The sequence below is a fragment of the Vigna angularis genome, chromosome 10 (assembly GCF_016808095.1).
Source record: "Vigna angularis cultivar LongXiaoDou No.4 chromosome 10, ASM1680809v1, whole genome shotgun sequence".
In the NCBI taxonomy this organism is placed as follows: Eukaryota; Viridiplantae; Streptophyta; class Magnoliopsida; order Fabales; family Fabaceae; genus Vigna; species Vigna angularis.
This window is the reverse complement of record NC_068979.1, coordinates 17,346,755-17,490,933: the sequence shown is the minus strand read 5'-3', so window position 1 is coordinate 17,490,933 and position 144,179 is coordinate 17,346,755. Positions and strand designations below refer to the sequence as shown.

Sequence of the window (144,179 nt, the reverse complement as noted above, 5' to 3'; positions counted from 1 at the left end):
TCACAGAGGGCAGGTGGCCACTGCTGAGATGATAGTGGGGATGTATGATACACCTCCAGCCCACAGGTGGACTATGGATGAATTCCACAATGTAGTAGCTTGGCCAGAAGAACCAGTACATGGAGGAGGAGCTGGAGCAGCTGAAGCTTCAGCTAGAGATATGGAAGAAGATGAAGCTGAGGAGGAGGATGCATTTGATGATGATGAAGATGAGGAGGAAGAGGAAGATACAGAGGACAGCTCAGACTGATGAGGAGCTGAGATAGCATTTACTGATGAATGTTATCATATGATTATGCTTTTGTGGTTTAAGTTTTCTGAACTTATTTGTTTTGTTTTTAGATTAGGGTCTGATGTACTCTATTGAAAACCTGGTTTGTTATGATGGTTTGCGATTAACTGTGATTGTGTGATACGTACTGCTTGATGATGCTTATTGATTGATTGATGTTGAGATAGATGTGCACATTAAAATGCTTATACAGGTGATTCACAAGCTTTGTGAACAAATGCATGATATTATGATTGTGATTGTGAGATTAAGCAGGATATGTATGTCAAATGTGAATGAGCTTATATGTGAGGTTTTGAGCTCCAGAGTTTTTGGTATGATTGAATGCTATTACTTTGAAAGCATGAATGATTTTGCCCAGGTTTTCTATGATTGAATCAATTGCTTGTTTTGCATCATGTGATCAAGGCCATTTGTTGGAACCCTTTTTATTGGCCAAATTCATAAAGTTAGCCTACTAAAAGAGAACACGTTGTGTTCTATCCTTTGAACCCTTAGCCTTGAACATACACTGAAAACCTTTGATTGAAAATCTTTACCTTGAGTTAAGTAGAAGATCTTGTGTGGTATTGTTGAATGTTCAAGTTTGGGGTTGTTGGGAAAACATGAAAAGAAAAGCATTGAGCTAAGAAGCTAAAAAGTAAGAATATACAAAGAGAAAAGAAAAAGAAGTAAAGCTCAATGCAAATGCAAAGGTAAAAGAAAGTTGGGAATGAATAAGATGATTGTGTTGTTATGATTCTCTTAACTCAAGGATTTTGTGATCCAGAAAAACCAATTTTCTTGTTATCCCAACCACATTATAAGCCATTGAAAAGTCCTTGTGATGGTGCATGCTTGTGAATGTTTTTGATTGAGGTAAAATGAAAGGCAAAGTTGATTCATGTGACATTGTGATAGTAGAGTGAATGAGTGATTACCTCTTATACCCTTGTGTGTTGAGTGAAACACTTTACCTAGTGAGGAAATATTCCATAGGCACATGAACATCCATGCTTAATTGATTGATCATTCATGAAAAATAGCAGTTGTTGGAATTTAAATGACTTTGTGAACACTAAAGCATGTGCACATCTTGAATGAACTCTTGGTCATAAGTTTGAGTGAAGTTGTTACTTATCTTGAAAAAGAGGATTTTTGAAGGAGTGAATCATCATATGAATTGGTTGAAGATGGAGTTACATCTTGTTTTGCTTGAGGACAAGCAAAGTTCTAAGTTTGGGGTTGTGATAACAGTTGAAAAACTGTTATTTTCATGCTTAAAATTGATACTAAAAGCAACCTTTAGACTTAGAAACTAGCTTGAAATCATACTTTTATCCATATTTTCAGAAATAAGAGAGCTGGACAGGTTTATGCTTGATTTCAGTGTTTTTGTGCAGGTTTTAAGGTGAATTTAGTGAAAGAAGTGAAGAAGGAGAGAGATAGAATCAGAAAAGGAATCGAAGAGTGCAAAAAGAAGAAGTCGAAGTCACCGCTCAGCGGCATTTTACCGCTGAGCGGCACTCAAGAGGTTGCGGGAGGTCCGCTGAGGGGCAAAATGGCCGCTGAGGGGAGAAAACGAGACGCGCAATCACCGCTGAGCGGTATTTTACCGCTGAGCGGCACTTTAATGGGCTTGGGCTTGACTTTTTGTAATTTACGAATGGTATTTAAGCTTTAGGGTTTCCTAGGGTTAGGTATCTTTGGCAGAAACGAGGCAAACACTCTCTCTTCCACCCCTTTGAAGGAGGATCTTGGATGCTCAGGCTACCTCTTCACCTTTTTAGGGTTTATTCTTTCATACTTTCATTGTAATTCATCTAGGTTCACCATGAATATGGTGAACTAAACCTTGTATGTTTGTTGGGGAATCAATGTAATCTCTTGAAGCTCTCATATATGGAATTTATGCTTGCATCTTAATCTAAGATTTATGCTTTCTTTCATCATTAGTTAGGGTTTTTCCTCTTTGCTTAAAGCTTGCATCGTTTAACTCATTCAATGCATGATCATTGGTTTTGTCGATACGGGAACGTACGGGGAAGTCTAGATCTGGGGAATTTCTCCCAATATTATATTGGTTGTCGTTAAGCTCCTGCACTTATGAACTAATCATTAGGAATGCTAGGAATTGTATGAACTCGTGATTAGGGAGAAGCCATCTAGAATGGTACTTTAGAGAGTGGCATTAACAATAATGATTTGAATGTTGAATTCCTAAAATGTATGAGAGTGGATGAGATGAAATTGACCCCCAACAACATATTCATTCATATATTCCATTGAAAGTGTTTATCTTTTGTCTTTGCCATTGATCAAACTTCATGCATACATATTTAATTTTCGTCTTTTGCATATAAGATCTCAAATATTTCGTCTTTAAGTCTTAGCTAATCAACAAATCACATAACTAAACTAGGCCGTGAGTCCTTTGGGAAGAACGATACTTGGTCTTACCAAGTTTATTACTTGAACGATTCGGTCATACTTGCCGATTGAAAAACAAGTTTGTGACATCATATTTTGGTGCTCATAAATTTGTCCATCAGTCCTTGCACTTTTCAGGAATGTGCAGGACTGATAACAATTGAAAAACTGTTATTTTCATGCTTAAATTTAATACTAAAAGCAACCTTTAACACTTAGAAACTAGCTTGAAATCATGCTTTTGGTTATATTTTTGGAAATAAGAGAGCTGGACAGGTTTATGCTTGATTTCAGTGTTTTATGCAGGTTTTAAGGTGTATTTGGTGAAAGAAGTGAAGAAGGATAGAAAGGGAATCAGAAAAGACATCAAAAAGTGCAAAAGGAGAAGCCGCAACTACTGCTCAGCGGCAATTTACCGCTGAGCGGCACTCAGAAACCCACGTTGGCTCCGTTGAGGGGTGAAAAGGCCGCTAAGGGGAGGAAACCAACTCACGCACTTACCGCTGAGCGGCATTATTTTGGGCTTGGGCCTAATTTTCTGTATTATTACGAACAATATATAAGCTTTAGGTGTTCCTAGGGTTTGTATCTTTGGCTGGGACGAAGCAAACACTCTCTTTTCCACCCCTTTGAAGGAAGATCTTGGATGCTCAGGCTACCTTTTCACCTTTCTAGGGTTTTAGCTTCCATTCTTTCATTATTGTTCATGTAGATTCACCATGAATATGGTGAACTAAACCTTGTATTGTTGTTGGGGAATCAATGTAGTCTTGTGAAATTCTCATATATGGAATTTGTTTTAACATCTTAATTTAAGACTTATGCTTTCTTTCATCATTAGTTAGGGTTTTTCCTCTTTGCTCAATGCTAGGAATGCTAGGAATGCTAGGAATTGTATGAACTCGTAATTAAGGATAGGCCTTCTCGACAAGGTGATTTAGAGAGTGGCATTAACATTGATGAAAAGATTGATGAATTCCTAAAGTATATGAGAGTGGATAAGATGAAATTGATAACCCCAACAACATACTCATCCATATAATTCATTCCGTGTTTGTTTTACTCTTTTTGCCATTGATCACATTCATGCATACATGTTTAATTACTGTCTTTTGCATTTAAACCTACAATCAATCGTTCACAAGTCTTAAATAATCAACGAATCAGATAACTAACTAGGCCGTGAGTCCTTTGGGAAAACGATACTTGGTCTTACCTAGTTTTATTACTTCATACGATTCGGTCACACTTGCCGATTGTTAAACAAGTTTGTGGCGCCATTTTCGGTGTTCATAAATTTGTCATCAAGTTTTTGGCGCCGTTACCGGGGACTCGTGGTTTAGCTAGTTTATTTGTTTGATTATTGATTATCTTTGACTTGAATTTTGCAATTTGAATTTCTGTTTTTACTTTTTCTGTTTTTATTTTCTGTTTATATGTTATTGTTTTTATTTTATTTTATTTTATTTTTCGGTTTTTATTTTATTTTATTTTATTTTATTTTCTGTTTTTATTTTATTTTCTGTTTTTATTTTTATTTTATTTTATTTTCTGTTTTTATTTTTCTATTTTTATTTCCTATCTTCCTATCTTTTCAATTATATCCTTTGATTTATCTATCTTCTCCATCTTTGTTTAACTCATTCATTGCTATGATTATTGATTTTGTCGATATGGGAACGTACGGGGAAATCTAGATCCGGGGAATTTCTCCCAATAGCATATTGGTTGCCTTTAAGCTCCTGCACTTCAGAACTAATTACTAGGAATGCTAGGAATTGTATGAACTCGTAATTAAGGATAGGCCTTCTCGACAAGGTGATTTAGAGAGTGACATTAACATTGATGAAAAGATTGATGAATTCCTAAAGTATATGAGAGTGGATAAGATGAAATTGATAACCCCAACAACATACTCATCCATATAATTCATTCCGTGTTTGTTTTACTCTTTTTGCCATTGATCACATTCATGCATACATGTTTAATTACTGTCTTTTGCATTTAAACCTACAATCAATCGTTCACAAGTCTTAAATAATCAACGAATCAGATAACTAACTAGGCCGTGAGTCCTTTGGGAAAACGATACTTGGTCTTACCTAGTTTTATTACTTGATACGATTCGGTCACACTTGCCGATTGTTAAACAAGTTTGTGGCGCCGTTTTCGGTGTTCATAAATTTGTCATCAAGTTTTTGGCGCCGTTGCCGGGGACTCGTGGTTTAGCTAGTTTATTTGTTTGATTATGGATTATCTTTGACTTGAATTTTGCAATTTGAATTTCTGTTTTTATTTTTTCTGTTTTTATTTTCTGTTTATATTTTATTGTTTTTATTTTATTTTATTTTATTTTTCGGTTTTTATTTTATTTTATTTTATTTTATTTTTTGTTTTTATTTTATTTTCTGTTTTTATTTTTATTTTATTTTATTTTATTTTCTGTTTTTATTTTTCTATTTTTATTTCCTATCTTCCTATCTTTTCAATTATATCCTTTGATTTATCTATCTTCTCCATCTTTTTGTGCTAACAAATATTTTTTAGAGTTTTGTGCCTAATGTTTACAGGATGCAATTCAGACAAGAATTTAACTATATGGGCACTCAATTCTACCAAATTAATCTCAGTGGAAACCTCACTCAACCATGGATCACAGCCAATGATGCCTTGTTAGCTCAGAACAAGATACTAACTCAACAATTGGAGAATCTCACAAAAACACTTGCACAACTGCCAAAAGAGTTAAAGGCTGTTGCACAAGTTCAATTACAGTTGTGTGAATTATGTGGAGGTGACCATGTCAATGGTCAATGCGCCTTTCCAGCAGAAGCTTTAGAGGATGTTAACTTCAGGGCCAATCAATTTCCATACTGTCAGGGAAACTTCAATGAAGGGTGGAAACCACACCCATGTATTGGTCAAGGACAAAGTGGGCAAGCTGGACAAACTGGGCAATTTAACAAGAAACAACAACAACCAACCTTATGGCAACAGATTTCTATACTTAATGAAAGATCAATAGGGATGGAAGAAACTCTTCAGCAATTCATACAAGCAATAGATTTCTATTACGAACATGGAGATTCAAATGGGTCAAATTAATAAGCTATTGGAAGAAAGGCCTGACAAGAATTTTGGGGCTAATACTGAGGTTAACCCTAGGGAAGTGTGTAAAGTGCTAGTGAGTGTAAATGTTGAAAAAGTTGAGTTGGAAAAAGAAGAGAGAAAAGAGAGAGAAGAGAAAGACGGAGAGAAAATTTGTGTGAAGAAAAAGAGGACGAGAGAAAAAAAGAAAGAATCATATGAAAAACCTCTTCCTCATCCAAAGAAGTATCATAGGAAGAAGGAATTTGAGCGCTTTATGGAAATCTTCAAGAAATTGGAGATTAAAGTTCCTATGATTGAGACATTGCAACAAGTTCCTGGTTTGATCAAATTTCTGAAGAAGTTCAGTAGAAAGAAGAAAAAGAAGATGGAACATGAGCTTTATTGGGTCAAGCTAGTGACGTTAAAAGAGCGCTTGCTGGGAGGCAACCCAATGATTTAAAAACTTTTAATTTTTGATTTGGTGATGTAATTTTGAACTTTTGGGTATTTTTGTTTTTGTTATAAGTTTGTTACAGGGTTTACATCTATTCATGGATGTTAGGCGGAAGAGTATCTACTGAAGGATACTATGTTTGTATACACCTACCGATGGGTGTTGGTAAGAAAGATTTGCATCTACTGAAGGGTGCAGGAGGATTTTTGGTCAGGCTCGTGACGTTAAACAAGCGCTACCTGGGAGGCAACCCAGTTGATTGATTCTATCTGTATTGTTTGTTTTTATTCTACTTTAGTTGCATGATAGGGATTGAATGTTTGAGTGATCTGACACCTTAATTGCAGGAAGCCAGTTAGGGGTATGTTTAGGACGCATTTAGGTTAAGCTAAGGAGAAGGAGAGCACTTCCCGTAAGTGCCGCTGAGCAGCAAACTACTGCTGAGCGGTAGTGTCGCAGAAGGGGCTTAGGTTGCCCTCAGCGGAAGCCGAGCCCATTAGGGTATTTTTATACCCTAAGCTGCGCCTTAGTTTTTCTTTTCATACTCTTCTCTGCACACATACTCCTACATACTTTTTCAAAGGATCTCTACAACTTTTTCCTCACCCCTCTTGAGAAAATCTTCCTTTCACTCACTTGCTCACTAGTTTTCCATCTAAGTTTGGGGTTGGGAGAGAGCATCATTTATGGGGCTGGGTTTTTCAAAGCACTAGAGCAGGATTTGTTTTATTATTCACTTATTTGTTTTTGTTTAGGGTTTGATGTACTCAATTGGAAACTTTATCTGTTATGATGGTTTGCTGATGATTGTGATTGTTTGATAAGTAATGCTTGAATGATGCTTTGATATAGATTGATGGTGAGATGTGCACATTACATGCTTATACAGGTGGTTCACAAGCTTCGTGAACAAATGCAAGTTATTGTGATTGTGATTGTGATATTGAGCAGGATGTGTATGTCAAATGTGAGGTTTTGAGCTCCAGAGTTTTTGTGATTGAGTGTTATTACTTTGAAAGCATGAATGACTTTGCCCAGGTTTGCTATGATTGAATTACTTTCTTGTTTGCATTATATGATCAAGGTCGTTTGTTGGTAACCCTTATATTAGCCAAATTGCATGAAATAAGCCACAAAAGAGAACACTATGTGTTCTATCATTTGAACCCTTAGCCTTGAACACAAATTTAAAACCCTTGTTGAAAGCTTTACCTTGAGTTAAGTAGAAAATATTTTGTGGTATTGATAAATGTTCAAGTTTGGGGTTGTTGGAAAATAGAAAGGGAAATTGAAAGCATTGAGCTAAGAGCTAAGAAATAAGAATGTGAAAAGAAAAAGAAAAAGAGAAAGAAAAGAAAAGAAAAGAAAAAGCAAAGCTTAATGCAAAAGAAAGTTGGGAATAAATAAGAATGATTGTGTCGATATGATTCTCTTAACTCAAGGGTTTTGTGATCTAGAAAAAACCAATTTTCTTGTTAGCCCAGCCACATTATAAGCCATTGAAAAGTCCTTTTGATGATGCATACTTGTGAATGTATTTGATTATGGTTAAATGAAAGGCAAAGTCAATTCATGTGACATTGTGATGGTAGAGTGAATGAGTGATTACCTCTTATACACTTGTGTTTGAGTGAAACACTTTACCTAGTGAGGAAAGATTCCATGAGCACATAAATATCCATGCTTAGTTGATTGATCATTCATGAAAAATAGCATTCGTTGGATATTAGGTGATTGTGTGAACATTAAAGCATGTGCATGTCTTGACTGAAGTTTTTGTCATAAGCTTAATTGAGTACTTACTTATCTTGAAAAGAGGATTTTGAATGCAGTGAACCGTTGTATTGATTGGAAGAAGATTGAGTTACATCTTGTTTGCTTGAGGACAAGCAAAGTTCTAAGTTTGGGGTTGTGATAACAGTTGAAAAACTGTTATTTTCATGATTAAATTTGATACTAAAAGCAACCTTTAACACTTAGAAACTAGCTTGAAATCATGCTTTTGGTCATATTTTTGTGAATAAGAGAGTTGAAAGTGAATTTAATGGTTTTGTGCAAGATTCCCTTGATTTTGTAGGCTAATTGAATGATTTGAAAGAAGAATGGAAGTACCAAATTATTGGAGTGCTGAAAAGTCAACCAGAAACCAGAAAAGTCAACCAGTCAACCAGAAAAGTCAACCAGTCAACAAGAAAAGTCAACTAGTCAACCAGAAAAGTCAACTAGTCAACCAGAATGCTGAAAAATCAACCAGAACGCAGAAAAAGTGTGACAGAGTGGCGCTGAGCGGTAAAATACCGCTGCGCGGCACTTTTCAGGTGCCAAAATCACCGTTGAGGGGCAAAAACAGCAGCTGGGGGCAAAATGGATCATGCGCTATTACCGCTCAGCGGTAAAAATACCGCTGAGCGCCATTCTAAGTGGGCTTGGACTGGTTTTTGGTTACTTTTATGGGCTTGGGCCTAATTTTCTGTATGTTTAGAATAGTATATAAGTTTTAGGACGTCCTAGGGTTTGTATCTTTGGCTGGGAGGAAGCAGAAACACACTTTTCACCCCTTGGGGGTAAATTGAGAGATGGTGACGGCTCTCCTCTTCTCTTTCTAGGGTTTTCTATCTCTTTCATTCTTTTCATTATTGTTCATCTAGCTTCACCATGAATATGGTGAACTAAACTTTGTATTGTTGTTGGGGAATCAATGTAGTCCTATGAAACTCTCATATATGGAATTAATGTTTTAACATCTTATTTTAAGATACATGCTTTCTTTCATCATTAGTTAGGGTTTTTCCTCTTTGCTTAATGCTTGCTTTGTTTAACTCATTCATTGCCATGATCATTGATTTTGTCGATATGGGAACGTACGGGGAAGTCTAGATCCGGGGAATTTCTCCCAATAATATATTGGTTGCCTTTAAGCTCCTACACTTCAGATCTAATTACTAGGAATGCTAGGAATTGTATGAACTCGTAATTAAGGATAGGCCTTCTCGACAAGGTGATTTAGAGAGTGGCATTAACATTGATGAAAAGATTGATGAATTCCTAAAGTATATGAGAGTAGATAAGATGAAATTGATAACCCCAACAACATACTCATCCATATAATTCATTCCGTGTTTGTTTTACTCTTTTTGCCTTTGATCACATTCATGCATACATGTTTAATTACTGTCTTTTGCATTTAAACCTACAATCAATCGTTCACAAGTCTTAAATAATCAACGAATCAGATAACTAACTAGGTCGTGAGTCCTTTGGGAAAACGATACTTGGTCTTACCTAGTTTTATTACTTGATACGATTCGGTCACACTTGCCGATTGTTAAACAAGTTTGTGGCGCCGTTTTCGATGTTCATAAATTTGTCATCACCCGGCATCGGCGCCAAAATTTGATGCGGGCTGTCGCGGCCCATCAAATTTGATTGCATAGAAATAATGCAGTATAAACTAGGAAGTGACTCCTAGGTCGTTTCTCAAGGACCAAATGTGGTTCAGTCAATAGGTCGAACACGTAGGGCGGGTTTGTGAAAGGTTTGTGAATGCAATTGAACTAAATTAAAAAAAAAAAAAAACAATTGTAAACACAGGATTAAAACAGTTGATCACTTAAACTAACATCATAACTAAAATATCACAACCAAGAAAAATAGAGAACATTAAAATGAAAAATGCTTAGACCAAATTAAACGTGCAACATTGAGCTAAACAATTTAATGCAAACTGAGAATGGCGGACAATTGAAATGAATGCTTAAAGAACATTTAACATTAAATGCTTGAATAAGTAAAGAACCCTAAAACCCCTTCCGTGACATCACTTCTCTTCTTCTTAGAATTTAATGTACCGTGTGCTTTTCACTTGACCATTTGCTACCATGAGCAGCAATCCACCTCTTTTACCGTGAATGTGCCTCCCAAAATCAATCAATCAAAAGCCCCTTAAAAGCTGTGACCATGTGCGTGATTCAATGCTTGCAACCGTGACATGGTCCCTCCTAATAATCAATCACCATCACCTCTAATGCACATGTTCCTCGCTGCATCCATTTCTCCAAAGCAAATATTTCTTCTCTCAAAATTATCACCAAACAAGTACACCTACCCCCATCTAATCACCTCTTCATTCTCAAAGTAGTAAAGGAAATGCATTGTTGCTGCTGCCAACGTCCCATCACCTAGACTTTATTCTCCAAGTATTAATCACGGTGCTTTTTCCGTTCCAGCAATGAAGCAATAAAAGGCTTTAATCAAAGGTTAGAATGTAAGCTTGTGCATCCTCCCAAACCGTGACAGCACCTCACACACTCAGTGAATGTGCTACACTTAAATCAACTCCACGTCTCCCAATGCTCCAAGTACAAAGCTTCTATAGCAAAACTGAAAAGGTCTGTGTGCTTCCTTGGTTCTTCACGTGACCGTGCTGCTCTTCTCCAAAGAAAGAAAATAAAACTCAATCACCGAGTGTGCTACTAAAAAGAAAAGTGAATCAGCGCCCCCTTCCTTGCTTCCAGCTCAACGTGTGAGAACTTCTTTCAAAGCCAATTTGAATGCATCATGCGATAGCCTCCCATCCATTCTCCGTGCAACGTTCAAAAGCTGAGACCCCCAAAACAAGTGGCTGCCCAACACACGTACATGCCGAGACACCACTTCACTTCTTCCAGCTCAACGCGCACACGCTGTTGCTCTCCGTGTAGCACCTTCCCGTGAGCTGCTGCTGGACCGCTTCCCTAAAAGCCAAAAGCTGAATTGCTTGTTGCTACCATTCTCCCATGCCGTGAACGTTCTTCAAATTAAAATTGTTTGAACCAAAGAAATAAAAAGGGCCATGTGTAATCAACAAAATAGAAAGTGAAGCTTTTTTTTTTCATTCATCATAAAAAATGAGCGTAAAAACCATTCTCAGACTCCAAGAACACAAGCCAAGAAAGTGTCAACCCCTCGTAAATGGCAAGTGGCGGCTGGACAAGGGCTGTGTGTCCTCTCCTTAATAAGGGTGGGTCCACACAATAAAACCCTAGGTCCAAATCACTAACCTCAAAGGCACATGTCCTACAAATGGTTTTTTTACAAAATTGCTCCTAAAAGGGTCCAAAACACTTAATTCTAATTAAGGGCTTCTAGAAAACGAAATTACAACTTTAATTAGAATCTAAATGACTAAATGTTGAGCCTTTGAGTGTGTCACGCCATGTCCCAATGTTCCAGATGATGTTTCCTTAACTTCCCTACAACCAGAAATGCACTTAATCAGCTCAAAAAACCCAAATTAGCACAATTACGAATTTCCGACCAAATTAAGCAGAATTCGGAAAACGGGGAAATAACAGACAATTAAACACAATCCCCTGGTTTATTTAAGTGAAATAAACTAAATATAGTTCAAGAAATAACGACTCATCACTCGTGATGTTAAACAAGCGCTTACTGGGAGACACCCTAGTGTTCTAAACTCATCTTTTTATTCTTATTTGCTTCTGTTATTAGAATAGGTTGTGATGTACTCAGTGTGAAACTTTATCTACTCTGATGGTTTGCTTGTGATTTATGCATGATGAGTATTTCTTGATGATGTATCTAGCATGGCATTGTCAAACTTTGAATTTCCAATAACACATGGAACAGAAAACATACCTGGATCCTTGCATTTTTGCGGTATTTCAATATGCTTCTTAATCAAACTTGACACATTTCTTTCCAAATTCACAACCTCATTATCCCTAAAACGCCTTTTATTTGTGCAAATTTCTTTCAAAAACTTGGCATATTTAGGGATTTGCTTAACAGCATCTAGCAAGGGAATGTTGATCTCCACCTTTTTGAAAGTATTTAAGATCTCTTGGTCTAATTCCTCCATTATTTTTGTTTCTCGGTTTCAACCAATTTGGATATGGAGGAGGTGGAGAATAAGATGAAGAAGATTTTTTTGAAGAGTTAGAGGATACTAACCTAGATTTATCAATGGTAGTCTTAGGTGATGGTTTACTTGGTCCTCCATTGTCATCAATTTGTGCTCCTTCTTTCTCCTTATCTTCATCTTCTTGGGCTCCTTCAAGACCTTCTACTTGCTTACCCGTTCTCAAAGTAATAGCACTTACATTTTGCGGGTTGATCACTGTTTGTGCAGGTAAGTTATTTGACTCCTTAGCCTCTAATTTTTCCACCCTCTGGGTCAACTCTAAATTTGATTTCTTGATTTCTAAATTTTGCTCAAGTATTGTTTTCATGAAATCTTGTAGTGACATTTCAGGTTGAGGTTGCTGCCTTTGTTGAGGTGGAACATAAGGTTGTTTATTCTATTGATACCTATTGGAGGATGAGTCATGATAATTCTGGTATGGTCTATTTCCTCCAATCATGTTTGCAGCAAAAGCTTGAGATGGGTTTTCCACAGTGGTTTCCACCCAGCTAGGACATTCATCAGTATAATGGTTAGTTGAAATGCAAATTCCACACTTCTTAGCAATTTGTGGAGTTGAGGTTTTAAACAAACTTGCAATCTCGTCGAGTTTGCTTTCTAGCTTATTCAATCTTTCATCTATCCTCTTTCCATCAACTGCACCATTATCAATTTCATGCACTCCCTTCAACAAAGTCACTGAATTTTCTCTTATGCCATATTGTTGATTGTCTACTGCCTTCCGTTCTAGTGACCTGTCTAAGAAAGATCCTCCGCTTGCAGCATCTGCCCATGACCTATCAATAGGACTTAAGACTTCATAAAAGCTTAGAATATAATCTTCCATTTGGAGTTGAGGGCATGAAGAACATAGTTTCTTGGAATCTTTCCCAATACTCACTAAGATTTTCTCTATCTCTTTGTCTTATGTCTTGGATTTCTCTACAGATGGCAGATAATCTGGATGCAGGAAAATACTTTTCAACAAAAAGTCTTTCAATAGTTTCCCAATTTGTAATCCTTGTAGAGAGATAATACCACCAATCTTGAGCTGCTCCTTGAAGAGTAAAAGGAAAAGCCCTCATTTTAAGGCTCTCTATTGTGATCTTGGGAGATCTAAAGTTTTCACACAACATGTGGAATTGTCTCAAGTGTTTGTATGGATTCTCCTTTGATAACCCATTGAACTTTGGTAAGGCATTTAACAGGTCAGGTCTCAACTCCCGCTCCTCATGAGGGTATTCAATGTTACTTCGGATAACTGTATTTTGGGAGGTGGCTAACTGTCTGATGGTTCTTTGTGCCATATTGTTTGGGTTAGGATCAGGTAAAGGATTAGATGGTATGTTTATAACTAGAGATAATGAAGGTGGTATGGCCTCAGATGTAAGAAGTGTTCCCTCAGTAGAACACCCAAATTTCAATCTTCTCCGTAGCTTACGCAAATTCCTTTCGACTTCCGGGTTAATTTGATAAATTTCTCCCGGGTTAGCTCTGGTCATGCACTACACAATCTGCTTGAAGTTGTTTCTTTGTTACTTCTCTTTTTCTTTTGTTCTTGCTTTAGAGAAAGATTTCAAATAAGAGATAAGAGAAACTTGTTGGGTCCACTCCTAGGAAAGAGAGGTGCGTCACAATGGACAACTTAAGTACCAAGTCTTTCCTAGCCAGAGTGTATTCAAACTAGCCTTAAGTATTTCTCAAGAGAAATTCTTAATTAAAACAAGAACAAAGATTTTTGCTGAAACAAGAATGACTAAAGACTACAAAATAACTCAAATTAAATTAAATGTATGTGCGTTAAAAAAAAAAGATAAAAATAAAAATAAAAAAAATAAAAATAAAAATAAGAATCAAAATATTCAAAATACTAACCGTATTCCCCGGCAACGACGCCAAATTTGATACGCTGTCGTTGAAGCTATCAAATTAATACTACTTTTCAAGGCAACTTCAGTATTGACAAGTAGTATTCAAGAAAGTAGATTGCATTAAAGTAACCCAGAGTCGTCTCCCAACGAACACAGAATTGCTTTCGAATATCTGACTCTTATGAATGTTATGTAATGCTTATGAATAAAAGTAATGGTTGAAGAATGTTTAAAGAATAAATAAGAAACTTACAAACAATTATGATTAAATAGGCTAATTCCACTACTTTTCCAAGATAGATTCATCATCGGTTATTCCCGAATAATTGTTCAATTAATTATTGTTTAAGTTTCAAGTTAATTAAAGTACATTGTTAATTAATTTGAGGACGATCGTGCATTTAACCAAAGTAAATTCTCAATTAAATGCAAAACCTTTCTAGATTATTCACAATAAATTCAACCAAAGTACATTCTCAATCAAATTCTATTGTGTTTAATCATGTTGATAACAGTTGAAAAACTGTTATTTTCATGCTTAAAATTGATACTAAAAGTAACCTTTAACACTTAGAAACTAGCTTGAAATCATGCTTTTGTTCATATTTTTGGAAATAAGAGAGCTAGACAGGTTTATGCTTGATTTCAGTGTTTTATGCAGGTTTTAAGGTGAATTTGGTGAAAGAAGTGAAGAAGGATAGAGCTGGAATCAGAAAAGACATCAAAAAGTGCAAAAGGAGAAGTCGCAACTACCGCTCAGCGGTAGTTTACCGCTGAGCGGCACTCAGGAACCCACGTTGGCTCCGCTGAGGGGTGAAAAGGCCGCTGAGGGGAGGAAAACAACTCACGCACTTACCGCTGAGCGGGACTATTTTGGGCTTGGGCCTAATTTTCTGTATTATTACGAACAATATATAAGCTTTAGGTGTTCCTAGGGTTTGTATCTTTGGCTGAGACGAAGCAAACACTCTCATTTCCACCCCTTGGAGGAAGATCTTGGATGCTTAGGCTACCTTCTCATCCTTCTAGGGTTTTATCTTTCATTCTTTCATTATTGTTCATCTAGATTCACCATGAATATGGTGAACTAAACCTTGTATTGTTGTTGGGGAATCAATGTAGTCTTGTGAAACTCTCATATATGGAATTAATGTTTTAACATCTTACTTTAAGATACATGCTTTCTTTCATCATTAGTTAGGGTTTTTCCTCTTTGCTTAATGCTTGCTTTGTTTAACTCATTCATTGCTATGATTATTGATTTTGTCGATATGGGAACGTACGGGGAAATCTAGATCCGGGGAATTTCTCCCAATAGCATATTGGTTGCCTTTAAGGTCCTGCACTTCAGAATTAATTACTAGGAATGCTAGGATTTGTATGAACTCGTAATTAAGGATAGCCCTTCTTGACAAGGTAATTTAGAGAGTGGCATTAACATTGATGTAAAGATTGATGAATTCCTAAAGTATATGAGAGTGGATAAGATGAAATTGATAACCCCAACAACATACTCATCCATATCATTCATTATGTGTTTGTTTTACTCTTTTTGCCATTGATCACATTCATGCATACATGTTTAATTATTGTTTTTTGCATTTAAAACCTAAAATCAATTGTTCACAAGTCTTAAATAATCAATAAATCAGATAACTAACTAGGCCGTGAGTCCTTTGAGAAAACGATACTTGGTCTTACCTAGTTTTATTACTTGATACAATTCGGTCACACTTGCCGATTGTTAAACAAGTTTGTGACGCCGTTTTCGGTGTTCATAAATTTGTCATCAAGCTTTTGGCACCGTTGCCGGGGACTCGTGGTTTAACTAGTTTATTTGTTTGATTATTGATTATCTTTGACTTGTTTTTGAATTTTGAAATTTGAATTTCTGCTTTTATTTTCTGTTTTTATTTTATTTTATTTTATTTTATTTTCTGTTTTTATTTTTCAGTTTTTATTTCTTATCTTCTTATCTTTTCAATTATATCCTTTGATTTTTTTTTATTTATCTTCTCTATCTTTTTGTGCTAACAAATATTTTCTAGAGTTTTGTGCCTAATGTTTGCAAGACGCAATTCGGACAAGAATTTAACTATATGGGCACTCAATTCTACTAAGGGAATTTCAACCATTGGTGGGAACCTCACTCAAGCATGAATCAAAGTCAATTTTGGCAAGCTGTCGAACAACTTAAGAATCGATCACCACAACAATGGCAGCAACGACCCTCTCTATCGGGAAGAAGGATAACGTTGGAGGAGGCAGTTCAACACTACATACAGATACCTAATTGTCATCACAAAAGCACTCAAGCTGTCGAAGAGTTTGATAGGCCATCACCACAACAATGGCCGCCACCACAACAATGGCAGCAACAACCCTCTCTATCAGAAAGTTTGGATGACACCCTTCAACGATTTTTGAAAAATTCTGACGCTACTCAGAAAAGCATTGAAGAATCATGTAAAAGGATGGAGATGCACCTTCGTTACATTAGTCAGAGATTGAACGTTAAGGTTAATACTGAAGTTAACCTTAAGGAGGAAGGTCAAGCCAATGTCACTGAAAGTGAAAAGATTTTTGCTAAAAAACAAAATAGGGGGAGATGAGGAAAAGATAGAGAGAAAAGAAAAAGAAGAGTTGAGTGAGAAAGATAAAGATGAAGAAAAAGAAAAAGAAGTGGTTGAGAGAGAAAAGAGAAAGAAAATTTTGTGAAAATAAAGAAGTTGAAAAGAAAAAGAAAAGGGAAGAAAAAAATAAGAGAAAAGAAAAAGAGAAAATTTAGGGAGAGGAAAAGGAAGAAAAAGAAGATGAGAGGAAAGAAGAAGAAATCATATGAAAAACCCCATCCTCATCTAAAAAAGAATCATAGGAAGGAAAAGAAATTTAAGTGCTTTATGGAAATCTTCAAGAAATTGAAGATTAAAGTTCCTCTGATTGAGACACCGCAACAGGTTCCTGGTTTTATCAAATTCCTGAAGAAGTTCAGTAGAAAGAAGAAAAAGAAGAAAGAACATGAGTTTTATTGGGTCAAGCTAATGACGTTAAAAGAGCGCTTGCTGGAAGGCATTCCAGTGATTTGAGGACAATATTTCTTTTGATTTTATTTTGGTTTTGTAATTTTTAATCAGTTGGACATTATTTCTGTAAATATTTTTTTTTTGGATATAGCATCTACGGAAGGATGCTAGGTGGTTAAGTATCTACTGAAGGATACTAGGTTTGTTACACCTACTGATGGGTGTTGGTAAGAAAGTTTTGCATCTACTGATGGGTGTTGGTGGATTTTGGGTCAGGCTCGTGACGTTAAACAAGCGCTACCTGGGAGGCAATCCAGTTGATTGATTATCTTTTTGTTTGTTTTGCTTTAGTTACATGATAGGGATTGAATGTTTGAGTGATCTGAGAATTTTATTGCAGGGAGCCAATGAGGGGTATGTTTAGGACACACTTAGGTTAAGCTAGGGAGAAGAAGAACACTTCCCGAAAGTGCCGCTGAGCGGTAGTGTAGCAGACTAGGCTTAGGTTGCCCCTTAGCGGAACCCGAGCCCATTAGGGTATTTTTATACCCTAAGCTGCGCCTTAGTTTCTCTTTTCATACTCTTCTCTGCACACACACTCCTACATACTTTTTCAAAGGATTTCTACAACTTTTTCCTTATCCCTCTTGAGAAAATCTCCCTTTCACTCACTTTCTCACTAGTCGTCCATCTAAGTTTGGGGTTGGGAGAGAGCATCATTGTTGGGGCTGAGTTTTTCAAAACACTAGAGCAGGATTTGTTTTATTATTTACTTATTTGTTTTTGTTTAGGGTTTGATGTACTCAATTGGAAACTTTATCTGTTATGATGGTTTGCTTATGATTGTGATTGTTTGATAAGTAATGCTTGATGATGCTTTGATATAGATTGATGTTGAGATGTGCACATTACATGCTTATACAGGTGGTTCACAAGCTTTGTGAAAAAATGCAAGTTATTGTGATTGTGATTGTGATATTAAGCAGGATGTGTATGTCAAATGTGAATGAGCTTATATGTGAGGTTTTGAGCTCCAGAATTTTTGTGATTGAGTGCTATTACTTTGAAAGGATGAATGACTTTGCCCAGGTTTTCTATGATTAAATTACTTGCTTGTTTGCATTATATGATCAAGGTCGTTTGTTGGTAACCCTTATATTAGCCAAATTGCATGAAATAAGCCACTAAAAGAGAATACTATGTGTTCTATCATTTGAACCCTTAGCCTTCAACATGATTTGAAAACCCTTGTTGAAAAGCTTTACCTTGAGTTAAGTAGAAAATATTTTGTGGTATTGACAAATGTTCAAGTTTGGGGTTGTTGGAAAATAGAAAGGGAAATTGAAAGCATTGAGCTAAAAGCTAAGAATTAATTATGTGAAAAGAGAAAGAAAAAGAGAAAGAGAAAGAAAAGAAAAAGCAAAGCTCAATGCAAAGGAAAGTTGGGAAAAGTAAGAATGATTGTGTTTATTTGATTCTCTTAACTCAAGGGTTTTGTGATCTAGAAAAACCAATTTTCTTGTTAGCCCAGCCACATTATAAGCCATTCAAAAAGTCCTTGTGATGATGCATGCTTGTGAATTTATTTGATTGTGGTTAAATGAAAGGCAAAGTCAATTCATGTGACACTGTGATAGTAGAGTGAATGAGTGATTACCTCTTATACACTTGTGTTTGAGTGAAACACTTTACCTAGTGAGGAAATATTCCATGAGCACATGAACATCCATGCTTAGTTGATTGATCATTCATGAAATATAGCATTTGTTGGATATTAAGTGACTTTGTGAACACCAAAGCATGTGCACGTCTTGATTGAAATCTTTGTCATGAGTTTGATTGAAGTTTTTACTTATCTTGAAAAGAGGATTTTGAATGGAGTAAACCATTGTATTGATTGGTAGAAGATTGAGTTACATCTTGTTTGCTTGAGGACAAGCAAAGTTCTAAGTTTGGGGTTGTGATAACAGTTGAAAAACTGTTATTTTCATGCTTTCATTATTGTTCATCTAGATTCACCATGAATATGGTGAACTAAACCTTGTATTGTTGTTGGGGAATCAATGTAGTCTTGTGAAACTCTCATATATGGAATTAATATTTTAACATCTTACTTTAAGATACATGCTTTCTTTCATCATTAGTTAGGGTTTTTCCTCTTTACTTAATGCTTGCTTTGTTTAACTCATTCATTGCTATGATTATTGATTTTGTCGATATGGGAACGTACGGGGAAATCTAGATCCGGGGAATTTCTCCCAATAGCATATTGGTTGCCTTTAAGGTCCTGCACTTCAGAATTAATTACTAGGAATGCTAGGATTTGTATGAACTCGTAATTAAGGATAGGCCTTCTTGACAAGGTAATTTAGAGAGTGGCATTAACATTGATGTAAAGATTGATGAATTCCTAAAGTATATGAGAGTGGATAAGATGAAATTGATAACCCCAACAACATACTCATCCATATCATTCATTACGTGTTTGTTTTACTCTTTTTGCCATTGGTAACATTCATGCATACATGTTTAATTATTGTTTTTTGCATTTAAAACCTAAAATCAATTGTTCACAAGTCTTAAATAATCAATAAATCAGATAACTAACTAGGTCGTGAGTCCTTTGGGAAAACGATACTTGGTCTTACCTAGTTTTATTACTTGATACGATTCGGTTACACTTGCCGATTGTTAAACAAGTTTGTGGCGCCATTTTCGGTGTTCATAAATTTGTCATCACATGTCTATTCTTAAATCCCCTATCCAAGTTAAAAGTTAATCAATCAAATTAAATTCTCAATTAATTATAGTTGAAATTATTACTACCAACCAAAGTACATTCTCAATTGATAGTAAAAACCATTTAATCATATGAAAGTTCTTAAATTAAATCAAAGTAGATTCTTAATTAAACCTAGAAACCCTGGAACTCATATAATCAATATGCATGTAGATTCAAACACATTATGATGCAAAAATCTTTACTTTTAAAAAGATAGAGAGATGAAAGACATAGAGAGAACAAATTAAATCAATAATCAAAGTAAACAATTGCATTAACTGAACGTAACCTCAGAATCCATCATGGAATTACAACAGAATAACCCTAGATGCTTAGCTCTCCATGAATGAAGTTGAATACAAGATGAAATAAGAGAGAGAAGTAGTGAATGAATGAATGAAGTGAAGTTCCCTTTTCTGCCTCCCCTAGGTCTCTTTATATAGGGCTTGATTGGGCTTGGACTCTGAATATTCAGTTGAGAGAATCTTTTATCTTATATCTTCCAAATAACTAAAAGATTTAGATAATTAAAACATTATTTGGAAGATATTTTCGGTTGATATTCCCAAATTAAATTATTTCAACAACTGACTTTTATCTTTTAGCTTTTTCTAAATTTTCCAAAATTACACATAAGCCCTAAAATTTCTTCTATCTGCACTTTAGTCCCTTCTAAACTTCCCAAAATTGCACCAAAAGTCCCTGTTTGACCAAACTTTGACCAGAGAAGGCTTGTTGACCAACTTTGACTCATATAGTCATGGCCAATGGAAACTCGCCACGTGTCAGCCCCTTTCCGACCCAAAATTAAGGTTTTGCAGATTGGGGGAAAGGGCTTTCTCTGTCCCGCATTGCTCCGCGGCTTCTGTGATTGATTTGCTGGTTATGGAAGTGCGGTTGGTTGCGCGACGGTGGAGGGACTCACCTAGTGGTGGCGGGCGTGACTGATGCGCTGTGATGGTGGATGACGGTCCTTGCGGCGACGACTCAACGAGGAGATGGTGTGGTGAGGATGGTGTGCGAGCTTTGTTCGGATTGGGTTTTCTAGGATTTTGGATTTGTAGGTATGAGATGATGATTGGCCGTGGAAGAAGGTCGTGCGACGGCTGCAAGATGGTTGCGGCCATGGCAGTGGCAGTGCTGTAGTGGCAAGGCGCGAGTGGCGTGGAGGCGGCAGGGTGTCCTACGAGGTGATGTCGCGATTAGAGATGGAGATTGATGATGGAGGCCGCGGCGTGGTGGTGGTGCGGTAGTGACGGACGCGGTTTGGCGAACTCGCGAGGAGAGACGCGATGAAGATCGTGATTCTGGGTGGTTGGTTCTCTTGATTTTGATGGAGGCTGGTGGCGCTGTTTGAAGGTTGACAGTGGTCCGGGGTTGTGCGGCTGTGATGATGCCGGCGACGCTAGGGAGAAGATGAAGATGGTGAGCAAGAAGCGTGGTGGTTGCTTGCGGTGGCTTAATGGTTGACGGTGCTGTCGCGGCAGAATGGTTGAGGCGTTGTGGTGGCGGGAATGGTGGTCCGTTGATGCGTCGGCGGGAAAGGAGGAGATGAACGGTAGTCGTGGAGGTTGCGGCAGCGACGGACGACACTATAGGTGGCTAGGGTTTGGATTAGGGTTTCTCTTTGGAGAAGATGATGCACATGTGTTAGGGCTGAGGTGGCGTGTTCTGATTGGTTCACTAGTAAGTGAAAGGATTAATGATATGGCATCATTTGTATGGTTCAATTTGTTAATGGTGGATTGCCACGTGGCATGATCTGGTGAAGTCTGACTAGTTAGTGGTAGGAGGGGTACGAGTAAGGAAATTTAGGGGGTGTATTCAGAATAGGAATACTATTTGGCTTAGTGTTTGATGGACGAACGCCCGAGGAGAGACCGATTGAAGTTGCGCGAGCACGAACCAGACCTCCTCGAAGCTTCTCCGTCGAATAAAGACGCAGCGGAATGGAAGCGAAGCTCTAGATTGAGAGCTGACTCGAAGGAAAACTACTAAACTATGAAGAAAATCAAGAAAACCCTAAGATCTAAGGTTTAAACGGTGGAGATGAAGGAAAATAGAAAAGGTCGAGGAAACCCTAGCGAAGGCCATAGGTCGAAGAACTGTTCGGTGAAGATGAGGTTCTATGGCCGAAAAGGATGAAGTAAGGGGGAAGACGAGGTAGAATATGGCTTACAATTGGTGAAAATGGGGAAAACGGCAGATCTGAGGTTGTAGACAATGGAACTCTCGAGAGCGAGAGTGAGACGCGAAGAAGTGGTGCGGTTCTGTGCGAGAGTGAAGGAACGAGAAAGAGAATGTGGATGTGCGTGTCTGATGCGCGAGGGAAAAGAGGACGCGTGTGCTTACGCCACTGACGCGGATTGATGCAATGGTGATGTTGCGTGATGAGAGAAGCACGGTGGTAATTGGAAAATGGAAGTGAAAGAGGTGCTTGGAAGGTGGCTAGAGGGAGTCTTTGGACTCTCTAGCCTATGACTTTCAAGAGAGAATAATTTCTGATTTCAGAAAATTCAATTCTCATTAATCTCAAAAGTGCTAATACAAGAGAGGAGTTGGGTATTTATAGTAACCCATGCTCCTTAAGAGCTAAGCTAGGAAAAGTAAAAATACAAAAGGAGGACTACGTCAAGTAGGATTCCATCAGTGTTGGGCCTGGTTAAGAGAAGATGGGTGTATGTAGGAAAATTGGGAGGTGCAAGGGTAAAGTCTGTCTGTTTGGCTCATTTGTATCTTATTTTCCGAATAAAATCTGATTTTGGGCCTTGAATTGCTATTTGGACCAATAAAACTTATATTCTCAACTGCACAAATAAACGTAAGAATTTCCAAGAATAATTTATGCATCTAAAAATCACCTTTTAAGTCCCTTTTTATTCCCAAACCCAACAATTCCAATCATCACAAATTCACTTAAAATCAACCATTTAAACACAATTATCCCATCAAAATTTTAATTTTAAAGCATAAATGGGGGCACAAATATGCACTCATCAGCAATTTAAGAGCATTGATGCGTTTTGTCATTTATTTCTTGCATGTTAATTAGTTCACACATCTTGCTTTAGGACCATTCAATTTACTGTTTTCATGCTGTCTAATCTGTTCGGCTTCTTTAGCTTCCCGCATTTCCAATTTCCTCACTTTTAGAGACTGTTTGGTCTCAATGTAGAACCGTTTGGTCATCTGTAGGACCGTTCGGTCTTCATGCTTTGTTCATTTATTTCAATGTTTTCAATTATGTTTGGTTGTATTTAATTTCCAATTTTAATTTAGTTCATTTCTAAGCACAAAAACACTTTCAAAACCCCCTACTATGTGTTTGACCTAAGTCTCGAACCACATTTGGTCCTTGAGAGACAACCTAAGAGTCACTTCCTAGCACTACACTACATTCTTATTTGCACATCAAATTTGTATGGCCCGCGACAGCCGCATCAAATTTTGGCGCCGTTGTCAGGGACCAACGGTTCGGTCTTAGGTTTTTTGTTATGTTAGTATATGTTGTGTTTTGTCTTGTGATGTGAGTGTGTTGTTCTGTTTTGTGTGTGTTGTATTGTGTGTTTCATTTAGATAGCTTTAGTTGTATATTTTCATTGCATTCTTCCTTTCGCCCCTACTTTCACCATGTCTACCTATTTTGATTATGTGAATACTGCTTCTTCTACTTGTGCCTATAATTATGATTCTCCTTCTGCATCTAACTCTAAGTTTAGTTCTCATGTATATTCTGTTGATTTCTATGTTGAGAACAATATGACTCATACTCTAACTCCTGAGAGTGCTCCTTGGGAGCCGGTTCCACTTGATGAGGAGGATGTTTGTTGTGTTTTCAACACTGGACTGATACATTTGTTGCCCGAGTTTCATGGTTTTGCAGGTGAATGCCAACATAAATATTTGGAGAAGTTCTATCTCATTTGCTTTGTAATGAAACCTCCAGATGTCCCGGATGATCACATTTTCTTAAGGGCATTTCCGCACTCATTACAAGGAGTAGCAAAGGATTGGGGATACTGTCTTCCTCTAGGATCCGTCACCAGTTGGGAAGATCTTGAGCATCAGTTTCTGGACAAATTCTTCCCTGTGCAGTATGGTTACAACAATGATCCTGGGTGGAATGATCCTAACATGGAATGGTATGGGACCGTAAAACATCAATATCAAGAACCACCATTCCAAAATACTTGTATGCCTTCGCCAGTCCAGCAACAACAGCAGTTGCAACTTTATGAGCCTGCCCAAATAGCTCCTCAACCTTCTACTTCTGAGCCTACATTGCAAGAGTTGTTGGAGAAGATGACCATGCAAAACCTTCAGTTTAAGCAAGAGAACAAAGCATACTTTCAAAGCTTGAGCAATCAGATAGGGTAGATGACCACTCAGCTCAATCAGGAACAGTCTCAAGACTTAGGGCAATCACCATTTCAGACTGTTCAGATTCCTGATGATGTCAGTGTCATCCACATAGGAGATGAGGAGCAGAGTCATGAGTTTACTACTACGCCACCTACTTTCCTACCGCCCTATGTCCCTACTCTTGCATGTGAGGAGACTGATGAAGATTTTAAGGAACAGGCAGATATAAGCAACACTTTTGAGATAGGTAGACCATCATCATCTTCCACCACTTCAGCCATATTTAGGGAAGTGGAGGTAAACATACCTCAGTTTGATTATGCTGTTGATGATTATGTTGTTCATGATTATGCAGTTGATAGGTATGTTGATGATTGTATTGTTCATGAGCATGCTTTTAATTCTCCGTCTCTACATGATGAGAACCACTTTTTGCTATCACATATGAATGTTTATTCTCCATGCACTTCATGAATCTGAGCTTGTGTTTGATATTGTTTCTAAATTTGAATTTGATTCATGTTCTGAGGATATATCTGAGGTTCAGCCTGTTACACTGGGATTGGGTGTTATACCCCTGCATGTCATTTCTTTGGAACCACATTGCACTAACCCTATTGTAGGAGGTACACATGAATTTGACCAACAAGCACCCATAGTGGTGAACAAAGGTGCGAGCCTACAAAACAGCTTCAAGATCAATAGGCACCGGCTGAACCCACTCATCAACAATCTTTGCTTCTTAGATCCAACTGTGGAAGACATTTCCCTACTAGATCAAATCTGGAGGATGAAGCAATTCTTCGTTAAAACTTCCTTGCTTTATCCTATGGTAGAAAACATCTCCCTGATAGTCCAAAATTGGCAACTGCCACCATGACCAGGGGAGTTTTCTTTTCCCTTCTCCCCCTTTCCCTACTTTTATTGCACTTGTCCATGATCTGTTCACTGTTCTGATTTCTGATCTTATGCTTATGACACATTGAGGACATTGTGTAGTCTAAGTGTGGTCTATTGGGGGAGATTTTTATTTTTCTTCATTAGTTTTTGTTTTCTTGGATAAATTTTTTCTTTTCTAGGTTATTTTTGTCGTTTGTGTACAGTTTGCATGTTTCTCTTGATTTATGGACTTTTTTTAGGTTGTAGGTTTTTCCTTTACTTCATTGATACTCTTTGCTTGGAAAGATGATTATGATGTTTGAGAGGTTGATTTGATTGTGATAGAAATACCCTATGTGAGATTTGAGTCACTTTATGTTCTTTCTTGTGTGATATGTCTCTTGATTGCTTGCGCATATTCCTTGGCTTGATTCTTTTTGATGATTCTTGATTGATATGCATGTTTGGAAGTGATAAAGGCAATGTTGTTCTTTAGCCTTTCTAGCCAAATAAGCTTACCTTGGTATAATCCTTTGATAACCCCTTTTGAGCCTATACTTTCCCAATTTCTTTGTTTTGAAGCTCATACACTAGCCCTAAGTGAAAAACCATGATTACCTTAACCTTAGGGAATTTTGGAGCTTTGTAAGTGTTTTGGGAACAAGTGTGGTCTTCTTGGGGATTTTGATGAATTGGGTAGTTGGTTCCTCTTCTTGTTTTGTTTTTTTTTTTGTAAATATGATATGTATCTTGTCTCTTACAGTTGTGTCCTAAAGAGAGAGAAAAGAAAAAGAGACAAGATGAAAAAAAAAGAAAAACAAAATAGAAAAAATGAGAGAAAAATAAAAAAAAAAAGATTGTGAATAATGGAGTCAAGAAGATGATTGAATTAGAGGTTTTGGATATCATTTGACTATGTTTACAATTGTTCCCCATTGCTCCTCTATTTCTTTTGGTTTATAGCTTCTCATCCATATTATATCCTCCCTTGTCCTTGGCCCCATTACATCCATAAAAGACCTTTTGATTTGAACATGCATATGTTTTGAGTGTTGATGTTAGAGACTTGTCAAGTCTGTCGTTGCCTACTTTCTTGAGTACATTGCTTTCAAACTGTTTACCCTAAACACTTGAGAGAAACACTGATCGTGCATCTATAAGGTTTTGTTACTTTTGATTCACCTCTTGAGCTGATTGATCCATTTGCCATGCTTGGAATTGTTTGGATGATTTCATGAGTATTTGCTTTCTGTGATTCATTTTGTGTTGGATGTTGTCTACTCCTTTTCTTTGTCTAGATTCCTTGAGAACTGTGTAATTCTATTCATTTCCTTGTGAGTCTTTGTTTTCTGCGTGCTGAGTTTGTGTCATACCCCTGATGTCCTTTTAACTATTCCTTGATCTGCGTCTTGATTTTTCCCAAGAGTGCAAAAGACTAAGTGTGGTCTATTTTGTTGAGTCAATATTTTCTTGACTTCACTTAGCTTATTGTACCGAATTTAATCAGGGAATTGTGCTTGAATGTCCAGTATTTTTCCGTTTTTGCTAATTGTGCTTAATTTAATCAGAAATTCTTATTTTAATCAATTTGAATTATCTGAGCTAATTATTTGCATTATTAATTGCAGGGAAAATTTTGCAAATACAATTTGGGACATTTGGAAGTTAAATGAGAAATGGCAATTGAGCGCAAAGGTGGAGGTTTATTATTGATGTGCAACACAATATTTTATTTTGGAGAATGCACTTGATTTTCCTTTAGAAGCAGCAACCACATGGTGTCATGGCTGGATTCATTTTGGGCTTATTAGAAAGGGTGCATTCAATTGAAGAGGTGCACACGGGGGTTGGGCTGGAATTCACGTCCAGTAGAAGCATCTTTCTTTTTTTTGCAATTGAAGAAGAGTTGGTTGGAGCAACGCACATGGTCCAGCATGCCACGACCTGCACCCATTTATTTCTTCATCCAACAATCCAACACGTGAAGAATGGAGGTGCAACAAGAAAAGAGAGCAGCCCACATTGGCAGGTCCAACTAGGCAACAGTAGCATGTCCAGGTGGTGCACACAATAACTTATTCGTTCAACATTGGGCTTGAAGTTGCAGCAGGCCAGCATCACTGTCCAGTTTTTGAGCAGCAGCAGCACATCACGGGCCAAAGGAAATACAACAAGCTTGGGAGCTACAAAATGAAGAGCTCATCACGACCCATGAGAAGAGAGGCGCGGGTTGTCCAGCAAGGCAGGTGGCGACATCCAGCAATTTGCTGCCTCGACCTGCACACACGCTGTCTAGCGTTAGAAGGGCAGCAACACACGAAAGAGAGCAAGGGCTGCACGTCCAACAGCTGGTCCAACAAAGAAGACGAGTCCAACAAGCACATGAAGGAGCATATACTTTGGCTGGATGGGAAAGAGGAGGGACATGATCTTTCATTTTAAAAAAAACGCCACGCACATGGAGGTTACGGCTAAGGGATTCATCTTTTCATTCAGGGGAGCCGCCAGTCTTCAAGGGGGCATGATGATTTTTCTTTGAACATTTTGAGAGCTTGAAAATGTTATTCACGTTAATTTGCATTGGCTAATGAAAGAAACACATTTACTCTTCCTTTAGATTTTTGGAAAAAGCACTTGTGATTGAATGTTTTTATTTTCATTTCTTCCAACGTGTTGACGGCCTGATGATGATGGAATGGGAGAGCACATTTTCAATTTATTTCGTTTAGTAAAAGGGATTTGTCCAGCCGCTACTTACATTAGCTTTTGTTGTTGAACGTTGTTTGGAGCTTCTATGTTTTTGAACATTTTCGTCACGCTGTTACGATGGAATGAAAAGAAGCAACTTTTCTTTTGCCAACGAGTGCATACGCCGTCTCAGGGGATGAATGGGATAAACCTTTTCTTCCTTTTCTTCTAGGAGGGTGCTTCATTGTGTAGGAATGTTTTCATATTTTAGCTTGAAAAAAAAGATGGTGCACGCTGACTGAGAGAAGAGCACACGGACAACAGCTAACTTTTCTTAAAATCATTTATTTTCTTTTAGATAGGAAGATGCGTTGATGTAGGTGCTGGAAGGAGGCGGGCATTTTACTTTTCTGGAAGGGAAAAACGTGACTTTAATTGGAGGAAGCAGCACGGTGCTGGGATTTATTTTTGGAGCCAATTATTTCCTTTCTTCCAAGAAGATTCATTTTATTTTTTAGCAGTGTCATTGCCACATTAAGCGTTGCAGATTTGTCTTTTATTTTGCTTTAGCCCTAAAAAGGTCTCTTTATATTGTGTTGATGCTTGAATCGGTGGTGATTTTGTTTTACAATTTCCAAGCATTATTCCAATATGCATTTAATTTGTTAGTTCAACATTGCAATTTAAGAGCATTGATGTGTTTTGTCATTTATTTCTTGCATGTTAATTAGTTCACACATCTTGCTTTAGGACCATTCAATTTACTGATTTCAAGCTGTCTAATCTGTTCGGCTTCTTTAGCTTCCTCAATTTCTAATTTCCTCACTTTTAGAGATTGTATGGTCTCAATGTAGAACCGTTCGGTCATTTGTAGGACCGTTCGGTCTTCATGCTTTGTTCATTTATTTCAATGTTTCCAATTATGTTTGGTTGTATTTAATTCCAGTTTTAATTTAGTTCATTTCTAAGCACAAAAACACTTTCAAAAGCCCCCACTACGTGTTTGACATAAGTCTCGAACCACATTTGGTCTTTGAGAGACGACCTAGGAGTCACTTCTTAGCACTCTATTGCATTCTTATTTGCACATCAAATTTGTATGGCCCGCGACAGCCCCATCACCGCTGAGCGCCATTCTAATGGGCCTTGGCCACTTTTCTGTAATCTTTAAGAGTCTATATAAGGTTTTAGTCGACCTAGGGTTAGTATCTTTTGGCAGAACGAAGCAAAATCACACTTTCTTCACCCCTTGGAGGAGGATTTTGGATGCTCAAGCTCCACTCTTCAAATTCTAGGGTTATATCTTTCATTCTTTCATTATTTTTCATCTAGTTTCACCATGATTATGGTGAACTAAACCTTCATTGTTGTTGGGGAATCAATGTAATCCTTTGAAACTCTCATGTATTGAATTGGTTCTTTAATTCATATGCTTTCTTTCATTAATTTTTAGGGTGTTTCTTCTATACTCTATGCATGCTTTGTGAAACTCATTCAATTGTATGATAATTGATTTTATTTATATGGACACATATAGATAAATCTAGACATGAAGAAATTCTCCCAGTAGTAATATTGCCTAGACAAAGGGATAGGAGGATTGGTTGCCTTTAAGCTTCTGTGTGAATGTAATGCATGAATAATTGCTAGGGAGACAAGACATTGTAAACTAGTGATTAGGAGTAGGCTTTCATCACCAAGACATTGGGTTTAAGGTAAATTAGAAAGTGGCATTAACATTAATGAAGAAGATGAATTCTTGAATACATGAGAGTGGATAGGATGAATTGAAAACCCCCAACAACATCACCATTCTATAATTGCAATCACCTTTTGCTTCTTTTGATCCAATTGATAAATACATGCATTCATATTTAATTTTCAGTATTTGCATTTAAACCTACAAGAATTTATTCACAAGTCTAATTTAATCAACAAATCACATAACTGTTTAGGGCGTGAGTCCTTTGGGAAACAATACTTGGTCTTACCGTTTTATTATTACTTGATACGATTCGGTTACACTTGCCGAGAGTTAACAAGTTTTTGGCACCGTTGTCGGGGACTCGTGGTTTAACTATTCTATTTATGTGATTATTGATTAACTTTGACTTGGTCTTACCGTTTTTATTTTTTTTATCTTTCTATCTTTTTAGTTTATCTTCTCTATCTTTTTGTGCTAACAATTGTTTCTAGGGTTTTGCGTTCTTGTGTATGTAGGATACAATTAGGACTAGGAGACGGAAAACTTTGGAACCTCTTCTTGAAGGTTTGGACGAAAGTAGAAGGAGAAGGAGGATCCGAACTTCTAGAGAATTATTTCCTTCTCCGAAAACACTTCTACAACCCTCACCACAAAGATCTACCCAGAGTACTGAAGAGATGGCTGAAGAGAACAATGGGGCTAATACTTAGGTTAACCCTAGGGAAGATATGCCTAATAAGAGTTTTGGGGCTAATACTTAGGTTAACCCTAGGGAAGAGTGCAAAGCTATTGTAAGTACATATGACAAGAGGGTGGATGAGAAAGAGAGTGTTGAGTTGGAAAAAGAGTTGAGAGAAAAGAAGAGATACTAGGTGAGGATGAATGAAAAGAAGAGGAGAGAGAAAAAAATTGAGAAAAGTGATAAATTCTTCCTTATCCTAAGGGGAGTGAAAAGATTGAAAAAGAGAGACAATTTGGGCGCTTTAAAGACATCTTCAGGCAATCGGAGATTACAATACCTTTGAATGAAGCATTGCAACAAATTCCAGCTTATGCAAAGCACATGAAGCAAGTCTCCACAAAGAAGAGATATCTAGATGAAAAGGGAGATTGCAGTGCTATTGAGAAGAAGTCACTTCCTCCAAAGGTGAAAGATCTAAGATGTTTTACTATTCCTTGCGTCATAGGGAAGGAGAGAATAAGGAAAACCCTAATTGATTTAGGGTCAAGCATTAATCTGATGCCTTTATCTCTACTTGAAAGGATTGGTGATCTTGAAGTCAAGCCAACAAAGGTGACTTTCCTAATGGCAGATGGATCTTCCAAGAAACCTTATAGTGTGGCGGAAGATATGATGGTTTGCATAGACAAACTAAAACTCCTGGTAGATTTTGTGGTGATGGAGATGAAGGAGGATGAGAAGGTCCCAATCATTCTTGGAAGACCGTTTATGTAAACGGCAAAGGTAATAATCAATGTGGATGATGGGATGATAGTGCTTCAAGACCGAGAAGAAAAGGTGATCTTAAATGTCTTCAAAGGGGAGCAGCAGATTCAAGAAAAGGAGGCTAATCATAAAGCTGCATGTAAGGATGCACCATTGACTAGTTCAAAAGCTGCAAAGTCGGTCTTCAAAGGTAAACATTGTTTCTTATCACAGGTTAGGGAAGAAGAAAAAGATGGCAAAGGAAGGAAGGTTCATGATGACTCTATCCAGGCACAACTCAAACTTGGTACACTAGTAAGATTCAAGAACAAGTTGTGGGTTGTGAAAGACTATAAAGAGAATGGAGTGATAGAAATTGAAGCTCCATATTCAATGAGAGTCAAAAAGGTGGATCGGAAGCAGTTGATGAGTTGGTGTGATGAAAGAAAAAGGAACACCAATAGTGAAGATAGAACTTGAGTTTATTGGGTCAAGTTAATGACGTTAAAAGAGCGCTTACTGGGAGGCACCCTAGTGATTTGAGATCATTAATTTCTTTGATTTTGGTTATGTAATTTTATAAACTTTGGGACATTGATTTATGTTGTTTGAGATTTTATGGTATAACATCTACTGATGGATGCTAGGTGGTTGAGAATCTACTGAAGGATACTAGGTTTGTTTACACCTATTGATGGGTGTTGGTAAGAAAGATTTGAACTTACTGAAGGGTGCTGGAGGATTTTGGGTCAGAAAGGAAGGTTGTATTGATACCTGACTTGGCTCCACAGTTTGGGGAGCAATTGGAGAACAGGAACTGGGGGAGACTAGCCACTTACCCTGCACCAGCTAGCATAGCAGTGGTGAAAGAATTTTACACCAATGCAAGAAGGTTGGGTGATCATCTTGCTGAAGATTATCTGAGCTATGTTAAAGGACACGTCATTCGGTATGACCCTAATTCCATTAATAAATTCTTAAATACTGAATGGGCTGGTGAGTAGTGTCAGTTTGCTCTCAATATGGAAGAAGGAGCAGACTTTGGTGATGTGGAAAGTGTGCTATGTGTGCCTAGTGGAAACTTTCAGAGAAACAAGAATGGTGTTGTAGTGAACATCAGGAGAGTTGATCTGACTCCTCTAGCAAAGTATTGGATGGCATTTTCTCATGCCAACATCCAGCCATGCTCACATGTCTCAGACATAACTGTTAGTAGGGCGCTTCTCTTGTATTGTGTGCTCAAAGGGATGAGCATTAATATTGGCCAGGTTATGGCTAATGAGATACAGGTGTGTGCCAACACTATGAATAGCAAAGAACCTTTGGGGCATCCCTCTTTGATTATACATTTATGTGAGCTAGCTGGGGTGAATATCTCTGCTCCACCATTTGAGAGGCTTAGGAAAGCTATTGATGAGGCCTATTACAAACAATATTGTGGAGGTGATGAGGCAGCTCAGCCAGTACCACCACGTTGTCCTCGTAGAGAAAGAGGACTACCACAGGGCCAGGCATCTAAAGAGACTCAGGAGACAGAACCATTTCAGATGAGGGACATGTATATGTCTCTTATAGATGCTTGATAACAGTTGAAAAACTATTATTTTTACACTTAAATTTGACTTGAAAGACAACCTTTATGACTTAGAAACTAGCTTGGAATCATGTTTTTGTTGAAGTTTTGGAAATAAGAGAGTTGGACAGGTTTTATGCTTGATTTCCTTGTTTTTGTAGGTTTTTAAGATGAATTGAGTGAAGGAAGTGAAGGAGATAAGAGTTGGATTCAGAAAAGGAAGAAAAAGTGCATAAAAGGAAGAAGCTGCAAGTACCGCTTAGTGCCATTTACCACTGAGCGGCACTTTGAAGACCCGCAGTCACCGCTGAGGGGCAAAACTGCAGTTGAGGGGCAGAATAGCAGTCGCACTTATCGCTAAGCGGTATTTACCACTGAGTGGCATTCTTATGGGCTTGGGCTCAATTTTTTATAATTTTTAGAATACTATATAAGGTTTTAGTTAACCTAGGTCAGTCATCTTTGGTTGGGACGAAGCAGAAACACACTTTTTCACCCCTTGGAGGAGGATTTTGGATGCTACAGCTCCTTTCTCACCTTTCTAGGGTTTTATCTTCCACTCTTTCATTGTATTTCATCTAGTTTCACCATGAATATGGTGAACTAAACCTTTATTTTTGGTTGAGAATCAATGTAATCCTTTGAAGCTCTCATGTATTGAATTTGTTCTTCAAGATCTTTTTTAAGATACATGCTTTCTTTTATTAATTTTTAGGGTTTTTCCTCTTTGCTCAAAGCATGCAATTTTTAACTCATTCGATGTCATGATTATTGATTTTGTCGATATAGACACATACGGGAAAATCTAGATCTGGGGAATCTCTCTTGATAGTAGTATAAACCTAGACATAGGAGTATGATGGTTGGTTGCCTTTAAGCTTTTGTGTTGTGTAATGCATGAGTAATTGCTAGGGAGACAAGACATTGTAAACTAGTGATTATGATTAGGCTTTCTTCACCGAGACAGCGAGTTTAAGGTAATTTAGAAAGTGGCATTAACAATTAATAATGAAAGATGAATTCTTGATTACATGAGAGTGGATAGGATGAAATTGATAAACCCCAACAACATATTCATTCATATATTTCAAACTTCTACAACCCTCACCACAAAGATCTACCCAGAGTACTGAAGAGATGGCTGAAGAGAACAATGGGGCTAATACTTAGGTTAACCCTAGGGAAGATATGCCTAATAAGAGTTTTGGGGCTAATACTTAGGTTAACCCTAGGGAAGAGTGCAAAGCTATTGTAAGTACATATGACAAGAGGGTGGATGAGAAAGAGAGTGTTGAGTTGGAAAAAGAGTTGAGAGAAAAGAAGAGATACTAGGTGAGGATGAATGAAAAGAAGAGGAGAGAGAAAAAAATTGAGAAAAGTGATAAATTCTTCCTTATCCTAAGGGGAGTGAAAAGATTGAAAAAGAGAGACAATTTGGGCGCTTTAAAGACATCTTCAGGCAATCGGAGATTACAATACCTTTGAATGAAGCATTGCAACAAATTCCAGCTTATGCAAAGCACATGAAGCAAGTCTCCACAAAGAAGAGATATCTAGATGAAAAGGGAGATTGCAGTGCTATTGAGAAGAAGTCACTTCCTCCAAAGGTGAAAGATCTAAGATGTTTTACTATTCCTTGCGTCATAGGGAAGGAGAGAATAAGGAAAACCCTAATTGATTTAGGGTCAAGCATTAATCTGATGCCTTTATCTCTACTTGAAAGGATTGGTGATCTTGAAGTCAAGCCAACAAAGGTGACTTTCCTAATGGCAGATGGATCTTCCAAGAAACCTTATAGTGTGGCGGAAGATATGATGGTTTGCATAGACAAACTAAAACTCCTGGTAGATTTTGTGGTGATGGAGATGAAGGAGGATGAGAAGGTCCCAATCATTCTTGGAAGACCGTTTATGTAAACGGCAAAGGTAATAATCAATGTGGATGATGGGATGATAGTGCTTCAAGACCGAGAAGAAAAGGTGATCTTAAATGTCTTCAAAGGGGAGCAGCAGATTCAAGAAAAGGAGGCTAATCATAAAGCTGCATGTAAGGATGCACCATTGACTAGTTCAAAAGCTGCAAAGTCGGTCTTCAAAGGTAAACATTGTTTCTTATCACAGGTTAGGGAAGAAGAAAAAGATGGCAAAGGAAGGAAGGTTCATGATGACTCTATCCAGGCACAACTCAAACTTGGTACACTAGTAAGATTCAAGAACAAGTTGTGGGTTGTGAAAGACTATAAAGAGAATGGAGTGATAGAAATTGAAGCTCCATATTCAATGAGAGTCAAAAAGGTGGATCGGAAGCAGTTGATGAGTTGGTGTGATGAAAGAAAAAGGAACACCAATAGTGAAGATAGAACTTGAGTTTATTGGGTCAAGTTAATGACGTTAAAAGAGCGCTTACTGGGAGGCACCCTAGTGATTTGAGATCATTAATTTCTTTGATTTTGGTTATGTAATTTTATAAACTTTGGGACATTGATTTATGTTGTTTGAGATTTTATGGTATAACATCTACTGATGGATGCTAGGTGGTTGAGAATCTACTGAAGGATACTAGGTTTGTTTACACCTATTGATGGGTGTTGGTAAGAAAGATTTGAACTTACTGAAGGGTGCTGGAGGATTTTGGGTCAGAAAGGAAGGTTGTATTGATACCTGACTTGGCTCCACAGTTTGGGGAGCAATTGGAGAACAGGAACTGGGGGAGACTAGCCACTTACCCTGCACCAGCTAGCATAGCAGTGGTGAAAGAATTTTACACCAATGCAAGAAGGTTGGGTGATCATCTTGCTGAAGATTATCTGAGCTATGTTAAAGGACACGTCATTCGGTATGACCCTAATTCCATTAATAAATTCTTAAATACTGAATGGGCTGGTGAGTAGTGTCAGTTTGCTCTCAATATGGAAGAAGGAGCAGACTTTGGTGATGTGGAAAGTGTGCTATGTGTGCCTAGTGGAAACTTTCAGAGAAACAAGAATGGTGTTGTAGTGAACATCAGGAGAGTTGATCTGACTCCTCTAGCAAAGTATTGGATGGCATTTTCTCATGCCAACATCCAGCCATGCTCACATGTCTCAGACATAACTGTTAGTAGGGCGCTTCTCTTGTATTGTGTGCTCAAAGGGATGAGCATTAATATTGGCCAGGTTATGGCTAATGAGATACAGGTGTGTGCCAACACTATGAATAGCAAAGAACCTTTGGGGCATCCCTCTTTGATTATACATTTATGTGAGCTAGCTGGGGTGAATATCTCTGCTCCACCATTTGAGAGGCTTAGGAAAGCTATTGATGAGGCCTATTACAAACAATATTGTGGAGGTGATGAGGCAGCTCAGCCAGTACCACCACGTTGTCCTCGTAGAGAAAGAGGACCACCACAGGGCCAGGCATCTAAAGAGACTCAGGAGACAGAACCATTTCAGATGAGGGACATGTATATGTCTCTTATAGATGCTTGATAACAGTTGAAAAACTATTATTTTTACACTTAAATTTGACTTGAAAGACAACCTTTATGACTTAGAAACTAGCTTGGAATCATGTTTTTGTTGAAGTTTTGGAAATAAGAGAGTTGGACAGGTTTTATGCTTGATTTCCTTGTTTTTGTAGGTTTTTAAGATGAATTGAGTGAAGGAAGTGAAGGAGATAAGAGTTGGATTCAGAAAAGGAAGAAAAAGTGCATAAAAGGAAGAAGCTGCAAGTACCGCTTAGTGCCATTTACCACTGAGCGGCACTTTGAAGACCCGCAGTCACCGCTGAGGGGCAAAACTGCAGTTGAGGGGCAGAATAGCAGTCGCACTTATCGCTAAGCGGTATTTACCACTGAGTGGCATTCTTATGGGCTTGGGCTCAATTTTTTATAATTTTTAGAATACTATATAAGGTTTTAGTTAACCTAGGTCAGTCATCTTTGGTTGGGACGAAGCAGAAACACACTTTTTCACCCCTTGGAGGAGGATTTTGGATGCTACAGCTCCTTTCTCACCTTTCTAGGGTTTTATCTTCCACTCTTTCATTGTATTTCATCTAGTTTCACCATGAATATGGTGAACTAAACCTTTATTTTTGGTTGAGAATCAATGTAATCCTTTGAAGCTCTCATGTATTGAATTTGTTCTTCAAGATCTTTTTTAAGATACATGCTTTCTTTTATTAATTTTTAGGGTTTTTCCTCTTTGCTCAAAGCATGCAATTTTTAACTCATTCGATGTCATGATTATTGATTTTGTCGATATAGACACATACGGGAAAATCTAGATCTGGGGAATCTCTCTTGATAGTAGTATAAACCTAGACATAGGAGTATGATGGTTGGTTGCCTTTAAGCTTTTGTGTTGTGTAATGCATGAGTAATTGCTAGGGAGACAAGACATTGTAAACTAGTGATTATGATTAGGCTTTCTTCACCGAGACAGCGAGTTTAAGGTAATTTAGAAAGTGGCATTAACAATTAATAATGAAAGATGAATTCTTGATTACATGAGAGTGGATAGGATGAAATTGATAAACCCCAACAACATATTCATTCATATATTTCAAACCACGTGTTCTGTTTCTTCTTGCCCATTGATCAAAACATGCATTCATATTTACTTTCAAGTATTTTGCATTTAAAATCTACAAGAATTGGTTTTACAAGTCTTAGATAATCTACAAATCACATAACTGTTTAGGCTGTGAGTCCTTTGGGAGAACGATGCTTGGTCTTACCAATTTTATTACGTGATACGATTCGGTTATACTTGTCGACAGTTTAATAATGCTAGGTTGCAGTCCATTCACAGAGGGTAGGTGGCCATAGGAGAGATGATTATTGGGATGTATGATACACCCCCAGCACATAGGTGGACCATGGATGAGTTTGATAATGTGGTGGCATGGCTAGAGGAGCAAGCTCAGGGCAGTGGAGCTGGAGCTTCAGCTATGGATGATGATGGATATGAGGATGCCTTTGAAGATGCTGAAGATGATGGAGAGGAGGAAGATTCAGATGACAGCATGAGATGATGAGGAGTTGCGATAGCATTTACTAATGGGTGCTATCACCTCTAGAGCAGGATTTTTATCTGTTGTTTTGTTGAACTTATTTGCTTCTGTTTTTAGAATAGGGTTGTGATGTACTCAATTTGAAACTTTATCTGTTATGATGGTTTGCTTGTGACTTATGCATGATGAGTAATGTTTGATGATGCTTGGATATTGATTGATGTTGAGATATTGCACTATATGCTGATATACAAGTGGTTGTTCACAAGCTATGTGAACATATGCATGATGTTGGGATTGTGATTATGATGCTAAGCAGGATGTGTATGTGGAATGTTGAATGAGCCTATATGTGACGTTTTGAACTGCAAAATTTTTGTGATTGAATACTATTACATTGAAAGCATGAATGACTTTGCCCAGGTTTCTATGACTGAATCACTTGCTTGTATGTGTCATATGATCAAGGCCATTTGTTGGTAACCCTTTTTAGCCAAATTCATGATTTTAGCCCAATAAAAGAGAGCACAATGTGTTCTATCCTTTGAACCCTTAGCCTTGAACATGATAGAAAACCCTTTTTGAAAATATTTACCTTGAGTTGAGTTAAAAAATATCTTATGGTATTGATAAATGTTAAAGTTTGGGGTTGTTGGGAGGTCTAAAAAGGGAATATGAAAAGCATTTAGCTAAGCACGTGAAAAGGAAAATAAAAAGGGAAGAAAAGAAAGAAAAAGAAAAGCTCAATGCAAAGGAAAGTTGGGAAGAAGTAAGAATGGTTGTGTTTAAATGATGATTCTCTTAACTCAAGGATTTTGTGATCCAGAAGAACCAATTTTCTTCTTAGCCCAGCCACATTATAAGCCATAGAAAGTCCTTGTGATGATGCTTGCTTGTGAGTGTATTTGATTGTGGTTAAATGAAAGGTAAAGTTGATTCATGTGACATTGTGATAGTAGAGTGAATGAGTGACCTATATACACTTGTGTGATTGAGTGAAACACTTTATCTAGTGAGGAATAATTCCATGAGCACATGATTACATCTATGCTTAGTTAATTGATCATTCATGAGAATAGCATTTGTTGGATACTTTGTGATTATGTGAACACCACAATGAGTTTGATTGAATTAAAGCATGTGTGCATCTTAACTGAATTCTTTTTGATGAGCTAATTTGAGTAATTACTTGTCTTGAAAGAAAGAGTTTTTGAATGTGGTGAACCATTGTATGGATTGGTGGAAGATTGAGTTACATTTTGTTTGCTTGAGGACAAACAAAGTTCTAATTTTGGGCAGTGGAGCTGGAGCAGCTGGAGCTTCTACTATGGAGGATGATGATGATGATGAGTTTGAAGATGTTGAGGATGATGAAGAGGAGGAAGATTCAGATGACACCATGGGTTGATGAGGAGCTGAGATAACATCTACTGATGGATGTTATCACCTCTAGAGTAGGATTTTTATCTTTTGTTTTAAATTCTGTTGAACTTATTTGCTTATGTTTTTAGAATAGGGTTTGATGTACTTAGTTTGAAACTTTATATGTTAGGATGGTTTTCTTGTGACTTATGCATGATGAGTAATGCTTGATGATGCTTGGATATTGATTGATGTTGAGAGTGTGCACTATATGCTGATATACAGGTGGCGGTTCACGAGCTATGAGAACAAATGCATGATGTTGTGATTGTGATTATGATGCTAAGCAAGATGTGTATGTGGAATGTGAATGAGCCTATATGTGAGGATTTGAACTCTAGAGTTTTTGGTAAATGAATGTTATTACTTTGAAAGCATGAATGACTTTGCCCAGGTTTCTATTACTGAATCACTTGCTTGTATGTATGACATGATCAAGGCCATCTGTTGTTACCCTTTATTAGCCAAATGCATGATTTTAGCCTAATAAAAGATAGCACAATGTGTTCTAACCTTTGAACCCTTAGGTTTGGACATGATAGAAAACCCTTTTTGAAAAGTTTTACCTTGAGTTGAGTTGAAGATATCTTGTGGTATTGATAAATGTTCAAGTTTGGGGTTGTTGGGTGGTTTAAGAAAAACGGAATATGAAAAGCATTGAGTTAAGCATGTGAAAATTAAAAGAAAAAGGAAAAGAAAAGAAAGAAAAAGGAAGGCTCAATGCAAAAGAAAGTTGCGAAGAAGGAAGAATGGTCGTGTTTAGATGATTCACTTAACTCAAGGATTTTGTGATCTAGAAAAACCAATTTTCTTGTTAGCCCAGCCACATTATAAGCCATAGAAAAGCCCTTGTGATGATACTTACTTGTGATTAAGTTTAATTATGGTTAAATGAAAGGCAAAGTTGATTCATGTGACATTGTGATAGTAGAGTGAAGGAGTGACCTCTTATACACTTGTGTGTTTTTGAGTTAAACACTTTTTTCTGGTGAGGAAAAATTCCATGAGCACATAATTACATCTATGCTTAGTTGATTGATCATTAATGAGAATAACATTTGTTGGACATTATGTGATTATGTGAACATTGAATCATGTGTGCATCTTGATTGAAGTCTTTGTGTTGAGCTGATTTGAGTAATTACTTGTCTTGAGAGAAGGAGTTGTAAATGTGGTGAACCATTGTATGGATTGGTGGAAGATTGAGTTACATCTTATTTGCTTGAGGACAAACAAAGTTCTAAGTTTAGGGTTGTGATAACAGTTGAAAAACTGTTATTTTTATACTTAAATTTGACATAAAAAACAACCTTTATGACTTAGAAACTAGCTTGGAATCATGTTTTTGCTTATGTTTTTGAAATAAGAGAGTTGGATGGGTTTTATGCTTGGTTTCCCTTGTTTTTGTAGGTTTTAAGATGAATTGAATGGAAGAAGTGAAGTAGCCATAAGTTGGAGTCAGAAAAGGAAGAAAAAGTGCATAAAAGAAGAGCCACAAGTACCGCTCAGCGGAAATTACCGTTGAGCGGCACTCTGAAGACCCGCAGTCACCGCTGAGGGGCAAAACTACAGTTGAGCGTCAAACTGAAGAATCGCGCTTATCGCTGAGCGGAAATTACCGCTGAGTGGCATTTTAATGGGCCTTGGGCCACTTTTCTGTAATCTTTAAGAGTCTATATAAGGTTTTAGTCGACCTAGGGTTAGTATCTTTTGGCATAACGAAGCAAAATCACACTTTCTTCACCCCTTAGAGGTGGATTTTGGATGCTCAAGATTCACTCTTCAAATTCTAGGGTTCTATCTTTCATTGTTTTTCATCTAGTTTAACCATGATTATGGTGAACTAAACCTTCATTATTGTTGGGGAATCAATGTAATCCTTTGAAACTCTCATGTATTGAATTGGTTCTTTAAAATTCGTATGCTTTCTTTGATTAATTGTTAGGATTTTTTTCTATACTCTATGCATGCTTTGTTTAACTCATTCAATTGCATAATCATTGATTTTATTTATATGGACACATATAGGTTAATCTAGACATGAAGAAATTCTCCCAATAGTAATATTGTCTAGACATAGGAATAGGAGGATTGATTGACTTTAAGCTTCTATGCGAATGTAATGCATGAATAATTGCTAGGGAGACAAGACATTGTAAACTAGTGATTAGGAGTAGGCTTTCTTCACCAAGACATTGGGTTTAAGGTAAAGTAGAAAGTGACATTAACATTAATGAAGAAGATGAATTCTTGAGTACATGAGAGTGGATAGGATGAATTGAAACCCTCCAACAACATCATCATCATATATTTCAATCACGTTTTTCTTCTTTTGATCCAATTGATTAATACATGCATTCATATTTACTTTTCGGCATTTGCATTCAAGCTACAAGAATTTGTTTTACAAGTCTTATTTAATCAACAAATCACATAACTGTTTAGTCCGTGAGTCCTTTGGGAAACACTACTTGGTCTTACTATTTATTATTACTTGATACTTGTCGGGGGTTAACCGTGAGGCAATCGTGGAGAAGCTTCAACAATTTCTCAATGTGAAGGGGAAGAATGGAGTTGAAAAGGATCGGAAACAAGATCAATAGGCAAGTCATCTTCTTAAAGAGAAGGTCTGGTTTGATCATGAAAGCCCGCGAGATCTTTGTACTTTGTGATGCTGATCTGGCTCTCGTAGTCTTCTTTACTAAAGGCAAACTTTTGGAATACTGTAACTAGCCTTCGTATGTTACTGTACTCTCTCTCAAGTTTGGAATACTTGAAAAATTTGGCTACTTTCGGGCGTCACATCTATTAGTGAGAAGGGCAAAAATGAGAAAACATAAAGTGAAAGGGGTAAAAGTGAGAAAGCATACTTTCAGATCAGGATTAAGTGACTAATCCTACGTAGCAAGAGAGAGAAAGCAAGATTCAGAGTTTTCTAGAGAGAGAGGGAGCCGAGAGAATGAAGCTCTGCTAGGGTTTGCTCTTTGCAAACGCAACTCAGAAATGAAGAAGATGATGATCAGAGTAGAGAGAAAAAACAGAGAATGCACACACAAGGTACTGAGTAAGTAAACTGTATATTCTGATTTTTCTGCTTTTATAGTAGTTGAAATACACTGAATCTGTTTTTGTTTATTCTAACAACATCAACTTGAAATTCATTTAGTTTGAGAAAATCTTAAAAGGTTTAATAATAGCTTTAACCTCATGCGAGACAAAATTAACTTGGCTTTTCGTTTATGACAGTTAGCCCATATTTGGTATTTTCATCATAGAATATATGGATGATTTATTTCGAAGTAATCATGAGTCAATGCAGTATTTGTGTAGCCAACCATGAATAATAATATTTAGAATAAATTATTTATGAAATCTCTTTGCATTTTAGTTACAGTTATAATATCACTACAATATATAATAGATGTTTACTTGTTAAAGTAACAACTAAATCACGTTTTGATGCAGTAAAAGGCATTAGTTATTAGTCTTTGTGTTCTGCCAACGCTTGTGATTTTGGACTGACTTAATATTAGGAATTAAAAGCATGATTATATATAGAGTGACTGCATACAACTAATATGATAATAAATGTTTGCAATAAATGTTAGCTTAACTTAAGAAAACAAAACTGTAGTTCTGATCAAAGAACAGCACTACTAAAAGCGATACAAAAAAGTGTGTTTAAACTAAAAAGTTATGACATGGTGTCCAATTTCCAATTTTGGAGAACAATGGTTGCAAGAGAGCATGTATTATGGAGGCTTGTTGTTAGTGCAGCAGGCACACCTGAGTATACCTTGACCAAAGAGGACGTTGGTAGTTGTGTGGCGTTTGTGTACATACCCATTATTTTTGAGAGCCAGGAAGGAAAATTTATGTGTGTAATGTCTTCTGTTGTGAAACAAGCACCTCCAAAGGAATGGGTGAATTACAAGAGAATAGCAAGGAGGACCTGAAGGATCTAGCAGAGTTCAGTGGTATAAAACACATTCGTCAACTTTGGATGAAAACACTCTTGAAGCATTAAGTACTTCTAAAATTGCCAAAGCATTTTGCATACCTCTTGGAGCTGTGGGCTATTACATTGTGGCAAAATTTATTACCATGACTCCTGATGGTGATTCTGAAGAACCAGTGTTAGTAATATCTAATAAAGCAGTGGAGACTCTTCCTCTAAGGTTGAATTTCTTATCTATCATTGGGGATTACAGTGAAGATGGAATTTTGACAACTTCATATGGATATATTGGAGGTCATGAAGGAAAGAGTATATATAGTTGGTATATTCGAGAGGTTGAAGGTCATTCAAGTTCTCGGATACCAGGGGTTTCGAGATTGCAGTACCGTATCACCAAAGAAGGCGTTGGAAAATTCATCTCATTCTAGTGTACTCCAGTACGAGATGATGGTGTTATTGGTGACTGATAAGCTGTCGTTGAAGCTATCAAATTAATACTACTTTTCAAGGCAACTTCAGTATTGCCAAGTAGTATTCGAGAAGGTAGATAGGGCTAAAGTAACCCTTAGTCGTCTCCCAACGAACACAGAATTGCTTCTGAATATCTGACTCTTACGAATGCTATGCAATGCTTATGGATAAAAGTAATGGTTGAGGAGTGTTTAAAGAATAAATAAGAAACTTAAAAACAGTTACGATGAATTAGGCTTATTCCATTGCTTTTCCAAGATAGATTCATCATCGGTTATTCACGAATAATTGTTCAATTGATTATTGTTTAAGTTTCAAATTAATTAAAGTACATTCTTAATTAATTTGAGGGCGATCATGCATTTAACCAAAGTAAATTCTCAATCAAATGCAAAACCTTTCTAGATTATTCACAATAAATTCAACCAAAGTACATTCTCAATCTAATTCTATTGTGTTTAATCATGTCTATTCTTAAATCTCCTAACCAAGTTAAAAGTTAATCAATCAAAGTAAATTCTCAATTGATTATAGTTGAAATTATTACTACCAGCCAAAGTACATTCTCAATTGATAGTAAAAACCATTTAATCATATGAAAGTTCCTAAATTAAATCAAAGTAAATTCTCAATTAAACCTAGAAACCCTAGAACTCAAATAATCAATATGCATGTAGATTCAAACACATTATGATGCAATAATCTTTACTTTTAACAAGATAGAGAGATGAAAGACATAGAGAAAGAACAACTTAAATTAATAATCAAAATAGCCCTAGATGCTTAAACGTAACCTCAGAATCCATCATGGAATTACAGCAGAATAGCCCTAGATGCTTAGCTCTCCATGAATGGAGTTGAATACAAGATGAAAGAAAAGTGAGAGGAGTATGAGAGAATGAATGAAGTGAAGTCCCCTGGGTCTCTTTAAATAGGCTTGATCGGGCTTGGACTCTGAGTATTCAGTTGATAGAATCTTTTATCTTATATCTTCCAAATAACTAAAAGATTTAAATAATTATAACATTATTTGGAAGATATTTTCGGTTGATATTCCCAAATTAAATTAATTCAACAACTGAATTTTATCTTTTAGCTTTTCTGAATTTTCAAAATTGCATAAATGCCCTGAAATTTCTTCTATCTGCACTTTAGCCCCTTCTGAGTTTCTGAAATTGCAAGAAAGCCCCTCAACTGACCAGACTTTGACCAGAGAAGGCTTATTGACCAGCTTTTACCAGAGGAGGACGCACCAATGGGAGCTCGCCACGTGGCTTTCCCCCTTTCTCCCAAATTAGGGTTCAGATGGGCAAAGGCTTGCCCTTGTGCCGCGTTTCTCTTCACTGTTTCGGTGCTATGCATGGTGAAGACACGAGTGAAGGAAGAACTTCGTTACTCTGTGGGCGATTTGCGATTGCTGGGTTCTTTGCAGGTCTGGTTTTTGTGTAGGTTCGAGAATGAGGCACGGCGTCTACGGAGTTTGGATGAGATGATGAAGATGGTTGCGCAGAGCTTGCATCAATGGAGAAGATGAAGATGCCGCTTGAAGATTCTCGCAGCGGAGGCGCGGTTTCCCGGTGGCTGGCGCGTGTTCGATGGTGGGGAGCACTCGTGGAGCAGAAAGGTTGCGCGATGGTGGTGGTGTGCGTTGAATCGCAGTTTGGTGGTGGCGGCTTTGGGTGGAGAGGCGCTGTGGTGGCGTCGAGAAGCGTGGTCTGATGATGGTAATGTGCGTTGAAGGTTGCGATCTGCGGCGCGGCTTGGAGATGGAGAAGAGGACGGTGACTCTGTGCGACTGGCGTGGAGGAGGTCGTGGAGGTTGCGTCAGCGGCGGACGGTTTCACGGTGGCGGCACATGGTGGCGGCTAGGGTTCTGCTGGATTAGGGTTTCTCTATTAGAGAAGACATGGCAAGAGGCATGAGGTGGCATGTTCTGGTTGGCTAGATCTGTGTGGGGAGGATTTGGACACGTGGCATGATCTGGTGGAGTCTAGCTTAGGAGGGGTGTGTATAGGAAACTTAGGGAGGTGTAGTAGAAATGGCTTAGTGTTTGGGCTTGGTCTTTGGCCTGTTTCAGAAATAGGAGTGTATTTAGGGATTTTAGGGGGTGTAAGGATAAAGTCTGCCATTTTGGCCCATTTCTATATTATTCCGCAAATAAAATCTGATTTTGGGCCTTGAATTGCCATTTGAACCAATAAAACTTATATTCTCAGCTGCACAAATAAACATTAGAACATCCAAGAATAATTTATGCGCTAAAACTTACTTTTTACGTCTCTTTATTTCCTAAACCCAATAATTCCAATCATCACAAATTCACTTAAAATCAACCATTAAAACACAATTATCCCATCAAAATTTTAATTTTAAAACATAAATGTGGGCATAAATATGCACTCATCACACCCCCACATTTATCCTTTTGCACTCCTGGGCAAAATTGATTATTTCCAAGACTTTGTTCTGAGTCATTTTATTTCATATTTGCATTTGGATTAAAAGAATGAGCATCACCAGACATAGATCAATCATTTAGGCATTACTCTGTCATGGACATGCAAATGGAATCACTTTATTCTTCACACATGAGTTAACCTTTTTGAATTCCCAAGAAAATCTAATCTGAAAGACAACACTCAAATCAGCATGTATCTATTTCTCCTCAACTCTCTCAAGTGTTTTTGGCTTGTGTTTACACTCAAAATACCCATGTAAGTAGACACCATTGATATTTAGCAAGACTCTAACATTCACACACTTCAGAAAACATGCAATTATTGATCATGCGGACTTTTCAAAGGTTGTATTAAGGCCAAGGCAAAGGTAGGAAATTTTCTTGGGATTTCTCAGCTTTTGAAATTGTCATAGAAAGAGTAATGATATTTGATTTCAAAAACAAATCTATTTCTTGCTCTTTTAAGGAAGATTTACTTTTCTTTCTTCTTCTTTTCCTCTTTTTTTTTTTTTTTTTTTAAAACTTCAATTTTTCATCTTCCTTTTTACCCTTGTTATTGTTTTGTGGGTGAGGTACTCACCCACACACTTATTAATCACTTTACTTCTAACATAATCCATTATTCCTTCTTTCCTAAGGTAAGGAACATATGATTTTTCTTTTTTTCTCATTTGACAATGACTGAGAACAAGAAAAATAGGCTTAAGGCTCAAAGAGGGTTTCAAGGGATTAATGTTAGGACAAGTTTATTTGGCCAAGTAGCTAAAACAAGAAATGCCTCAATCATATCAAATCATGCGTATTCACCTCAGTTGCACAACATAGAATCAAGCTAACTATTAGAGTATCAACAAAACATGGGCAATTCACACAAGAAAAATAGGTATGGCACATGGTGGTCCATCCTTAACATTAAGTTCAAAACTCACATGGTTTAAATTTCTTTCACAAAAGATTTAATCAGGAAATTCTCAAGTTAACTAAATCAGCAAATCCTAGAAGCACTTTACTCATATCAACATGACTCATTTTTTTTTTCAATTCATGATCATTCCAGTTACTGATTCAAACTCTCAAATCCAATGCAAATATTCAAAACAAACAAAATAGGAAACAAAATTAATTGTTTCCCCACACCCCCACACTTTAACTATGCATTGTCCTCAATGTATACCTTATATATAAAATGCAAAGAAAAAGTATGTCCTCAATGTTGGAGTGGTCAAATTCACTCCATCCATCGTCTTGTTTAGCATGTCTTGATTTTCATTAAATATCCGCAAACGATGGCCATTAACCTTGAAGATTCTATCAGAAGATTCTTCCTTGATTTCCACTACTCCATAGGGAAACACTTGTGTTACAATGAATGGACCTTCCCATTTGGAGCGTAATTTACCACTCATAGGCCCTACCCTGGACTTGTACAATAACACCTTTTGACTTATGTTGAAATCCTTTTTGGTCACAAGCTTTTGATCATGGAATTTCTTGGTTTTCTCTTTGTAAAACTTGGAGTTTTCATAGGCTGTGAGCCTAATCTCCTCTAGTTCTTGCAGTTGGAGCTTTCTCTCTTTCCCTGCTCCTTCCATGTCTTAGTTACAAGCCTTCACAGCCCAATAGGCTCGGTGTTGAATCTCCATAGGTAGATGGCAAGATTTTCCAAATACAACCCTGAAAGGTGACATACCTATTGGTGCTTTGTAGGCCGTCCGATGTGCCCAAAGTGCATCATCCAATCTTGCGGCCCAATCCTTCCTATTTGGCTTCACTAGCTTTTGCAATATCTTTTTGATCTCTCTGTTAGAGACCTCAGCTTGTCCATTAGTTTGGGGGTGATATGGTGTAGCAATGCGATGCGTCACCCCATACTTCTTCAACATATTCTCTAACAGCTTATTGCAAAAGTGGGTCCCCTGATCACTAACGATGGCTCGTGGTATTCCAAACCTACAGAAAATGTTAGATCTAACAAAACTCATAACAACTCGAGCATCATTAGTCCTTGTAGCTATGGCTTCCACCCATTTGGAAACATAGTCTACAGCAAGCAAAATATAAGAAAACCCAGAAGAAGAAGGAAAATGACCCATGAAGTCAATACCCCAAATATCAAATACCTCACAATATAGCATGGGTTGTTGAGGCATCTCTTCCCTCCTAGTGATGGATCTAGCTGCCCTCTGACATTGCTCACAATTTTCATATATCCTCCGTGCATCTTTAAAGATGGTAGGCCAATATAATCCACAATCCAACACCTTCCTACCTGTCCTTTGCGTGCCATAGTGTCCTCCAAAAGGTGATGAATGAAAAAATTCAAGCACATAAGGTATCTCTATATCAAGAACACACCTCCTTACAACTTGGTCACTACCAATGCGCCATAAGAATGGTTCATCCCAAACATAATACTTCGCCTCACTTTTCAGTTTGGCTTTCTCAGATTTGGAGAAAGATGGAGGAATAGCTGAAACAGCCAAATAGTTAACAATGTCGGCAAACCAAGGTTCAGGATACATACCTTTTACAGAAGTCAATGCTAGCAGGATTTCATAAGGAAAGTCATCTTGAATAGGTATTTCATCTTCTTCTTTTTCAATCCTACTAAGATGGTCTGCTACTAGATTATGGGCTCCACTTCTGTCTCGAATTTCAATGTCAAACTCTTGGAGCAGTAGCATCCATCTGATTAACCTTGGTTTGGAATCTGCTTTCTTTAGAAGGAATTTCAATGCAGCATGATCTGTATAAACAATTACCTTGGATCCAAGTATGTATGATATGAATTTATCTAAGGCAAATACAACAGCTAGTAATTCCTTCTCAGTTGTGGTATAATTTGCCTATGCAGTGTCCAATGTCCTAGAAACATAATATATCACATGTGGTAGCTTCCCATTTCTTTGTGCAAGTACCGCTCCTACTGCAAAGTTTGATGCATCACACATCAACTCGAATGGCAATGTCCAATCAGGTGGTTTGATGATGGGAGTGGTAGTGAGTGCCTTTTTCAAGGAATCAAAAGCGGTTTTGGACTTCCCTCCAAAGTCAAATGGTACATCCTTCTGAAGTAAGTTGGAGAGAGGATTAGCTATCTTGCTAAAGTCCTGTATAAACCTCCTGTAAAACCCTACATGACCAAGAAAAGATCGAACCTCTCGTACAGAAGAGGGGTAAGGCAATTGTGAAATAACATCAATTTTAGCAGGATCTACAGATATACCATTCCTGGAGACAACATGACCCAAAACTATACCTTGTTCCACCATAAAATGACATTTTTCAAAATTTAAAACAAGGTTAGTTTCTTCACATCTCTGCAAAACTCTTGCAAGATTAGCCAAACAATTATCAAAAGATGAACCATACACACTAAAATCATCCATGAAAACCTCAATAAAATGCTCCAATAAGTCTATAAAAATACTCAGCATACATCGTTGAAATGTACTGGGAGCATTGCATAAACCAAATGGCATTTTTCGATAAGCATATGTACCAAAAGGACAAGTGAAGGTAGTCTTATGTTGGTCTTCCGGGGCTTTACAAATTTGAAAATACCCGGAGAATCCATCTAGAAAACAGTAATGTGACTTACCTGCCAAACGGTCTAGCATCTGATCCATGAATGGCAAAGGAAAGTGGTCCTTTCTAGTGACTTGGTTCAGTCTCCTATAGTCAATACAAACCCTCCAGCTATTCTGAATACGAGTAGGAATCAATTCCTCCTTCTCGTTTTTAACCACTGTGATTCCAGATTTCTTGGGAACCACATGTACAGGGCTCACCCAAGTGCTGTCAGAAATGGGATATATAATACCTGCTTGTAGCAACTTGGTTACCTCTTTCTTGACAACCTCCATCAGTTGAGGATTCAGTCTTCTTTGAGGTTGTCTCACTGGTTTAGCATCCTCCTCCAAAAGTATTCTGTGCATACAAAATGAAGGACTAATACCAGGAATATCTACTAAAGTCCAGCCTATTGCTTTCTTGTGGTCTTTGATAACCTGTAATAGTTGTTTTTCCTGCTCATCAGTAAGCAATGCAGATATAATAACAGGGAGTTTCCCATCCCTCTCAAGATAAGCATATTTCAAATGGGATGGTAAGGGTGTCAACTCCAAAACGGGTGGTTGTACCACAGATGGCAGGATTTTACTGCCTAAGGTAATCTCAGCCACCTCAACATCACACTCTGACGCCACAGAGGTATCATCTATTGACACTGCGTCCTCAATATCACCTGTTTTACAATTTTCTTCGTCGTCCAAAATCAGGCACGACTTGTTTGAAAAAGAAAAGTCCAAAGATGGAGAAAAAGTTGAAAAAATGTCCAAGAAACTAACAGAAAAATTATTTACAATTTCACTTAATAAATCAATACAAAACAAAGAATGCTCTTCAATTGGGTGCTTCATGGCTTCCAATACATTAAAATGCACCTCCTCATCACCTATCTCCATGGTTAGTGTTCCTGCATGCACATCTATCTTGGTTCGTGCTGTCATCATGAAAGGTCTTCCCAAGATAATAGTTGATGACTTAATTCCATCTTCATCCTTCATATCCAAGATGTAGAAATCGGCAGGAAAAATTAGCTTGTCTACTCGGACAAGGACATCTTCAAGCACACCTGTAGGGTTAACTGTGCTACGGTTGTCCAGTTGAATGACCACACCAGTAAGAGGTCCCAAAGATAGAGAAGTAAACACTGATAAAGGCATTACATTAATGGAAGCCCCTAAATCTAGCATGGCATTGTTAAACTTTAAATTTCCAATAGTACAAGGAACAAAAAAATACCTGGATCTTTGCATTTTTGTGGTAGTTCAATGTGTTTCTTAACCAAGCTTGACACATTTCTTCCCAAATTCACAATCTCATTATCCCTAATATGCCTTTTATTTGTGCAAAGTTCTTTCAAAAATTTGGCGTACTTGGGGATTTGTTTAACAGCATCAAGCAAAGGAATGTTGATCTCTACCTTCTTGAAAGTATTTAAAATCTCTTGGTCTAATTCCTCCATTTTTTTGTTTCTCGGTTTTAACCGATTTGGATATGGAGGAGGTGGAGAATAAGATGAAGAAGAATTTGTAGAAGAGTTAGAAGATACTAACCTCGATTTTTCAGTGGTAGATTCAGGTGATGGCTCACTTAATCCTCCATTGTCATTAATTTGTGCTTCTTCTTTCTCTTTATCTTCATCCTCTAGGGCTCCTTCAGGGCCTTCTACCTGCTTACCCGTTCTTAAAGTAATAGCATTTACATTTCTCGAGTTGATCACTGTTTGTGCAGGCAGTTTATTTGATTCCTTAGTGTTGAGAGGGTCGCACCTCACACAAAAGTTGATTGCAAAATTAATGCAGTATAGACTAGGAAGTGACTCCTAGGTCGTCTCTCAAGGACCAAATGTGGTTCGAGTCTCAGGTCAAACACGTAGTGGGGGGTTGGTGAAGAGTTTTGTGAATGCAAATGACCTAAATTAAAACCCGAATATAAACACGGATGTAAACATAGAATAAAAACGGTTGGTCATTAACTCAATTACAATACTTTCAATCACAGATTAACAAAATGAAGTGCTACTCTAACGTCTTTTCCAACACAAATTTCCCAACTAACTTAAACTAACATCACAACTAAAATATCACAACCGACCAAAATAGACAACATTAAAGTGAAGATTAAAATTAAATACAAACAAAAAGATAAGTCACTAAAGAAAAGAAACTAACAGCATTTAGGCATAGAAACATAGAAACAACACGGAAAATATAAGCATAACTGCTAGCATGACATAGGAAGCACCGGATTTGCATACAAGTGAAATTGAACATTAAAATAATAAAAAGAAACGCAATTAACAAATCAGTTAAAATGACTTAAAACATTAGATGCATTTAAAGTTGAATGTATTACAAATGTAAAATATGAGAAAATGCCATTTGGTTCCAACGTGAATAAAGTGAAACGAAAAAGGAAACCCTGTAGCACACTGTGTCACGCTGCTGGATGTAACCCGCTGCACCTCCAAAACAAATCAACCTTTTCTCCTTTCTGCTTATAACCGTCGCATGGGCCTGTTGCTAAAATGAAGGGCGAAATAACAAATGCAACTAAATAAAAAAATTAACGTTTAGCTCTCATTTTCTTTCTCCGTAACAGCTGCTTGAAATAACTTCAATTAAAAGTGCATAAAATCAAATGAAAAGGCAGTGAGAATTCAACCAAAAGGAATAAACATCAGCTCTTTCTTCATCCCATTGAAAATAACGTTCAAAGCCAAAAACCAAGAAAAAGAAAAATGAGTGTGGCGGCTGGCTCCTCCCACGTCCAGCCCCCATTTCATTCCCAAGCAAAGTGTTTTTAATCCTCCCGTAACCTTCCATCTCTGTGGCTGTGTGTAGGCTGGATGTTGGACCAGGCCCTCTGCCCATTTTTTCTCCCAGCACCTCGTAATTAATTCACGTGCTGCTGCTTTCTTGTAATTGTTCATGGCCATGCTGGACTCTCCTCTCCGTGGTGCCAAGCTGGACCGCTTCTTCATGATGCTGCCAAGCTGGATGGGAGCTGCCCCTTGGATGTTGCTGCCCGCGTGCTTTTTAATTTGCTGGGTGCACCCCTTCATTAAATGAAAGTGAAGTTTCTTTTCTCGGTGGCAGCTTCTCTTTTTCTAAGCACACATGTGTTTTCTTCTACTTTTTTTTTTGTTTTTTTAGCCAAACCAAACAGCATATTCCAGCTCAAGTCTCCACGGATCAGCACATCTTTTTGTATTTAACACAAAATAAATCAATGCAACCATATTAGAACACTCAAACAGTAATCACTGGACTGACATAGGGGAGTAAAACAATTACTGGGAATTGTACAGAACTAATTTGAACAAAGTGAAAACTATACGTGAAAATAGACATCTAGACGAAACTATGAAAAAAAATTGTATGGAAAACGGATAAGAATTGAACTCAAACGAGGACACACAAGTTGACACAACTTTCACGCAGCATTGTGCGAAAATTGAAATGACTAAGATGCATTGGGTTCAATTGCCATTTCTCATTTAACCTTCAAATGTCCCAAATATTATCCAACAATTTTCCTACAATTAATAATGCAAATAATTAGCTCAAATAATTCAAATTAATTAAAATAAGAATTTTTGGTCAAATTAAGCACAATTAGCAAAAACGGAAAAATACCAGACATTTAAGCACAATTCCCTGATTAAATTCGGTACAATAAGCTAAGTGAAATTGAGAAAATATTGACTCATCAAAATAGACCACACTTAGTCTTTTGCACTCCTGGGCAAAATCAAGACGCTAATCAAGGAATAGTTCAAAGGACATCAGGGAAGTGACACAAACCTTAGCGCACAGAAAACAAACACTAACTAGGACAAGAACAGAATTACACAGTTCTCAAGGAATTTGGACAAAGAAAAAGAAGTAGACAATATCCAACACAAAATCAATCAGAGAAAGCAGATACTCATGAAATCATCCAAGCAATTCAAGACATGGCAAAATGATCAATCAGCTCAAGAGGTGAATCAAAAATAACAAAACCTCACAGATGCACTATCAGTGTTTCTCTCAAGTGTCTATGGTAAAGAATTTCAACTCAATGCACTCAAGAAAGCAAACACAAACAGACTTGGCAAGCCTCTAAAATCAACACTCAGAAACATATGCATGTTCAAATCAAAAGGTCTTTTATGGTTGTAATGGGGCCAAGGACAAGGGAGGATATATCTGGATAAGAAGCTACAAACCATAAGAAACAGAGGAGCAATGGGGAACAAGTGTAAACACATTCAAACACACCCACAACCTCTAATTCCATCCTCTTCTTGACTCCATTATTCACAATTATTTTTATTTTTCTCATTTTTCTCTATTTTTGTTTTATTTCTTATCTTGTCTCTTTTCTTTTCTTTCTGTTTAGGACACAACTGTAAGAGACAAGATACACAACATATTTACAAAAACAAAACAAGAAGAGGAACCAATTAGCCAATTCATTAGAATCCCCAGGGAGACCACACTTGTTCCTAAAATACTTTCAAAGCTCCAAAATTCCCTAAGGTTAAGGTAATCATGGTTTTTCACTTAGGGCTAGTGTATGAGCTTCAAAACAAAGAACAGGGGAAAAGTATAGGCTCAAGGGGGTTATCAAAGGATTAGAACAAGGTAAGCTTATTTGGCTAGAGAGGCTAAAGAACAAAACTACCTTTATCACTTCCAAACATGCATATCAATCAAGAATCATCAACAAGAGTCAAGCCAAGGCATATATGCAAGCAATCAAGAGACATATCACACACAAGAAAGAACATAAAGTGGCTCAAATCTCACACATGGAATTTATGTCACAATCAATTCAACCTCTCAAACATCATAATCATCTTCCAAGCAGAGAAAAGCAATGATTTCCAGCCAAGTATCAATGAAGTGAAGGTCAAGTCTACAACCTAAACAAAGTCCAGAAATCAAGAGAAACATGTAAAACTGTATACAAGACAAAACAAAAACTACCTAGAAAAGAAAAAATTTAACCAAGAAAACAAAAACTAACGAAGAAAAATAAAAATCTCCCCCAATAGACCACACTTAAACTATACAGTGTCCTCAATGTGTCATAAGCATAAGATCAGAAATCATAATAGTCATCAGATCATGGACAAGTGCAATAAAAGTAGAGAAAGAGGGAGAAGGGAAAAAAAGAAAACTCCCCTGGTTTATGGTGGCAGTTGCCAATTTTGGACTTGTAGGGAGATATCTTCCACCATAGGATTCACCAAAGAAGTTCTGAGGAAGAACTGCTTCATCCTCCAGATTTGATCTAGCAGGGAAATATCTTCCACAGCTGGATATAAGAAAAATTGATTGTTGATGAGCGGGTTCAGCTGGTGCCGATTGATCTTGAAGCTTTTGTCAATGTTAGCACCTTTGTTTTCCACTGTGGGTGTTTGTTGATCAAATTCATGCGTACTTCCTGCAACATGGTTAGTGCAATGTGGTTCCAAAGAAATAACATGCAGGAGTATAACACCCAATCTCAGTGTAACAGGCTTAACCTCAGATACATCCTCAGAACATGAATCAATTTCAAAATTACAAGCAATATCAACCACAGACTCAGATTCAGGTTCAGTGCATGGAGAATAAACATTGGGATGTGATATCAAAAAGTGGTTCTCATCATGCACAGAGGGAAAATTAAAAGCATGCTCATCAATAATATAACCATCAACATACCTCTCAACAGCATAATCATTAAAAGCATAATCATTATCAGCATAATCAAATTGAGGTATGTTTACCTCCACTTTTCTGAAGATTGGTAAAGTGGAGGGAGATAAAAGTGGTCTACCTGGCTCAAGACTGTTGCTTATATCTGCCTGGTCCTCAAAATTTTCAACAGTCTCCTTAGGTGCAAGAGTAGGGACATAGAATGGTGGGAGAGTAGGTGGCACAATGAGCGCAAGACTTTGGTTCCCATCTCCTAAGTCAATGACACTAACATCATCTGGAATCTGAACAGTCTGAAATGGTGATTCCTCTAAATCTTGAGACTGTTCCTGATTGAGTTGAGTGGTCATCTGCCCTATCTGATTGCTCAAACATTGAAGGTGTGCTCTGTTCTCTTGCTGAAACTGAAGGTTCTGCATGGTCATCTGCTCCAACAACTCCTGCAATGTAAGCTCAGAAGTAGAAGGTTGAGGAGCTATCTGGGCAGACTCATAAAGTTGCAGTTGTTGTTGTTGCTGGACTGGCGGAGGCATACAAACATTCTGAGATGGTGCTTCCTGATATTGCTGTGGAGCATCATACCATCCCAAACTAGGGTCATTCCATCCAGGATCATTGCTGTAACCATACTGAGCAGGGAAGAATTCATTCAAGAACATATGCTCAAGATTTTCCCAAGAAGTGATGGATCCTGGAGGAAGACAATACAGCCAATCCCTAGCTGCTTCTTGTAATGAATGTGGGAATGCCCTTAAGAACATGTGATCAACCGGTACATGTGGAGGCTTCATTGAAGAGCAAATGCTGTGGAATTCCTCCAAATGTCTGTGTGGGCATTCACCTGCAAAACCATGAAACTTAGGCAGCAAATGTATCAGTCCAGTCTTAAGAATGCAATGAACATCATCCTCAGTAGGTGGAACCGGTTCCCAAAGAGAACTCTCAGAAGTCGGAGGATGAGCCATATTGTTCTCAACATACAAATCAGCAGAATATGAATTACAATCAAGGTAACATGCAGAAGGCGAATCATAATCAGAGGCACTAGCAGAATAAGCAGTATTCACAAAATCAAAATAGGTAGACATGGAACAAAGGAAATACTAAAAATTATGAAACAAACAAAACACAACACAATTAAACATGCAACACGCACACACAAAACAGAACATCACAAGACAAGATAAGACAAGACAAAACACAACACACACTAACACAACAAAAGACCTAAGACCGAACCGTTGGTCCCCGGCAACGACGCCATTTTGTTGGGAGGGTCGCACCTCACACAAAAGTTGATTGCAAAATTAATGCAATATAGACTAGGAAGTGACTCCTAGGTCGTCTCTCAAGGACCAAATGTGGTTCGAGTCTCAGGTCAAACACGTAGTGGGGGGTTGGTGAAGAGTTTTGTGAATGCAAATGAACTAAATTAAAACCCGAATATAAACACGGATGTAAACATAGAATAAAAACGGTTGGTCATTAACTCAATTACAATACTTTAAATCTCAGATTAACAAAATGAAGTGCTACTCTAACGTCTTTTCCAACACAAATTTCCCAACTAACTTAAACTAACATCACAACTAAAATATCACAACCGACCAAAATAGACAACATTAAAGTGAAGATTAAAATTAAATACAAACAAAAAGATAAGTCACTAAAGAAAAGAAACTAACAGCATTTAGGCATAGAAACATAGAAACAACACGGTAAATATAAGCATAACTGCTAGCATGACATAGGAAGCACCGGATTTGCATACAAGTGAAATTGAACATTAAAATAATAAAAAGAAACGCAATTAACAAATCAGTTAAAATGACTTAAAACATTAGATGCATTTAAAGTTGAATGTATTACAAATGTAAAATATGAGAAAATGCCATTTGGTTCCAACGTGAATAAAGTGAAACGAAAAAGGAAACCCTGTAGCACACTGTGTCACGCTGCTGGATGTAACCCGCTGCACCTCCAAAACAAATCAACCTTTTCTCCTTTCTGCTTATAACCGTCGCATGGGCCTGTTGCTAAAATGAAGGGCGAAATAACAAATGCAACTAAATAAAAGAAATTAACGTTTAGCTCTCATTTTCTTTCTCCGTAACAGCTGCTTGAAATAACTTCAATTAAAAGTGCATAAAATCAAATGAAAAGGCAGTGAGAATTCAACCAAAAGGAATAAACATCAGCTCTTTCTTCATCCCATTGAAAATAACATTCAAAGCCAAAAACCAAGAAAAAGAAAAATGAGTGTGGCGGCTGGCTCCTCCCACGTCCAGCCCCCATTTCATTCCCAAGCAAAGTGTTTTTAATCCTCCCGTAACCCTCCATCTCTGTGGCTGTGTGTAGGCTGGATGTTGGACCAGGCCCTCTGCCCATTTTTTCTCCCAGCACCTCGTAATTAATTCACGTGCTGCTGCTTTCTTGTAATTGTTCATGGCCATGCTGGACTCTCCTCTCCGTGGTGCCAAGCTGGACCGCTTCTTCATGATGCTGCCAAGCTGGATGGGAGCTGCCCCTTGGATGTTGCTGCCCGCGTGCTTTTTAATTTGCTGGGTGCACCCCTTCATTAAATGAAAGTGAAGTTTCTTTTCTCGGTGGCAGCTTCTCTTTTTCTAAGCACACATGTGTTTTCTTCTACTTTTTTTTTTTTATTTTTTAGCCAAACCAAACAGCATATTCCAGCTCAAGTCTCCACGGATCAGCACATCTTTTTCTATTTAACACAAAATAAATCAATGCAACCATATTAGAACACTCAAACAGTAATCACTGGACTGACATAGGGGAGTAAAACAATTACTGGGAACAGTACAGAACTAATTTGAACAAAGTAAAAACTATACGTGAAAATAGACATTTAGACGAAACTATGAAAAAAAATTGCATGGAAAACGGATAAGAATTGAACTCAAACGAGGACACACAAGTTGACACAACTTTCACGCAGCATTGTGCGAAAATTGAAATGACTAAGATGCATTGGGTTCAATTGCCATTTCTCATTTAACCTTCAAATGTCCCAAATATTATCCAACAATTTTCCTACAATTAATAATGCAAATAATTAGCTCAAATAATTCAAATTAATTAAAATAAGAATTTTTGGTCAAATTAAGCACAATTAGCAAAAACGGAAAAATACCAGACATTTAAGCACAATTCCCTGATTAAATTCGGTACAATAAGCTAAGTGAAATTGAGAAAATATTGACTCATCAAAATAGACCACACTTAGTCTTTTGCACTCCTGGGCAAAATCAAGACGCTAATCAAGGAATAGTTCAAAGGACATCAGGGAAGTGACACAAACCTTAGCGCACAGAAAACAAACACTAACTAGGACAAGAACAGAATTACACAGTTCTCAAGGAATTTGGACAAAGAAAAAGAAGTAGACAATATCCAACACAAAATCAATCAGAGAAAGCAGATACTCATGAAATCATCCAAGCAATTCAAGACATGGCAAAATGATCAATCAGCTCAAGAGGTGAATCAAAAATAACAAAACCTCACAGATGCACTATCAGTGTTTCTCTCAAGTGTCTATGGTAAAGAATTTCAACTCAATGCACTCAAGAAAGCAAACACAAACAGACTTGGCAAGCCTCTAAAATCAACACTCAGAAACATATGCATGTTCAAATCAAAAGGTCTTTTATGGTTGTAATGGGGCCAAGGACAAGGGAGGATATATCTGGATAAGAAGCTACAAACCATAAGGAACAGAGGAGCAATGGGGAACAAGTGTAAACACATTCAAACACACCCACAACCTCTAATTCCATCCTCTTCTTGACTCCATTATTCACAATTATTTTTATTTTTCTCATTTTTCTCTATTTTTGTTTTATTTCTTATCTTGTCTCTTTTCTTTTCTTTCTGTTTAGGACACAACTGTAAGAGACAAGATACACAACATATTTACAAAAACAAAACAAGAAGAGGAACCAATTAGCCAATTCATTAGAATCCCCAGGGAGACCACACTTGTTCCTAAACAAAACTACCTTTATCACTTCCAAACATGCATATCAATCAAGAATCATCAACAAGAGTCAAGCCAAGGCATATATGCAAGCAATCAAGAGACATATCACACACAAGAAAGAACATAAAGTGGCTCAAATCTCACACATGGAATTTATGTCACAATCAATTCAACCTCTCAAACATCATAATCATCTTCCAAGCAGAGAAAAGCAATGATTTCCAGCCAAGTATCAATGAAGTGAAGGTCAAGTCTACAACCTAAACAAAGTCCAGAAATCAAGAGAAACATGTAAAACTGTATACAAGACAAAACAAAAACTACCTAGAAAAGAAAAAATTTAACCAAGAAAACAAAAACTAACGAAGAAAAATAAAAATCTCCCCCAATAGACCACACTTAAACTATACAGTGTCCTCAATGTGTCATAAGCATAAGATCAGAAATCATAATAGTCATCAGATCATGGACAAGTGCAATAAAAGTAGAGAAAGGGGGAGAAGGGAAAAAAAGAAAACTCCCCTGGTCATGGTGGCAGTTGCCAATTTTGGACTTGTAGGGAGATATCTTCCACCATAGGATTCACCAAAGAAGTTCTGAGGAAGAACTGCTTCATCCTCCAGATTTGATCTAGCAGGGAAATATCTTCCACAGCTGGATATAAGAAGAATTGATTGTTGATGAGCGGGTTCAGCTGGTGCCGATTGATCTTGAAGCTTTTGTCAATGTTAGCACCTCTGTTTTCCACTGTGGGTGTTTGTTGATCAAATTCATGCGTACTTCCTGCAACATGGTTAGTGCAATGTGGTTCCAAAGAAATAACATGCAGGAGTATAACACCCAATCTCAGTGTAACAGGCTTAACCTCAGATACATCCTCAGAACATGAATCAATTTCAAAATTACAAGCAATATCAACCACAGACTCAGATTCAGGTTCAGTGCATGGAGAATAAACATTGGGATGTGATATCAAAAAGTGGTTCTCATCATGCACAGAGGGAAAATTAAAAGCATGCTCATCAATAATATAACCATCAACATACCTCTCAACAGCATAATCATTAAAAGCATAATCATTATCAGCATAATCAAATTGAGGTATGTTTACCTCCACTTTTCTGAAGATTGGTAAAGTGGAGGGAGATAAAAGTGGTCTACCTGGCTCAAGACTGTTGCTTATATCTGCCTGGTCCTCAAAATTTTCAACAGTCTCCTTAGGTGCAAGAGTAGGGACATAGAATGGTGGGAGAGTAGGTGGCACAATGAGCGCAAGACTTTGGTTCCCATCTCCTAAGTCAATGACACTAACATCATCTGGAATCTGAACAGTCTGAAATGGTGATTCCTCTAAATCTTGAGACTGTTCCTGATTGAGTTGAGTGGTCATCTGCCCTATCTGATTGCTCAAACATTGAAGGTGTGCTCTGTTCTCTTGCTGAAACTGAAGGTTCTGCATGGTCATCTGCTCCAACAACTCCTGCAATGTAAGCTCAGAAGTAGAAGGTTGAGGAGCTATCTGGGCAGACTCATAAAGTTGCAGTTGTTGTTGTTGCTGGACTGGCGGAGGCATACAAACATTCTGAGATGGTGCTTCCTGATATTGCTGTGGAGCATCATACCATCCCAAACTAGGGTCATTCCATCCAGGATCATTGCTGTAACCATACTGAGCAGGGAAGAATTCATTCAAGAACATATGCTCAAGATTTTCCCAAGAAGTGATGGATCCTGGAGGAAGACAATACAGCCAATCCCTAGCTGCTTCTTGTAATGAATGTGGGAATGCCCTTAAGAACATGTGATCAACCGGTACATGTGGAGGCTTCATTGAAGAGCAAATGCTGTGGAATTCCTCCAAATGTCTGTGTGGGCATTCACCTGCAAAACCATGAAACTTAGGCAGCAAATGTATCAGTCCAGTCTTAAGAATGCAATGAACATCATCCTCAGTAGGTGGAACCGGTTCCCAAAGAGAACTCTCAGAAGTCGGAGGATGAGCCATATTGTTCTCAACATACAAATCAGCAGAATATGAATTATAATCAAGGTAACATGCAGAAGGCGAATCATAATCAGAGGCACTAGCAGAATAAGCAGTATTCACAAAATCAAAATAGGTAGACATGGAACAAAGGAAATACTAAAAATTATGAAACAAACAAAACACAACACAATTAAACATGCAACACGCACACACAAAACAGAACATCACAAGACAAGATAAGACAAGACAAAACACAACACACACTAACACAACAAAAGACCTAAGACCGAACCGTTGGTCCCCGGCAACGACGCCATTTTGTTGGGAGGGTCGCACCTCACACAAAAGTTGATTGCAAAATTAATGCAATATAGACTAGGAAGTGACTCCTAGGTCGTCTCTCAAGGACCAAATGTGGTTCGAGTCTCAGGTCAAACACGTAGTGGGGGGTTGGTGAAGAGTTTTGTGAATGCAAATGAACTAAATTAAAACCCGAATATAAACACGGATGTAAACATAGAATAAAAACGGTTGGTCATTAACTCAATTACAATACTTTCAATCTCAGATTAACAAAATGAAGTGCTACTCTAACGTCTTTTCCAACACAAATTTCCCAACTAACTTAAACTAACATCACAACTAAAATATCACAACCGACCAAAATAGACAACATTAAAGTGAAGATTAAAATTAAATACAAACAAAAAGATAAGTCACTAAAGAAAAGAAACTAACAGCATTTAGGCATAGAAACATAGAAACAACACGGTAAATATAAGCATAACTGCTAGCATGACATAGGAAGCACCGGATTTGCATACAAGTGAAATTGAACATTAAAATAATAAAAAGAAACGCAATTAACAAATCAGTTAAAATGACTTAAAACATTAGATGCATTTAAAGTTGAATGTATTACAAATGTAAAATATGAGAAAATGCCATTTGGTTCCAACGTGAATAAAGTGAAACGAAAAAGGAAACCCTGTAGCACACTGTGTCACGCTGCTGGATGTAACCCGCTGCACCTCCAAAACAAATCAACCTTTTCTCCTTTCTGCTTATAACCGTCGCATGGGCCTGTTGCTAAAATGAAGGGCGAAATAACAAATGCAACTAAATAAAAGAAATTAACGTTTAGCTCTCATTTTCTTTCTCCGTAACAGCTGCTTGAAATAACTTCAATTAAAAGTGCATAAAATCAAATGAAAAGGCAGTGAGAATTCAACCAAAAGGAATAAACATCAGCTCTTTCTTCATCCCATTGAAAATAACGTTCAAAGCCAAAAACCAAGAAAAAGAAAAATGAGTGTGGCGGCTGGCTCCTCCCACGTCCAGCCCCCATTTCATTCCCAAGCAAAGTGTTTTTAATCCTCCCGTAACCCTCCATCTCTGTGGCTGTGTGTAGGCTGGATGTTGGACCAGGCCCTCTGCCCATTTTTTCTCCCAGCACCTCGTAATTAATTCACGTGCTGCTGCTTTCTTGTAATTGTTCATGGCCATGCTGGACTCTCCTCTCCGTGGTGCCAAGCTGGACCGCTTCTTCATGATGCTGCCAAGCTGGATGGGAGCTGCCCCTTGGATGTTGCTGCCCGCGTGCTTTTTAATTTGCTGGGTGCACCCCTTCATTAAATGAAAGTGAAGTTTCTTTTCTCGGTGGCAGCTTCTCTTTTTCTAAGCACACATGTGTTTTCTTCTACTTTTTTTTTTGTTTTTTTAGCCAAACCAAACAGCATATTCCAGCTCAAGTCTCCACGGATCAGCACATCTTTTTCTATTTAACACAAAATAAATCAATGCAACCATATTAGAACACTCAAACAGTAATCACTGGACTGACATAGGGGAGTAAAACAATTACTGGGAACAGTACAGAACTAATTTGAACAAAGTAAAAACTATACGTGAAAATAGACATTTAGACGAAACTATGAAAAAAAATTGCATGGAAAACGGATAAGAATTGAACTCAAACGAGGACACACAAGTTGACACAACTTTCACGCAGCACTGTGCGAAAATTGAAATGACTAAGATGCATTGGGTTCAATTGCCATTTCTCATTTAACCTTCAAATGTCCCAAATATTATCCAACAATTTTCCTACAATTAATAATGCAAATAATTAGCTCAAATAATTCAAATTAATTAAAATAAGAATTTTTGGTCAAATTAACCACAATTAGCAAAAACGGAAAAATACCAGACATTTAAGCACAATTCCCTGATTAAATTCGGTACAATAAGCTAACTGAAATTGAGAAAATATTGACTCATCACTTAGCCTCTAACTTATCCACCCTCTGAGTCAACTCTTCAATTGATTTCTTTATTTCTGAATTTTGCTCAAGTATTGTTTTCATGAAATCTTGCATTGACATTTCAGGCTGAGATTGCTGCCTTTGTTGCGGTGGAACATAAGGTTGTCTGTTCTGCTGATATCTATTGGAGGACGAATCATGATAATTCTGGTATGGTCTATTTCCTCCAATCATGTTTGCAGCAAAAGCTTGAGATGGGTTTTCCACAGTGGTCTTCACCAAGCTAGGACATTCATCAGTATAATGGTCAGTTGAAATGCAAATTCCACACTTCTTAGTAATTTGTGGAGTTGAGGTTTTAAACAAGCTTGCAATGTGATCGAGTTTGCTTTCTAGCTTATTTAATCTTTCATCTATCTTCTTCCCATCAACTGCACCATTTTCAATTTCATGCACTCCCTTCAGCAAAGTTACTGAATTTTCTCTTGTGCCATATTGTTGATTGTCTACTGCCTTTCGTTCTATTAGATCTATACCATCTTCTGGTGACCTGTCTAAGAAAGATCCTCCGCTTGCAGCATCTGCCCATGACATATCAGTAGGACTTAAGCCTTCATAAAAGCTTAGAATAAAATCTTCCATTTGGAGTTGAGGGCATGAAGAACATAGTTTCTTGAATCTTTCCCAATTTTCACTAAGATTCTCTCTATCTCTCTGTCTTATATCTTGAATTTCTCTACGGATGGCAGATAATCTGGATGCAGGAAAATACTTTTCAAGAAAAAGTCTTTCAATAGTTTCCCAATTTGTAATCCTTGCAGAGAGATAATACCACCAATCTTGAGCTGCTCCTTGAAGAGTAAATGGAAAAGCTCTCATTTTGAGGCTCTCTATTGTGATCCTGGGAGATCTAAAGTTTTCACACAACATGTGAAATTGTCTCAAGTGCTTGTGTGGATTCTCCCTTGATAACCCATTGAACTTTGGTAAGGCATTTAACAGGTCAGGTCTCAGCTCCCACTCCTCATTAGGATATTCAATGTTACTTCGGATAACTGTATTGTGGGAGGTGGCTAATTGTCTGATGGTTCTTTGTGCCATATTGTTTGGGTTAGGATCAGGTAAAGGATTGAATGGTATGTTTGTGATTGGAGATAATGAAGGTGGAATGACTTCAGATGTAGGAAGTGTTCCTTCAGTAGAACACCCAAATTTCAATCTTCTCCGCAGCTTACGCAAATTCCTTTCAACTTCTGGGTTAATTTGATAAATTTCTCCCGGGTTAGCTCTGGTCATGCACTACGCAATCTGCTGGAAGTTGTTCCTCTGTTACTTCTCTTTTTCTTTTGTTCTTGCTTTAGATAAATATTTCAAATAAGAAATAAGAGAGACTTGTTGGGTCCACTCCCAGGAAAGAGAGGTGTGTCACAATGGACAACTTAAGTACCAAGTCTTTCCTAGCCAGAGTGTATTCCAACTAGCCTCAAGTATTTCTCAAGAGAAATTCTTAATAAAAACAGGAACAAAGATTTTTTTGCTAAACTAAGAATGACTAAAGACTATAAAATAACTCAAATTATATTAAATGTATGTGCGTTAAATAAAACCAATAAAAAAAACTAAAAATAAATAAAATAAAATAAAATAAGAATCAAAATATTTAAAATACTAACCGTATTCCCCGGCAGCGGCGCCAAATTTGATAAGCTGTCGTTGAAGCTATCAAATTAATACTACTTTTCAAGGCAACTTCAGTATTGCCAAGTAGTATTCGAGAAGGTAGATAGGGCTAAAGTAACCCTTAGTCGTCTCCCAACGAACACGAAATTGCTTCTGAATATCTGACTCTTACGAATGCTATGCAATGCTTATGGATAAAAGTAATGGTTGAGGAGTATTTAAAGAATAAATAAGAAACTTAAAAACAGTTACGGTGAATTAGGCTTATTCCACTACTTTTCCAAGATAAATTCATCATCGATTATTCACGAATAATTGTTCAATTGATTATTGTTTAAGTTTCAAATTAATTAAAGTACATTCTTAATTAATTTGATGGCGATCATGCATTTAACCAAAGTAAATTCTCAATCAAATGCAAAATCTTTCTAGATTATTCACAATAAATTCAACCAAAGTACATTCTCAATCTAATTCTATTGTGTTTAATCATGTCTATTCTTAAATCTCCTAACCAAGTTAAAAGTTAATCAATCAAAGTAAATTCTCAATTGATTATAGTTGAAATTATTACTACCAACCAAAGTACATTCTCAATTGATAGTAAAAACCATTTAATCATATGAAAGTTCCTAAATTAAATCAAAGTAAATTCTCAATTAAACCTAGAAACCCTAGAACTCATATAATCAATATGCATGTAGATTCAAACACATTATGATGCAATAATATTTACTTTTAACAAGATAGAGAGATGAAAGACATAGAGAAAGAACAACTTAAATTAATAATCAAAATAACCCTAGATGCTTAAACGTAACCTCAGAATCCATCATGGAATTACAGCAGAATAGCCCTAGATGCTTAGCTCTCCATGAATGGAGTTGAATACAAGATGAAAGAAAAGTGAGAGGAGTATGAGAGAATGAATGAAGTGAAGTCCCCTGGGTCTCTTTAAATAGGCTTGATCGGGCTTGGACTCTGAGTATTCAGTTGATAGAATCTTTTATCTTATATCTTCCAAATAACTAAAAGATTTAAATAATTATAACATTATTTGGAAGATATTTTCGGTTGATATTCCCAAATTAAATTAATTCAACAACTGAATTTTATCTTTTAGCTTTTCTGAATTTTCAAAATTGCACAAATGCCCTGAAATTTCTTCTATCTGCACTTTAGCCCCTTCTGAGTTTCTGAAATTGCAAGAAAGCCCCTCAATTGACCAGACTTTGACCAGAGAAGGCTTATTGACCAGCTTTTACCAGAGGAGGACGCACCAATGGGAGCTCGCCACGTGGCTTTCCCCCTTTCTCCCAAATTAGGGTTTAGATTTGGGCAAAGGCTTGCCCCTGCACCGCGTTTCTCTTCACTGTTTCGGTGCTATGCATGGTGAAGACGCGAGTGAAGGAAGAACGTCGTCTACGGAGTAGTAATAATTGGTGGGTTCTTTGCAGGTCTGGTTTTTGTGCAGGTTCGAGAATGAGGCACGGCGTCTACGGAGTTTGGATGAGATGATGACGATGGTTGCGCAGAGCTTGCGTCAATGGAGAAGATGAAGGTGCCGCTTGAAGATTCTCGCAGCGGAGGCGCGGTTTCTCGGTGGCTGGCGCGTGTTCGATGGTGGGGAGCACTCGTGGAGAAGAAAGGTTGCGTGATGGTGGTGGTGTGCGTTGAATCGCAGTTTGGTGGTGGCGGCTTTGGGTGGAGAGGCGCTGTGGTGGCGTCGAGAAGCGTGGTCTGATGATGGTAATGTGCGTTGAAGGTTGCGATCTGCGGCGCGGCTTGGAGATGGAGAAGAGGACGGTGACTCTGTGCGACTGGCGTGGAGGAGGTCGTGGAGGTTGCGGCAGCGGCGGACGGTTTCACGGTGGCGGCACATGGTGGCGGCTAGGGTTCTGCTGGATTAGGGTTTCTCTATTAGAGAAGACAAGGCTGACGTGGCAAGAGGCATGAGGTGGCATGTTCTGGTTGGCTAGATCTGTGTGGGGAGGATTTGGACACGTGGCATGATCTGGTGGAGTCTAGCTTAGGAGGGGTGTGTATAGGAAACTTAGGGAGGTGTAGTAGAAATGGCTTAGTGTTTGGGCTTGGTCTTTGGCCTGTTTCAGAAATAGGAGTGTATTTAGGGATTTTAGGGGGTGTAAGGATAAAGTCTGCCATTTTGGCCCATTTGTATATTATTCCGCAAATAAAATATGATTTTGGGCCTTGATGTCTTTTCTGATTCCATCTCTCTCCTTCTTCACTTCTTTCACTAAATTCACCTTAAAACCTGCACAAAAACACTGAAATCAAGCATAAACCTGTCTAGCTCTCTTATTTTTGAAAATATGGATAAAAGCATGATTTCAAGCTAGTTTCTGAGTGTAAAGGTTGCTTTTTGTGTCAGTTTTAAGCATTAAAATAACAGTTTTCCAACTGTTATCACAACCCCAAACTTAGAACTTTGCTTGTCCTCAAGCAAACAAGATGTAACTGAATCTTCAACCAATTCATATGATGGTTCACTCATTCAAAAATCCTCTTTTTCAAGATAAGTAACAACTTCACTCAAACTTATGACCAAGAGTTCAATAAAGATGTGCACATGCTTTAGTGTTCACAAAGTCATTTAAATTCCAACAAATGCTATATTTCATGAATGATCAATCAATTAAGCATAAATGTTCATGTGCTCATGGAATATTTCCTCACTAGGTAAAGTGTTTCACTCACACACAAGTGTATAAGAGGTAATCACTCATTCAATCTACTATCATAATGTCACATGAATCAACTTTGCCTTTCATTTTACCACAATCAAAAACATTCACAAGCATGCATCATCACAAGGACTTTTCAATGGCTTATAATGTGGCTGGGCTAACAAGAAAATTGGTTTTTCTGGATCACATAATCCTTGAGTTAAGAGAATCATAACAACACAATTATTCTTATTCTTCCCAACTTGCCTTTGCATTTGCATTGAGCTTTGCTTCTTTTTCTTTTCTTTTCTTTTTCTTTTTTTTCTTTGCATATTCTTACTTTTTAGCTCTTAGCTCAATGCTTTTCCTTTTTCATGTTTTCCCAACAACCCCAAACTTGAACATTTAACAATACCACACAAGATCTTCTACTTAACTCAAGGTAAAGATTTTCAATCAAGGGTTTTCAGTGTATGTTCAAGGCTAAGGGTTCAAAGGATAGAACACAAAGTGTTCTCTTTTAGTGGGCTAACTTTATGAATTTGGCCAATAAAAAGGGTTCCAACAAACGGCCTTGATCACATGATGCAAAACAAGCAATTGATTCAATCATAGAAAACCTGGGCAAATTCGTTCATGCTTTCAAAGTAATAGCATTCAATAATACCAAAAACCTTGAGCTCAAAACCTCACATATAAGCTCATTCACATTTGACATACACATCCTGCTTAATTTCACAATCACAATCATGATATCCTGCATTTGTTCACAAAGCTTGTGAATCACCTGTATAAGCATTTTATGTGCACATCTATCTCAACATCAATCAATCACTAATCATCATCAAACATTACTTATCACACAATCACAGTTAATAGCAAACCATTATAACAAACCATGTTTCCAATAGAGTACATCAAACCCTAATCTAAAACAAAAAATAAATAAGTTTAGAAAACTTAAACCCCAAAAGCATAAGCATATGATAGCATTCATCCGTAAATGCTATCTCAGCTCCTCATCAATCTGAGCTGTCCTCTGTATCTTCCTCTTCTTGGATCTTCTAGTCTTGATTCTTTTTGCCCGATGAGGAGGCCATCCCTGCATCAAACATAATTCACAAAACCAAAAGATACATTGTTAAGCATTAGTAAACCACAATGAAGAAATCAGCCCCTTCAATGATGCTCTCTCCCAACCCCAAACTTAGATGGAAAACTAGTGAGCAAGTGAGTGGAAGGGAGATTTTCTAAAGAGGGATGAGGGAAAAGTTGTAGAGAACCTTTGAAAAGGTATGTAGGAGTGTGTGTGCAGAGAAGAGCCTGAAAATAAAAGCATTTGCGCAGTTTAGGGTATAAAAATACCCTAATGGGCTCGGGTTCCGCTAAAGGGTAACCAAAGCCCATCTGTGAGAGTACCGCTCAGCGGTAAGTTGCCGCTGAGCGGCACTTTCGTCATGTGCTCTTCTCCTTCTTTTCTTATCCTACGTGCCTCCTAGACATGCCCCTCACTGGTTCCCTGCAATTCAATGCTTAAAATACTTATGCAAACCCTAACAAAAAAAAAAACAAACAAAAACAATCAATCAACTGGGTTGCCTCCCAGGTAGCGCTTGTTTAGCGTCACGAGCCTGACCCAAAATCCACCAACACCCATCAGTAGGTGTTTAAAATCTCACCAACACCCATCAGTAGGTGTTAAAAACTTACCAACACCCATCAGTAGGTGTTACACACTTAGCATCCTTCAGTAGATGCTATATCCAACTAGCATCCTTCAGTAGATGCTATGTTCAGCAATATAATGTTCAACAGATTTAAAGATTACAAACCAAAGTAAAATTTAAAAGTTCTAAAATCACTGGGTTGCCTCCCAGCAAGCGCTCTTTTAACGTCATTAGCTTGACCCAGTAAAGCTCAAGTTCCTTCTTTATAGTTGATGTTGTCATTCCACCAACTCCTCAGCTGTTTCCTGTGAACTGTTTTGGTCCTTCTAGAATGTGGAGACTCTATCTTTATCATCTCCTTCTCTTTAAAGCCCTTCACAACCCACAACTTGTTCTTGATTCTTACAGGTGTGCCAAGTTGGAGTCTTCTTTTCTCCCAGTCACCAGGAATTTCTCCTCCTCTTCCAATCTTTTCTTCCTTGTGTACCTGAAACAACAAACAATGGTTACCTACAACCTTGAGATTTTCATCTTTACGGCTAGTCATGGGTACATCTTGAAATGCAGCTTTATAACTAGCTTCTTCCTCCTGTGTTTGCGTCTCATCTTTAAAGACGTCTATAACCACTCTCTCCTCCCTGTCCTGGAGCACCACTATACCTTCATTTACATCAATGATAGCTCTGGCCGTTTTCATAAACGGTCTTCCAAGTATGATAGGTATCTTCTCTGTCTCCATCTTCATCACCACAAAGTCTGCCAAGAACTGAAGTTTGCCAACACAAACTATAATGTCCTCTGCAATCCCACATGGCTCCTTTGAAGATCCATCGGCCATTACTAGATTAACCTTTACAGGTTTCACATTAACATTGCCGATTTGCTCCAGTAAAGAGTAAGGTATCAAGTTAACACTTGAACCTAGATCAAGAAGAGCTTTCTTCACCATTTTCTTCCCTATGGTACAAGGGATAGAAAAACTGCCTGGATCTGTTGCTTTAGGAGGGAATGACTCTTTTTTAACAGTTATACACTCCTTTGCCTCATCATCTCTACGTCTTTTCTTTGTAGAGATTTCTTCATTAGATTTACTGTAAACCGTAATCTGTTGTAGAATCTGTTGCCAAGGTGCATCATTATCCACCATTTTGAATAATTCTGTGAAGTCTAGTTGTTTCCCTTGATGGATTGGAAAAGGAAAAGTGCTTTTTCTCTCTATTTCTCTTCTCTCTTCTGTATCTAACTCAACTTTCTCATCATCAACACTCTCTACCACCTTGCACTCTTCTCTGGGGTTAACCTCAATATTAGCCCCAAAATTTCTATTTGGCCTTTCTTCCACCTGTTTGGTGATCTGCCCCATCTGAATCTCCAAATTTTTTATAGCAGCTTCAGTGCTCTTTTGGGTAGACTCAATTTTCTGTATGAAATTGCTGAGAGTTTCCTCCATCCTCATGGACCTTTCATTAAGCATAGATAACTGTTGCCATAAGGTGGGTTGCTGCTGCTGCTTATTATATTGACCAGCTTGCCCAGTTTGCCCTTGACCAATACTTGGGTGTGGTTTCCACCCCTGATTGTAGCTTCCTTGACGGTACTGATTGGTTATGTAGTTTACATCCTCCACGGCTTCAACTGGAAAGGCACATTGACCATTGATATGGTCGCCTCCACACAGTTCGCACAACTGGGTTTGTACATGTGCAGCAGTTTTCAACTCTTTGGGTAATTGTGCAAGAGTTTTAGTCAGAGTCTCCAGCTGTTGAGTTAGAATTTTGTTTTGAGCTAGTAGGGCATCATGTGTCTGTAATTGGAGGACTCCTTTTTGCATAGGAGCTCCTCTCTCATTGTGTAGCTCATTATCACTAGTAGCCATGTTTTCTATAATCTCTGTTGCTTCCTCTGGAGTTTTCCATTTAATATTGCCTCCTACTAAGGCGTCCAGCATCATCTTGGTTTGTGAACCAAGCCCTCCAAGGAAAGTTAAGACTACTTCCTGATCTTCAAAGCCATGCGTGGGTGTTTTTCTTAGCAAGCTTTTGTATTTGTCCCATGCATGCCCAAGTGATTCTTCCATACCCTGCTTAAATGAAGAAATATCTTGCTTGCCTTTTGTCACCTTAGATTGTGGGAAGTACTTGTTTAAAAATTTTGTGACCACTGCTTCCCACTCTGTGAAACTTTCTTCTGGGAAAGAATTCAACCAAAGCTTAGCATTGCCTCCCAATGAGAAAGGAAACAAGCTAAGTTTGATAGCTTCGTCTGGCACCCCATTAATTTTGACTGTGTTGCAAATCTCATTGAAGGTAGTGAGGTGCTCATATGGGCTTTCATGAGATAACCCATTAAATTGGTTGCTTTTCACCAGTTGAATCAGTGCTGGTTTGACCTCCATATTAGCTGCATTGACTCTAGGTCTAGCTATACTGTTAAAGTGCTGAGGTCCAGCTATATTGGTGTAGTCAGCAAGAGTTCTTCTAACATTGTTGTTCTCCATATTTTCTGTGCTATGAACAGAACCTTGTGGTGATGATTGTAAGAGAGTTTCTAGAGAAGGGAAAAGTTCTCTAGATGTTCGGATTCTTCTCCTCCGTCTACTCTCGTCTAGACCTTCAAGAAGAGGTTCTGTTGTTTTCTTGCTCCTTGTTCTAATTGCTTCCTGCATACACAAGAAAACAAAACCCTAGAAAATATTTGTTAGCACAAAAAGATATAAGAGAAGATATAGATTCAGAAGATAAAAGATTCAGAGTATAAGATAAAATAATATAAAATAAAATAAAATCTAATCTAATCAAATCAAATCAAATAAAATAAAATCTAATCTAATCAAATAAAATAAAATCTAATCTAATCAAATAAAATAAAATCAAATCAAATAAAATCAAATAAGATAAAATAAAATAAAATAAAATCAAATCAAATAAAATAAAATCAAATAAAATAAAATCAAATAAAATAAAACCAAATCAAATAAAAATCGAGAAAATAAAAACTGAAATTCAAAATTAAAGTCAAAGATAATCAATAATCACACAAATTAACCAGTTAAACCAGAGTCCCCAGCAACGGCGCCAAAAACTTGATGGACAAATTTATGATCACGAAAATATGATGTCATAAACTTGTTGAACAATCGGCAAGTATGACCGAATCGTTTCAAGTAATAAACTCGGTAAGACCAAGTATCGTTCTTCCAAAGGACTCACGGCCTAGTTTAGTTATGTGATTTGTTGATTAGCTAAGACTTAAGAACGAAATAATTGGATTTTGATATGCAAAAGATGAAAATAAACATGTATGCATGAGGTTGATCAATGGCAAAAGCAAAAGACAAGCACTTTCAATGAAATATATATATGAATATGTTGTTGGGGTTCAATTTCATCTTATCCACTCTCATATATTTTAGGAATTCAACATTCAAATCATCATTGTTAATGCCACTCTCTAAAGTACCTTTCAAAGAAGGCTTCTCCCTAATTACGAGTTTATACAATTCCTAGCATTCCTAATAATTAGTTCATCAAGTGCAGGAGCTTAACGACAACCAATATAATATTGGGAGAAATTCCCCGGATCTAGACTTCCCCGTACGTTCCCGTATCGACAAAATCAATAATCATGCATTGAATGAGTTAAACAAAGCAAGCATTAAGCAAAGAGGAAAAACCCTAACTAATGATGAAAGAAAGCATAAATCTTAGATTAAGATGCAAGCACAAATTTCATATATGAGAGCTTCAAAAGATTACTTTGATTCCCCAACAAACATACAAGGTTTAGTTCACCATATTCATGGTGAACCTAGATGAACAATAATGAAAGAATGAAAGAGATAGAAAAACCCGAGAAAGAGAATAGGAGAGCTGTCACCATCTCCCAATCTACTCCCAAGGGGTGAAGAGAGAGTGTTTGCTTCGTTTATGCCCAAGATACCAACTCTAAGACATCTAGGTCTTTAAATAGGACATAAAAATAATAGAAAACGGGTCCAGGCCCAAACAGATCATAAAATCGCATAAAACTGGCCCAAAACTCGTCTAGTTGACTTTTTTCGTATTCTAGTTGACTGGTTGACTTTTCTGGTTGACTGGTTGACTTTTCTAGTTTCTGGTTGACTTTTCTGATTCCATCTCTCTCCTTCTTCACTTCTTTCACTAAATTCACCTTAAAACCTGCACAAAAACACTGAAATCAAGCATAAACCTGTCCAGCTCTCTTATTTCTGAAAAGGTTGCTAAGTGTAAAGGTTGCTTTTTGTGTCAGTTTTAAGCATGAAAATAACAGTTTTTCAACTGTTATCAATAGTCAATGCAGACTCTCCAGCTGTTATGCACTCTAGTTGGGATAAGCTCATCCCTCTCATACTTCACCATAGTGAGGCTAGTTTTCTTGGGCACAACATGGATGAGGCTCACCCACTGACTGTCTAAAATAGGGTAGATGATCCCAACTTGCAAAAGCTTGGTCACCTCCTTCTTGATGACGTCCATGATCACGGGGTTTTGCCTTCTTTGTGGCTGTCTCACTGGCTTTGCCCCATCTTCCAAAAGAATTCTATGCATGCATGTGGATGGGCTAATACCAGGTATGTCAGCCAAACTCCAACCAATGGCCTTCTTGTGCTTCCTCAGCACACCAAGCAAGTTCTCCTCTTGAACAGAATCAAGGGAGGTAGAAATGATCACCGGTTTCTTCTCATCATCCTCCAAGTACACGTACTTGAGGTTATCTAGGAGCTGTTTCAGCACAAGAGTGGGTGCCTGCAAGTTAGATTCAAGTGTACTTCCTGCAACGTGGTTAATGCATTCTGACTCTAAAGAGTGTATAGGTAAAGGCAGAACACTCATCTCATCACAATCCAAATCAATGTCCATCACTGATATGTCAACAACATCATCAATATCATGCATAGCATCAATATCCTTGACATCACAATCCTCATCAAAATCCACAACATTATCAACATCATTCTCAAATCCTGATTCGAATCCAGATTCAATGCATGAATGCAAAGAAGATAGAAAAGAATGCTTCTTCTCATGCAAAGAATGAAAGTCGTCAACAACAATTTCATCAATAATGTCATCCAATGCATCGATCCTAAACAGAGAATGGTCCTCAGCTGGAAATTTCATTGCATCAAGGATATTAAAATGAACAACAATATCAGCAAATTCCATAGACAAAGTTCCAGCATACACATCAATCTTAGTTCGGGCAGTTTTCAAGAATGGCCTGCCTAAGATAATGGGAGCGGATCCATGAGAGAATCCCTCCTCCATTTCCAAAACATAAAAGTCAGCAGGAAAAATCAATTCACCAACCCTATCCAAGACATCCTCTATGAAACCTGTTGGGTGGGTAACACTCGTATTCGCCAACTGAATGACCACACCCGTGGTTTGCAAAGGACCAAGAGACAAAGATGCATATATAGACAAAGGCATGACATTAACAGAAGCACCCAAATCCAGCATGGCATTCTCAAATTTATTGTTTCCAATCACATAAGGAATGCAAAATATACCTGGGTCCTTGCACTTTTCAGGAATGTGCGGGACTGATAACAGTTGAAAAACTGTTATTTTCATGCTTAAATTTAATACTAAAAGCAACCTTTAACACTTAGAAACTAGCTTGAAATCATGCTTTTGGTTATATTTTTGGAAATAAGAGAGCTGGACAGGTTTATGCTTGATTTCAGTGTTTTATGCAGGTTTTAAGGTGAATTTGGTGAAAGAAGTGAAGAAGGATAGAAAGGGAATCAGAAAAGACATCAAAAAGTGCAAAAGGAGAAGCCGCAACTACCGCTGAGCGGCACTCAGAAACCCACGTTGGCTCCGTTGAGTGGTGAAAAGGCCGCTGAGGGGAGGAAACCAAGTCACGCACTTACCGCTGAGCGGTAGTTTACCGCTGAGCGGCATTATTTTGGGCTTGGGCCTAATTTTCTGTATTATTACGAACAGTATATAAGCTTTAGGTGTTCCTAGGGTTTGTATCTTTGGCTGGGACGAAGCAAACACTCTCTTTTCCACCCCTTTGAAGGAAGATCTTGGATGCTCAGGCTACCTTTTCACCTTTCTAGGGTTTTAGCTTCCATTCTTTCATTATTGTTCATCTAGATTCACCATGAATATGGTGAACTAAACCTTGTATTGTTGTTGGGGAATCAATGTAGTCTTGTGAAACTCTCATATATGGAATTTGTTTTAACATCTTAATTTAAGACTTATGATTTCTTTCATCATTAGTTAGGGTTTTTCCTCTTTGCTCAATGCTTGCTTTGTTTAACTCATTCATTGCTATGATTATTGATTTTGTCAATATGGGAACGTACGGGGAAATCTAGATTCGGGTAATTTCTCCCAATAGCACATTGGTTGCCTTTAAGCTCCTGCACTTCAGAATTAATTACTAGGAATGCTAGGAATTGTATGAACTCGTAATTAAGGATAGGCCTTCTCGACAAGGTGATTTAGAGAGTGGTATTAACATTGATGAAAAGATTGATGAATTCCTAAAGTATATGAGAGTGGATAAGATGAAATTGATAACCCCAACAACATACTCATCCATATAATTCATTCCGTGTTTGTTTTACTCTTTTTGCCATTGATCACATTCATGCATACATGTTTAATTACTGTCTTTTGCATTTAAACCTACAATCAATCGTTCACAAGTCTTAAATAATCAATGAATCAGATAACTAACTAGGCCGTGAGTCCTTTGGGAAATAGATACTTGGTCTTACCTAGTTTTATTACTTGATACGATTCGGTCACACTTGCCGATTGTTAAACAAGTTTGTGGCGCCGTTTTCGGTGTTCATAAATTTGTCATCACCCGGCAGCGGCGCCAAAATTTGATGCGGGCTGTCACGGCCCATCAAATTTGATTGCATAGAAATAATGCAGTATAAACTAGGAAGTGACTCCAGGTCGTTTCTCAAGGACCAAATGTGGTTCAGACAATAGGTCGAACACGTAGGGGGGGTTTGTGAAAGGTTTGTGAATGCAATTGAACTAAATTAAAATAAAAAAAACAATTGTAAACACAGGATTAAAACAGTTGATCACTTAAACTAACATCATAACTAAAATATCTCAACCAAGAAAAATAGAGAACATTAAAATGAAAAATGCTTAGACCAAATTAAACGTGCAACATTGAGCTAAACAATTTAATGCAAACTGAGAATGACGGACAATTGAAATGAATGCTTAAAGAACATTTAACATTAAATGCTTGAATAAGTAAAGAAACCTAAAACCCCTTCCGTGACATCACTTCTCTTCTTCTTAGAATTTAATGTACCGTGTGCTTTTCACTTGACCACTTGCTACCATGAGTAGCAGTCCACCTCTTCTACCGTGAATGTGCCTCCCAAAATCAATCAATCAAAAGCCCCTTAAAAGCCGTGACCATGTGCGTGATTCAATGCTTGTAACCGTGACATGGTCCCTCCTAATAATCAATCACCATCACCTCTAATGCACATGTTCCTCGCTGCATCCATTTCTCCAAAGCAAATATTTCTTCTCTCAAAATTATCACCAAACAAGTACACCTACCCCCATCTAATCACCTCTTCATTCTCAAAGTAATAAAGGAAATGCATTGTTGCTGCTGCCAACGTCCCATCACCTAGACTTTATTCTCCAAGTATTAATCACGGTGCTTTTTCCGTTCCAGCAAGGAAGCAATAAAAGGCTTTAATCAAAGGTTAGAATGTAAGCTTGTGCATCCTCCCAAACCGTGACAGCACCTCACACACTCAGTGAATGTGCTACACTTAAATCAACTCCACGTCTCCCAATGCTCCAAGTACAAAGCTTCTATAGCAAAACTGAAAAGGTCTGTGTGCTACCTTGGTTCTTCACGTGACCGTGCTGCTCTTCTCCAAAGAAAGAAAATAAAACTCAATCACCGAGTGTGCTACTAAAAAGAAAAGTGAATCAGCGCCCCCTTCCTTGCTTCCAGCTCAACGTGTGAGAACTTTTTTCAAAGCCAATTTGAATGCATCGTGCGATAGCCTCCCATCCATTCTCCGTGCAACGTTCAAAAGCCGAGACCCCCAAAACAAGTGGCTGCCCAACACACGTACATGCCGAGACACCACTTCACTTCTTCCAGCTCAACACGCACACGCTGTTGCTCTCCGTGTAGCACCTTCCCGTGAGCTGCTGCTGGACCGCTTCCCTAAAAGCCAAAAGCTGAATTGCTTGTTGCAACCATTCTCCCATGCCGTGAACGTTCTTCAAATTAAAATTGTTTGAACCAAAGAAATAAAAAGGGCCATGTGTAATCAGCAAAATAGAAATTGAAGCTTTTTTTTTTTCATTCATCATAAAAAATGAGCGTAAAAACCATTCTCAGACTCCAAGAACACAAGCCAAGAAAGTGTCAACCCCTCTTAAATGGCAAGTGGCGGCTGGACAAGGGCCGTGTGTCCTCTCCTTAATAAGGGTGGGTCCACACAATAAAACCCTAGGTCCAAATCACTAACCTCAAAGGCACATGTCCTACAAATGGTTTTTTTACAAAATTGCTCCTAAAAGGGTCCAAAACACCTAATTCTAATTAAGGGGTTCTAGAAAACGAAATTACAACTTTAATTAGAATCTAAATTACTAAATGTTGAGCCTTTGAGTGTGTCACGCCATGTCCCAATGTTCCAGATGATGTTTCCATAACTTCCCTACAACCAGAAATGCACTTAATCAGCTCAAAAAACCCAAATTAGCACAATTACGAATTTCCGACCAAATTAAGTAGAATTCGGAAAACGGGGAAATAACAGACAATTAAACACAATCCCCTGGTTTATTTAAGTGAAATAAACTAAATATAGTTCAAGAAATAACGACTCATCACTCGTGATGTTAAACAAGCGCTTATTGGGAGACACCCTAGTGTTCTAAACTCATCTTTTTATTCTTATTTGCTTATGTTATTAGAATAGGTTGTGATGTACTCAGTGTGAAACTTTATCTGCTCTGATGGTTTTCTTGTGATTTATGCATGATGAGTATTGCTTGATGATGTATTTAGCATGACATTGTCAAACTTTGAATTTCCAATAACACATGGAACAGAAAACATACCTGGATCCTTGCATTTTCGCGGTATTTCAATATGCTTCTTAATCAAACTTGACACATTTCTTTCCAAATTCACAACCTCATTATCCCTAAAACGCCTTTTATTTGTGCAAATTTCTTTCAAAAACTTGGCATATTTAGGGATTTTCTTAACAGCATCTAGCAAGGGAATGTTGATCTCCACCTTTTTGAAAGTATTTAAGATCTCTTGGTCTAATTCCTCCATTATTTTTGTTTCTCGGTTTCAATCGATTTGGATATGGAGGAGGTGGAGAATAAGATGAAGAAGATTTTTTAGAAGAGTTAGAGGATACTAACCTAGATTTATCAATGGTAGTCTTAGGTGATGGTTTACTTGGTCCTCCATTGTCATCAATTTGCGCTCCTTCTTTCTCCTTATCTTCATCTTCTTGGGCTCCTGCAAGACCTTCTACTTGCTTACCCGTTCTCAATGTAATAGCACTTACATTTTGCGGGTTGATCACTGTTTGTGCAGGTAATTTATTTGACTCCTTAGCCTCTAATTTTTCCACCCTCTGAGTCAACTCTACAATTGATTTCTTGATTTCTAAATTTTTCTCAAGTATTGTTTTCATGAAATCTTGTAGTCACATTTCAGGTTGAGGTTGCTGCCTTTGTTGAGGTGGAACATAAGGTTGTTTATTCTATTGATACCTATTGGAGGATGAGTCATGATAATTCTGGTATGGTCTATTTCCTTCAATCATGTTTGCAGCAAAAGCTTGAGATGGGTTTTCCACAGTGGTTTCCACCCAGCTAGGACATTCATCAGTATAATGGTTAGTTGAAATGCAAATTCCACACTTCTTAGCAATTTGTGGAGTTGAGGTTTTAAACAAACTTGCAATCTCGTCGAGTTTGCTTTCTAGCTTATTCAATCTTTCATCTATCCTCTTTCCATCAACTACACCATTATCAATTTCATGCGCTCCCTTCAACAAAGTCACTGAATTTTCTCTTATGCCATACTGTTGATTGTCTACTACCTTCCGTTCTAGTGACCTGTCTAAGAAAGATCCTCCGCTTGTAGCATCTGCCCATGACCTATCAGTAGGACTTAAGACTTCATAAAAGCTTAGAATAAAATCTTCCATTTGGAGTTGAGGGCATGAAGAACATAGTTTCTTGGAATCTTTCCCAATACTCATTAAGATTTTCTCTATCTCTTTGTCTTATGTCTTGGATTTCTCTACGGATGGCAGATAATCTAGATGAAGGAAAATACTTTTCAAGAAAAAGCCTTTCAATAGTTTCCCAATTTGTAATCCTTGTAGAGAGATAATACCACCAATCTTGAGCTGCTCCTTGAAGAGTAAAAGGAAAAGCTCTCATTTTAAGGCTCTTTATTGTGATCTTGGGAGACCTAAAGTTTTCACACAACATGTGGAATTGTCTCAAGTGTTTGTATGGATTCTCCTTTGATAACCCATTGAACTTTGGTAAGGCATTTAACAGGTCAGGTCTCAACTCCCACTCCTCATGAGGGTATTCAATGTTACTTCGGATAACTGTATTCTAGGAGGTGGCTAACTGTCTGATGGTTCTTTGTGCCATATTGTTTGGGTTAGGATCAGGTAAAGGATTAGATGGTATGTTTATAACTGGAGATAATGAAGGTGGTATGGCCTCAGATGTAAGAAGTGTTCCCTCAGTAGAACACCCAAATTTCAATCTTTTCCGCAGCTTACGCAAATTCCTTTCGACTTCCGGGTTAATTTGATAAATTTCTCCCGGGTTAGCTCTGGTCATGCACTACACAATCTGCTTGAAGTTGTTTCTTTGTTACTTCTCTTTTTCTTTTGTTCTTGCTTTAGAGAAAGATTTCAAATAAGAGATAAGAGAAACTTGTTGGGTCCACTCCTAGGAAAGAGAGGTGCGTCACAATGGACAACTTAAGTACCAAGTCTTTCCTAGCCAGAGTGTATTCAAACTAACCTTAAGTATTTCTCAAGAGAAATTCTTAATTAAAACAAGAACAAAGATTTTTGCTGAAACAAGAATGACTAAAGACTACAAAATAACTCAAATTAAATTAAATGTATGTGCGTTAAAAAAAATAAAGATAAAAATAAAAATAAAAAAAATAAAAATAAAAATAAGAATCAAAATATTCAAAATACTAACCGTATTCCCCGGCAACGACGCCAAATTTGATACGCTGTCGTTGAAGCTATCAAATTAATACTACTTTTCAAGGCAACTTCAGTATTGACAAGTAGTATTCAAGAAAGTAGATAGCGTTAAAGTAACCCAGAGTCGTCTCCCAACGAACACAGAATTGCTTTCGAATATCTGACTCTTATGAATGTTATGTAATGCTTATGAATAAAAGTAATGGTTGAAGAATGTTTAAAGAATAAATAAGAAACTTACAAACAATTATGATTAAATAGGCTAATTCCACTACTTTTCCAAGATAGATTCATCATCGGTTATTCCCGAATAATTGTTCAATTAATTATTGTTTAAGTTTCAAGTTAATTAAAGTACATTGTTAATTAATTTGAGGACGATCATGCATTTAACCAAAGTAAATTCTCAATCAAATGCAAAACCTTTCTAGATTATTCACAATAAATTCAACCAAAGTACATTCTCAATCAAATTCTATTGTGTTTAATCATGTTGATAAAAGTTGAAAAACTGTTATTTTCATGCTTAAAATTGATACTAAAAGCAACCTTTAACACTTAGAAACTAGCTTGAAATCATGCTTTTGTTCATATTTTTGGAAATAAGAGAGCTAGACAGGTTTATGCTTGATTTCAGTGTTTTATGCAGGTTTTAAGGTGAATTTGGTGAAAGAAGTGAAGAAGGATAGAGATGGAATCAGAAAAGACATCAAAAAGTGCAAAAGGAGAAGTCGCAACTACCGCTCAGCGGCAGTTTACCGCTGAGCAGCACTCAGGAACCCACGTTGGCTCTGCTGAGGGGTGAAAAGGCCGCTGAGGGGAGGAAAACAACTCACGCACTTACCGCTGAGCGGTAGTTTACCGCTGAGCGGCACTATTTTGGGCTTGGGCCTAATTTTCTGTATTATTACGAACAATATATAAGCTTTAGGTGTTCCTAGGGTTTGTATCTTTGGCTGAGACGAAGCAAACACTCTCTTTTCCACCCCTTGGAGGAAGATCTTGGATGCTTAGGCTACCTTCTCATCTTTCTAGGGTTTTATCTTTCATTCTTTCATTATTGTTCATCTAGATTCACCATGAATATGGTGAACTAAACCTTGTATTGTTGTTGGGGAATCAATGTAGTCTTGTGAAACTCTCATATATGGAATTAATGTTTTAACATCTTACTTTAAGATACATGCTTTCTTTCATCATTAGTTAGGGTTTTTCCTCTTTGCTTAATGCTTGCTTTGTTTAACTCATTCATTGCTATGATTATTGATTTTGTCGATATGGGAACGTACGGGGAAATCTAGATCCGGGGAATTTCTCCCACTAGCATATTGGTTGCCTTTAAGGTCCTGCACTTCAGAATTAATTACTAGGAATGCTAGGATTTGTATGAACTCGTAATTAAGGATAGGCCTTCTTGACAAGGTAATTTAGAGAGTGGCATTAACATTGATGTAAAGATTGATGAATTCCTAAAGTATATGAGAGTGGATAAGCTGAAATTGATAACCCCAACAACATACTCATCCATATCATTCATTACGTGTTTGTTTTACTCTTTTTGCCATTGATCACATTCATGCATACATGTTTAATTATTGTTTTTTTCATTTAAAACCTAAAATCAATGTTTCACAAGTCTTAAATAATCAATAAATCAGATAACTAACTAGGCCGTGAGTCCTTTGGGAAAACGATACTTGTTCTTACCTAGTTTTATTACTTGATACGATTCGGTCACACTTGCCGATTGTTAAACAAGTTTGTGGCGCCGTTTTCGGTGTTCATAAATTTGTCATCACATGTCTATTCTTAAATCCCCTAACCAAGTTAAAAGTTAATCAATCAAATTAAATTCTCAATTAATTATAGTTGAAATTATTACTACCAACCAAAGTACATTCTCAATTGATAGTAAAAACCATTTAATCATATGAAAGTTCTTAAATTAAATCAAAGTAGATTCTTAATTAAACCTAGAAACCCTGGAACTCATATAATCAATATGCATGTAGATTCAAACACATTATGATGCAAAAATCTTTACTTTTAAAAAGATAGAGAGATGAAAGACATAGAGAGAGCAAATTAAATCAATAATCAAAGTAAACAATTGCATTAACTGAACGTAACCTCAGAATCCATCATGGAATTACAACAGAATAACCCTAGATGCTTAGCTCTCCATGAATGAAGTTGAATACAAGATGAAATAAGAGAGAGAAGTAGTGAATGAATGAATGAAGTGAAGTTCCCTTTTCTGCCTCCCCTAGGTCTCTTTATATAGGGCTTGGACTCTGAATATTCAGTTGAGAGAATCTTTTATCTTATATCTTCCAAATAACTAAAAGATTTAGATAATTAAAACATTATTTGGAAGATATTTTCTGTTGATATTCTCAAATTAAATTATTTCAACAACTGACTTTTATCTTTTAGCTTTTTCTAAATTTTCCAAAATTACACATAAGCCCTAAAATTTCTTCTATCTGCACTTTAGTCCCTTCTAAACTTCCCAAAATTGCACCAAAAGTCCTTGTTTGACCAAACTTTGACCAGAGAAGGCTTGTTGACCAGCTTTGACTCATATGGTCATGGCCAATGGAAACTCGCCACGTGTCAGCCCCTTTCCCACCCAAAATTAAGGTTTTGCAGATTGGGGGAAAGGGCTTTCTCTGTCCCGCATTGCTCCGCGGCTTCTGTCATTGACTTGCTGGTTATGGAAGTGCGGTTGGTTACGCGACGGTGGAGGGACTCACCTAGTGGTGACGGGCGTGACTGATGTGCTGTGATGGTGGATGACGGTCCTTGCGGCGATGACTCAACGAGGAGATGGTGTGGTGAGGATGGTGTGCGAGCTTTGTTCGGATTGGGTTTTCTGGGTTTTTGGATTTGTAGGTCTGAGATGATGATTGGCCGTGGAAGAAGGTCGTGCGACGGCTGCAAGATGGTTGCGGCCATGGCAGTGGCAGTGCTGTAGTGGCAAGGCGCGAGTGGCGTGGAGGCGGCAGGGTGTCCTACGAGGTGATGTCGCGATTAGAGATGGAGATTGATGATGGAGGTCGCGGCGTGGTGGTGGTGCGGTAGTGACGAACGCGGTTTGGCGAACTCGCGAGGAGAGACGCGATGAAGATCGTGATTCTGGGTGGTTGGTTCTCTCGATTTTGATGGAGGCTGGTGGCGCTGTTCGAAGGTTGATAGTGGTCTGGGGTTGTGCGGCGGTGATGATGCCGGCGACGCTAGGGAGAAGATGAAGATGGTTAGCGAGAAGCGTGGTGGTTGCTTGCGGTGGCTTAATGGTTGACGGTGTTGTCGCGGCGAAATGGTTGAGGCGTTGTGGTGGCAGGAATGGTGGTCCGTTGATGCGTCAGCGGGAAAGGAGGAGATGAACGGTAGTCATGGAGGTTGCGGCAGCGACGGACGACACTATAGGTGGCTAGGGTTTAGATTAGGGTTTCTCTTTGGAGAAGATGATGCACATGTGTTAGGGCTGAGGTGGCGTGTTCTGATTGGTTCACTAGTAAGTGAAAGGATTAATGATGTGGCATCATTTGTATGGTTCAATTAGTTAATGGTGGATTGCCACGTGGCATGATCTGGTGAAGTCTGACTAGTTAGTGCTAGGAGGGGTACGAGTAAGGAAATTTAGGGGGTGTATTCAGAATAGGATTACTATTTGGCTTAGTGTTGGGCCTGGTTAAGAGAAGATGGGTGTATGTAGGAAAATTGGGAGGTGCAAGGGTAAAGTCTGTCGGTTTGGCTCATTTGTATCTTATTTTCCGAATAAAATCTGATTTTGGGCCTTGAATTGCTATTTGGACCAATAAAACTTATATTCTCAGCTGCACAAATAAACGTAAGAATTTCCAAGAATAATTTATGCATCTAAAAATCACCTTTTAAGTCCCTTTTTATTCCCAAACCCAACAATTCCAATCATCACAAATTCACTTAAAATCAACCATTTAAACACAATTATCCCATCAAAATTTTAATTTTAAAGCATAAATGGGGGCACAAATATGCACTCATCAGCAATTTAAGAGCATTGATGCGTTTTGTCATTTATTTCTTGCATGTTAATTAGTTCACACATCTTGCTTTAGGACCATTCAATTTATTGTTTTCATGTTGTCTAATCTGTTCGGCTTCTTTAGCTTCCCGCATTTCCAATTTCCTCACTTTTAGAGACCGTTTGGTCTCAATGTAGAACCGTTTGGTCATCTGTAGGACCGTTCGGTCTTCATGCTTTGTTCATTTATTTCAATTTTTTCAATTATGTTTGGTTGTATTTAATTTCCAATTTTAATTTAGTTCATTTCTAAGCACAAAAACACTTTCAAAACCCCCCACTATGTGTTTGACCTAAGTCTCGAACCACATTTGGTCCTTGAGAGACAACCTAAGAGTCACTTCCTAGCACTACACTACATTCTTATTTGCACATCAAATTTGTATGGCCCGCGACAACCACTTCAAATTTTGGCGCCGTTGTCAGGGACCAACGGTTCGGTCTTAGGTTTTTTGTTATGTTAGTATATGTTGTGTTTTGTGCTCCTTGGGAGCCGGTTCCACTTGATGAGGAGGATGTTTGTTGTGTTTTCAACACTGGACTGATACATTTGTTGCCCAAGTTTCATGGTTTTGCAGGTGAATGCCAACATAAATATTTGGAGAAGTTCTATCTCATTTGCTTTGTAATGAAACCTCCAGATGTCCCGGATGATCACATTTTCTTAAGGGCATTTCCGCACTCATTACAAGGAGTAGCAAAGGATTGGGGATACTGTCTTCCTCCAGGATCCGTCACCAGTTGGGAAGATCTTGAGCATCAGTTTCTGGACAAATTCTTCCCTGTGCAGTATGGTTACAACAATGATTCTGGGTGGAATGATCCTAACATGGAATGGTATGGGACCGTAAAACATCAATATCAAGAACCACCATTCCAAAATACTTGTATGCCTCCGCCAGTCCAGCAACAACAGCAGTTGCAACTTTATGAGCCTGCCCAAATAGCTCCTCAACCTTCTACTTCTGAGCCTACATTGCAAGAGTTGTTGGAGAAGATGACCATGCAAAACCTTCAGTTTCAGTAAGAGAACAAAGCATACTTTCAAAGCTTGAGCAATCAGATAGGGTAGATGACCACTCAGCTCAATCAGGAACAGTCTCAAGACTTAGGGCAATCACCATTTCAGACTGTTCAGATTCCTGATGATGTCAGTGTCATCCACATAGGAGATGAGGAGCAGAGTCATGAGTTTACTACTACGCCACCTACTTTCCTACCGCCCTATGTCCCTACTCTTGCATCTGAGGAGACTGCTGAAGATTTTAAGGAACAGGCAAATATAAGAAACACTTTTGAGATAGGTAGACCATCATCATCTTCCACCACTTCAGCCATATTTAGGGAAGTGGAGGTAAACATACCTCAGTTTGATTATGCTGTTGATGATTATGTTGTTCATGATTATGCAGTTGATAGGTATGTTGATGATTGTATTGTTGATGAGCATGCTTTTAATTCTCCGTCTCTACATGATGAGAACCACTTTTTTCTATCACATATGAATGTTTATTCTCCATGCACTTCATGAATCTAAGCCTGTGTTTGATATTGTTTCTAAATTTGAATTTGATTCATGTTCTGAGGATATATCTGAGGTTCAGCCTGTTACACTGGGATTGGGTGTTATACCCCTGCATGTCATTTCTTTGGAACCACATTTGACATACACATTTCTCTGGAGCTTAAAACCTCACATATAAGCTGATTCACATTTGACATACACATCCTGCTTAATCTCACAATCACAATCATAATATCCTGCATTTGTTCACAAAGCTTGTGAATCACCTGTATAAGCATTTTATGTGCACATCTATCTCAACATCAATCAATCAATAATCATCATCAAGCATTACTTATCACACAATAACAATCAATAGCAAACCATCATAACAAACCAGGTTTCCAATAGAGTACATCAACCCTAATCTAAAAGCATAAAATACGTACAGAACACTGGGTTGCCTCCCAGTAAGCGCTTGTTTAACGTCACGAGCCTGACCCAAACTTTCAAGGATCAACCAACAGCATCATTGTGGAAAATTGTTGCACCTCTCCCCCTAGATAGGGCTTGAGACGTTGAGCATTCACCACCCAACTTCTCTGTGGATCATCAGTAGCTGGATTAAATATTTCAATTGCTCCATGCGGATGCACTTCTTTTATCACAAATGGTCCTGACCATTTTGACTTCAGCTTCCCAGGAAATATCTTCAATCTTGAATTGAACAATAGTACCTGTTGTCCTGGATTGAAAACTCTATTCACCAACTTCCTGTCATGATAAAATTTGATCTTGTCTTTATAAGCCTTGGATGAATCATATGCATGTAATCGCATTTCTTCAAGCTCCAAAATCTGCCTTCTGCGTGTGCATTGAGTTTCATAAGGATCAAAATTCAAGAATTTCAAAGCCCATAACGCTCTATGCTCCAATTCTACTGGCAAATGACATGCTTTCCCATATACTAATTGAAATGGTGATAATCCCATAGACGTTTTCATTGCCGTCCTATAAGCCCAAAGAGCATCATCCAATTTGAGAGACCAATCTTTTCTTGATGAAGTCACTGTTTTTTCCAGGATTCTTTTTATCTCCCTGTTAGACACCTCAGCTTGTCCATTGGTTTGTGGATTATAAGGTGCAGCTACCTTATGTTTTACTCCATAGTGTTTGAGTACTTTCTCTAGCTGATAATTGCAAAAAGGAGATCCTCCATCACTAATCAACACTCTTGGAGTGCCAAAACGTGAGAATATCTGCCTCTTCAAGAATTTAATTACTTTGCTAGCATCATTTTTAGGACAAGCTAATGCTTCCACCCATTTACTCACATAATCCACTGCTACCAGAATATATTCATTGTTGAAAGATGGAGGGAAAGGTCCAACAAAGTCAATACCCCAGCAATCAAATACCTCAACCTCTAAAATACCTTGTAAGGGCATCTCATGACGTTTAGTGATTGTCCCTGCTCTTTGACATTTATCACAATTTCTAGCATGATTATGGGCATCTTTAAATAAAGTTGGCCAATAAAATCCTGATTGAAGGACTTTTGCTGCTGTTCTTTCTCCATTAAAATGTCCTCCATAAGGTGAATCATGACAATGCTAGAGAATTCCTTCTGCTTCTTCATTTGTCACACATCTCCTCAGAAGATTATCTGCTCCAATCTTGAACAAATAAGGATCATCCCAAACAAACTGCTTGGCATCATGCAAAAATTTCTTTCTTTGTTGCCAAGTTAAGTCTTCCGGCATGACCCTTGCAGCTTTGAAATTAGCCATATCAGCAAACCAGGGCCTCTGTTGAATATACATGAGTGTTTCATCTGAAAAAGATTCCCAGATTTCGGATTCCTTGCTAGTGACCTCATTGTTGACTAACCGTGACAAATGATCGACAATCAAGTTCTCACTTCCTTTCTTATCACGGATTTCTACATCAAATTCTTGCAACAGTAGTACCCATCTAATCAGACGTGGCTTCGAATCTGGCTTTGTCAACAAATATTTGATAGCTGCATGATCTGTATAGACAGTCACCTTAGACCCAATAAGATAAGGTCTAAATTTCTCTAGAGCATACACAATGGCCAGATATTCTTTCTCTGTGGTAGCATAATTCAGTTGAGCATCATTCAGAACTTTGCTAGCATAATAAATTGGGTGAAACTTTTGTTCTTTCCGCTGGCCAAGGACAACTCCTATTGCATAATCACTTGCATCACACATTAATTCAAAATTTTGATTCCAATCTGGCGCTACAATTACTGGAGCTGACACTAACTTCTTCTTCAATGTGTCAAAAGCTTTCAAACAGTCTTCATTCATCACAAAAGGAGCATCCTTCATCAAAACATTACTCAATGGTTTAGCAATTTTTGAGAAATCTTTGATGAATCTTCTATAAAATCCAGCATGACCAAGAAAACTCCTAATCCCCTTTACATTTGTTGGTGGAGGCAATTTCTCAATGACTTCTACTTTAGCTTTATCTACCTCAATTCCTTTAGCAGAGATTTTATGCCCCAGTACAATTCCTTCAGTTACCATGAAATGACATTTCTCCCAATTAAGAACAAGATTTGTCTGAACACATCTTTTGAGGACAGTGTTTAGATTAGCCAAACATCTTTGGAAAGAATTTCCAAAAACTGAGAAATCATCCATGAATACTTCAATGCATTTTTCTAAGAGATCTGCAAAAATTGCCTGCATACACCTCTGAAATGTAGCTGGAGCATTACATAATCCAAATGGCATCTTTCTATATGCAAAAATACCAAAAGGACAAGTAAAAGCCGTGTTCTCCTGGTCTTTTGGATCAACCACAATTTGATTGTATCCAGAATATTCATCTAGAAAACAATAGAAAGCCTGCCCTGATAACCTTTCTAACATCTGATCCATGAAAGGAAGAGGAAAATGATCTTTCCTAGTGGCTTTATTTAGCTTCCTGTAATCAATGCACATACGCCAGCCAGTAACTGTCCGAGTAGGAATAAGTTCATTCTTATCATTATGAATTACTGTCATCCCACCTTTCTTTGGAACCACCATTACTGGACTCACCCATTCACTATCTGAGATTGGATAGATGATACCAGCTTCTAGCAGTTTCAACACTTCTTTTCTTATCAGAGATTTGAGAAAAGTGATAATTCTTCCTTATCCTAAGGGGAGTGAAAAGATTGAAAAAGAGAGACAATTTGGGCGCTTTAAAGACATCTTCAGGCAATCGGAGATTACAATACCTTTGAATGAAGCATTGCAACAAATTCCAGCTTATGCAAAGCACATGAAGCAAGTCTCCACAAAGAAGAGATATCTAGATGAAAAGGGAGATTGCAGTGCTATTGAGAAGAAGTCACTTCCTCCAAAGGTGAAAGATCTAAGATGTTTTACTATTCCTTGCGTCATAGGGAAGGAGAGAATAAGGAAAACCCTAATTGATTTAGGGTCAAGCATTAATCTGATGCCTTTATCTCTGCTTGAAAGGATTGGTGATCTTGAAGTCAAGCCAACAAAGGTGACTTTCCTAATGGCAGATGGATCTTCCAAGAAACCTTATAGTGTGGCGGAAGATATGATGGTTTGCATAGACAAACTAAAACTCCTGGTAGATTTTGTGGTGATGGAGATGAAGGAGGATGAGAAGGTCCCAATCATTCTTGGAAGACCGTTTATGAAAACGACAAAGGTAATAATCAATGTGGATGATGGGATGATAGTGCTTCAAGACCGAGAAGAAAAGGTGATCTTTAATGTCTTCAAAGGGGAGCAGCAGATTCAAGAAAAGGAGGCTAATCATAAAGCTGCATGTAAGGATGCACCATTGACTAGTTCAAAAGCTGCAAAGTCGGTCTTCAAAGGTAAACAGTGTTTCTTATCACAGGTTAGGGAAGAAGAAAAAGATGGCAAAGGAAGGAAGGTTCATGATGACTCTATCCAGGCACAACTCAAACTTGGTACACTAGTAAGATTCAAGAACAAGTTGTGGGTTGTGAAAGACTATAAAGAGAATGGAGTGATAGAAATTGAAGCTCCATATTCAATGAGAGTCAAAAAGGTGGACCGGAAGCAGTTGATGAGTTGGTGTGATGAAAGAAAAAGGAACACCAATAGTGAAGATAGAACTTGAGTTTATTGGGTCAAGTTAATGACGTTAAAAGAGCGCTTACTGGGAGGCACCCAAGTGATTTGAGATCATTAATTTCTTTGATTTTGGTTATGTAATTTTATAAACTTTGGGACATTGATTTATGTTGTTTGAGATTTTATGGTATAACATCTACTGATGGATGCTAGGTGGTTGAGTATCTACTGAAGGATACTAGGTTTGTTTACACCTATTGATGGGTGTTGGTAAGAAAGATTTGAACTTACTGAAGGGTGCTGGAGGATTTTGGGTCAGAATGGAAGGTTGTATTGATACCTGACTTGGCTCCACAGTTTGGGGAGCAATTGGAGAATGGGAACTGGGGGAGACTAGCCACTTACCCTACACCAGCTAGCATAGTAGTAGTGAAAGAATTTTACACCAATGCAAGAAGGTTGGGTGATCATCTTGCTAAAGATTATCTGAGCTATGTTAAAGGACACCTCATTTGGTATGACCCTAATTCCATTAATAAATTCTTAAATACTGAATGGGCTGGTGAGTAGTGTCAGTTTGCTCTTAATATGGAAGAAGGAGCAGACTTTGGTGATGTGGAAAGTGTGCTATGTGTGCCTGGTGGACACTTTCAGAGAAACAAGAATGGTGCTGTAGTGAACATCAGGAGAGTTGATCTGACTCCTCTAGCAAAGTATTGGATGGCATTTTCTCATGCCAACATCCAGCCATGCTCACATGTCTCAGACATAACTGTTAGTAGGGCGCTTCTCTTGTATTGTGTGCTCAAAGGGATGAGCATTAATATTGGCCAGGTTATGGCTAATGAGATACAGGTGTGTGCCAACACTATGAATAGCAAAGAACCTTTGGGGCATCCCTCTCTGATTATACATTTATGTGAGCTAGCTGGGGTGAATATCTCTGCTCCACCATTTGAGAGGCCTAGGAAAGCTATTGATGAGGCCTATTACAAACAATATTGTGGAGGTGATGAGGCAGCTCAGCCAGTACCACGCTGTCCTCGTAGAGAAAGAGGACCACCACAGGGCCAGGCATCTAAAGAGACTCAGGAGACAGAACCATTTCAGATGAGGGACATGTATATGTCTCTTATAGATGCTTGATAACAGTTGAAAAACTATTATTTTTACACTTAAATTTGACTTGAAAGACAACCTTTATGACTTAGAAACTAGCTTGGAATCATGTTTTTGTTGAAGTTTTGGAAATAAGAGCGTTGGACATGTTTTATGCTTGATTTCCTTATTTTTGTAGGTTTTTAAGATGAATTGAGTGAAGGAAGTGAAGGAGATAAGAGTTGGATTCAGAAAAGGAAGAAAAAGTGCATAAAAGGAAGAAGCTGCAAGTACCGCTTAGTGCCATTTACCGCTGAGCGGCACTTTGAAGACCCGCAGTCACCGCTGAGGGGCAAAACTGCAGCTGAGGGGCAGAATAGCAGTCGCACTTATTGCTAAGCGGTATTTACCACTGAGCGGCATTCTTATGGGCTTGGGCTCAATTTTTTATAATTTTTAGAATACTATATAAGGTTTTAGTTAACCTAGGTCAGTCATCTTTGGTTGGGACGAAGCAGAAACACACTCTTTCACCCCTTGGAGGAGGATTTTGGATGCTACAACTCCTTTCTCACCTTTCTAGGGTTTTATCTTCCACTCTTTCATTGTATTTCATCTAGTTTCACCATGAATATGGTGAACTAAACCTTTATTTTTGGTTGAGAATCAATGTAATCCTTTGAAGCTCTCATGTATTGAATTTGTTCTTCAAGATCTTTTTTAAGATACATGCTTTCTTTTATTAATTTTTAGGGTTTTTCCTCTTTGCTCAAAGCATGCATTGTTTAACTCATTTGATGTCATGATTATTGATTTTCTCGATATAGACACATACAGGAAAATCTAGATCTGGGGAATCTCTCCTGATAGTAGTGTAAACCTAGACATAGGAGTATGATGGTTGGTTGCCTTTAAGCTTTTGTGTTGTGTAATGCATGAGTAATTGCTAGGGAGACAAGACATTGTAAACTAGTGATTATGATTAGGCTTTCTTCACCGAGACAGCGAGTTTAAGGTAATTTAGAAAGTGGCATTAACAATTAATAATGAAAGATGAATTCTTGATTACATGAGAGTGGATAGGATGAAATTGATAAACCCCAACAACATATTCATTCATATATTTCAAACCACGTGTTCTGTTTCTTCTTGCCCATTGATCAAAACATGCATTCATATTTACTTTCAAGTATTTTGCATTTAAAATCTACAAGAATTGGTTTTACAAGTCTTAGATAATCTACAAATCACATAACTGTTTAGGCCGTGAGTCCTTTGGGAGAACGATACTTGGTCTTACCAATTTTATTACGTGATACGATTCGGTTATACTTGCCGACAGTTTAATAATGCTAGGCTGCAGTCCATCCACAGAGGGTAGGTGGCCATAGGAGAGATGATTATTGGGATGTATGATACACCCCCAACACATAGGTGGACCATGGATGAGTTTGATAATGTGGTGGCATGGCTAGAGGAGCAAGCTCAGGGCAGTGGAGCTGGAGCTTCAGCTATGGATGATGATGGATATGAGGATGCCTTTGAAGATGCTGAAGATGATGGAGAGGAGGAAGATTCAGATGACAGCATGAGATGATGAGGAGTTGCGATAGCATTTACTAATGGGTGCTATCACCTCTAGAGCAGGATTTTTATCTGTTGTTTTGTTGAACTTATTTGCTTTTGTTTTTAGAATAGGGTTGTGATGTACTCAGTTTGAAACTTTATCTGTTATGATGATTTGCTTGTGACTTATGCATGATGAGTAATGCTTGATGATGCTTGGATATTGATTGATGTTGAGATATTGCACTATATGCTGATATACAAGTGGTTGTTCACAAGCTATGTGAACATATGCATGATGTTGGGATTGTGATTATGATGCTAAGCAGGATGTGTATGTGGAATGTTGAATGAGCCTATATGTGAGGTTTTGAACTGCAAAATTTTTGTGATTGAATACTATTACATTGAAAGCATGAATGACTTTGCCCAGGTTTCTATGACTGAATCACTTGCTTGTATGTGTCATATGATCAAGGCCATTTGTTGGTAACCCTTTTTAGCCAAATTCATGATTTTAGCCCAATAAAAGAGAGCACAATGTGTTCTATCCTTTGAACCCTTAGCCTTGAACATGATAGAAAACCCTTTTTGAAAATATTTACCTTGAGTTGAGTTAAAAAATATCTTATGGTATTGATAAATGTTCAAGTTTGGGGTTGTTGGGAGGTCTAAAAAGGGAATATGAAAAGAATTTAGCTAAGCACGTGAAAAGGAAAATAAAAAGGGAAGAAAAGAAAGAAAAAGAAAAGCTCAATGCAAAGGAAAGTTGGGAAGAAGTAAGAATGGTTGTGTTTAAATGATGATTCTCTTAACTCAAGGATTTTGTGATCCAGAAGAACCAATTTTCTTCTTAGCCCAGCCACATTATAAGCCATAGAAAGTCCTTGTGATGATGCTTGCTTGTGAGTGTATTTGATTGTGGTTAAATGAAAGGTAAAGTTGATTGATGTGACATCGTGATAGTAGAGTGAATGAGTGACCTATATACACTTGTGTGATTGAGTGAAACACTTTATCTAGTGAGGAATAATTCCATGAGCACATGATTACATCTATGCTTAGTTAATTGATCATTCATGAGAATAGCATTTGTTGGATACTTTGTGATTATGTGAACACCACAATGAGTTTGATGGAATTAAAGCATGTGTGCATCTTAACTGAATTCTTTTTGATTAGCTAATTTGAGTAATTACTTGTCTTGAAAGAAAGAGTTTTTGAATGTGGTGTACCATTGTATGGATTGGTGGAAGATTGAGTTACATTTTGTTTGCTTGAGGACAAACAAAGTTCTAAGTTTGGGCAGTGGAGCTGGAGCAGCTGGAGCTTCTACTATGGAGGATGATGATGATGATGAGTTTGAAGATGTTGAAGATGTTGAGGATGATGAAGAGGAGGAAGATTCAGATGACACCATGGGTTGATGAGGAGCTGAGATAACATCTACTGATGGATGCTATCACCTCTAGAGTAGGATTTTTATCTTTTCTTTTAAATTCTGTTGAACTTATTTGCTTATGTTTTTAGAATAGGGTTTGATGTACTTAGTTTGAAACTTTATATGTTAGGATGGTTTTCTTGTGACTTATGCATGATGAGTAATGCTTGATGATGCTTGGATATTGATTGATGTTGAGAGTGTGCACTATATGCTGATATACAGGTGGCGGTTCACGAGCTATGAGAACAAATGCATGATGTTGTGATTGTGATTATGATGATAAGCAAGATGTGTATGTGGAATGTGAATGAGCCTATATGTGAGGATTTGAACTCCAGAGTTTTTGGTAAATGAATGCTATTACTTTGAAAGCATGAATGACTTTGCCCAGGTTTCTATTACTGAATCACTTGCTTGTATGTATGACATGATCAAGGCCATTTGTTGTTACCCTTTATTAGCCAAATGCATGATTTTAGCCTAATAAAAGATAGCATAATGTGTTCTAACCTTTGAACCCTTAGCTTTGGACATGATAGAAAACCCTTTTTGAAAAGTTTTACCTTGAGTTGAGTTGAAGATATCTTGTGGTATTGATAAATGTTCAAGTTTGGGGTTGTTGGGTGGTTTAAGAAAAAGGGAATATGAAAAGCATTGAGTTAAGCATGTGAAAATTAAAAGAAAAAGGAAAAGAAAAGAAAGAAAAAGGAAGGCTCAATGCAAAAGAAAGTTGGGAAGAAGGAAGAATGGTCGTGTTTAGATGATTCACTTAACTCAAGGATTTTGTGATCTAGAAAAACCAATTTTCTTGTTAGCCCAGCCACATTATAAGCCATAGAAAAGCCCTTGTGATGATACTTACTTGTGATTAAGTTTAATTATGGTTAAATGAAAGGCAAAGTTGATTCATGTGACATTGTGATAGTAGAGTGAAGGAGTGACCTCTTATACACTTGTGTGTTTTTGAGTTAAACACTTTTTTCTGGTGAGGAAAAATTCCATGAGCACATAATTACATCTATGCTTAGTTGATTGATCATTAATGAGAATAACATTTGTTGGACATTATGTGATTATGTGAACATTGAAGCATGTGTGCATCTTGATTGAAGTCTTTGTGTTGAGCTGATTTGAGTAATTACTTGTCTTCAGAGAAGGAGTTGTAAATGTGGTGAACCATTGTATGGATTGGTGGAAGATTGAGTTACATCTTATTTGCTTGAGGACAAACAAAGTTCTAAGTTTAGGGTTGTGATAACAGTTGAAAAACTGTTATTTTTATACTTAAATTTGACATAAAAAACAACCTTTATGACTTAGAAACTAGCTTGGAATCATGTTTTTGCTTATGTTTTTGAAATAAGAGAGTTGGATGGGTTTTATGCTTGGTTTCCCTTGTTTTTGTAGGTTTTAAGATGAATTGAATGGAAGAAGTGAAGTAGCCATAAGTTGGAGTCAGAAAAGGAAGAAAAAATGCATAAAAGAAGAGCAACAAGTACCGCTCAGCGGAAATTACCGTTGAGCGGCACTCTGAAGACCCGCAGTCACCGCTGAGGGGCAAAACTACAGTTGAGCGTCAAACTGAAGAATCGCGCTTATCGCTGAGCGGAAATTACCGCTGAGTGGCATTTTAATGGGCCTTGGGCCACTTTTCTGTAATCTTTAAGAGTCTAGATAAGGTTTTAGTCGACCTAGGGTTAGTATCTTTTGGCAGAACGAAGCAAAATCACACTTTCTTCACCCCTTGGAGGAGGATTTTGGATGCTCAAGCTTCACTCTTCAAATTCTAGGGTTCTATCTTTCATTCTTTCATTGTTTTTCATCTAGTTTAACCATGATTATGGTGAACTAAACCTTCATTGTTGTTGGGGAATCAATGTAATCCTTTGAAACTCTCATGTATTGAATTGGTTCTTTAAAATTCATATGCTTTCTTTCATTAATTGTTAGGATTTTTTTCTATACTCTATGCATGCTTTGTTTAACTCATTCAATTGCATAATCATTGATTTTATTTATATGGACACATATAGGTTAATCTAGACATGAAGAAATTCTCCCAATAGTAATATTGTCTAGACATAGGAATAGGAGGATTGATTGACTTTAAGCTTCTATGCGAATGTAATGCATGAATAATTGCTAGGGAGACAAGACATTGTAAACTAGTGATTAGGAGTAGGCTTTCTTCACCAAGACATTGGGTTTAAGGTAAATTAGAAAGTGACATTAACATTAATGAAGAAGATGAATTCTTGAGTACATGAGAGTGGATAGGATGAATTGAAACCCCCCAACAACATCATCATCATATATTTCAATCACGTTTTTCTTCTTTTGATCCAATTGATTAATACATGCATTCATATTTACTTTTCGGCATTTGCATTCAAGCTACAAGAATTTGTTTTACAAGTCTTATTTAATCAACAAATCACATAACTGTTTAGTCCGTGAGTCCTTTGGGAAACAATACTTGGTCTTACTATTTATTATTACTTGATACTTGTCGGGGGTTAACCGTGAGGCAATCGTGGAGAAGCTTCAACAATTTCTCAATGTGAAGGGGAAGAATGGAGTTGAAAAGGATCGGAAACAAGATCAATAGGCAAGTCATCTTCTTAAAGAGAAGGTCTGGTTTGACCATGAAAGCCCGCGAGATCTTTGTGCTTTGTGATGCTAATCTGGCTCTCGTAGTCTTCTCTACTAAAGGCAAACTTTTGGAATACTTGAAAAATTTGGCTACTTTCGGGCGTCACATCTATTAGTGAGAAGGGCAAAAATGAGAAAACATAAAGTGAAAGGGGTAAAAGTGAGAAAGCATACTTTCATATCAGGATTAAGTGACTAATCCTACGTAGCAAGAGAGAGAAAGCAAGATTCAGAGTTTTTTAGAGAGAGAGGGAGCCGAGAGAATGAAGCTCTGCTAGGGTTTGCTCTCTACAAACGCAACTCAGAAATGAAGAAGATGATGATCAGAGTAGAGAGAAAAAACAGAGAATGCACACACAAGGTACTGAGTAAGTAAACTGTATATTCTGATTTTTTTGCTTTTATAGTAGTTGAAATACATTGAATCTGTTTTTCTGTTTTTGTTTATTCTAACAACATCAACTTGAAATTCATTTAGTTTGAGAAAATCTTAAAAGGTTTAATAATAGCTTTAACCTCATGCGAGACAAAATTAACTTGGCTTTTCGTTTATGACAGTTAGCCCATATTTGGTATTTTCATCATAGAACATATGGATGATTTATTTCGAAGTAATCATGAGTCAATGCAGTATTTGTGTAGCCAACCATGAATAATAATATTTAGAATAAATTATTTATGAAATCTCTTTGCATTTTAGTTACAGTTATAATATCACTACAATATATAATAGATGTTTACTTGTTAAAGTAACAACTAAATCACGTTTTGATGCAGTAAAAGGCATTAGTTATTAGTCTTTGTGTTCTGCCAACGCTTGTGATTTTGGACTGACTTAATATTAGGAATTAAAAGCATGATTATATATAAAGTGACTGCATACAACTAATATGATAATAAATGTTTGCAATAAATGTTAGCTTAACTTAAGAAAACAAAACTGTAGTTCTGATCAAAGAACAACACTACTAAAAGCGATACAAAAAAGTGTGTTTAAACTAAAAAGTTATGACATGGTGTCCAATTTCCAATTTTGGAGAACAATGGATGCAAGAGAGCATGTATTATGGAGGCTTGTTGTTAGTGCAGCAGGCACACCTGAGTATACCTTGACCAAAGAGGACGTTGGTAGTTGTGTGGCGTTTGTGTACATACCCATTAATTTTGAGAGCCAAGAAGGAAAATTTATGTGTGTAATGTCTTCTGTTGTGAAACAAGCACCTCCAAAGGAATGGGTGAATTACAAGAGAATAGCAAGGAGGACCTGAAGGATCTAGCAGAGTTCAGTGGTATAAAACACATTCGTCAACTTTGGATGAAAACACTCTTGAAGCATTAAGTACTTCTAAAATTGCCAAAGCATTTTGCATACCTCTTGGAGCTGTGGGCTATTACATTGTGGCAAAATTTATTACCATGACTCCTGATGGTGATTCTGAAGAACCAGTGTTAGTAATATCTAATAAAGCAGTAGAGACTCTTCCTCTAAGGTTGAATTTCTTATCTATCATTGGGGATTACAGTGAAGATGGAATTTTGACAACTTCATATGGATATATTGGAGGTCATGAAGGAAAGAGTATATATAGTTGGTATATTCATGAGGTTGAAGGTCATTCAAGTTCTCGGATACCAGGGGTTTCGGGATTGCAGTACCGTATCACCAAAGAAGGCGTTGGAAAATTCATCTCATTCTAGTGTACTCCAATACGAGATGATGGTGTTGTTGGTGACTGATAAGCTGTCGTTGAAGCTATCAAATTAATACTACTTTTCAAGGCAACTTCAGTATTGCCAAGTAGTATTCGAGAAGGTAGATAGGGCTAAAGTAACCCTTAGTCGTCTCCCAACGAACACATAATTGCTTCTGAATATCTGACTCTTACGAATGCTATGCAATGCTTATGGATAAAAGTAATGGTTGAGGAGTGTTTAAAGAATAAATAAGAAACTTAAAAACAGTTACGATGAATTAGGCTTATTCCACTGCTTTTCCAAGATAGATTCATCATCGGTTATTCACGAATAATTGTTCAATTGATTATTGTTTAAGTTTCAAATTAATTAAAGTACATTCTTAATTAATTTGTGGGCGATCATGCATTTAACCAAAGTAAATTCTCAATCAAATGCAAAATCTTTCTAGATTATTCACAATAAATTCAACCAAAGTACATTCTCAATCTAATTCTATTGTGTTTAATCATGTCTATTCTTAAATCTCCTAACCAAGTTAAAAGTTAATCAATCAAAGTAAATTCTCAATTGATTATAGTTGAAATTATTACTACCAACCAAAGTACATTCTCAATTGATAGTAAAAACCATTTAATCATATGAAAGTTCCTAAATTAAATCAAAGTAAATTCTCAATTAAACCTAGAAACCCTAGAACTCATATAATCAATATGCATGTAGATTCAAACACATTATGATGCAATAATCTTTACTTTTAACAAGATAGAGAGATGAAAGACATAGAGAAAGAACAACTTAAATTAATAATCTAAATAAACAATTGCATTAACTAAACGTAACCTCAGAATCCATCATGGAATTACAGCAGAATAGCCCTAGATGCTTAGCTCTCCATGAATGGAGTTGAATACAAGATGAAAGAAAAGTGAGAGGAGTATGAGAGAATGAATGAAGTGAAGTCCCCTGGGTCTCTTTAAATAGGCTTGATCGGGCTTGGACTCTGAGTATTCAGTTGATAGAATCTTTTATCTTATATCTTCCAAATAACTAAAAGATTTAAATAATTATAACATTATTTGGAAGATATTTTCGGTTGATATTCCCAAATTAAATTAATTCAACAACTGAATTTTATCTTTTAGCTTTTCTGAATTTTCAAAATTGCACAAATGCCCTGAAATTTCTTCTATCTGCACTTTAGCCCCTTCTGAGTTTCTGAAATTGCAAGAAAGCCCCTCAATTGACCAAACTTTGACCAGAGAAGGCTTATTGACCAGCTTTGACCAGAGGAGGACGCACCAATGGGAGCTCGCCACGTGGCTTTCCCCTTTTCTCCCAAATTAGGGTTCAGATTTGGGCAAAGGCTTGCCCCTGCGCCGCGTTTCTCTTCACTGTTTCGGCGCTATGCATGGTGAAGACGCGAGTGAAGGAAGAACGTCGTTACTCTGTGGGCGTTTTGCGATTGCTGGGTTCTTTGCAGGTCTGGTTTTTGTGTAGGTTCGAGAATGAGGCACGGCGTCTACGGAGTTTGGATGAGATGATGAAGATGGTTGCGCAGAGCTTGCGTCAATGGAGAACATGAAGATGCCGCTTGAAGATTCTCGTAGCGGAGGCACGGTTTCTCGGTGGCTGGCGCGTGTTCGATGGTGGGGAGCACTCGTGGACAAGAAAGATTTCGCGATGGTGGTGGTGTGCGTTGAATCGCAGTTTGGTGGTGGCGGCTTTGGGTGGAGAGGCGCTGTGGTGGCGTCGAGAAGCGTGGTCTAATGATGGTGATGTGCGTTGAAGGTTGCGATCTGCGGCGCAGCTTGGAGATGGAGAAGAGGACGGTGACTCTGTGCGACTGGCGTGGAGGAGGTCAGGGAGGTTGCGGCAGCGGCGGACGGTTTCACGGTGGCGGCACATGGTGGCGGCTAGGGTTCTGCTGGATTAGGGTTTCTCTATTAGACAAGACAGGGCTGACGTGGCAAAAGGCATGAGGTGGCATGTTCTGGTTGGCTAGATCTGTGTGGGGAGGATTTGGACACGTGGCATGATCTGGTGGAGTCTAGCTTAGAAGGGGTGTGTATTGGAAACTTAGGGAGGTGTAGTAGAAATGGCTTTGTGTTTGGGCTTGGTCTTTGGCCTGTTTCAGAAATAGGAGTGTATTTAGGGATTTTAGGGGGTGTAAGGATAAAGTCTGCCATTTTGGCCCATTTGTATATTATTCCGCAAATAAAATCTGATTTTGGGCCTTGAATTGCCATTTGAACCAATAAAACTTATATTCTCAGTTGCACAAATAAACATTAGAACATCCAAGAATAATTTATGCGCTAAAACTTACTTTTTACGTCTCTTTATTTCCTAAACCCAATAATTCCAATCATCACAAATTCACTTAAAATCAACCATTAAAACACAATTATCCCATCAAAATTTTAATTTTAAAACATAAATGTGGGCATAAATATGCACTCATCACACCCCCACACTTATCCTTTTGCACTCCTGGGCAAAATTGATTATTTCCAAGACTTTGTTCTAGTCATTTTATTTCATATTTGCATTTGGATTAAAAGAATGAGCATCACCAGACAAAGATCAATCATTTAGGCATTACTCTGTCATGGACATGCAAATGGAATCACTTTATTCTTCACACATGAGTTAACCTTTTTGAATTCCCAAGAAAATCTAATCTGAAAGACAACACTCAAATCAGCATGTATCTATTTCTCCTCAACTCTCTCAAGTGTTTTTGGCTTGTGTTTACACTCAAAATACCCATGTAAGTAGACACCATTGATATTTAGCAAGACTCTAACATTCACACACTTCAGAAAACATGCAATTATTGATCATGCGGACTTTTCAAAGGTTGTATTAAGGCCAAGGCAAAAGGTAGGAAATTTTCTTGGGATTTCCGAGCTTTTGAAATTGTCATAGAAAGAGTAATGATATTTGATTTCAAAAACAAATCTATTTCTTGCTCTTTTAAGGAAGATTTACTTTTCTTTCTTCTTCTTTTCCTCTTTTTTTTTTTTTTTTTTTAAACTTCAATTTTTCATCTTCCTTTTTACCCTTGTTATTGTTTTGTGGGTGAGGTACTCACCCACACACTTATTAATCACTTTACTTCTAACAGAATCCATTACTCCTTCTTTCCTAAGGTAAGGAACATATGATTTTTCTTCTTTTCTCATTTGACAATGACTGAGAACAAGAAAAATAGGCTTAAGGCTCAAAGAGGGTTTCAAGGGATTAATGTTAGGACAAGTTTATTTGGCCAAGTAGCTAAAACAAGAAATGCCTCAATCATATCAAATCATGCGTATTCACCTTAGTTGCACAACATAGAATCAAGCTAACTATTAGAGTATCAACAAAACATGGGCAATTCACACAAGAAAAATAGGTATGGCACATGGTGGTCCATCCTTAACATTAAGTTCAAAACTCACATGGTTCAAATTTCTTTCACAAAAGATTTAATCAGGAAATTCTCAAGTTAACTCAATCAACAAATCCTAGAAGCACTTTACTCATATCAACATGACTCATTTTTTTTTTCAATTCATGATCATTCCAGTTACTGATTCAAACTCTCAAATCCAATGCAAATATTCAAAACAAACAAAATAGGAAACAAAATTAATTGTTTCCCCACACCCCCACACTTAAACTATGCATTGTCCTCAATGTATACCTTATATATAAAATGCAAAGAAAAAGTATGTCCTCAATGTTGGAGTGGTCAAATTCACTCCATCCATCGTCTTGTTCAGCATGTCTTGATTTTCATTAAATATCCGCAGATGATGGCCATTAACCTTGAAGATTCTATCAGAAGATTCTTCCTTGATTTCCACTGCTCCATAGGGAAACACTTGTGTTACAATGAATGGACCTTCCCATTTGGAGCGTAATTTACCACTCATAGGCCCTACCCTGGACTTGTACAATAACACCTTTTGACTTATGTTGAAATCCTTTTTGGTCACAAGCTTTTGATCATGGAATTTCTTGGTTTTCTCTTTGTAAAACTTGGAGTTTTCATAGGCTGTGAGCCTAATCTCATATAGTTCTTGCAGTTGGAGCTTTCTCTCTTTCCCTGCTCCTTCCATGTCCTAGTTACAAGCCTTCACAGCCCAATAGGCTCGGTGTTGAATCTCCATAGGTAGATGGCAAGCTTTTCCAAATACAACCCTGAAAGGTGACATACCTATTGGTGCTTTGTAGGCCGTCCGATGTGCCCAAAGTGCATCATCCAATCTTGCGGCCCAATCCTTCCTATTTGGCTTCACTAGCTTTTGAAATATCTTTTTGATCTCTCTGTTAGAGACCTCAGCTTGTCCATTAGTTTGGGGGTGATATGATGTAGCAATGCGATGCGTCACCCCATACTTCTTCAACATATTCTCTAACAGCTTATTGCAAAAGTGGGTCCCCTGATCACTAACGATGGCTCGTGGTATTCCAAACCTACAGAAAATGTTAGATCTAACAAAACTCATAACAACTCGAGCATCATTAGTCCTTGTAGCTATGGCTTCCACCCATTTGGAAACATAGTCTACAGCAAGCAAAATATAAGAAAACCCAGAAGAAGAAGGAAAATGACCCATGAAGTCAATACCCCAAATATCAAATACCCCACAATATAGCATGGGTTGTTGAGGCATCTCTTCCCTCCTAGTGATGGATTTAGCTGCCCTCTGACATTGGTCACAATTTTCATATATCCTCCGTGCATCTTTAAAGATGGTAGGCCAATATAATCCACAATCCAACACCTTCCTACCTGTCCTTTACGTGCCATAGTGTCCTCCAAAAGGTGATGAATGACAAAATTCAAGCACATAAGGTATCTCTATATCAGGAACACACCTCCTTACAACTTGGTCACTACCAATGCGCCATAAGAATGGTTCATCCCAAACATAATACTTCGCCTCACTTTTCAGTTTGGCTTTCTCAGATTTGGAGAAAGATGGAGGAATAGCTGAAACAGCCAAATAGTTAACAATGTCGGCAAACCAAGGTTCAGGATACATACCTTTTACAGAAGTCAATGCTAGCAGGATTTCATCAGGAAAGTCATCTTGAATAGGTATTTCATCTTCTTCTTTTTCAATCCTACTAAGATGGTCTGCTACTAGATTATGGGCTTCACTTCTGTCTCGAATTTCAATGTCAAACTCTTGGAGCAGTAGCATCCATCTGATTAACCTTGGTTTGGAATCTGCTTTCTTTAGAAGGAATTTCAATGCAGCATGATCTGTATAAACAATTACCTTGGATCCAAGTATGTATGATCTGAATTTATCTAAGGCAAATACAACAGCTAGTAATTCCTTCTCAGTTGTGGTATAATTTGCCTATGCAGTGTCCAATGTCCTGGAAGCATAATATATCACATGTGGTAGCTTCCCATTTCTTTGTGCAAGTACCGCTCCTACTGCAAAGTGTGATGCATCACACATCAACTCGAATGGCAATGTCCAATCAGGTGGTTTGGTGATGGGAGTGGTAGTGAGTGCCTTTTTCAAGGAATCAAAAGCGGTTTTGGACTTCCCTCCAAAGTCAAATGGTACATCCTTCTGAAGTAAGTTGGAGAGAGGATTAGCTATCTTGCTAAAGTCCTGTATAAACCTCCTGTAAAACCCTACATGACCAAGAAAAGATCGAACCTCTCGTACAGAAGAGGGGTAAGGCAATTGTGAAATAACATCAATTTTAGCAGGATCTACAGATATACCATTCCTGGAGACAACATGACCCAAAACTATACCTTGTTCCACCATAAAATGACATTTTTCAAAATTCAAAAAAGGTTAGTTTCTTCACATCTCTGCAAAACTCTTGGAAGATTAGCCAAACAATTATCAAAAGATGAACCATACACACTAAAATCATCCATGAAAACCTCAATACAATGCTCCAATAAGTCTGTAAAAATACTCAGCATACATCGTTGAAATGTACCAAGAGCATTGCATAAACCAAATGGCATTTTTCGATAAGCATATGTACCAAAAGGACAAGTGAAGGTAGTCTTATGTTGGTCTTCCGGGGCTATACAAATTTGAAAATACCCGGAGAATCCATCTAGAAAACAGTAATGTGACTTACCTGCAAAGGAAAGTGGTCCTTTCTAGTGACTTGGTTCAGTCTCCTATAGTCAATACAAACCCTCCAGCTATTCTGAATACGAGTAGGAATCAATTCCTCCTTCTCGTTTTTAACTACTGTGATTCCAGATTTCTTGGGAACCACATGTACAGGGCTCACCCAAGTGTTGTCAGAAATGGGATATATAATACCTGCTTGTAGCAACTTGGTTACCTCTTTCTTGACAACCTCCATCAGTTGAGGATCCAGTCTTCTTTGAGGTTGTCTCACTGGTTTAGCATCCTCTTCCAAAAGTATTCTGTGCATACAAAATGAAGGACTAATACCAGGAATATCTACTAAAGTCCAGCCTATTGCTTTCTTGTGGTCTTTGATAACCTGTAATAACTGTTTTTCCTGCTCATCAGTAAGCAATGCAGATATAATAATAGGGAGTTTCCCATCCCTCTCAAGATAAGCATATTTCAAATGGGATGGTAAGGGTTTCAACTCCAAAACGGGTGGTTGTACCACAGATGGCAGGATTTTACTGCCTAAGGTAATCTCAGCCACCTCAACATCACACTCTGACGAGGTATCATCTATTGACACTGCGTCCTCAATATCACTTGTTTTACAATTTTCTTCGTCGTCCAAAATCAGGCACGACTTGTTTGAAAAAGAAAAGTCCAAAGATGGAGAAAAAGTTGAAAAAATGTCCAAGAAACTAATAGAAAAATTATTTACAATTTCACTTAATAAATCAATACAAAACAAAGAATGCTCTTCAATTGGGTGCTTCATGGCTTCCAATACATTAAAATGCACCTCCTCATCACCTATCTCCATGGTTAGTGTTCCTGCATGCACATCTATCTTGGTTCGTGCTGTCATCATGAAAGGTCTTCCCAAGATAATAGTTGATGAATTAATTCCATCTTCATCCTTCATATCCAAGATGTAGAAATCAGCAGGAAAAATTAGCTTGTCGGGGTTGCGCAGAGCTTGCGTCAATGGAGAAGATGAAGATGCCGCTTGAAGATTCTCGCAGCGGAGGCGCAGTTTCTCGGTGGCTGGCGCGTGTTCGATGGTGGGGAGCACTCGTGGAGAAGAAAGGTTGCGCGATGGTGGTGGTGTGCGTTGAGTCGCAGTTTGGTGGTGGCGGCTTTGGGTGGAGAGGCGCTGTGGTGGCGTCGAGAAGCGTGGTCTAATGATGGTGATGTGCGTTGAAGGTTGCGATCTGCGGCGCAGCTTGGAGATGGAGAAGAGGACGGTGACTCTGTGCGACTGGCGTGGAGGAGGTCGTGGAGGTTGCGGCAGCGGCGGACGGTTTCACGATGGCGGCACATGGTGGCGGCTAGGGTTCTGCTGACGTGGCAAGAGGCATGAGGTGGCATGTTCTGGTTGGCTAGATCTGTGTGGGGAGGATTTGGACATGTGGCATGATCTGGGGGAGTCTAGCTTAGGAGGGGTGTGTATAGGAAACTTAGGGAGGTGTAGTAGAAATGGCTTAGTGTTTGGGCTTGGTCTTTGGCCTGATTCAGAAATAGGAGTGTATTTAGGGATTTTAGGGGGTGTAAGGATAAAGTTTGCCATTTTGGCCCATTTGTATATTATTCCGCAAATAAAATCTGATTTTGGGCCTTGAATTGCCATTTGAACCAATAAAAATTATATTCTCAGCTGCACAAATAAACATTAGAACATCCAAGAATAATTTATGCGCTAAAACTTACTTTTTACGTCTCTTTATTTCCCAAACCCAATAATTCCAATCATCACAAATTCACTTAAAATCAACCATTAAAACACAATTATCCCATCAAAATTTTAATTTTAAAACATAAATGTGGGCATAAATATGCATTGATCAGTGACACAAGAATTTGCATGGGCCAGGAGCGCATTCGCCCTAGAAGCCCAAGATTGCTTTCTTTACACATAATTGGAAATGATGTTGAAGGAACAATTCTAAAAGTTGAAAATGAGTATTGGGGTGGTGAAGAGGGAGATTCAGTTTATCCATTGTGATGATCGACAGGGAAGGGCTTCGTGCGGACGACGGTCGCAATGACCTCCTGCACGGATAATCGTGTGAGGTGGGTGTCGTGGGAGTAGAGGAGGTCGGTGTACTCGCCAGTGATGAAGACGGAGTGGGAGATGTTGGTGCCGGTATGGTCGGTGTGGAGAGATTTGCCACTAGTCGGAGACGGAGGAAGAGGGGGAGGCCTAGGGATGAAGAGAGTTGGAGGATGATGGAGATGAATAAGGGAGAGAGAGAAGCCTCACTTGAAGATGCAGAAACGAAAGATCGACACGTTTGAGAAAAAAAATGATGAGGTATACCGTTAGCCACTTCAAAAAAAATTTAACGTCGTTGCTTTTTGAGGACTAAAAATTTGAGTTTCCTAAGGAACATGATGAAAATGAACAAACCTTTGGAAAATGGACGAAACTCAAAATCGCGTGATACTTGAAGGACTTAAAAACATACTTAACAAGGTTCAATTTATTAAAGATAAGCAATATTTTGATTTTTTTTCTCTCTAAGATGTGAGATTCTTTGATGCAGGTTTCTATTAGTTTTTTCTTGGCTTAAATGCTTACTTTGTCCTCATGTTAAGAGATGAATTTTTGTTTAGTACCCAGTTTTAAAAATGAAGACATTGGGTCCCTATGTTATGAAAAGTGTATGAATAAGGCCATGTCCGATAAATTGATAGCAACGACGTTAAGTCCATGCTAATGTGGCCGTACTTTTTCTCTTCTCTCTTCTGTTGTCTAGCTTTTTCTATCTCTTGTTCAGATTTTTCTTTGATGATTTGTTGAACTTGTTCTTTCTTTGTGGACCTTATTCATATATTTTTCATAACATCGAGACCCAATGTCTTTATTTTTAAAATCGGGTACTAAACAAAAATTCACCTCTTAACATGGGGACGAAGTAAACATTTAAGCCTTAATATATATATTATAGGTGTAGTGTAAATGATATTGTTTGAACTAAGTAGAATCAAGTCTTAAAAATCAAAAAATGGGTTAAGAAAAAGAAATTGTTGATATAAGAAATTGTTGATTACACCTTTACTTTTATGTTATACTTTTCTCCTCTATGTATTAAGAAAAAGAAAATCAACTATATTCTTTACAACTTCTTGAAAGAAAGAGTCTTGTTAGTGTCAGATGTCATATGTTTTGAGTATTAAATTAACACTATCCACCTTTAATTTTATGAAGGGCAGGAATATTTTATGAATTTCAGCTGCACAATTGATTGGTTTATTTCTTTAAAACCGTTGATTGGAATATTTTCTTTAACTTTCTTGACTCCACTATAAACATTCAGCCATATGAATTAGCGGGCAAATACAAGAAGGGAAGCATTTGGTCCCAAGTATATCCTTGACCCTTCGAGAACAGCTTTCACAGTGTGTGCTTTACTCTGGTTCTTGTTGCCCAACCTTTAAATTTCTTGTGCCTTACTGTCAATGTCCCTTTGGTATTCAGGGATCTTGGTCGGCAGCTTCAACCTCTGTAATGTCATTGCGAGATAGTATCCTCTAACCATCAAAAGAATCATTTACAACATCCAACAACAACTCTGCTTCATTTAATGGACAGGGTATTCTCTTTCTTTTTTAATAAGTTTGGTGTAATTTTTTTTTCTTTTTTTTCACTTTAAGGATGCAGTTCCATTTTATTTTGTAATTTATTTATAAAGAGAAAATTATAAGCTTTTTTGTTTATTTAATTTTTTTTATGCACCTGATTGGAGGTTTTTATCACTCAAATAATAAGTATGCCTAAACCATATTTTTTTTAAAAACACAATTGCAAATATTAAAATTTGTGAGGATGATAAGTGAACATTTATTCATGAAAAAGGAAAAATTAGCATGATAGGTGAACATTTATTTATGAAAAATTTATGAAGTATTGTTAACTTCATTTATGATAGGTGAACATTTATGAAGGAAAAATTAGCATGATAGGAAAAACACATTATTTGTTCTTTTGTTTGCAAAATATTTTATTTGTTTTTCTAGTATTGTTAACTTCATTCCCATATACATGAATACAACGAATATTAATTTTACTGTAAAAGATCTTAGCTTTGAAATAGGAGTGAATATATTTGTTTTAACACAAACAATAATCTTTCTTCTTAATCTTAATTGTCCGCTTCTAGTAAAAAATTGTTTTTTTTTTCATGAACTTTGACAATAATTTATCTACATAACTGAAGTAATAGTAATGAAAATGAAAGAATTGTTAAGACAATATATTTTTATTCAGATATTATAATTGGATTCCATAGTTTGGTGTGCGTCTTTTCCTCTACTTAAGTGGCTGATATGAGGATACTACTTTTAGTATTTCTTTTATCTAGTTCATAGTAGTTCAATTGATTTAAATTGATTTATTAAATAATAATTAGTAATTTAACTATTAATATTAAATGATGAACCAAACTTTATCAATTTACTAATTAAGAAGGTAATCAATGTTTGGTTTTAAAAAAAATATAATTAAAACACAATTTTAAACAAATATATAAATATGACCTCCTTTTTATATTTTTTTGGGTTAAATATGCTTTTCGTCCCTTAAGTATCACTGATTTTTGGTTTTAGTCCCTACTCAAAACATTGATGGCATTTAGTTCTCGTAGTATTAAAACATGTAAAAGTAGTCCTTAAAAGTGGACGGCGTCAACTTTTAGTTGATCTGGCAAATGACAATGTTACGTCTTCTGCCAGCTTTACTGTTCTCTATCTGCCACGTTGCTTATATCGTGAAAACCCCTATGGCCATCTTCCTGCGAGAGAAATGCCTAACCCAATCTTTGCCTCTGTTCACCTCAAGCCACCAACAAAGGGGTTGACCCTCTAAGCAATAGATATAGAACGAAAACCATAAACACACTCCAACGTTTCCAATCCCAATGAACAATGAGATAGAAGAATTAACCAATAAAGGGAATGATAAAAGATAAAAAACAAAGAATGCGCTTTCACACTAGCAGTGAGTGTTGCTGGGGACGTTTGGCGTTTGAGAAAAAAACCCTCGCATTGAGAGGGAGGAAAGCAGCGCTCGTGGCGCCGGTGAGGGAGCGATTCCAGCGAGAACAGCGGCAACCAGCTTTGTCGACGGTGGTTGGTTTCATTCGTGGTGGTGGAGACTCGTCACAGAGAAGCAACGGTTCTCCTCTCTCACGCGCAGACGGGTCCTTTTGATGATGGGTTTCGTCGACGACGCCTTGGATCGAGTGGCGACGACTCCGAAAGCAAGCTGCATCACCGGTGCAACCTTGACTCATGGTTCGAGAGGCGGCGACTGGGTGTAAGAAATTCAGTAAAAATAGTAAGAGAGCATAGAAGATAAAAGGCTTAAATGCTTTCTTCGTTCCCATGTTGAGAGGTGAATTTCTGTTTAGTACTCGGTTTTGAAAATGAAGACATTGGGTCCCAATGTCATGAAAAATATATGAATAAGGTCCACAAAGAAAGAACAAGTTCAACAAATCATCAAAGAAAAAGCTGAACAAGAGATAGAAAAAGATGGACAGCAGAAGAGAGAAGAGAAAAAGTACGGCCACATCAGCATGGACTTAACGTCGTTGCTATCAATTTAACGGACATGACCTTATTCATACATTTTTCATAACATAGGGACCCAATGTCTTCATATTTAAAATTGGGTACTAAACAGAAATTCACCTCTTAACATGAGGAGGAAGTAAGCATTTAAGCCTTATATTAATCTTTCCAATTATTTATTCATTACTATCCCAAATTCCAACTCACTACACTAATATATAATAGAGGTTTATTTGCGGTTTCAAAAACCTCTATTAACTTTCGACGGTTTTAATAAAAACCTCAGTTAAGTTTTATTTTTTTTTAAATAAAATTTTTGGCAGTTTAATACACCGAATGCAACTAAACTTTTTTTATTTTTTATTTTAAATTAGTTTTTCGGTGTTTTTTAGGTAAATCGTCTCTAAGTATTAAAGTTTTGCGACTTTCCTTTTTCCTTTTTTCAACACTTCGAGTCTTTACGTTTCCTTGCACAGGCTTCATTTTTCTTTCTTTTCTTCTCAGCTTCCCTTATCCCTAACCCTTCTTATTCAAATTTTTCAACACCTTTCAGATTCTTTCGCCGATCTTTCTTCATAACCGTTATCCCCGGTTACGACTCATTATCTTCCTCTGTCACTGATGTAGGTCAGGTAACTCTTTCTCTATCTCTTCGATGGGGGCATAAAAGGTGAAACCCTACGTCGCGCACGAAACAGCCCGCAATGGTTTCTCTGGTGTAATCCAGCATTGGCCGAGCTGCCAACGATGCCACCTTGCCGAACGTTGATGTTAGCAATGTTTCCCATCACAAACCACATAACCCTAGCAAGATTGAATTAGTTCTACCCAAACCCGAGGGTTCTGATTACTCCACAATCAAGCTCGAATGCAAGTGAGCTCTCACCATGCTCCGCCACAGGAACCACAACAAGACAATGATGCTGTTGCGAGAGATTTGCGCCGCACTCCGTGTTCGTCCAGTCTCACGTGTTTCAAAATGGCTCTTCACGTCCTTTGGGAAACGATACTTGGTCTTACCATTTTATTATTACTTGATACGATTCGGTACACTTGTTGCATGTTAACAAGTTTTTGGCGCCGTTACCGGGGACTCGTGGTTTAACTATTCTATTTGTGTGATTAATGATTAGCTTTGACTTGATTTTTTATCTTTTTATATTTTTATTTTTATTTTTTATCTTTTTATCTTTTTGTTTATCTTTTTATCTTTCTATCTTTTTGTTTTCATCTTTTTATCTTGTTATCTTTTTAGTTTATCTTTTATATCTTTTTGTGCTAACAATTGTTTCTAGGGTTTTGTGTTCTTGTGTATGCAGGATACAATTCGAACTAGGAGCAAGAAAATTTCGGAACCTCTTCTTGAAGGATTGGACGAAAATAGAAGGAGAAGGAGGATTCAAACTTCTAGAGAATTATTTCCTTCTCTGGAAACACTTCTACAATCCTCACCACAAAGATCTAACCAAAGTACTGAAGAGATGGCCGGAGAGAACAATGGTAGACGTACTCTAGCGGATTACACCACTGTTGTTGGCCCTCATCACTTTAATAGAATTGCTAGGCTGAGTGTCAATGCTGCAAACATGGACGTGAAACCGGCGTTGATACAATTGGTGTAGAGCAACCAATTTAATGGGCTATCACATGAAAGTCCATGTGAGCATCTAACAACATTCAACGAGATTTGTAACACTGTAAAGATAATGGTGTGCCGGATGATGCAATAAGGCTAAGCTTGTTTCCTTTCTCATTGGGAGGCAATGCAAAACTATGGTTGAATTATTTCCCGGAGGATAGCTTTACTGAATGGGAAGTCGTGGTTTCAAAGTTTCTTAACAAGCACTTCCCACAGTCCAAAATCAACAAAGGGAAGCAAGAAATTTCTTCTTTTAGACAAGGCATGGAGGAGATGCTAGGTCAAGCATGTGATAGATACAAGAGCTTATTGAGAAAGACGCCCACTCATGGCTTTGACGAAGCAACAATAGTCATTCGTTTCCTTGGAGGTCTTGGTTCACAAACCAAATTGATGCTAGATGCCTTAACTGGAGGTAATATTAAATGCGAGACTCCAGAGGAAGCTTTTGAATTGATAGACAACATGGCTACTAATGATAACAAGATGCATAGTGAAAGGGAACTCCAATTCAACAGAAGGGAGACTTACAATTGCAATCTCAAGATGCCTTGCTTGCTCAAAATAAAATCATTACTCAACAGCTGGAACAACTGACAAAGAAGCTTTCTTTATTACCATAAGAGATATATAATATTTCAATGGTTCAAAGGCAGCAGAAACAGTGGCAGCAACAACCTAATCCAATTGAGAAAACCACAAAGCTTGAGGAAACTTTCCAACAATTCATGAAAATAAGCGTTTCTTATTGCAAGAATGTAGAGGCGACATTTAACAGCATGAAGATGCACATTGGACAATTGATCAACAAGATGGAGGGTTGTGAGAAGAATGCGAAAGGTAATTTGAGAGAAAAGTGTAAAACCATTGTTACAAGAAGTGGTAAAGTGTTAGAGGAAAGAAAAATATAGAGAAAAGAGAAAGAAAATGAGAGTAGGAAAGAAACACTTGAGTGGAAAGAGAGGGTTGAGAAAGAAAAAGAGAGAGAAGAGGTAGATGAGAGAAAAAAAGAAAGAGAGAAATAAGAGGTAGATGAGAGAAAAAAGGAAAGAGATTTTGAAAAACCACTTCCTTATCCAAAGATTTATTGAAGGAAGCAAAAAGAGAAACAGTTGGAGCGGTTCATGGAGATGTTTAAAAAAATGGAGATTACCATACCTTTCTCTGAAGCATTGAAACAAATGCCATCATATGCAAAATTTTTGAAGGAACTCCTTACAAAGAAAAGAAAATACATTGAGAAGGAGACCATTGAAGTGCAAGGTAACTATAGTACAATCATACAAAAATTACCTCCTAAGTTTAAAGATCCAGGAAGCTTCACTATTCCATGCACCATAGGAGAGTTGGAAGGGCGTTAACCTCTCATAGGCCTCCAATCGGATCTGATCCAATTCATTCAGTTGCAACTTCCTTTCCTCTCCAGCTTGGTCATTGGAGAAGTTTCAAGTCTTCACAGCCCAATATGCCCGATGCTCAATCTCAACTGGTAAATGACATGCCTTTCCAAAGACAACTCGATAGGGAGACATCCCAATGGGTGCTTTGTAGGTAGTCCTGTGCACCCAAAGAGCATCGTCCAACCTATTACTGCAAAATCCTCTTAATCTCCCTGTTGGAGATCTCAGCCTGCCCATTTGTTTGGGGGTGGTAAGGTGTAGAAACTTTGTGTGTCACCCCATATTTCTTGAGCAAAGATTGCATGGATCTGTTGCAAAAATGGGTTCCCTAATCACTAACAATTGCTCTAGGCACTCCAAACCTGCAAAAGAGGTGAGATCTAACAAAATCTACAACAACCCGAGCATCATTAGTCCTGGTGGCTCTAGCTTCCACCCATTTTGAAACATAATCCACAGCAAGGAGAATATAAGAGAAACCAAAAGAAACAGGAAAAGGACCCATGAAATCTATACCCCAGACATCAAACACCTCACAGAATAGCACAGGCTGTTGAGGCATCTCTTGTCTCTATGAAATTGATCCTCCTGCTCTCTGATAAGGCTCACAAGTGCTGCAAATCCTCTCCGCATCTTTGAAGATGGAAGGCCAATAGAAACCACAGTCAAGCACCCTGCGAGCTGTTCTCTGTATCCCCAAATGACCACCAGGTGAGGAGGCATGACATAACTACAGGACCGAGTCAATCTCATGGTCCGGAATGCATCTCCTAGTAACCTGGTCACTGCACAACTTCCACAGATATGGGTCATCCCAAACATAATACTTAGCATCACTCTTAATTTTAGCAATCTGAGCACGTGATGCTAAGGGAGGAAAAACAGAAGCAACCAAATAATTTACAATGTGTGCAAACCAAGGAGTGGGGTGAGAATAAGAAATCATCAACAAACTCTCATCAGGAAAGTCATCCTGGATGGGCAACACATCAGCTTCATTCCCATCTCTCTCAATCCGGTTGAGGTGGTCTGCAAACAAATTTTGTGCTCCACTTCGGTCTTTAATCTGCAAGTCAAACTCCTGGAGCAGTAGCATCCACCTTATCAATCTAGGCTTTGACTCAACCTTTTTCAACAAAAACTTTAGAGCTGCATGGTCAGTATACACAATAACAGGTGATCCAAGCAAATATGACCTAAACTTATCAAGGGCAAAAACAATTGCCAACAACTCTTTTTAAGTGATGGTATAATTTGCTTGGGCAGCATCCAAAGTGCATGAAGCATAGTAGATCACTCGCGTCAGCTTGTCAATTTTCTGTGTCAAGACAGCCCCCAATGCATAATTAGACGCATCACACATGAGCTCAAATGGGGCTGTCCAATCCGGTGCCTGAATGATATGGGTGGTGGTCAAAGCTTCCTTCAGGCAATCAAACGCCTCCTTGCATCTGTCATCAAAAGCAAAGTCAATATCCTTCTACAGCAGTCTGGACAAGGGGAGCGCCTTCTTGCTGAAATCTTTGATGAAGCGCCTATAGAAACCTGCATGTCCAAGGAAAGATCGCACCTCTCGCACGCAAGAGGGGTAAGGCAACTGCGAAATCACAAATAACTTAGCAGGGGGTGATGGACAAATTTATGAACACCGAAAACGGCGCCACAAACTTGTTTAACAATCGGCAAGTGTGACCGAATCGTTTCAAGTAATAAACTCGGTAAGACCAAGTATCGTTCTCCCAAAGGACTCACGGCCTAGTTTAGTTATGTGATTCGTTGATTATTTAAGACTTAAGAACGAAATAAGTGGAGTTTAATATGCAAAACAGAAAATAAACATGTATGCATGAATTTGATCAATGGCTAAAACAAAATACAAACACTTCAATGGAATTTATGGATGAGTATGTTGTTGGGGTTATCAATTTCATCTTATCCACTCTCATATACTTTAGGAATTCAACATTCTTTTCATCATTGTTAATGCCACTCTCTAAATTACCTTGCAAGAAGGCCTATCCCTAATTACGAGTTCATACGATTCCTAGCATTCCTAATAATTAGTTCTTTTAGTGGAGGAGCTTAACGGCAACCAATATACTATTGGGAGAAATTCCCCGGATCTAGACTTCCCCGTACGTTCCCGTATCGACAAAATCAATAATCATGCATTGAATGAGTTAAACAAAGCAAGCATTGAGCAAAGAGGAAAAACCCTAACTAATGATGAAAGAAAGCATAGGTCTTAAATATAAGATGTAAAAAAAAATTCCATATATGAGAGTTTCACAAGACTACATTGATTCCCCAACAACAATACAAGGTTTAGTTCACCATATTCATGGTGAAACTAGATGAATAATAATGAAAGAATGAAAGATAAAACCCTAGAAAGGTGAAGAGGTAGCCTGAGCATCCAAGATCCTCCTTCAAAGGGGTGGAAGAGAGAATGTTTGCTTCGTTTCTGCCAAAGATACAAACCCTAGGACGTCCTAAAGCTTATATACTATTCTAAAATTACAGAAAATTTAGGCCCAAGCCCATAAGTGTGGCGCTCAGCGGTAAGTGTGTGAGTTGGTTTCTTCCCCTCAGCGGCCATTTTGCCCCTCAGCGGATCCCCCGTGAGCTCCTGAGTGCCGCTCAGCGGTAAACTGCCGCTGAGTGGTAGTTGCGGCTCCTCCTTTTGCACTTTTTGATGTCTTTTCTGATTCCATCTCTCTCCTTCTTCACTTCTTTCACCAAATTCACCTTAAAACCTGCACAAAAACACTGAAATCAAGCATAAACCTGTCCAGCTCTCTTATTTCTAAAAATATGAACAAAAGCATGATTCCAAGCTAGTTTCTAAGTGTTAAAGGTTGCTTTTAGTATCAATTTTAAGCATGAAAATAACAGTTTTTCAACTGTTATCACAGGGTCTACCTCTATTCCCTTTTCAGAAATGATATGCCCTAGAACTAAACCTTGTTCAACCATGAAGTGACATTTCTCAAAATTGAGAACAAGGTTTGTTTCTATGCATCTTTTCAAAACTTTTTCCAGACTGTCTAAACATGCATCAAAAGAGGATCCATACACAGTAAAATCATCCATAAACACCTCTATGCAACTCTCAAGAAAGTCGCTAAAAATGCTAAGCATGCACTGTTGGAAGGTACCAGGGCGTTGCATAGACCAAAGGGCATCCTCCTATAGGCAAAAGTGCCAAAGGGGCAGGTGAATGTGGTTTTCTCTTGATCCTCAGGCGCAATATTTATTTGAAAGTAACCAGAAAAACCATCAAGAAAACAATAATGAGATTTACCTGCCAGGCGCTCCAGCATCTGATAAATGAATGGCAAGGGGAAATGATCTTTCCTGGTTGCTTGGTTGAGCCTCCTATAGTCAATGCAGACTCTCCAGCTATTCTGCACTCTAGTTGGGATAATTTTCTTGGGCACAACATGGATGAGGCTCACCCACTGACTGTCTGAAATAGGGTAGATGATCCCAGCTTGCAAAAGCTTGGTCACCTCCTTCTTGATGACGTCCATGATCACGGGGTTTTGCCTTCTTTGTGGCTGTCTCACTGGCTTTGCCCCATCTTCCAAAAGAATTCTATGCATGCATGTGGATGGGCTAATACCAGGTATGTCAGCCAAACTCCAACCAATGGCCTTCTTGTGCTTCCTCAACACACCAAGCAAGTTCTCCTCTTGAATAGAATCAAGGAAGGTAGAAATGATCACTGGTTTCTTCTCATCATCCTCCAAGTACACGTACTTGAGGTTATCTGGGAGCTGTTTCAGCTCAAGAGTGGGTGCCTGCAAGTCAGATTCAAGTGTACTTCCTGCAACGTGGTTAATGCATTCTGACTCTAAAGAGTGTATAGGTAAAGGCAGAACACTCATCTCATCACAATCCAAATCAATGTCCATCACAGATATGTCAACAGCATCATCAATATCATGCATAGCATCAATATCCTGGACATCACAATCCTCATCAAAATCCACAACATTATCAACATCATTCTCAAATCCTGATTTGAATCCAGATTCAATGCATGAATGCAAATAAGATAGAAAAGAATGCTTCTTCTCATGCAAAGAATGAAAGTCGTCAACAACAATTTCATCAATAATGTCACCCAATGCATCGATCCTAAACAGAGAATGGTCCTCAGCTGGAAATTTCATTGCATCAAGGATATTAAAATGAACAACAATATCAGCAAATTCCATAGACAAAGTTCCAACATACACATCAATCTTAGTTCGGGCAGTTTTCAAGAATGGCCTGCCTAAGATAATGGGAGCGGATCCATGAGAGAATCCCTCCTCCGTTTCCAAAACATAAAAGTCAGCAGGAAAAATCAATTCACCAACCCTAACCAAGACATCCTCTATGAAACCTGTTGGGTGGGTAACACTCCTATTAGCCAACTGAATGACCACACCCGTGGTTTGCAAAGGACCAAAAGACAAAGATGCATATATAGACAAAGGCATGACATTAAGAGAAGCACCCAAATCCAGCATAGCATTCTCAAATTTATTGTTTCCAATCACACAAGGAATGCAAAATATACCTGGGTCCTTGCACTTTTCAGGAATGTGCGGGACTGATAACAGTTGAAAAACTGTTATTTTCATGCTTAAATTTAATACTAAAAGCAACCTTTAACACTTAGAAACTAGCTTGAAATCATGCTTTTGGTTATATTTTTGGAAATAAGAGAGTTGGACAGGTTTATGCTTGATTTCAGTGTTTTATGCAGGTTTTAAGGTGAATTTGGTGAAAGAAGTGAACAAGGATAGAAAGGGAATCAGATAAGACATCCTAAAGTGCAAAAGGAGAAGCCGCAACTACCGCTCAGCGGCAATTTACCGCTGAGCGGCACTCAGAAACCCACGTTGGCTCTGTTGAGGGGTGAAAAGGCCGCTGAGGGGAGGAAACCAACTCACGCACTTACCGCTGAGCGGTAGTTTACCGCTGAGCGGCATTATTTTGGGCTTGGGCCTAATTTTCTGTATTATTACGAACAGTATATAAGCTTTAGGTGTTCCTAGGGTTTGTATCTTTGGCTGGGACGAAGCAAACACTCTCTTTTCCATCCCTTTGAAGGAAGATGTTGGATGCTCAGGCTACCTTTTCACCTTTCTAGGGTTTTAGCTTCCATTCTTTCATTATTGTTCATGTAGATTCACCATGAATATGGTGAACTAAACCTTGTATTGTTGTTGGGGAATCAATGTAGTCTTGTGAAACTCTCATATATGGAATTTGTTTTAACATCTTAATTTAAGACTTATGCTTTCTTTCATCATTAGTTAGGGTTTTTCCTCTTTGCTCAATGCTTGCTTTGTTTAACTCATTCATTGCTATGATTATTGATTTTGTCGATATGGGAACGTACGGGGAAATCTAGATCCGGGGAATTTCTCCCAATAGCATATTGCTTGCCTTTAAGCTCCTGCACTTCAGAACTAATTACTAGGAATGCTAGGAATTGTATGAACTCGTAATTAAGGATAGGCCTTCTCGACAAGGTGATTTAGAGAGTGGCATTAACATTGATGAAAAGATTGATGAATTCCTAAAGTATATGAGAGTAGATAAGATGAAATTGATAACCCCAACAACATACTCATCCATATAATTCATTCCGTGTTTGTTTTACTCTTTTTGCCATTGATCACATTCATGCATACATGTTTAATTACTGTCTTTTGCATTTAAACCTACAATCAATCGTTCACAAGTCTTAAATAATCAACGAATCAGATAACTAACTAGGTCGTGAGTCCTTTGGGAAAACGATACTTGGTCTTACCTAGTTTTATTACTTGATACGATTCGGTCACACTTGCCGATTGTTAAACAAGTTTGTGGCGCCGTTTTCGGTGTTCATAAATTTGTCATCAAGTTTTTGGCGCCATTGCCGGGGACTCGTGGTTTAACTAGTTTATTTGTTTGATTATTGATTATCTTTGACTTGAATTTTGCAATTTGAATTTCTGTTTTTATTTTCTGTTTATATTTTATTGTTTTTATTTTATTTTATTTTATTTTTCGGTTTTTATTTTATTTTATTTTATTTTCTGTTTTTATTTTATTTTCTGTTTTTATTTTTATTTTATTTTATTTTATTTTCTATTTTTATTTTTCATTTTTTATTTCCTATCTTCCTATCTTTTCAATTATATCCTTTGATTTATCTATCTTCTCCATCTTTTTGTGCTAACAAATATTTTTTAGAGTTTTGATCCTAATGTTTACAGACAAGAATTTAACTATATGGGCACTCAATTCTACCAAAGTAATCTCAGTGGGAACCTCACTCAACCATGGATCAAAGCCAATGATGCCTTGTTAGCTCAGAACAAGATACTAACTCAACAATTGGAGAATCTCACAAAAACACTTGCACAACTGCCAAAAGCGTTAAAGGCTATTGCACAGGTTCAATTACAGTTGTGTGAATTATGTGGAGGTGACCATGTCAATGGTCAATGCGCCTTTCCAGCAGAAGCTTTGGAGGATGTTAACTTCAGGGCCAATGAATTTCCATACTGTTAGGGAAACTTCAATGAAGGGTGGAAACCACACCCAAGTATTGGTCAAGGACAAAGTGGGCAAGCTGGACAAACTAGGCAATTTAACAAGAAACAGCAACAACCAACCTTATGGCAACAAATTTCTATACTTAATGAAAGATCAATAAGGATGGAAGAAACTCTTGAGCAATTCATACAGGCAACTGAATCCACTCAAAAGAGAACTGAAGCTGCTATTACGAACTTGGAGATTCAAATGGGTCAAATTAATAAGTTGTTGGAAGAAAGGCCTGACAAGAATTTTGGGGCTAATACTGAGGTTAACCCCAGGGAAGTGTGTAAAGTGCTAGTGAGTGTAAATGTTGAAAAAGTTGAGTTGGAAAAAGAAGAGAGAAAAGAGAGAGAAGAGAAAGACGGAGAGAAAATTTGTGTGAAGAAAAAGAGGAGGAGAGAAAAAAAGAAAGAATCATATGAAAAACCTCTTCCTCATCCAAAGAAGTATCATAGGAAGAAGGAATTTAAGCGCTTTATGGAAATCTTCAAGAAATTGGAGATTAAAGTTCCTATGATTGAGACATTGCAACAAGTTCCTAGTTTGATCAAATTTCTGAAGAAGTTCAGTAGAAAGAAGAAAAAGAAGATGGAAAATGAGCTTTATTGGGTCAAGCTAGTGACGTTAAAAGAGCGCTTGCTGGGAGGCAACCCAATGATTTAAAAACTTTTAATTTTTTATTTGGTGATGTAATTTTGAACTTTTGGGTATTTTTGTTTTTGTTATAAGTTTGTTACAGGGTTTACATCTACTGATGGATGTTAGGCGGAAGAGTATCTACTTAAGGATACTATGTTTGTATACACCTATTGATGGGTGTTGGTAAGAAAGATTTGCATCTACTGAAGGGTGCTGGAGGATTTTGGGTCAGGCTCGTGACGTTAAACAAGCGCTACCTGGGAGGCAACCCAGTTGATTGATTCTATCTGTATTGTTTGTTTTTATTCTGCTTTAGTTGCATGATAGGGCTTGAATGTTTGAGTGATCTGACACCTTAATTGCAGGAAGCCAGTTAGGGGTATGTTTAGGACGCATTTAGGTTAAGCTAAGGAGAAGGAGAGCACTTCCCGTAAGTGCCGCTGAGCGGCAAACTACTGCTGAGCGGTAGTGTCGCAGAAGGGGCTTAGGTTGCCCCTCAGCGGAACCCGAGCCCATTAGGGTATTTTTATACCCTAAGCTGCCCCTTAGTTTTTCTTTTCATACTCTTCTCTGCACATATACTCCTACATACTTTTTCAAAGGATCTCTACAACTTTTTCCTCACCCCTCTTGAGAAAATCTTCCTTTCACTCACTTGCTCACTAGTTTTCCATCTAAGTTTGGGGTTGGGAGAGAGCATCATTTATGGGGCTGAGTTTTTCAAAGCACTAGAGCAGGATTTGTTTTATTATTCACTTATTTGTTTTTGTTTAGGGTTTGATGTACTCAATTGGAAACTTTATCTGTTATGATGGGTTGCTGATGATTGTGATTGTTTGATAACTAATGCTTGAATGATGCTTTGATATAGATTGATGGTGAGATGTGCACATTACATGCTTATACAGGTGGTTCACAAGCTTCGTGAACAAATGCAAGTTATTGTGATTGTGATTGTGATATTGAGCAGGATGTGTATGTCAAATGTGAATGAGCTTATATGTGAGGTTTTGAGCTCCAGAGTTTTTGTGATTGAGTGTTATTACTTTGAAAGCATGAATGACTTTGCCCAGGTTTGCTATGATTGAATTACTTTCTTGTTTGCATTATATGATCAAGGCCGTTTGTTGGTAACCCTTATATTAGCCAAATTGCATGAAATAAGCCACAAAAGAGAACACTATGTGTTCTATCATTTGAACCCTTAGCCTTGAACATAAATTTAAAACCCTTGTTGAAAGCTTTACCTTGAGTTAAGTAGAAAATATTTTGTGGTATTGATAAATGTTCAAGTTTGGGGTTGTTGGAAAATAGAAAGGGAAATTGAAAGCATTGAGCTAAGAGCTAAGAAATAAGAATGTGAAAAGAAAAATAAAAAGAGAAAGAAAAGAAAAGAAAAGAAAAAGCAAAGCTCAATGCAAAAGAAAGTTGGGAATAAATAAGAATGATTGTGTCGATATGATTCTCTTAACTCAAGGGTTTTGTGATCTAGAAAAAACCAATTTTCTTGTTAGCCCAGCCACATTATAAGCCATTGAAAAGTCCTTTTGATGATGCATACTTGTGAATGTATTTGATTATGGTTAAATGAAAGGCAAAGTCAATTCATGTGACATTGTGATAGTAGAGTGAATGAGTGATTACCTCTTATACACTTGTGTTTGAGTGAAACACTTTACCTAGTGAGGAAAGATTCCATGAGCACATAAATATCCATGCTTAGTTGATTGATCATTCATGAAAAATAGCATTCGTTGGATATTAGGTGATTGTGTGAACATTAAAGCATGTGCATGTCTTGACTGAAGTTTTTGTCATAAGCTTAATTGAGTACTTACTTATCTTGAAAAGAGGATTTTGAATGCAGTGAACCGTTGTATTGATTGGAAGAAGATTGAGTTACATCTTGTTTGCTTGAGGACAAGCAAAGTTCTAAGTTTGGGGTTGTGATAACAGTTGAAAAACTGTTATTTTCATGATTAAATTTGATACTAAAAGCAACCTTTAACACTTAGAAACTAGCTTGAAATCATGCTTTTGGTCATATTTTTGTGAATAAGAGAGTTGAAAGTGAATTTAATGGTTTTGTGCAAGATTCCCTTGATTTTGTAGGATAATTGAATGATTTGAAAGAAGAATGGAAGTACCGAATGATTGGAGTGCTGAAAAGTCAACCAGAAACCAGAAAAGTCAACCAGTCAACCAGAAAAGTCAACCAGTCAACCAGAATGCTGAAAAATCAACCAGAACGCAGAAAAAGTGTGACCGAGTGGCGCTGAGCGGTAAAATACCGATGAGCGGCACTTTTCAGGTGCCAAAATCACCGCTGAGGGGCAAAAACAGCAGCTGGGGGCAAAATGGATCATGCGTTATTACCGCTCAGCGGTAAAATACCGCTTAGCGCCATTCTAAGTGGGCCTGGACCGGTTTTTTGTTACTTTTATGGGCTTGGGCCTAATTTTCTGTATATTTAGAATAGTATATAAGCTTTAGGACGTCCTAGGGTTTGTATCTTTAGCTGGGAGGAAGCAGAAACACACTTTTCACCCCTTGGGGGTAGATTGAGAGATGGTGACGGCTCTCCTCTTCTCTTTCTAGGGTTTTTCTATCTCTTTCATTCTTTCATTATTGTTCATCTAGCTTCACCATGAATATGGTGAACTAAACTTTGTATTGTTGTTGGGGAATCAATGTAGTCCTGTGAAACTCTCATATATGGAATTAATGTTTTAACATCTTATTTTAAGATACATGCTTTCTTTCATCATTAGTTAGGGTTTTTCCTCTTTGCTTAATGCTTGCTTTGTTTAACTCATTCATTGCCATGATCATTGATTTTGTCGATATGGGAACGTACGGGGAAGTCTAGATCCGAGGAATTTCTCCCAATAATATATTGGTTGCCTTTAAGCTCCTACACTTCAGATCTAATTACAAGGAATGCTAGGAATTGTATGAACTCGTAATTAAGGATAGGCCTTCTCGACAAGGTGATTTAGAGAGTGGCATTAACATTGATGAAAAGATTGATGAATTCCTAAAGTATATGAGAGTGGATAAGATGAAATTGATAACCCCAACAACATACTCATCCATATAATTCATTCCGTGTTTGTTTTACTCTTTTTGCCATTGATCACATTCATGCATACATGTTTAATTACTGTCTTTTGCATTTAAACCTACAATCAATCATTCACAAGTCTTAAATAATCAACGAATCAGATAACTAACTAGGCCGTGAGTCCTTTGGGAAAACGATACTTGGTCTTACCTAGTTTTATTACTTGATACGATTCGGTCACACTTGCCGATTGTTAAACAAGTTTGTGGCGCCGTTTTCGGTGTTCATAAATTTGTCATCACGCGGCAGCGGCGCAGAAATTTGATGCGGGTTGTCGCGGCCCATCAAATTTGATTGCATAGAAATAATGCAGTATAAACTAGGAAGTGACTCCTAGGTCGTTTCTCAAGGACCAAATGTGGTTCAGTCAATAGGTCGAACACGTAGGGGGGGTTTGTGAAAGGTTTGTGAATGCAATTGAACTAAATTAAAATAAAATAAAAAACAATTGTAAACACAGGATTAAAACAGTTGATCACTTAAACTAACATCATAACTAAAATATCACAACCAAGAAAAATAGAGAACATTAAAATGAAAAATGCTTAGACCAAATTAAACGTGCAACATTGAGCTAAACAATTTAATGCAAACTGAGAATGGCGGACAATTGAAATGAATGCTTAAAGAACATTTAACATTAAATGCTTTAATAAGTAAAGAACCCTAAAACCCCTTCCGTGACATCACTTCTCTTCTTCTTTGAATTTAATGTACCGTGTGCTTTTCAGTTGACCATTTGCTACCATGAGCAGCAGTCCACCTCTTCTACCGTGAATGTGCCTCCCAAAATCAATCAATCAAAAGCCCCTTAAAAGCCGTGACGATGTGCGTGATTCAATGCTTCCAACCGTGACATGGTCCCTCCTAATAATCAATCACCATCACCTCTAATGCACATGTTCCTCGCTGCATCCATTTCTCCAAAGCAAATATTTCTTCTCTCAAAATTATCACCAAACAAGTACACCTACCCCCATCTAATCACCTCTTCATTCTCAAAGTAGTAAAGGAAATGCATTGTTGCTGCTGCCAACGTCCCATCACCTAGACTTTATTCTCCAACACGGTGCTTTTTCCGTTCCAGCAAGGAAGCAATAAAAGGCTTTAATCAAACGTTAGAATGTAAGCTTGTGCATCCTCCCAAACCGTGACAGCACCTCACACACTTAGTGAATGTGCTACACTTAAATCAACTCCACGTCTCCCAATGCTCCAAGTACAAAGCTTCTATAGCAAAACTGAAAAGGTCTGTGTGCTTCCTTGGTTCTTCACGTGACCATGCTGCTCTTCTCCAAAGAAAGAAAATAAAACTCAATCACCGAGTGTGCTACTAAAAAGAAAAGTGAATCAGCGCCCCCTTCCTTGCTTCCAGCTCAACATGTGAGAACTTCTTTCAAAGCCAATTTGAATGCATCGTGCGATAGCCTCCCATCCATTCTCCGTGCAACGTTCAAAAGCCGAGACCCCCAAAACAAGTGGCTGCCCAACACACGTACATGCCGAGACACCACTTCACTTCTTCCAGCTCAACGCGCACACACTGTTGCTCTCTGTGTAGCACCTTCCCGTGAGCTGCTGCTGGACCGCTTCCCTAAAAGCCAAAAGCTGAATTGCTTGTTGCTACCATTCTCCCATGCCGTGAACGTTCTTCAAATTAAAATTGTTTGAACCAAAGAAATAAAAAGGGCCATGTGTAATCAGCAAAATAGAAAGTGAAGCTTTTTTTTTTCATTCATCATAAAAAATGAGCGTAAAAACCATTCTCAGACTCCAAGAACACAAGCCAAGAAAGTGTCAACCCCTCGTAAATGGCAAGTGGCGGCTGGACAAGGGCCGTGTGTCCTCTCCTTAATAAGGGTGGGTCCACACAATAAAACCCTAGGTCCAAATCACTAAACTCAAAGGCACATGTCCTACAAATGGTTTTTTTACAAAATTGCTCCTAAAAGGGTCCAAAACACCTAATTCTAATTAAGGGCTTCTAGAAAACGAAATTACAACTTTAATTAGAATCTAAATGACTAAATGTTGAGCCTTTGAGTGTGTCACGCCATGTCCCAATGTTCCAAATGGTGTTTCCATAACCTCCCTACAACCAGAAATGCACTTAATCAGCTCAAAAAACCCAAATTAGCACAATTACGAATTTTCGACCAAATTAAGCAGAATTCGGAAAACGGGGAAATAACAGACAATTAAACACAATCCCCTGGTTTATTTAAGTGAAATAAACTAAATATAGTTCAAGAAATAACGACTCATCACTCGTGATGTTAAACAAGCGCTTATTGGGAGACACCCTAGTGTTGTAAACTCATCTTTTTATTCTTATTTGCTTATGTTATTAGAATAGGTTGTGATGTACTCAGTGTGAAACTTTATCTGCTCTGATGGTTTGCTTGTGATTTATGCATGATGAGTATTGCTTGATGATGTATCTAGCATGGCATTGTCAAACTTTGAATTTCCAATAACACATGGAACAGAAAACATACCTGGATCCTTGCATTTTCGCGGTATTTCAATATGCTTCTTAATCAAACTTGACACATTTCTTTCCAAATTCACAACCTCATTATCCCTAAAACGCCTTTTATTTGTGCAAATTTCTTTCAAAAACTTTGCATATTTAGGGATTTGCTTAACAGCATCTAGCAAGGGAATGTTGATCTCCACCTTTTTGAAAGTATTTAAGATCTCTTGGTCTAATTCCTCCATTATTTTTGTTTCTCGGTTTCAGCCGATTTGGATATGGAGGAGGTGGAGAATAAGATGAAGAAGATTTTTTAGAAGAGTTAGAGGATACTAACCTAGATTTATCAATGGTAGTCTTAGGTGATGGTTTACTTGGTCCTCCATTATCATCAATTTGCGCTCCTTCTTTCTCCTTATCTTCATCTTCTTGGGCTCCTTCAAGACCTTCTACTTGCTTTCCCGTTCTCAAAGTAATAGCACTTAAATTTTGCGGGTTGATCATTGTTTGTGCAGGTAATTTATTTGACTCCTTAGCCTCTAATTTTTCCACCCTCTGAGTCAACTCTACAATTGATTTCTTGATTTCAAAATTTTGCTCAAGTATTGTTTTCATGAAATCTTGTAGTGACATTTCAGGTTGAGGTTGCTGCCTTTGTTGAGGTCGAACATAAGGTTGTTTATTTTATTGATACCTATTGGAGGATGAGTCATGATAATTCTGGTATGGTCTATTTCCTCCAATCATGTTTGCAGCAAAAGCTTGAGATGGGTTTTCCATAGTGGTTTCCACCCAACTAGGACTTTCATCAGTATAATGGTTAGTTGAAATGCAAATTCCACACTTCTTAGCAATTTGTGGAGTTGAGGTTTTAAACAAACTTGCAATCTCGTCGAGTTTGCTTTCTAGCTTATTCAATCTTTCATCTATCCTCTTTCCATCAACTGCACCATTATCAATTTCATGCACTCCCTTCAACAAAGTCACTGAATTTTCTCTTATGCCATATTGTTGATTGTCTACTGCCTTCCGTTCTAGTGACCTGTCTAAGAAAGATCCTCCGCTTGCAGCATCTGCCCATGACCTATCAGTAGGACTTAAGACTTCATAAAAGCTTAGAATAAAATCTTCCATTTGGAGTTGAGGGCATGAAGAACATAGTTTCTTGGAATCTTTCCCAATACTCACTAAGATTTTCTCTATCTCTCTGTCTTATGTCTTGGATTTCTCTACGGATGGCAGATAATCTGGATGCAGGAAAATGCTTTTCAACAAAAAGTCTTTCAATAGTTTCCCAATTTGTAATCCTTGTAGAGAGATAATACCACCAATCTTGAGCTGCTCCTTGAAGAGTAAAAGGAAAAGCTCTCATTTTAAGGCTCTCTATTGTGATCTTGGGAGATCTAAAGTTTTCACACAACATGTGGAATTGTCTCAAGTGTTTGTATGGATTCTCCTTTGATAACCCATTGAACTTTGGTAAGGCATTTAACAGGTCAGGTCTCAACTCCCGCTCCTCATGAGGGTATTCAATGTTACTTCGGATAACTGTATTCTGGGAGGTGGCTAACTGTCTGATGGTTCTTTGTGCCATATTGTTTGGGTTAGGATTAGGTAAAGGATTAGATGGTATGTTTATAACTGGAGATAATGAAGGTGGTATGGCCTCAGATGTAAGAAGTGTTCCCTCAGTAGAACACCCAAATTTCAATCTTCTCCGCAGCTTACGCAAATTCCTTTTGACTTCCGGGTTAATTTGATAAATTTCTCCCGGGTTAGCTCTGGTCATGCACTACACAATCTGCTTGAAGTTGTTTCTTTGTTACTTCTCTTTTTCTTTTGTTCTTGCTTTAGAGAAAGATTTCAAATAAGAGATAAGAGAAACTTGTTGGGTCCACTCCTAGGAAAGAGAGGTGCGTCACAATGGACAACTTAAGTACCAAGTCTTTCCTAGCCAGAGTGTATTCAAACAAGCCTTAAGTATTTCTCAAGAGAAATTCTTAATTAAAACAAGAACAAAGATTTTTGCTGAAACAAGAATGACTAAAGACTACAAAATAACTCAAATTAAATTAAATGTATGTGCGTTAAAAAAAATAAAGATAAAAATAAAATAAAAAAAATAAAAATAAAAATAAGAATCAAAATATTCAAAATACTAACCATATTCCCCGACAACGATGCCAAATTTGATACGCTGTCGTTGAAGCTATCAAATTAATACTACTTTTCAAGGAAACTTCAGTATTGACAAGTAGTATTCAAGAAAGTAGATAGCGTTAAAGTAACCCAGAGTCGTCTCCCAACGAACACAGAATTGCTTTCGAATATCTGACTCTTATGAATGTTATGTAATGCTTATGAATAAAAGTAATTGTTGAAGAATGTTTAAAGAATAAATAAGAAACTTACAAACAATTATGATTAAATAGGCTAATTCCACTACTTTTCCAAGATAGATTCATCATCCGTTATTCCCGAATAATTGTTTAATTAATTATTGTTTAAGTTTCAAGTTAATTAAAGTACATTGTTAATTAATTTGAGGACGATCATGCATTTAACCAAAGTAAATTCTCAATCAAATGCAAAACCTTTCTAGATTATTCACAATAAATTCAACCAAAGTACATTCTCAATCAAATTCTATTGTGTTTAATCATGTTGATAACAGTTGAAAAACTGTTATTTTCATGCTTAAAATTGATACTAAAAGCAACCTTTAACACTTAGAAACTAGCTTGAAATCATGCTTTTGTTCATATTTTTGGAAATAAGAGAGCTACACAGGTTTATGCTTGATTTCAGTGTTTTATGCAGGTTTTAAGGTGAATTTGGTGAAAGAAGTGAAGAAGGATAGAGATGGAATCAGAAAAGACATCAAAAAGTGCAAAAGGAGAAGTCGCAACTACCGCTCAGCGGCAGTTTACCACTGAGCGGCACTCAGGACCCACGTTGGCTCCGCTGAGGGGTGAAAAGGCCGCTGAGGGGAGGAAAACAACTCACGCACTTACCGCTGAGCGGCACTATTTTGGGCTTGGGCCTAATTTTCTATATTATTACGAACAATATATAACCTTTAGGTGTTCCTAGGGTTTGTATCTTTGGCTGAGACGAAGCAAACACTCTCTTTTCCACCCCTTGGAGGAAGATCTTGGATGCTTAGGCTACCTTCTCATCTTTCTAGGGTTTTATCTTTCATTCTTTCATTATTGTTCATCTAGATTCACCATAAATATGGTGAACTAAATCTTGTATTGTTGTTGGGGAATCAATGTAGTCTTGTGAAACTCTCATATATGGAATTAATGTTTTAACATCTTACTTTAAGATACATGCTTTCTTTCATCATTAGTTAGGGTTTTTCGTCTTTGCTTAATGCTTGCTTTGTTTAACTCATTCATTGCTATGATTATTGATTTTGTCGATATGGGAACGTACGGGGAAATCTAGATCCGGGGAATTTCTCCCAATAGCATATTGGTTGCCTTTAAGGTCCTGCTCTTCAGAATTAATTACTAGGAATGCTAGGATTTGTATGAACTCATAATTAAGGATAGGCCTTCTTGACAAGGTAATTTAGAGAGTGGCATTAACATTGATGTAAAGATTGATGAATTCCTAAAGTATATGAGAGTGGATAAGATGAAATTGATAACCCCAACAACATACTCATCCATATCATTCATTACGTGTTTGTTTTACTCTTTTTGCCATTGATCACATTCATGCATACATGTTTAATTATTGTTTTTTGCATTTAAAACCTAAAATCAATTGTTCACAAGTCTTAAATAATCAATAAATCAGATAACTAACTAGGCCGTGAGTCCTTTGAGAAAACGATACTTGGTCTTACCTAGTTTTATTACTTGATACAATTCGGTCACACTTGCCGATTGTTAAAAAAGTTTGTGACGCCGTTTTCGGTGTTCATAAATTTGTCATCAAGTTTTTGGCGCCGTTGCCCGGGACTCGTGGTTTAACTACTTTATTTGTTTGATTATTGATTATCTTTGACTTGTTTTTGAATTTTGAAATTTGAATTTCTCCTTTTATTTTCTATTTTTATTTTATTTTATTTTCTTTTTTATTTTTCAGTTTTTATTTCTTATCTTCTTATCTTTTCAATTATATCCTTTGATTTTTTTTATTTATCTTCTCTATCTTTTTGTGCTAAGAAATATTTTCTAATATTTTCTAGAGTTTTGTGCTAACGAACACCATTAATCACCTGTCACATCCTCTTTAATTACTCAAAACCCCTCTGCAGTGCATTAAAAACGCACTTCCTTAAACTCTGCAACTCACGCCAAGTGTCACCAGGAAAGAATGGAAGTCAGTAATGGGGGTGCAAGTGTCGACAAGAGAGACGCACATTCGTGTGGACGTGTGGAGAACAAAAATGATTTCTGGAAAACACTGCCACTCTCCTGCGCACTTCTTCTTCTTCCCCAAAACTCAGACCTTCCATTTCTCCTCCTTCTCTCTAGAAAAACCCTATCTTCTCTCTACTGTAACTCATTTTCCTCTACTCCGATCACGTTTCAGAAACCATAGAAGTACTTCCGACGCTGTAAGCTTCAATTTGAACCGAACAGATCCAGAATCTGAAACTGGTAAGTTCTCAACCCTGTACGTTCGTTTCTGGGTTGCATGCAAAACCATGTTTTGACTGCATGCAAGGGTGTAGTTTAAGTATTTCGTTTTTCTTGTGGTTAGATTTGATTGGAAGAGTGAAGTGGCCGTTGAGGGTAGAAAACGATAGTTGGGCGAGCTGAAAATCTGTGTTTAGGACAAATTGTTCACGAATCCAGGTAAGGGAAGCTTATTTGATTTATTTCATATTTTGTGTTTGTATGAACAATCGCTTTTTGATTGAACGAATATGGTGTATGTTGGTTGAACTGTATGATAAATATTTGATATTTATGAATGTGAGTATGAAGCATCACTTTGAAGTATGAATGAGTAATGTGAATTAAGAAGTATGTAAATTGATATTTTGATATGAAGTTATAAAGTATGAGCTGATATGTTAAATCTGGAATTTTGATAATATGAACCATTATAAGAAATACCCTTATGATTATGTACGTACTGTCGCAACCGGAATTGCGACGGGACGACGATCCAAAGAAAACGGGTTTGAAAAAGAGATCTGGAGTCGCCACCATAGTTTATTATGGAAAACTACGGAAAAACCATAAAATAATAAGACACGGTCCGCGAAAACCAGATTTTGGGTTCGGGAGTCGGTTACGAGTAGGGAAGGTGTTAGCACCCTACAACGCTTGCCCTAAGGCAGTACCTTTAACTAAATGCACGAATATGATGTGGTTTTCAAAATGTTTAACTATCCCCTAAAATAAAATTCTAAATAAACAAAACATATTTTTTAGTTTTTTGAGCCCGACAAGGATTGACCTTGCTCCTACGTATTCTCATTCAAAATGAGAAATCAGGGTTACGTAGTTCTTTTGAAAACTGTGCTGGAAATTTTGTTTAGGAAATTGTTTGAGAATTTTGTTTGAAAATGATTTTGGATTTTTGGGAAGTGAACCTGACAAAGGACTAGCCTTGCTCCTACGTATCTCCACTTTTGATGGAATCAAGGATCACGTAGTTCTAGTTGAAAGATTGCTTGTTCAAAATGGATGTTTTTAATTTTTGAAGGTTTTTTTCATTTTTGGTATTTTTTATAAAAAGAACGAGGAAAGGTTTTTAGCACAAGGACGATGCGAGCGATCACACATGTGTTTAACCTTTAAAATATTTTTTGGTACTTTTTATAAAAGGAAGAGAAAAGGTTTTAGCACAAGGACGATGCGTGCGATCACACATGTGCCTAAACCTTTAAAATATTTTATTATTATTTTTTTTTAGAGAAGAAGAAGAAAAGGTTTTAGCACAAGGACGATGCGTGCGATCACACATGTGCCTAAACCTTTAAGATATTTTATTTAATTTTATTTAAGAAAGAAGAAAAGGTTTTTAGCACAAGGACGACGCGAACGGTCTCACATGTGCTTTAACCTTTAAAATATATTTTTTGTAAATTTTATTTTTTATTTATTATTAAATATATATATATTTTAAAATAAGTAGATATTTAGAATAAATTAATAAAATAAAATAAAATAAAACAATAATAAAAAACAAATGAAATAAGAAAAATAAGGGAACAAAATAAATGAAATAAATACAAAGCCAATAAATAAAAAAAATAATAAAAATAATGTAAATAATAGGGGGTGTCTAAATGAAAAAAAGGATGTCTAAACTATTTTTCCTTTTATAAACAGATTGGGCCTAAACCCAAACTAAAAAAGGGGGTGAGGAAGTGAGAATAAGGGGTTTATTTGTTTTGTTATTATATTTTAGGAACAGGATGGGCCTGAGCCCAAGCCAAGAAAACGTATGGGGGTGCGCGGATGAAAAACGGGGGCTGCGCGAAGGAGAAAGGAGTTTTTCTTCTTGGGCTTGACCCAGCACTGCCCCGGGGTGGCTTTTCTGACCTAGAATCCCCTAGGGGTTCAACATTCCCCTTCCATTCCTCACCCACTCAGATCCAACACTCTCCCGTAAACTCACTCCCTCAGCTCACACACTCTCTAGAGACCCAAGGTCTCTTACTCTCTCCGCAGGCTCACCACCTCTTCAGCCGAAACCGGCCACCGTGCCACTGGCGACACCTCGTCTCGACGCCGTCGGCGAGACCTCGCCCCACCGTGGCCACCGTTGGCCGCAACGCCTTCGCCCTCCCTCTCTTCTCGCTTCGAAGACAATGACCTAGGGAGGGGTTTGCTTCCTCTACACATGCGCCAACACCTCCGCCAAACCGGCCGCCGCCAACCGCAAAACCAGGACGCCACCAGTGGGCCGATCGCCGCCACAGACCCCACCGGTTGTCGCGCCAAGCTTCTGCTCTCCCTTTCTTCTCCGCTTCTTCGCGCGCGAGGGAGGAAGCATTCTCGTTCCTTCGCGATGCATCCTCGCTGCTGCCAGTGAGGGCCGTTGCTGCCGCCAACGAAACCGACTGCCGTCGCTGCTGCTCACAAAGCCAAACTCTACGATCCTACGCCGGGAGGAATCGTGCCCATTCACATCTGTTCAAACATTCACCCTCTCCTCCTCTTGTGGATCGAACCCTAAGTTCGAAGGCTCACCGCCCTCACCGCCAAGGTCGCCGTTTACGGTGTTGCAATCCCGTCACCACCAATGAAAATTTACTTATGGGTAGAGGTTGCTGGGATTTTCTCTAACAGGAAGGATTTGGGCTAGGAAGATGGTGAATCAGCAAAGGATGGGTTTTCTGGTTTCTGTTGTGTATGTGTTTCCTGCTCAAGGATTCAACTCCTTCGTTGGTGATTGGAGATGAAAGGAGGTGTGAAGGCTTAGTTTCCTAGTCTGTTTTGACTTATGGTAGCTATAATCAACTCGGGATGATTGGGGTTAGATTTCTTATCTTGCAGATGAATGGAATCAGGATTGTATGAGGGATTTTCTGATTCTCTTGGAGCTTAGGCGAGTGAGAGTTGCAGTAGGGGATGGATGATGATTGAAGATTGGGTGATGGAGAATGGATTCACACAACAATCATACACAACATAGCAAGTAATGTGCACAACAGCAAGTAAAAGCTAAGAGATCAAATGCAGCAAATTCACTAAAACATGATGGCAGATGCGCAAGACAATGTTTACCTCTTGAAGCTTGGTTTGCTCTTTGCTCTTTGTTAACCTCGTGCCTCAGATCCTTTTGGAGATGATTATGGTGGTGAGAATCAAGAGTAAAGTGTTCCCAGTGCTGCCTTTAGGCCGTGGCGATGAGGTCTCCCTCAGTTTCCGTGCTTTGATTGGGTGTGGCTCTTGGGATTTTTGGTGATCGATGGGTGGAGTTGAACAGGATGTTGATTTGGGTGAGGGGAGTCAAGGCCTAGTTGAGACTCAAGCGGTTGATGGTGGCTTGCGAGTAAGACAAAGGGTTGGAGTGGACAGAGGCTAGGAAAATGAGTGCGTGAGGGTGAAGGTTGGGGGAATGATGTTGGAAGTGAGCCGCCTCCAAGAGTTTGAAGTTCGGCTCCGATATAATGATGTGTGAGACGCGATATGGAAGTCCCAAGATGAACTGTGATCCTCCCCAAAATGGCTCTCCCCCTTAGCTATCTTCACGGGTCAGATCAAACCAAAGCCAAAAGCGTGGCCTGTTCAATGGTCGCTTCCTGCAACAGCCCCTACTCTACCCTGCTGTGTTTCCTCTTAAGGTAAGCTAGCTAAAGGCAATGTCGATGCATGCATGGCGCAACAGAAGATTTGCACAAGAATGGGAGATAGCGTGGAAAAAGAAAGCAGACCGAGAAAGTTGAACTTTGACATTCTTTTTTTTGTTTCTTTTTGAAATAAGATTAAAATAAAATAAATGAAATAAAATACAGTATAATAAAATACACTCAAATACAATAACTCAAAATAACATACTCAAATACAATAACTCAAAATAACAAAGTAAAATAATCATAAAATAAAATTAGAATAACATAAAATAAAACAAAATAAATTTCATCAAAACTATATTATTTAGTCACCTGGACGAAATTGGGTGTTGACAACTGCCCCTCTTTACTTAGATATTATCGGGTAATATGAAAATTTAATGTTTTCGTATTATCTGAGTAAAAGCTAAGTATAGATTTAAACACTAATTTCGTCTCGGTTTCAAAAGAGAAAAAGTAAGAGTGAGAACTGATCCAAATACGATAATTGAAATCAATGAAGAGTGTCGTGACGAAACAAAGAAAGTTCGACCATTGCCTAGCAGAAGGCTGGAATACAAAAGGAACACTTGAACTTAGGGTGCTAAAGAAAACTGGGCTTTGGGGGTCAGGCGAGCTGGGCTTTATGAGCCAATGTGGAAATTGGGATTTGTGGGCCAGTTTAGAAACTAGGCTTTGAGGCCAGTATGGAAACTGGGCTTTGGGGGCCAGTATGGAAACTGGGCTTTGGGGCCAGGCGAGCTGGGCTTTGTGGGCCAGCGTAGAAACTGGGCTTGCGAGCCAGTGTGGAAACTGGGCTTTGTGGGCCAGTGTGGAAACTGGGCTTTGGGGGCCAGTATGGAAACTAGGCTTTGGGGCCAGGCGAGCTGGGCTTTGTGGGCCAGCGTAGAAACTGGGCTTGCGAGCCAGTGTGGAAACTGGGCTTTGTGGGCCAGTGTGGAAAATGGGCTTTGGGGGCCAGTATGGAAACTGGGCTTTGGGGCCAGGCGAGCTGGGCTTTGTGGGCCAGCGTAGAAACTGGGCTTGCGGGCCAGTGTGGAAACTGGGCTTTGGGGGCCAGTGTAGAAACTGGGCTTGGGGGCCAGTGTAGGAACTGGGCTTTGGGGTCAGACAAGCTGGGCTTTGTGGGCCAGTGTGGAAACTGGGCTTTGGGGCCAGGTGAAACTGGGCTTTGTGGGCCAGTATGGAAACTGGGCTTTGGGGGCCAGTGTAGAAACTAGGCTTTGGGGCAAGGCGAGCTGGGCTTTGTGGGCCAGTATGGAAACTGGGCTTTGTGGGCCAGTATGGAAATTGGGCTTGGGGGCCAGTGTGGAAACTGGGCTTTGGGGCCAGGCAAGCTGGGCTTTGAAATTTTGAAATTCTTGAAATTTGTAATTTTGTGAAATGTTTTTTTTTTTTTGTAATTTTTGACAGAAATTTGATTTTTGAAAAGGCGTCAGTGATTATTCCCAAAGAAAGGATCCTGATATGAGGATAAGAGAAACAAGGTGTAAAGATCATGGTAGAGTGTTGAAACTCTAACTTAAAGGTGGTGAACAGGGTGTAAAGATGTGTGTGTCAAAAACCCCAGAATGAGAGAAAAAAAACATGATCAATAAGAACCAACATGACTTGAAAGAGAAAACCATAATGTTTTTTTTTGTGTATTTTTGAAGAAGGATTCGACAACCATTCATATGAATGAAGAGGGTTTCGATTTGAAAGAATTCCTTCTGATGGATGGATGCACACATATGGAAAACATTTGCTTTGTTTTGTGTTTCATCTCTTTTTTTTTTTGCTTGAGTCATTCATCTTACTTGCAATCATCATCAAACTGATCTTTATTTTCAATGTTTTGTGAAAGTGAGAAATGTCATATATTCGAGGTCTAATGTTTGATATGATTTTGACTTTTTCTTTCGTGACATCAGTGCACGCATGCTTGAGTTCATAGACTAGTGAAAAATAGAAGACATATTTAGAAGGGTTTGAAGAAGACTGAGACAGTCATGCGGGCACGTCATTCCTTCTACAATCCTCAAAGGATATGTAGTATGTGTGTGCCAAAGCGAAACACGAGATACCTAAAAGTTGCCCCGGTTTGGTGTTAGGGAAAATGACCATGGGGATTGGATCTATGAACAACAGGGTGAAGAGTTCAAGTTAGATTCGCAAAGTTGCCCCAGTCTTGAGGTTATGGGTTGATGAATTTCAAGGCGAAGACACATGGTGAGATCCATAAAGCTGCCCCAGTTTTTGGCCCGGGGTTCAGTTTGGAAGAGGTAGTGGGCACGAAAAGGATCGGCTAAAGGAATGACCTCAATGGGTTTGATTTTCTTTTGCATGCCCCTGGCTGGTTGGCAGGGAGATCCCCTCTTCCTGAGACATTACTTCTTTCTCTTGTTTTCAATCATTCATTTTCAACTTTTTTTTTTATTTTTTTACCACACATTGAAAGTCACTTCGCCTTATCGCAAAATTAAGCTTTATGAAAATTTGAGCAATCATTATTCAATCTGCATGGACTTTAATAGGCTTGTAACGCGGCTAAGGGCTAAAGGTATTGAAAAAAGATATAAAGGCCCAAATGAATGTTTGTCGACTATATTATTTGGGAACAAGGGTTGTCATTTGGCATTGTGTCAACTATTTGACCTTTCGAGCACTTTGATTTTTCTTTGAACTTCATTTTTCATTTTTTTCAACACTTTGTGATTCTTTTCGTTTTGTTTTTTTTCGTTTATTGTGGTATGGGTTGATGAAAAACCTTCATTTGATCATTGAGTGCTCATTATTTGCATACCGAGTCGACTTCTACTGACGATAACCCTTGCTTGGGAAATTTTTTGAAAAGGAATTTGTTTTTGGCTCAAACGGGGTGACAATGGATATATTTTTTCTTTTAGATAAAGACAAGAAGAAGGCCACACATCATTTTGAACTCTGATTGCTTTATTTTCAAAAGATTAACTCCACTACTGGGTGACCTCAACGTGAGTCGTTTTTTCTTTTTCGTTCTTTCTAGACCGCCCTTTCAGGTTTTCAATCTAGGGGACTTATTCTTTTTTTTGAAAATTCTTTTATTCTTTTGTTTGCCTCAATGGATTCAGGGATCACTCAACTAGCGCAAACAAGGATAATGTTGGCCAGGCCAATCTGCCCAGTGTAAAGGTTTTTGTTACTGAGGGTAGTGACAATGTTTGTTAGGGAAGATCCTTTATTTTGGAAAAGTGAATGGTGAAGGTTTTCAAGCAACATGCGCACAAACGTCTCGAAAAAAAACGTCAAATTGTTATTTTTGATTCAACATTTGACCTTGGAAAAATCTAACACTGCAACTTTTGTTTTCGATTATCATCTTTTTTTTATTCCTGGTGCTATTTTCGAAAAACAAGAGTTTGACGATTTACAAGAAAGACGAGTGACTCAAGATTGCCTTCATTTTTTTTTATTTTGTTATTTGCAGCTTTCGTTTTCTCCGCGACACCCTATTAGGACATGATATCCAATAAACCTTGGAGATACCACGTAATGAAAGTTCACATTAAAAGTCATGGATGAAAGCAAGATATCAATGAGCATAGCCCTCATAGCATGACAATTCAAAACATGAGCAAAACGACATCAGTTTCGCCTTTTACAATAACCTATGCTTTCCTATATAGCCCTAGCGTCCTCTTTATTTGTCCATGGCATTTGTAGAGGGGAACTCACGTCTTGCCTCAGTGCTGGATTGACTTTCTTCAAACTTTAAACATCCTGAATCGATCAAAGATTGCACTTTATGCTTTAGAGCCTTGCATGCCTCTGTTGAATGTCCACACACTCCTTCATGATAATCACACCTGGCATTTGTGTCATAGTTCTTTGGGTATGGAGGTCGTACAAGCCTGGTTGGACAAACCTCTATGAGGTTGTTGCGGAGAAGATCCGGCAGTAGCTCAGTGTAGGTCATGGGGATAGGAGTGAAATTGACGACCTTCTCATTCCGATTGTAATTTCTTTGCTCCATGGCTCGATTGGACCCACAGGCACGCGACATCTGGGAATAGGCAGTAAAATGCGAATTTGCTTTTGGTTCTCTATTTTGCTTATGCTCAGGACCATACTCATTCAAATTCGCTACCAGATTTGGACCTAGTGCAATTTTTCCATTTCTCATGTCGCCCTCAACTCTTTCTCCAATTACTACTATATCAGCAAAACTCGAGGAGACACTGCTTATCATGAGTTCATAAAATGGTGGTTGTAGAGTATTTAGAAACATGGTAGTCATCTCCTTGTCATTCAGAGGAGGTTCTACTTGAGCAACAATTTCTCTCCACCTTTGGGCATATTCTCTGAATGATTAAGACTCTTTCTTCATCATATTCTGCAGTTGTACTCTATCAGGTGTCAAATCTTTATTATATTCATATTGCCTTAGGAATGCATCAACCAGATCTTTCCATGAGTAGATGTGAGTTGTTTCTAAGCGCATGTACCAAGTTAGAGCCACGCCAGTTAAACTTTCTTGGAAGAAGTGAATCAAAAGTTTTTCATCATGGGCATAAGCTGCCATTTTTCTGCAGTACATGGTTATGTGGCTCTTTGGGCAAGTATTTCCCCAATATTTCTCAAACTCTGGCAACTTGAACTTTGGAGGTATCACCACATCAGGAACTAAACATAGTTTTCTAGCATCTCCAAATTCAAAACTTCCTTCGCCCTCTACGGCTCTCAACCTCTTCTCAAAGACTTCTAATTTGCTCTTGTCGTCCTTAAAATCTGCTGGTGAAACGACATAAGATGAAGACTTCGTCTCGGGTTGTTTTTTCATTATCATGCTCTCAATACCTGGTCGGATCGTCTTCCCAGGAATTGTGAAAGTGGTTGCCCCAAACTCGTCTTCTACTTCAACGGCGTTATCTTCGGCCTTTTGAGTGTCAAGATGTCCCAAGTCCACTCCTAAGGGTGGAGTGTAATTCGGGGGAAGACCATAGGAAGGGAAAGTTTGTGCCTCTGGAACTCTTTGTTGTGGTCGTGGTGCGCGCGAATCTCCAGAACTTTGTAAGGCATTCAGGGCCTCTAAGATTTGGCTCATTTGCCCCTTCAGTTGTTGGATATCGACTTTCATCCCCTCTTGAACTTCTCCTTGGTTCTCCATTATTTTTCCACTGGTTCGTGTCCTTTAGGGTGTCTTGGAGACTTAGCCGTATTATTACTTTTAAACTGAATTTCATTAGATGAAATAAATTAAGAAAAAAAACGAAAAGAAAAAGAGAAAAGGCAAAGTAACACAAATACCATAGTAAGAAATTATAAAGATGTGAAAACATTGCCAAATGTATAATCTGGAAATTAACATGAAACAGAGTCAATAGGACAGTCCATTCACAACATTTAAGTTCACCACATGTGAGGCATACAACGACATGATCAACTATCACGAGCTTTAGCCATCACATTCCTCATTTCTCTCATCAGTTTCTTGCAGTAATTGAGGAAAGTTTCGACCTTCTTAGGCGGGTTAAAGATCGACATTACATATTCAACATCAACTAATAACTTAGGGACATCCTTAATGGCTTCATTAGCAAGGGAGGCTAGTTGTGAGAAACTTCGCCTCCAGTTTTCTATAACTCGCCCTTGTTCAACTGATAGACGGGGCCCAAGCCCAATTAGTTTAGTGTAGTATTTCTTTTACTTTTATTAAAGCATGTGTAAAAGGTGTTAGGCATGTGCTAGATAGGAGGGACTTTTAGTCCTATATATAGCCATGTCACCACCTCTTGTAAGATACTTTTGAGAATAATGAATTAAACTTTCTGTAGAGAGCACTCCAGAATTTAGTTCCCTTGAAAGTCAAGGCTAGAGAATCCCAAATGATCTCCTCTAGCCACCTTCCATTCACATCATCCATTCTCTCATTTTCCAGCATCAATTTCTCGCTCATCCGTATAGTCACTTTTCCTCCACCCAGCAGATGCACTTGGCACGCGTCAGCTCTCCTCGCAGACACATCTCTTCTTGTCGCATCGTCAACCTTATCAGCCACGTTTCCTTCTCGCCATTCCTCACATGCGATCCTCCAACCTCACATCTCGCTCTTACAATTTCCTCATGAGCGAAGCCTCCGAGTCGTTTCCCTCATGAGACTCTTCACTTCAGAATCTCAAACCCCTTATGTTTGCCAGATCCACCGAACCACATCTTCGTCTCTGCTTCCCAACCATTCTCCACCGATTAGATCCTTTCTCCCCTTAAATCACTGCTCCTTCACGCAAACCCGCTTCCGCATCAAACCTTATGATTTCAACCGAACCATCTTCGAATCTAGGGTTCCTAGTTCTTCCGATACTTCAACCGGTTCTCCGATACAGAACCTAAGGATTCACGGTTCAAATCGTTTCTTCAGCTGCTTCCCGGTTCTTCAACTCGATCAAGTCCAGATTTCACGTCGTCTCCCGATTCAGCTCAAGCCTTCAGTCATCAAGTGGTATTCAGAGCCTAGGTTAGGCGCGTCCGCTTGAGCTAAGTATCTTGTTTCTCTCTGATCTGAGTTTTACTCTTCGTGGATTCTCAAATTGTCGGTCTCGATCTGTTCTCTATTCTTGAGATTCAATCTGTGCGTTTGGTTGTTTTCAAATTTTCCCGTGTTGTTCATTATCATTCGTGCAATGTCTTGAGTATTTAACTTTGTCTTGTTCATTGTTTGGTTTCTGTACATCAATTGCTGCTTAGAGTAGGTTCTGGTTGAGTCAATTTGTGTGTTTTCTTTACTTTGAGTATTGTTCATCATTTTCATCGGTCTAAATTTTTGTTTGAGTCATTTTATTTGAGCATCATATTCTGTCTTGTCTGTAGTCATGTGCATTGGTTGAAACTAGTGCATTGGCCAGTCCAATTAATTTTTTAAAGTTGAAACTGTTTTAGTCCAGATTCTTTTGCTACATTCATTTCTGGATTTTGAGCTGCTGTTAACAAAAGCAGTGTATACTGCAAAGATCAATGAAAGGCATAGCCTAGATCAGTAGCACGTTGTGAACACAACTTAACATTGTTGCAGCAGTTGGCCGATCTGCACATGCTTTGCTTGAGTCCTTTTTATGTTTTTTAAATCTGTTTGGCATTTAGATCATTGCTGGACATCTTGCATTAATTTTCTAGTGTTTTGTTCAAGACTTAATAGATATTCATGTGTCCAGAAAACTGTGAGAACGTTTTTTTGAATCATTGACTCAAATTTTGGTGGGTTGATTTGCTTGTTTTGAATGAATGTGGGGGGGCTGGAACATCAAAATTATGAAGTAATTTGTTTCTGCATCATTAAGCTGTTTAAACCAGTTTGAATTATGCATTAAACTTGTTGATGCAAAAATAGTATGAGTTCTAGCTGCCATACATATTTTCATGCTTTAAACCACCAAAATTTTGACATGTTTCATTCACAAGTTGCTGCAGCAGATGTATAATTCTGATTCTGGTTTTGAGCATTGTAATAGGATTGTAGCAAAAGGAATGGTCACATTATCTATAGCCTAAAAATATCCTTCAAAAGATCAAGAAAAAGTTCTGAAAAGCCAAATAGGCTTGTGCAATCCATATTTTAAAAACTAAAACACAGAATCAGACTTTGGAAATTGGACCTGGGTTATCCTTGACAGTCCAGCAGCTTCTTGTTTGTCTTTTCTTGCTTTAAAAATCTGTTCTAGCTCTATTCATTAGGTTCATTTTTTGAGTGCTTCCCTTCTTGATAACTTTGTTTTTTTTTGCTTGTCTTTGTTGGTTATCTAGTTTTGTCTGCAATGCATGTGAAAACTATTCTGCCAATCTTTAATTGAAGCTTTTAATTGCTTATTTCATCTGGTCTAGAGTTTCTTGGGTTAGAGTCTGCTCTGCTGTTTGAGTGGTTGTCCTGTTTGTCCATCACTTTGCCTTAGCCTAACCATTTTTCCTGATTTGAGAAATCTGATTCCATTCTGGTTTTTGGTATTTGAAAGAAGGTAAGTGTGAATGGTAGCATATTAGGTGGTGTTGATCCACAGGATTCTCTGGCTTAGACTGAAAATTTCATTTGAGTGCCTTAAAATGTTTTAAAGAGAACTCTGGGTACTGTGAGATTAGCGGCTATTGGCATTTACAAAAGTTCAGTTTCAACTAACCATTTGTTGATTGTTCATTGTGCAGGAAACGAAAATGAGATGATCAGAGTGGTTGTGACTGTTTAAGAAGTTATTGAAATCAATTTAGTTCATAAACTGTTTGATGAAGTCAGTGAGATATTAAATGCTTGAATGTGATTGCTGATTTGCTAGTGATGCTAATTGTGCTTGTGAATGTTTAAACTATCATTGCACTCACTTTATTGTCAAACATTTCCTGCTGAATTAATTGATCTACTCACAGTTTGACAGTGAAATGTTGATTTCATGGTTTAATTGGGCATGTTGAATGCTGATGTTGATTTGGTAAGATTTCTTTGAACTTGGTAGATGCATAGGAATTGCAAATAATGTGCTGATGGTTTTATGAGAATTTTTGGAATTGCAAGAACACTGTTTTAAAACTGCCAATTTCTGATTTGCCTCACATTACTCTGTCCATTGATTTGATTAGCATGGTCCACTGATTTCTGAATTAGTTAGGACATTGTTCTTGACTAGTGTGGTCCAATTGTTTCTACCCAGTGTAATTCACTGAGTTGCTGCAAAGGCTGCTCTTGTCATGATCAGTTGTGCATCAATCTGTTTTTAATTGCCAATGTATCATCCAGTTTTAAGAAGTGATTAAAGCACCTAAATTCCAGTTCTGACTTGGTGACTGAATTAATTAGGTGGTTAGTTTCTGCAGTGAATTACATCCAATCTAAATCTAGTTCACTGTCCATTTGCACTTGCTGGATTTTGTTGCTGGATTTTGTTTAGATTTATGTGTGCAGAGTTGATGTTTGAGAGTTTAGTTTGAGTAGAAGTTTACTAAGAAAACAGCAACCTAAGCACTTCATGTGGAAGCTTTGAACTAAAGGGAGTTTTCTTTTACCTTAAATGGCTTCTGTTTTGATTGAACTATTCTTGTCATGATTTGTAATTACTTGTAATGTGTGAATTGTTGATGTTGGTCTGAATATCTGTGCAGGTTTTCTCTGTGCAACAAATTGTAATGGACAGTCAATAGGAACCTTTCTCTGCATCAAGTGTACAAACCCAAGAAAGGGAAGGCTCATTTAAGTGTAACTTCCCTCTTCCAATATGTTCGTTAATAGCTCTCTGATCCAGCTTTGTACATTTGTGATTGTAGAGTTGAACCCAAGAGCTAGGAGACTCCAACGTTGTCCAGAAGCAACCAAAAAGTGGAGCACTAGATCCTTCATGCGGATTTGAATCAGGACCAGGATTGAAGCATAGCTGTTATTTGTTTTTTTTAATTGTTTCTTCATTTTGATGTGTAATAGGCTCTATTGTTAGTTTTCTTAATTTCATTGTAAAAGGCCATTCAAAGTCCAAGTGTCTTGGAAGAGTCCTTGGTGCTCTTTCAACTCTTGGCAAAACTTTTCTTGTTTGTGTTTAAATTTTAGTGTCTTACGTTTAGGGTGATTTAGGCTAAAAGGGATTAAACTCTAAGCCTTGTCACATTAGAGTCCGAAAAGTCTCGTCTTTTAGTGTTTAATTGTTGTG

At 37.9% G+C, this 144,179-nt stretch overlaps 1 protein-coding gene and 1 pseudogene across 1 annotated transcript; both read right to left on the bottom strand.

Annotated features, from left to right (window-relative positions):
• Nucleotides 1-47,357: 47,357 nt before the first annotated feature.
• On the bottom strand, nt 47,358-113,998 carry LOC128194418 (uncharacterized; annotated as a pseudogene).
• A 9-nt stretch (nt 113,999-114,007) lies between these two features.
• Nucleotides 114,008-117,956, bottom strand: LOC128194417 (uncharacterized). The gene is made up of 5 exons (XM_052870009.1): nt 116,741-117,956; nt 114,982-115,033; nt 114,734-114,887; nt 114,215-114,637; nt 114,008-114,124 (listed from the first exon to the last, which is right to left on the bottom strand). The coding sequence occupies exons 1-5, from the start codon at nt 117,954-117,956 to the stop codon at nt 114,008-114,010; spliced, it is 1,962 nt and encodes a 653-aa protein (XP_052725969.1).
• Nucleotides 117,957-144,179: the final 26,223 nt, after the last annotated feature.

What these genes read in the sequence shown, in the direction of transcription:
- LOC128194417 (XM_052870009.1), bottom strand. Translation starts at nt 117,956, where the DNA reads ATGCTGGATTTGGGTGCTTCTCTTAATGTCATGCCTTTGTCTATATAT. An exon ending in GATGCTGGAGCGCCTGGCAG is followed by an intron (nt 115,034 to 116,740) that starts GTAAATCTCATT and finishes GTGATTTCGCAG; the next exon opens with TTGCCTTACCCCTCTTGCGT. An exon ending in ATCTTTCCTTGGACATGCAG is followed by an intron (nt 114,888 to 114,981) that starts GTTTCTATAGGC and finishes TTTTGATGACAG; the next exon opens with ATGCAAGGAGGCGTTTGATT.